Raw genomic sequence first — 102899 nt, forward strand, 5'->3', positions numbered from 1 at the left:
TTCTTTCAAGAAGGAGTTATCATCAGTGTGCACACTCTTTGCCATACACAATGTTCAGCTTGGTGCAAAGGCTGGTCAAGTTTGGTTTGAATTAGTACATCAGTGCCACTGAGGCTGGCTAGTTGTTATTGGAACTGATGGCTCTGATGGTGTCAGCCCTCAGTCTCCTTTCGAATCTAACTTTGCACCCCTTTGATGACATGATAAATTGATGATGATGTGAGCCTTTGGAACAAAGTGGCAATCGCAGGACCTGTGTGTCCATTGGTGATTCTGAGGTGGAAGGTAAAATACCATGCTCTGTAATGCATGACCATTGGGGATCAGCATTAGATGGATTTTAACTTGTCTACACAATGGGGGTAGGGACTCACAAACACCGATTTCCTGCATTAACAGAGCTAATGACTGTGTAAGACAGATGTCAACCCACCAAATAAGGTGAAGAAGCAGAAGCAGGTTCTTCAACCATGAGTCTATTCTGCCATTCAAGGAGATCATGGCTAACCTGATAATCTTCACCTCCACTTTTCAGGCTTTCCCTTACAATTTCAGATTCTCTTACTCATTAAAGACCTGTCTATCTCAGCCTTGAATATACTTAATAACCCAGATTACACAGCGCTTTCTAATAAAGAATTCCAGAGATTCACCACCCTCAGAGACAAAAAAGATCCTCTTCATCTGTCTTAAATGGGCAACGCCTCACTTTTAGATCATGCACTCTCCTCCTAGACTCTCCCACAGGGGAAACAACCATTTTGTATCTACCCTGTCAAGTCCCCTAAGAATTAAACATATTTCAATAAGACTGTTTTCTAAGATCCAATGAGATAAGCCCCCAACATTAATCCAGAACTAACTGGGGTTAGGAGTGGGTTTGGGAAGATGGGAAGGTGTCAGCTTCATTAAGAAAAAGTGTGCAGCATACAATTTCGTAATGCCCAGATATACACCAATATAGCCACCTCTATTGTGACTGTATGGGATTGGCAGCACAGCTTGGCTCTCTGCTCATTGTACAAAGCAGACTGAAGACTCCTGTGGTAGTGTCCTTATTTTTGAGGTAGGAGACTGAGGTTCAAGTCCCATCCACTCCAGATGTGCGGAAGAACATCTCTCATCAGGTTAATTAAACTTTATCGTGAAAAACACAGCATTGACCTTCTTTCTGTACTGCACTGATATATGACCAATTTGAGTTCTCTGACTGAGCCATTCTGTTGGACTTACAGATTTTGGAGAATCCAAAGGTTTAGCTGCTAGGAGTATACAAATCTATTAGAATAGAAAACAGGAGCAGGAGGAGGCAATTCAATCCTCCAAGCCAGCCCCACCCAACTCAATAGCCTGTTCTTGCTTTGCCCCCATACCCTTGGATCCCTTTAGCTGCAAGTACTATATCCAGTTGCTTCTTGAAATCATACAATGTCTTGCCCGCAACTGCTCTCTTTGGTAGTAAATTTGACATACCACACTCTGGGTAAATAAACTTTTCCTCATTTCAGTTTGAAATGATTTGGCCTGTATGTATGGACAGTGACCCCTGGTACTGGACTCCCCTGCCTTAGGAACTTCCTTCCTCAATCTCCTTTTATAGACTTTTATAGGTTTCTAGGAGATATCCTTCATTCTTCTGAACTCCGGCGAATATAATCCTCACTGATTCAACCTCTCTTCATATGTCAGTCCTGCCATCTGAAGAATCAGTCTGGTAAATCTTCACTGCACTCCCTCTATAACAAGAACATGCTTACTCAGATAAAGAGACCAAAACTGCACACAATATTCCAGGTGTGGTCTCAACAAGGCCCTTTATTGCGGACTTGTAAAAACTTTAGTCAGTTTATATATTTCCCACAAGCTTACTCTCATACTCTATGTTCCCCTTCTCAATCAATTGCTGACCTTGTGTTGAAAGTATAGAGATTTGATCTAAGCTAAGTTCAGTGAACCAGTCAGAAATTATGCAACTAACACTGAATTTGCTGGTGAAACTCAATATGTCTGGCAGCATCGGTGGGAAGAAAGCAGAGTTAACGATTTGAGGCCAGTGATGACATCAGAACTGCTAGTAGCTCGGAAAACAACTAGTATCTATGCTAGGATGGTGTTAGGAGGTGGAGAGATAGGTGAGCGGAAAGGTGAAGATAGAACTCAGATAAATAGATATGAAAAGAGCAGATAAATGAGGAGATTCTGGAAGTTGTGGAATGTCAGCGGTGAGCACAACAGGTTCCAATGCACTCTTCCATAGAAAAGCAAAGAGAATTATCACCAATGTCTTGGCAAATATTTATCCATCAACTAACATCACTAAGACAAATTACTAAACACTATCACCATTGCCATAGATAGGACTAAAGTGCAAACTGGCTGCCAGATTTTATTAGAGTTGAAAAATGTGTTGCTGGAAAAACACAGCAGGCCAGGCAGCATCCGAGGAGCAGGAGAAACGACGTTTCGGGCATAAGCCTTTCTTCAGGAATGAGGCTGGTGTACCAAGCAGGCGGAGATAAAAGGTAGGGGGGAGGGAATTTGGAGGAGGGGCACTGGGAATACGATAGGTGGAAGGTGAGGGTGAGGGTGATAGGCCGGAGAGGGAGTGGGGACGGAGAGGTCGGGAAGAAGATTCCCGCCTCAGGCGACTGACTGTGTGGAGTTTGCACGTTCTCCCCGTGCCTGCGTGGGCTTCCTCCGGGTGCTCTGGTTTCCTCCCACAGTCCAAAGATGTGCAGGTCAGGTGAATTGGCCATGCTAAATTGCCCGTAGTGTTAGGTAAGGGGTAAATGTAGGGGTATGGGTGGGTTGCGCTTCGGCGGGGCGGTGTGGACTTGTTGGGCCGAAGGGCCTGTTTCCACACTGTAATGTAATCTAATCTAATCTAAAAGATTGCAGGTCAAGAGGGTGGTGCTGAATCTGGGGGTTGGGACTGAGATAAGGTGGGGGGAGGGGAAATGAGGAAGCTGGAGAAATCTACATTCATCCCTTGTGGTTGGAGGGTTCCTAGGCGGAAGATGAGGCGCTCTTCCTCCAGCTGTCGTGTGGCCAGGGTCTGGCGTTGGAGGAGGCCAAGGACCCGCATGTCCTTGGCGGAGTGGGAGGGGGAGTTAAAGTGTTCAGCCACGGGGCGGTTGGGTTGGTTGGTGCGGGTGTCCCAGAGGTGTTCCCTGAAACGTTCCGCAAGTAGGCGGCCTGTCTCCCAAACGTAGAGGAGACCACATCGGATGCAGCTGATACAGTAAACGTGTATGCAGGTGCAGGTGAATTTACGATGGATATGGAAAGATCCCTTGGGGCCTTGGAGGGAAGTGAGGGGGGAGGTGTGGGTGCAAGTTTTGCACTTGTTGCAGTTGCAGGGGAAGGTGCCGGGAGTGGAGGTTGGGTTGGTGGGGGGGTGTGGACCTGACAAGGGAGTCGCGGAGGGAGTGGTCTCTCGGGAACGCTGATAGGGGTGGGGAGGGAAATATATCCCTGGTGGTGGGGTCTGTCTGGAGGTGGCGAAAATGGTGAAGGATGATACGATGTATCCGGAGGTTGGTGGGGTGGTAGGTGAGGACCAGTGGGGTTCTGTCCTGTTCACCCCAACCTCCGGGCCACATGACGCCTGAAGGAAGAGCACCTCATCTTCCGCCTAGGAACCCTCCAACCACACGGAATAAATGTAGATTTCTCCAGCTTCCTCATTTCCCCTCCCCCCACCTTATCTCAGTCCCAACCCCCAGATTCAGCACCGCCCTCTTGACCTGCAATCTTCTTCCCGACCTCTCCGCCCCAATCCCCTCTCTGGCCTATCACCCTCACCTCCTTCCACCTATCGTATTCCCAGCACCCCTCCCACAAATTCCCTCCCCCCTACCTTTTATCTCAAGCCCGCTTGGCACACCAGCCTCATTCCTGAAGAAGGGCTTATGCCCGAAACGTCGATTCTCCTGCTCCTCGGATGTTGCCTGGCCTGCTGTTTTACCAGCACCACATTTTTCAACTCTGGTCTCCAGCATCTGCAGTCCTCACTTTCTCCTGACAGATTTGATTATCCAACCTCTAAGGCCAGGTTGTAAAGAAGTTTTTTTTTATATTCATCTGCTCATCCACTTTGAGATAAATCAGAAGTCTGCACTATCAAAGAATAATAAAAGTATTTAGATTTCAATGGGAGTATTCTTATGCAGCAAAATCATGTTGTGATTTAAGATCAAGTTAATTGCGTCTCCATCCAGAATACAATGCTTAAGTCAACAAATCAAGCAATAATATGGGGCTTTACAAATGCATTCGTATCACATAATAACCTGGATTTTTAAAGAAACATATAATAGAGACAACAGCGCTTAGTGAAACAGCAGAAATGGGCAATAAACAACTTTTATTGTGTGGAAGAATGACATGTTTATCTTTCAGATCAATAATATGTAAACTCTATCAATTTCCTTCAATTTTTGGAAAATAGATTCATGGGTTCTTTCACTTACACACTTGAGACATAAAACAAATTCAAAAAATAATACATTTCGGTCTTGTTTTAAAGCTCATCTATCCAGTCTATTAGGATAAATTCATTTCGATAAATTAGGATGAAGTATCAATGAGGAGAAACAAGGTCTATAGAAGATTAGGAGAGAAATGGGGATCTGGTCCAACTGAATTGGAAACAAAATTTAGCAGATACAGCAAGAAATGAGCAATGAGCAGTCCTGAATAAAACATAATCTGTGTACCTTAGAAGTTAGGGATTGACATCAAAGTTGGGCCTAATGGCCTGTTTCCACACTATAGGGATTGGCACACCGACCTTTACACCGCTGAGGCTAAACGCCAGCTCGCGGACATCTCCACCTACTGCCCCCTTGACCATGACCCCACCTCCCACCACCAAACCATCATCTCCCAGACCATCCATAACCTCATCACCTCAGGGGATCTCCCATCCACCGCCTCCAACCTCATAGTCCCACAACCCCACACCGCCCGTTTCTACCTCCTGCCCAAAATCCACAAACCTGACTGCCCCGGCCGACCCATTGTCTCAGCCTGCTCCTGCCCCACCGAACTCATCTCTGCATACCTCGACACTGTCCTGTCCCCCTTAGTCCAAGAACTCCCCACCTACGTTCGGGACACCACCCACGCTCTAACCTCCTCCATGATTTGCGCTTCCCCGGTCCCCAACGCCTTATCTTCGCCATGGACATCCAGTCCCTGTACACCTCCACCCCCATCACGAAGGACTCAAAGCCCTCTGCTTCTTCCTTTCCCGCCGTACCAACCAGTACCCTTCCACTGACACCCTCCTTCGACTGACTGAACTGGTCCTCACCCTGAACAACTTCTCTTTCCAATCCTCCCACTTCCTCCAAACCAAAGGAGTAGCCATGGGCACCCGCATGGGCCCTAGCTATGCCTGCCTCTTCGTAGGATATGTGGAACAGTCCATTTTCCGCAGCTACACTGGCACCACCCCCCACCTTTTCCTCCGCTAGATCGATGACTGTATCGGCGCTGCCTCGTGCTCCCACGAGGAGGTTGAACAGTTCATCCACTTTACTAACACCTTCCACCCCGACCTCAAATTTACCTGGACCATCTCTCAGACTCCTCCCTCCCCTTCCTAGACCTCTCCATTTCTATCTCGGGCGACCAAATCAACACGGTCATTTACTATAAACCGACCGACTCCCACAGCTACCTAGACTACAGCTCCTCCCACCCTGGCCCCTATAAGAACGCCATCCCATATTCCCAATTCCTTCGTCTCCGCCGCATCTGCTCCCAGGAGGACCAGTTCCAATACCGTACAACCCAGATGGCCTCCTTCTTCAAAGATCGCAATTTCCCCCCCAGACGTGATCGACGATGTTCTCCACCGCATCTCCTCCACTTCCCGTTCCTCCGCCCTTGAGCCCCACCCCTCCAATCGCCACCAGGACAGAACCCCACTGGTCCTCACCTACTACCCCACCAACCTCCATATACATAGTGTCATCCGTCATCATTTCCGCCACCTCCAAACAGACCCCACCACCAGGGATATATTTCTCTCCCCTCCCCTATCAGCATTCCAAAAAGATCACTCCCTTCGTGACTCCCTCGTCAAGTCCCCCCCACCAACCCAACCTCCACTCCTGGCACCTTCCCCTGCAACCGTAAGAAATGCAAAACTTGCGCCCACACCTCCCCCTTACTTCCCTCCAAGGCCCCAAGGGATCCTTCCATATCCGCCACAAATTCACCTGCACCTCCACACACATCCGCTGCACCCGATGTGGCCTCCTATATATTGGGGAGACAGGCCGCCTACTTGCGGAATGTTTCAGAGAACACCTCTGGGACACCTGGACCAACCAACCCAACCACCCTGTGGCTCAACACTTCAACTCCCCCTCCCACTCCACCAAGGAAATGCAGGTCCTTGGACTCCTCCATCGCCAGACCATAGTAACACGACGGCTGGAGGAAGAGCGCCTCATCTTCCGTCTAGGAACCCTCCAACCACAAGGGATGAACTCAGATTTCTCCAGTTTCCTCATTTCCCCTCCCCCCACCTTGTCTCAGTCCCAACCCTCGAACTCAGCACCACCTTCCTAACCTGCAATCTTCTTTCTGACCTCTCCGCCCCCACCCCCTCTCCTGCCTATCACCCTCACCTTAACCTCCTTCCACCTATCGCATTTCCAATGCCCCTCCCCCAAGTCCCTCCTCCCTACCTTTTATCTTGGCCTGCTAGACATTATCCTCATTCCTGAAGAAGGGCTCATGCCCGAAATGTCGATTCTCCTGTTCCTTGGATGCTACCTGACCTGCTGCGCTTTTCCAGCAACACATTTTCAATTCTATGAACGTATACAAGAGTAGATTAGCAAGAAATAGCCAAAGCCTAAAAGGGTAGTCAAAAACATATTAGTAGCAGGGTGGCTCAGTGATTAGCACTGCTGCCTCATAGTAACAGGGTCCCAGGTTTGCTTCCAGCCTGGGGCAGCTGTCTGTGTGGAGTTTACACATTCTCCCCATGTCTGCGTGGGTTTGCTCTGGTTTCCTCCCACAGTCCAAAGATGTGCAGATTAGGTAAATTGTCCATAGTGTTAGGTGCATTAGTCAGAGGGAAATGGATCTGGGCGGGTTACCCGTCGGAGGGTCAGTGTGGACTGGTTAGGCCGAAGGGCCTGTTTCCACACTGTAGGGAATCTAATCATAATTGTTGACTAGAAGTAAACCTGTGGAGACAGGGGGCATGGTACAGGTATTTGTTAATTATTTTGCATCTGAAATGTCAATGATGCCATAAACACAGTTTCTCTCAGTTCCTTAATATACCTTTAACTTATCTAATTTTTCTAACCCCTCCTTTACTGTGTTTATGGCACCATCACAGATAATAATAATGCATAGTATCACAATTTTTTGTTATATCTTTGATATGAGAATGATTCCAGAAGATTAGAGGGTTGCAAAGTTTAATCTCTGATCAAGAATGGGTAGAAATGTAAACTAGTTAACTCGATGTCACTCAACCCAATACCAACAGCAGGAAACATCAAGAGTCAACATTGCAGGAGAAAATTAATTGTGCCTTCGGAAGGACATAGGCAAATAAATGATACCACAGACAAGTTGTGTTTATGACTAATTTGATTGAATGCTTACGTGAAAGAACTAGGAGGGATGGAAGTAGTCCAGTTGCAGAGGTCTATCAAAGGGTGTTTCATAAAATAGATTTAGTTAACAAAATTGAAGGGTGTGGAGTTAATGGAGCCATATTATCAAGGAAATGATATTGTCTGCACAAAGGTAGCGTAAAGTAACAAATTGGGAGTTCCACAGAAGTCAGTGTTAGGACCACTGCTTATGTTAAATGATATGCAATAGAATAAAAGGTACAATTTAAAAGTTTAAAACCTGGAAATGTAGGGAACTATGAGGAGGTGAAATACAGACTTCAGGTGGTCACAAACCTGATGAAATGCAGATACATAGCATTGAATGCAGATGCATGTAAAGTCATACAACTCATAATTTTAAAGGGAATATTGGAATAAAGATATTCCAGGTTCCCAGAAACAAATCTTTGAAGTTGTCAGACAGGTTCAAAACAAAATCAAGGAAATCACTCTTTTCAATATCTTGGGACGGAAACAATCATACCCAAGAAATTTGTCTAACTTTGATCTTCGTTTCTGTAGCACCTTCTGTTCAAAAATCTATATGGAATCTCGTTAGCTCTTTGCCGTGGAAATTAAATCGACTCGACTCAAATGCTAGGAAGAGCAAAGAAAAAGTTTATTTTTGGACTCCGCAGAGTCAACCCGATACATTGGCAAGACATCTTTTGTAAGTTGACAGTTTTCACATATTCCCTTTATACTATACTTCACCTTTCCCTATCACACCTCAAGGCCAGGAGCCTTGAACATTTGAGTTCCTTTCCACATATGGAGTTGTTTTTTCTCATTCTTTGACTGCTGATACGATAGTTTATTGGCCTTGAGAGTCTGCTGTAAGTTTGGGTTAACTTTACATTTTTTCTGTCTGCCTGCAATACTTCTGTAAAGTCAGGCCCTCACTTCTTTGTTTCAACCATGCTTTTACAGATTTCACAATAAATGTTAATTTTCTATTACACTCTTCCCTATGATGTGGGTTCTATTGCACTTCCAGCACTTCCTCTTCATCCTTTGTTGTAAAGACCAATTCAAAGTAACTGTTCAGTAAATGTGTCATTTTCTGACTTGAAATTACAATATTAATTGTGCGTCTTATTGTACTATACTGTATTATATTCCATTGAGCCTTCCTGTTTCTTAATATATCTACAAAACCATTGGTGTTGGCCTTGATATCTCTCACTATCTTTTACTCGTATTCTCTTTTAGGTAACTCTTGGTACCACTTCCATGTAATCGCTTGCAGTCCTTTTTCTCCCTCCAAATCCACAGAATTATTTTGCCTTTGCAGAGCTCTTTTTTAATACTCTTGCTCATTTGTTGACCATGCTTGTATAATTGTATAGCTGGGGTTTGGTTAGCCCTGTTGATTGGATGGTTGGTTTGCAAGATAAGAGTTATGCCAACAATGTGCGCTCAAATCCTGCACCAGCTGAGGTTACAATGAAGAACTCTCTTCTCAACCTTTCCTCTTGCCTGAGGTGTGGTGACCCTAAGGTTAAACCACCACTGGTCAGGTCTCTCTAATGAGGGAGCAGCCTTGTGGACCTTTCAGACTACAATGACTTTACCTGTTCTCCTTTTATAATTGTACACACATTTTTTTTCCTGTAATAGTATTTCAACTCTTGCATTGCACCAAATACTTTTTATGAAATTCTCTCAATGTATTCACTGTCAATTTTGACCTCATCCCTCCAAAGCAAGCCTTATCTCTGAGTAAACCCTTGATTCACAACTTCTATTACTCACTCTCAAACATATTACCAAATTTTTTTGCATTTCATTCACTGTTTCCTTACTGTTAGATTAATTATATTCAGACTCACTATGAAATTTAAGTTGGTCTGTTTTCTTAGTGGTAACCCAAACACCTTTTTAAATGTACTGAATTTTATAAATACAAAACTTCTATTTTAGTTCTACTGAATGATGTCTGGTGTTCATGTGACATGAACCCTAATGTTCCCTTTGTTAACGTTCATAACTCAACAACGATGAGTTTTATATTTGTTACAAACTTGAATTTTCTTGATGTTAACATATTACTAATCTTCACAACATTACTTCTGGTTATCTCTTTCCTCCTTCTAACTTCTGCATCACATCTGCCATCTTCTGTTATTATTTATCCTAAACAGAAAAACTTATTGATTTGTTCCAGTGTGGCACCTTCCACTTCAATCTTTATGTTAGCTTCTTCTCATGTATTTGATCTAATGACTATCGTGTTTTCATTTTGGTATTCATCAATCCAGATTCTGAAGTTCGAGACTTTACTTGATCTCTAATGTTTATATACAGTCTCCTCTGATTCTACAAATGGTGCTGACTTATCAGTGGACTGTAAGTTTGTTGTGTACTTGTCTCTAATCTTTACGCCAGAGGTCCATCTAATTGTCTGAGTATTTGTTGTGTACACAAACTAAATCATTGCTGCAACAGTGCGCAGCTTTGCCTTACTCCACTCTCCACATGTCTAATTGCCCCTCCTTTGAGCCTGATGCTCACGATTTGGTTCTTGTATAGACACTGGATAAATTTCACATCTTTACTGTCACATATCAGTAACCCATCTCTGAACCTTTGGTGATAAACCCAACCAATTTTGTTTTAACAGTCTATGAAACATAAGTAAATGTTTTTGTTTTACTTCTCTATATTCAAGATTGCTCTTAGATTAAATAATGCCTCACTTGTTTCTTCTCCAGGTGTAAATTCGGTCTGTCTTTCACCAATTTGTATTTCACTAACATCAGTTTTAAAAAGTCTCTATTTTTCAAATAACATCTGTTTCCAGTCAAGAACTAGATACTCTGCTAAAGTAGTAATAATGTGGCATAGTGCTTTCCTTCTTCGATGACATCAGGTATCTGGATTCAGTTAATTTTTAATTCTAGTTCATATAAATAACCAAAGAAATTCAAATTGGACTGCGCATTCCTACGGTCTGCAGATGCTAGTGTCATAAATCTTATACAAAAGAGTTGTTCAAGTTGGATGATGATTGAAATTGATAAATAAAAGCATTAGACCTTAGGGCCATAAGACATAGGAACAGAAATATGGGCCATTAGGTCCACCAAGTCTACTCTACCATTTATCGAGGACTAATAAAACTCAACTCCACTTTCCTGCCTTATCCTAATAATGATGGGAAATCTGTCTATCTCAGTCTTCAGTATACTTTACAACCCAGTTTGACAGTTGTATGTAGTAAGGAATTCCACAGATTCACATCCCTCCAAGAGAAAGAAATTCTCATTTGTCTTAAATGGGTGATCCTTCACTCTGAAATTATATGTTCTGTTCCTAGATTGTCCCTAAAGGGGAAACAACCTCTCCACATCTAAACTATCAAGTATCTTAGGAATCTTACATGTTTCAATAAAGCCATCTCTCATTCTTCTAATTCCTACAAACCATTCATATAAATATGAACATATGACTTTTTAAACTTTATTTCTTCATTTTTCTACTTTGATACTAAGAAGACTATAGTGCTGAACTTTTAAAATGCATTTCTTTATTTTTCTACTTCTGTAACTAAGTTTTTGAACTTAGGTACTTTGTACCGAGGATGGCATCGTGTGTGCAACATTATACACTTTTCACTGTACTCTTTTACCATGTACCTGAGTATGCATGAGAGCAAAACCTAAATTTAAGTAAGCAATTAACGGAATTGAGTTAACATAGGATGACTTATAAAGTGCCTATGAATAGTTATAAGATTTTCCAAAATCCACACAACACATAGATATTAGAAAATGATCAGTAGGAACTTGGATATTTATATTACACTGCTGAGATGAGTTAGAATATTTTGGCATTCCACCATATCCAAAAAAATATAAGCTTGCAAAGACTAAAGAAGTAAATATACAAAAGATGAATTGGAAGAACTTAATAAGGCTTTTGCTTATAGTCTTGGGTGGTGGCAGTTTAACTATACATGGAAATATTAAATTACTTTAAATGATAAACAGGTCATTATGCTGAAGTAGGCTAATTAAGCTGTGCTGCAGTGTTTAACCAGGAATCAACAAAAAGCAAATTTATAGCAGATCAACTGGTACAGGATCAATGGACTGAATGGTCTCCTGCATCTTAAATTCAAGCCTCTTTGACTGTTATATATAACAGAAATAAGTTTTTATTTGGACATAAATGGTTGGCTACAGCCCCATCTATTGGCTATAGTGAGACAAACAGTGTGTTTAAAAAAAGCTTTGGCCTATTTTGGCCATTCCCACTGCTCAAGCACTAGTCAAGTTCCTATATTGCATAGGCTTGACCTGCACTTTAAGTACCTACTTAAACATTCCTCAAACTGTAGACTTTTCCTAAGTTAACTGGAATAATAAAAAACATGATTAATGCGGTAATATGTAAAAATACTTTCAGGTTGCAATAGTGTTCAGTTGGAACATGAAAGAAAGAACCTTGCTCAATGACCAACAATTTGCAATTTTCATAGAAAATCAAAGGAACTTTGGAAAAAAAATCTCCAGCAAATATCATGCAATATTAAAACTTACATTAAATGATAGTGACTTTGGCAGTTTTTCTAATCCAAGGGGAACTAATGACATACTGTACACAAGGATGAGTGGGAGACAGTCGTCTGATTCCTCCACTTACCTCCACCAACCCCATCCATATTTTTGCTTATCGCCACATCTATTGATAGTTTCCAAAACAAATCTATCGATTTTATTCATTCTATGATGAAACATCTACATTCCTCTGGGGTAGAAAATTTCAAATATCCACAATTCTGAGTGAAGAAATTTCTTCTCATCTTATCCTAAGTGGTTTCTAGGCACACAAGAGGTGTTGGTGCAGTGGTAATGCCACTTGGCCAGCAATCCAGAACCCAGACCAATATTCTGAGGAGCAGACTGCTGCAAATGCTGGGATCTGTATTGAAAACAGCAAATGCTGGAGATCACAGTGAGTCAGCATCCACAGAGAGACAGCAAACTGATGTTTCGAGTCTAGACGACTCTTCATCAGAGCTGGTGAAGAATCATCTAGACTCGAAATGTTAGATTGCTCTCTCTCATGATTGCTGCCTGACCCGCTGTGATCTCCAGCATTTACAGTTTTCAATATTTTGGGGAGATGAGTTCAAATCCCACCATGGCAGATTGTGAAGTTTAAATTCAATACAAATCAGGAATAAAAGCTATCCTAATGGCAGGAATTGTCAATTGTCATAAAAATCCTTCTGACTCATTAATGCCATTTAGGGAAGGAAATCTGCAATCTTCATCTGGTCTGGTCTGCAAGTGACTTCAGACCCACAGCAATATGGTAGACACTTGACTGTCCTTTGAGCAATGAGAGATGGATAATAAATGCTGGCGCAGTCAGCGACACCCTCATCCCATGAATGAGTTAGAGTGAAGCCTCTCAGCATCTACCCCATAAGAAATTTGGATGTTTCAGTGAAATGGCACATCATTCTCCATAAAAAGACACTTTACTGATTCAGATGTCACAGAAGTTCAGTTTTCTAGATGGAATGACAGCAGATTTCATAACATGAAGAAAAATTTTGAATTCCTATGCAATAATCAAATTTGATGTAGTTAGTCACTGTAAATTAGTGGCGCTGCCTATTACCTAGAGCCTGCGATGGAGTGTGCTTTAAATCACTTTTTTTTTAGGACTGAGAAAAGTTGGAAAGGCCACTCCATTTGTTGTCCAGTGGCTTTCCTTGCTATTTCAGATGGTATTTAAAAGTCAGCCACAATGCAGCAGGTCTAGAGTCACTGGTAGGTCAGACCAGGAAAGGAATAAATTGGAATAATTAATAATTGCCTCAACAAACAATCAACGATTGTGGTATCAAAATGAAGACAAAGGGAGTTTGTATATTTAATCCAGGGGAACAATTTCAACGTACTGGCCCTTTAAGTTTAAACTGAAGTAAAACAATTCAGTGTGCGTACTCATGAATGCAACCCAAAGGTGGAAAAAGAAAATCGTTCTACTGAAGAAAAGGAAATACAACTTTATTATTTCGGAAGGCCACTGTTATGAACCAGGCCAGAGCCCCTCAAAACATTTCAAGAAGGTAGCCTAGACCCTAATGTTTCTACTTGTTGTAAGCAGGTGTAGATATTCCAGGTGTGATCAGCTGGCCCAACCACTCAGTTTGAAACAAAACAGAACTTATTTACAGACAACTGAATGAAACACAAACAAAAGGACCGAATTTAGAATAACTTAACCTACCTGAAAACTCAATCGACTCTATCGCAACTTAATGATGCCGTTACAATACGTGCAACATCCCCATAAATACCCCCTTGGCAAAAAAGGTAATAACAAACACAGATATCAGAGAGAGAGAGAGAGCGAGCGAGAGAGCGAGAGAATCAGCATGGAACTGCTTCTTTGGGTCCCCAGCAGCTTGTCTGGGTTCCCAGCTAAAACTTGCAAACAAAACAGCTTACTAAAGCCAAACCAAAACAAACCCTGAGCTGGGAGAACTGGCCACACCCTTTAATTATACAAATGTTTTAAATAAAAACACTTAAAAAGCATTTTCAAGTTGATATTTCCAGACATTTTGGAACCTGTGCCTTTACTACCCTTCTGAAAACAAACCATGGACAACATAACTTTGTTAAAGGAGCAACAATGTCACACCACAGTGAGGCCAAGTAGCAGGATGCCTTGCTGTAACAGCACCAAATCAAAACTCATAGACAAAATTAAAACAGGATATGTACCTAAAGGTCCCTGATGAACAACTATTTCCACTTTCTCTGAGAAGCCAAAGCTCCACCACCCAACCAGAAGTTATGAACCCCTCGACAGTAAATAACTGGCTGCATCTCTGTTTGGAATGGCAACAAGACCCCCACACCGCTAACTTCTATACTTTTAGAAACTAACCATGAAAGGTTGTAAAACAATGATCACCAGAGCCTGTGGAGTAAAACACTTGCCGCTCTCCAGAGTGACCATGAACAATCTTGCAGGCTGAACATGACTCGATGATCTTTCCTGAAGGACATCCTGAAGGATTATTTCAAATTGAGAGAGTCATTCAGATATAAAGGCCCCGGCTATCTCAAACACTCATATTAGTGAAAAAGAAAAAGGAGCCATAGATAGGTTTAGCAAACTAAAGATGGACAAAGCCCTCGAGGAATACAAAGAAAGCAGGAAAGAACTTAAACAAGGAATTTGGAAGGCTAAAAGGGGCCATGAAATGTCTTTGTCCAGCAGGATTAAAGAAAATCCAAAGGCATTTTATCCATCTGTAAAGAGGAAGAGGGTAGCTAGGGAAAGGGTAGGTAAAGAAGGGAATTTATGCGTGGAACCAGAGGAAGTGGATGAGCTCCTCGATGAACATTTTGCATCAGTGTTCACAAAGGAGGACATGGTGCTTGGTGAGGGGTATAGAGTCATAGAGATGTACAGCATGGAAACAGACCCTTCGGTCCAACCTGTCCATGCCAACCAGACATCCCAACCCAATCTAGTCCCACCTGCCAGCACCCAGCCCATATCCCTCCAAACCCTTCCTACTCATATACACATCCAAATGCCTCTTAAATGTTGCAATTGTACCAGCCTCCACCACATCCTCTGGCAGGTCATTCCATACACGTACTCCCCTCTGAGTGAAAAAGTTGCCCCTTAGGTCTCTTTTATATCTTTCCCTTCTCACCCTAAACCTATGCCCTCTAGTTCTGGACTCCCCGACCCCAGGGAAAAGATTTTGTCTATTTATCCTATCCATGTCCCTCATAATTTTGTAAACCTCTATAAGGTCACCCCTCAGACTCCGACGCTCCAGGGAAAACAGCCCCAACCTGTTCAGCCTCTCCCTGTAGCTCAGATTCTCCAAACCTGGCAACATCCTTATAAATCTTTTCTGAACCCTTTCAAGTTTCACAACATCTTTTTGATAGGAAGGAGACCAGAATTGCACGCAATATTCCAACAGTGGCCTAACCAATGTCCTGTACAGCTGCAACATGGCCTTCCAACTCCTGTACTCAATATTCTGACCAATAAAGGAAAACATACCATACACCTTCTTCATTATCCTAACTAGCTGCAACCTCCACTTCCAAGGTGCAATTAACCCGCACTCCAAGGTCTCTTTGTTCAGCAACACTCCCAAGGACCTTACCATTAAGTGTATAAGTCCTGCTAAGATTTGCTTTCCCAAAATGCAGCATCTCGCATTTATCTGAATTAAATTCTATCTGCCACTTCGCAGCCCATTGGCCCATCTGGTCCAGATCCTGTTGTAATCTGAGGTAACCCTCTTCGCTGTCCACTACATCTCCGATTTTGGTGTTATCTGCAAACTTACTAACTGTACCTCTTATGCTTGCATCCAAATCGTTTATGTAAATGACAAAAAGTAGAGGGCCCAGCACTGATCCTTGTGGCACTCCACTGGTCACAGGCCTCACAGGGTATGTTGATATCCTGGGGCATGGCAATATAAAGAAGGTATTGGGTGTCTTAAAAAGCTTTTAACCAAGTCCACAGATCCTGATGGGATCTTTCCTAGAGTGCTGAAGGAATTAGGTGAGGACAATGCTGGGGGCCTGTATGAAATCTTTCATCACAGGAGGACTGGAGAATAGCTAATATTGTTGCTTTGTTTAAGAAGGGCAACAGGGATAAATCTGGAAATTACAGGTCAGTGAGCCTAATGTCAGTTACTGGGAAATATTGGAGAAGATTCTTAGGGATAGGATTTACTCACATTTGGAAAAATATGGTTTGATTAGCAATAAGCAACATTGCTTTGTACAAAGAAGGTTGTGCCTTGCAAACCTAATTGAAACTTTTGAGGAAGTGACATATATGATTGATGAGGGCAGAACGGTGGATGTTGACTTTATAGACTTTAGCAAGACCTTTGACAAGGTTCTCCATGGCAGATTGATACAAAAGTTGAAGTCACATGGGATCCATGGTGAGCTGATAAGATGGGTACAGAACTGGCTTAGTCATGGATGACAGAAAATAGTGACGGAAGGGTGTTTTTCTGACTGGAGATCTGTGATCAGTGGTGCTCCGCAGAGATCAATGCAGGGACCCCTGTATTTGCAATATACGTAAGTATATGGAGGAAAATGTAGATGACCTGATCAGCAATTTTGCAGGCAACACAAAGATTGGGGGAGCTGCAGATAATAAGAATTGCCAGAGGATACAGCAGGATGTAGATAGATTGAAGACTTGCATGGAGAAATGGTAGATGGAGTTTAATGTGAACAAATATGAGATGATATATTTTGGAAGAGCTAATACAGGAGGGAAGTATACAGTAAATGGCAGAACACTTAGTAGCATCGACAGAGGAATCTTGGCAGACATGTCCATAGTTCCATAAAAATGGCAACACAAGTGGATAAGGTGGTCAAGAAGGCACATAGCATTCTTGCCTTCAGTCGTGGCAGAGTATAAAAATCGGCAAGTAATGTTGCAGCTAAGTCAGATATTAACTTCAGTTAGACAACCTTTGAAACATTGTGTACAGTTCTGGTCACCACAATACCAGAAGGTTGTGGAGCCTTGCAGAGGGCACCTGGTTTGTAGTGTATTAGGGTAATGGTTTGTAGCTATCAGGAGAGATTGGACAAACCTGGTGTGATTTCACTTGAATGTTGAAAGATGAGTGGTGACTTAACAGAAGTTCACAAACTTGAGGCATGATTAGAATAGATAGTTGGGAGTCTTTTTCCAAGGGAAGAAATATCAATTACATGAGGACGTAAGCTTAAAGTACAAGGGGGTAAGTTTAATGAAGATGTGAGGTAAGGTTTTTTTAAAAAAACACAGATCATGGTAAGTGTTTGGAACACGCTGGCAGGGTTGGTGCAGGAAGCAGATACAATAGCGGCACAGTGGCTAGCACTGCTGCCTCACAGCACCAGGGACCCAGGTTCGATTCCTGCCTCGGGCAACTGTCTGTGTGGAGTTTGCACATTCTCCGTGTCTGCGTGGGTTTCCTCCGGGTACTCAGATTTCTTCCCACAATCCAAAGATGTGCAGGTTAGGTGAATTGGTCATGCTAAATTGCCCATGGTGTTAGGGGCATTAGTCAGGGGTAAACATACCTTGCATGTAAACATACCTTGTAAGGTAAACATACCTTACATATCATCTCATATTTGTTCACATTAAACTCCATCTACCATTTCTCCATGCAAGTCAGGGAGATTTTTTGTTTTATCTCTAAACATAGAGTAAGGGAATGGGTCTGGATGGATTACTCTTCAGAGGATCGGTTTGGACTTGTTGGGCCGAATGGCCTGTTTCCATACTGTAGGGAATCTGAGGCATTTTGACAAATACAAAAATAGCCAGGGAATAGAGGGCTATGGACCACAGAGCTTCTTCCTGTACTTTGAACACCATAGTACAAGATAAATAATCAAACTAATTTATTTTAGAAGGAATTTGAACTAGTGGAGGTCACACCTTATTTCCTTACCAAAGGTCAGCAAGAAGCTGCTTGTAGACTCCGTTCCAGCAGAAAGCTGATTTTCAGCTGGTTTGCTGCCTAAGTAGCCAAAACTGAAACAAGTTGAAAGACTCAGAGTCATAGAGCCGTACACCATGGATATAGACCCTTTAGTTCATCTCATCCATGCTGACCAGATATCAGAAATTAATCTAGTCCCATTTGCTAGCACTTGGCCCATATCCCTCTAAAACCTTCATGTCCATATACCCATTCAGCTGCCTTTTAAATCTTGTAATTGTACCAACCGCCACCACTCCCTCTGGCAGCTCACTCCATACACACACCACCCTCTGCGTGAAAATGCTGCCCCTAAGGCCCCTTGCTGCTCTGATTTCAAGTCCACTGGAGAACAACAAATTTAACTATGAGAAGCCTCACAACTTACAAAAATTCCTCTGCTTTAAAGTCTTTCACTTCACATCAACTCTAAGAAACAAACACCTGTTATTAAACAGAAACAAGAGACAATCAACCTTTCAATTATATTGTTTATATTCATTTGTATCTATTCTGAGTATACAACAGTATGTGAGAATAAAATATTTTAAACATCTGAGGTAAATAAATAACCTTCCTCACTTATAAAACACACAAACAGCTTGCTGCTGGGTCTATTTTAATTGAGATAATCTTGGACACATTCCTCAATACAAAAGAATCACAGCAATAAGAAAAAACAAATTTTGAATTTGATAAATTTTAATATAACTATAAACTACTTATTTTGATTTAAGAAAATTAAGTAGAAATTTCTCTGCTCAAAAGAAAAATGCTGTGGGGTATCTTATTGAGCTGATTAAGGTTATGAATTCAAATATCTCAATCCATTCCACCAGTGCAAACCCATTCTTATCGAATGGATTGCTGACCTGACTCAAAGTTAACAAAGTTAGCTGCTGAGAAATTAGGAAGCAGTGTTACTGTTCAGGAATTAGTTAAGATTCTTTGTTCATGTGGTGTAGGAAAGCTCTGCATCTAACTTGTAGAATATCATAAGTAGAAATAATGGAAAAAGGTTTCTTCATAAATATGATCAGTCAACTTGAAGAGCGAAGAGAAAAGTCAACCTATTATTGTTTTTTTTAAAAAAAGAAAACCTATAAAACCAAAACAATTTTTTGTCATAGCAACAGCAAAGGGGCTTTTTAAATATACAATTAATTTAATGGAAATAAGAGAGGATATTCACAAAGTAATACAATTAGTGCCACTAACTCCTTTAAGACAGATTTATTTCCTTGAACAGGTTCTGTGAGCATAGATTTGAGCCTTTTTGGTTTCTTTGGAGTTCAGTAAATAATTCACAGAAACAATGTTGGTTTGTTTTGTTTGATAAAGGTTCAGAAATAAAGATCTGAAATTTCCTAATTAAACCACACTGTTCCATCGCAAACTGACTTACAGTCTTTTGAATTCAATAAAGAGCAACCAAGCTCACTGGAAACAAATCTCACCTCTGCATTTACTAACAGAACTCCCACAAACAGTGACTATGATGCTTTTTTGAATCCAGTGCAACTAAAGAAACACTTCCAAATTCAAAGCAGACATGGTGGAAATGAGCATCCTATTTTTTATAAAACAGTCTTAAATAACTACAAATGCAAATTAAATTGTGGAAGAAACAAATTCAGTATTTTAAATGCGGGATCACTGAATCTTGAAAGCGGTTGCTATTCCATACACTTGGTTGGGATACTACTGTGACATCTGAGCTTCCATTGCCTGTGCTGTCCACTCAGGGGCAGCCTGGCTGATCTTCTCCAGTAGATTGTTCACTTGGAAACAAAGGGATTGGATCTGTTTGTCCCATGTGGGCAAAGCTTCACGAGCTGAAAGAATAAAAGATACAGATACATTTCAAGTGCTAATAACAACAGACACGATTTCAAAAAGTCTTGGTGTCCAAATGTACTGTGTGAAAATGATAAGACTCCCCCTAGCAGATGATTTGTGATTTTGATTATGACATTTTTAAGCAGGGTAAACAAGTAAATTACATAGCTAGAACAGCCTACTCCCCACTCAATTAGATCATGATATTATACAGTAGTCCCTCCTCACCCACAGGGGGTACGTTCCAGGACCTACTGCAGATAATGTTCTGAGGATCTGATTTCAAATGCACCGTGGTGAAATTCGAATTAAATAAAGATATAAAAATAAGAATCCAATGATCATGAAACTGTTGACAAATGGAGGGAATCCTGAGGGACAGGATTTACATTTATTTCAAAAGGCAAGGACAACATGGCTTTATGCGTGGGAGATCATGCCTCACAAGCTTGATTTGAGGTTTTTTGCAGAATTAAAGAAAAGGATTGATGAGGGCAGAGCGGTGGAAGTGATCTATGTAGACTTAAGTAAGGCGTTCGACAAGGTTCATGGTAGACTGGTTAGCAAGGTTAGATTTCATAGAATACAGGGAGAACTAGCCATTTGGATACATAACTGGCTCGAAGATAGAAGACAGAGGGTGGTGGAGGGTTGCCTTTTATACTGGAGGCCTGTGACCAGTGGGATAGCCACAAGGATTGGTGCTGGGTCCACTACTTTTCATCATTTATATAAATGATTTGGATGCGAACATAGCAGGTATAGTTAGTTTTCAGATGACACTAAAATTGGAAGTTTAGTGAACAGGGAAGTAGGTTACCTCAGAGTACAACAGGATCTTGATCAAATGGACACTGGGCTGAGGTGCGGCAGATGGAGTTTAATTTAAATAAATGTGAGGTGCTGCATTTTGGAAAGGCAAATCAGAGCAGGAATCATACACTTAATTAGATTCCCTACAGTATGAAAACAGGCCATTCAGCCCAACAAGTCCACACCAACACTCCAAAATTTGGCCCAATAGTTTTGAAAAATCATAAAGGGACAAGACTAGCTGAGTTTGGAGAAAAATCTTGCTTCAGAGTCAAAAGGTTGAGAGTTGAAGTCTCAGAGGATCCTGGCTGACACTCTAGTGTATTCCACAGGGGAAGCTGCACTGTCAGTGATACCATCTTTCAGATGAAATGTAACATTGATGACTTATCCACCTTTTCAGGGAGACATGAAGTTTCCATAATACTGTTTCAAAGAACAACAGGAGCGATCTCCTTGGTGTTGAAGGCAAGATTTATTTCCTCAGTTAATTCCACTAAAAGAGCTTATTACTACATAAATTGAATAGTGTTTCCTACGTTGCTAGAGTGGTTACACTTCAAAAGTAATTAATTAGCTGTAACCTCATTCTTGGGATGGTGGGACTGTCCGATGGGGAGAGATTCAGGAGACTGGGCTGTGTTGAGAAGAATGAGAGGTGATTTCACAGTAACTTACAAAATTCTTTAAGGAATAAATAAGGAGATGCAAGAGAATGTTTCTCCTGGCTATGGGCTCCAGAACCAAGTGACACAGTATCAGAATCACAGGCAAACCATTTTGGATAGGTTAAGGAGGAATTTCTTCACTCAGACTCTACCCCAAAGGACTGCAGAGGTCAGTAATTAAGTTCAAGAGATTGAAAGATTATTAGTTATTAATGGTGTCAAAGGATGTGGGGATAGTGTTGACATTTGACATTGAAGTAGATGATCAGCCAATAGCCAGGATGGAAAAATAGTTTTAAGGGGCTAAATGGTCCACTTCTACTCACATATTACTGTGACTGTATGATATATTGAGCTCAGGAAAGATGTCACAGACTTTCAAACGCTAGCTGCGCAATCATTAGCATTCCTTTGAGGAAGAACTGAAGCATTCCCATAAAAACAATGGAAAAGTACTAGGACTATTATCTTTCAGAATCAAGACAAGCTGTTACAAAAAAGACAACATAACCTTTTTGTAGGTAAATTTGGGAAATTTAATTATGCTGTAATTGCAAAAGGATCCACAAATTCAAAACCTAAAACAAATTTAGAACAAACAAAAGGGAAATATCAAACTTTCAGCAACTCTGCCTCTTCAGTAAAGTTGTCAAGAACTAACTGAACATGGCTAAAGAATGCTTTACCTTTAAATGTTTTTGTTCTTTTCGTTTGCTTTGACATGTTAGGAGAAATACACAGACTAGGTACTTCAGAAACTTCAGTTGCAGCATAGTAAAAAATAAAATCAGCCTTTGAGTAGGAGAGCAAAAGCATAAATTTGGTAGGAATTGAGGCATTGAGAAAAAAGACAGACAAGTTATGCTGCAGCTTTAGAGAACTTTAGTTAGGCCACATATGGAATACTGTGCACAGTTCTAGTCACCACACTACCAGAAGGATGTGGACGCTTGGGAGAGTACAGAAAAGGTTTACCTGGATGTTGCCTGGTATGGGGGATTTTAGCTATGAAGAAAGGTTGTGATAGACTGGGTTGTTTTCACTGGAACGCAGGAAGTTGAGGGGCAACCTGATAGATGTTTATAAGATTGTGAATGGCATGGATAGAGTGGTAAGTTTGAAGCTTTTTTCCCCCAGGTTGGAGGAGTCAATTATTAGGGGACATAGATTCAACATATGAGGCGGGAGGTTTTAAAGAGATGTGTGAGTCAAGTTTTGCACACAAAGGATGGTGAGTGCCTGGAAAATGTTGCCAGAGATGGTGGAGGAAGCAGACACTATAGAACCATTCAAGCAGCATCTGGACGAGTACATGATTAGGAAGGGAATAGATGGATATGGATCCTGTAAAAGACAACAGTTTGGAAGTGCAAAATATGTTGGTGCAATTTTGGAGGGCTGAAGGGCTTGTTCCTGCGCTGTATTGTTCTTCGTTCATTCAATTTTGAAGGTGCCGCTATAGTGGAAATTAACTTAGATTCCTTCTCTTCCTGTTATAAGCTTAGGTATTCACTTCAGCATGGCAGTGCCTGTCACTTGCAAAATGGTTTCAATGTTTTCACTTTACAAATGTGCTTTACTTCTCAATGTCCATCCAAACCTTGTGACATTCAACAGAATCTCACAATCTAACGTAGATTCATAAACATGTGCTTGTGCAATCCTCTAGAAGCTAGAACAAGTAAATCCCAAGGCAAGAAAAGGTACAAACCAGTAAACTTTATTTCATACTACAAAAACATATACAGCAATAGAAAAGATTTGATGTCCTTAATTCAAAATGGTACAATGTGTTCATGTAATAAAAAGAGGAATATTTCTAAGCTTCCCCACCTTAATAGGTTATCTTGATTGTCTGAAATACAGTAACTTGTAACTGCTGTTCTTTACTCTAAATTAGATCTTTTGTAAAGATTAGTCTTGTAGTTTCCAGAATTTTAAATCTGACTGTCAACTTGTTTTCCTTGTTATTTTTGTCTCTCTCATCACAGACTACAACCGCAAGCTCCCATGACAAAGGAATTCCTGACCTGAAGTGCTTGCCATTTTCAGTTTTTGGGGGAAAAAATTGGAGATTATTCTGTGAAAAATGCTGTATTTGTTCATTTTTTTCTAAATTAACCAATGTAAATATATTTTAAAAGTTCAGCATATAACTCTTTTCAATAAAATGCCTGATGTCTTTCTCGTGAGGGGTACTTTCTGAATATTCATAACAGATGGGAATTTACTGCATTAAAAACAGTAGGCACGGATGTCAGTCATACACTGATTTATTATCCCATCAGGTTGAATAAGTTGCCCAGATCTTGTTCTGATAACAGTGATGAAACTATTGGCATGTCAAGGGATCTTAGAGGGTGCAAACATGCTTTGAATAATTCAGGAATTTGGAGTTACTGCTAAAAGGTTTACATTCCTCTAAAGGATGCACTTTAGAGATTCCCACAGGCTGCAATTTCCATTTCAACCTTGAATTGTTGAGAACTTTCACTTCTACTCAGTTAATCCTACCATAAAAATCCTTTAAAATGTCACATCTTGTTGGATAAAGTGCAACTGAGTTTTAAATAGCATTCAACCTTCAGAATTTCTGCCAAACACCCTTGGTAACCTTGAATAGTTAATTTTACATTTGTGGAATATAAAATTTCCTAACAATAATCAAAAATTGACATATACATAAAATCTAAGTATTCTTAAAGCATGTTGATCTTTGTTTTTAGCTGTTTTCTGCTAAACTTAAACTACTGTTGAGGGAAAGGTAAATCGCATGATATTTGTGTCCAGACTATTCACATATGAATTTAAACTTGCAAAATTCTCAGTGTTATGAAAACTCAAATTATGGAAGGAGGAACATTTTCAGAAGATAGGTCTTTACAGAAGTACTTACTCTCAAAGTGGACAATTCCATCAATTTGATCAATAAACCCATTCATTCGACCCTCAGTGATCATCTGAGAGGCAATTTTTTCTGCCTGGTGGGAAGAGACAAAACCAAACAATTAAGCCACAAACAAAATATTATGGAAATCTGAAATAACAACAAAACGTGCTGGAGGTGCTTCTGTGGAATAGATGACCATTCAGTGGAACTGTATATAAATAGAAATGTATGAGTTTTAAAATCAATGTACCAGGGAAGGGCCTCTACAAACAAAACAGAAGGTCTGGGAGGAGTTGCCATAATAACAGCGGCCAAATAGATTGGTTGTATGGTAGAGGAAGAAACATGAGACATGAAAGGCTACATAGCAAGCACCTGAATGGTACATGAAAAGGAGAAAGAAGACAAGGTCAACCTCGCCTAACAAAATATGGAGGAAAGAAACAGTCAAAGACGCAGGATAATCATCTAAAGTTGCTGAATCCTGACTGAGACCAAAAGGCTTTATTTCTGTCCAATTAAAGGATGTGAGCATCACAGACTAGCCCAGAATTTATTGCCCCAGAGAAAGTGTTGTTGAAATTGCCTTGTTGAACCACTGCAGTCCATGTGGGGTAGAGCACCATGGCTGCACTGTGCCAAGTCAAAAGATCAGGTATTGTCCCTTGCTACTGCATTAAGCTTCACTGGACACCATAGCAAACCATGGACAAAAAGGTCAGCCCGAGATCAAGGGGGAGAATTAAAAACAGGAAACTGGAAGTTCGGGTCACACGTGAGAACTGCACAAAAGTGTTTGGCAAAGCAGTAATCCAATTTACAATGAGTCTTGCCAACATACAGAAAAGAGTATCTTAAAATGCTGTTTCACTTGGAAAGTGTGTTTGGGGACTTGGATAGTGAGAATGAAGGACAGTGTTGCATCTCTTGTGCTTGCTTGATAAGGTGCCTTAGGGAAAGATGGACATATTGGTGTGACTGAGGGGTAGAGTAGGGTGTATTGGGAGGAAAATGTCTGCATGGAATTTGAAAGCAGAGTCCATGTATTTGGTGATGGCATCATGCTGGAGCTGCAGAAATGGTGGAGGATGATGCGCTGAATAAAAATACTGATGAGCTGGAAGGCAAGGACAGGGGAAACCTGCCATGATTCAGGGACGGAGGAGGAAGGGGCGAGAGCATAAAAATGCATGAAAAGGATTGGAAATGGTGGCTGGGAATTCTTGGTTGAGAAAAAAGGGGGCACAGGACCAGAAAGCTGCATCAGAATAGATGTGACGGTAATGGGCAAACTGGGAGAATGGAATAGAATTCTTGCAAAAAGCAGGATTTGAGTAAGTATAAATTATGTGGGAATCCTTGTGTTTATAGTAAATAATAATTGGTGTCAGAAAAGTTGAGGAAGGGAAGAGTCAGACTGGACCATGTCAAAGTGAAAGAAGAGGAGATTGTGGAAATTGGAAGTTTTATAATGTTTTCCAGTTTACAGCAAGAACGAAAGAGAAATTAATACAGTTGTCCATGTTCCAGAAGAGGAAATGGTGATGGGACTTTGATTAGGACAAGGATAACATATTTCCACATATCCCACAAAAAGGATATTGGGATCCACGTGGCTACCCATTGCAAAACTTCTATTTGGAGAAAGTGAATGGGGTTGAAGGAGATGTTGTTCAGCACTGACATCAACTTATAGTATTGGACATTCAAAGTGAAGACTTTATGGTTAAATTCAGGAAACTGGAAATATTGAATTGACATAGAAGAAAAAACTGAGTTGAGATTGGAAGAAATTAGGTCAGGACAGGATGAGGATGAAAGAATGAACCAGAGAAAGAAAAAAACAAGAGAGTAGTCTTGTTTGTGACTTTGGGGAAAAGATAGTAGAGGGATATTCAGATTTCAGGATGATGAAATTTGAAACTGTAGAGGGAAAACCTCCAGAGGACATGATGTCAATTACGGCCATAGATACAATGGCTTGATGTTGGCAATGAGGTAGGAGGAAGTGTTAGCATTCAGTCCCTGCAAGGTAAAAGTCAGGAGACTAGGTAACAACAATGCCATTCTTGTCAGTGCGTTTCACAATGTAAAAGGATTGAATCTGAGAGAATGGAGTGCAAGTACAGCAAGTGATGGTTAGTATCAGCAGAGAAATTGACATGACCAATATCATGTCAGCAGTAAAAACTAAAAGAACTGCAGATGCTGTAAATCAGAAAAAAAGGAATTGCTGGAAAAACTCAGGTTTGGCAGCATCTGCAGACAGAAAGCAGTGTGAACATTTTGGGTCAAGTGACCCTTCCTCAGAACTGATGTGCCTCCACAGATGCTACCAGACCTGCTGAGCTTTTCCAGAAATTTCTGTTGTTAATCATGTCAGCAGTTCTGGACAAAAAGATCTCGAAGCAAGAGGACAAAGGAGGCGGCCCAGGCGGACGGAATGCAGGAGGGTTCCATTAACAATATAGATTCCTGGTCAAAGACGTGGGCATGTATGGGAAGAGTATTGGAATGATACCGAGACCTTTGCTGAGGGCAAGAAGTTCTGAGTCAGAGTGGGGAAGGTCCAAACAAATCAGCATATCAATTAGGAGGAGTAAGCCATTTGAGTTCCTCAAGCCTGCTCCAACATTCAGCAAGATCATAGTTGCAGTCAGAATTCCACATTCCAACCAATTCCAAAGACAAATCACATGCAAAGAAAATATTTCGACTTGTATCCATCATAAATGGACGATCCCTTAATTTTAAATTGTATCCCCTAGCTCTGATGTCTCCTACAAGATGAAACATACTGTCAACAACCACCTTGTCAAATTCCTAGATTCTTATGTTTCATTTCAATTATTTATCCAAACATTTAATGGATACAAGCTCAGTCACTCCAACCTCTCTTCATAAGACAATCCTCACATCTGAGGAATCAGCTGAGTGAACTTTTTCTGAAATGATAACGTATTGCGCTCTCTTTTCTTAAGTAAGGAGAACTAAACTGTACATAGTACTGCAGATGTCAGCTCACCAGTATCCTGCAGAACTGCAGAAAAACTCTACATTTATATTCTATTCCTCTGCAATGAATGACAAGATCCTTTTTACCTTCTTAATCTCTTGCTGTACCTGGATATAACGTTTGTGATTCATACACTAGGACACCCAAATCCCTCAGTAACTTCTCTTCAGTCTGCCCAATTTTTGCCCACCCTCTTAACCTATCCATACTACTTTCCAAACTTGGGTCCTTTTCACAACCTACTATCTTACCTTTCTTTGTATCATTGGTAAATTCAGTAATCCATCCAAATTTATTATCCCCCAAATCAGGAGCTTTCATTTTCTGCAGTAACCATGTCAAATGCTTTTTGGAAATCAAAGTGCAGCAAGTCTACAGAATACTCTTTATTTACATTGCTTGTTACTTCAAAAGAATTCCAATAAGTTGGTCAAATGTGATTTTCCTTTCACAAATTCATGTTGACTCTGTTCAGTAGCAGTAAGATTTTCAAAGTGCCCTGTTTTACCCTCCTTAGTGACATCTTTCAGAATTTTTCGAATGGCAGATGTTAAACTAATTGTTTTGTAGTTTCCTGCTTTCTGTTTCCCTCCTTTCTTGGGTAGAGGAGTCACATTTGCTATTTTCCAGTCTGATGGGACATTTCCAGAGCATAAGAAATTTGGGAAATTTACAAGTAATGCATCTATTATCTCAGATAACCATTAACTTATGATTTTAGAAATAAGTCCATCAAGACCTGGGGAATCGTACAGCACAGGAGAGGCACTTTGACCCATCAAGTCTGCACTGACAAACAACTACTGTAAATCTACACTGGCTCCACTTCCCAGCACATGGCCCATAGCCTTAAATGTACATTTTAACATTTACAAAGTTTCCCACCTCAACTCCTGCTCCAGACAAAGCATTCCAGATTCTGACCACACTCTGGGTGAAAATGTATTCCTCAAGTCTCCTTTAAACCTCCTGCCTTTCACCCTAAAATTATGTCCCCTTGTTATGACCCTTCAACTAAGGGGAACATCTACTTTTTATCCACCCTATCCATACCTTTCCTAAAGATTGTATCTGTTTTAAGTTCCTCCCTTCCACACATCTCAATTCAAAATTATTTTTATAATGCTACTTGTATCCTCTACAATGAGGATAAATACAAAATCTGTTGAATTTCTCTGCCATTTTCATAAATTCTGCAAACACTCTCGAGAGGACCAATGATCACTTTATGCATCTTTTCCAAAAGCCTATTGAAATTCTTACTCTGCTTTTATACTTCTAGCTAGCTATCCATCTTACACTAAATCTCTCCCTTCTTGCTAATCTTTTAATCATATTTTACTGCACATTATAATTTGACAAATCATCTGACGAACCACTCACCTTTACGGAATTATATACCTGTTCTATCAATTTGATTCAATCTTTAACTTGTTAGCCTCATGCATCCTTCCCTTAGTGTCCTTTAACACAGGAATGTTTTTATTGAGTATTCTGAAATATCATAAATCCTGTCACTGCTTCTTTACAGACTTATCCCTTAACCAGTTTTGCAGTTCATTTTACTGGTTTTATCTTCATATCCTTATAACTGCCCTTATTTAATTTTGAGGTCTTAATCATAGATGCACTCTCCTCTCTCTCAAATGGAATGCAAAATTCAATCATATTAAGATCGGTACTACTGTGATTCAGCTTTACAAGGTCACGGATTAACCATTTCTCATTGCATTATGAACATATATAATAGACAATGCTTGACAGTGCGTGAGAGGCAGTAGGGGATGAAGGATGATGACTGGGGGAAGAAAGAGGGCTGATGTATTCAGCTGATTAGCCTATAATCCGAAATCACAGAGAAGGATAAAAAAAAATTTTCTTAAAGTGCCAAATGACAGAGGATGAAAAGAAACCCAAGGGCAAGGATACCTATAAGGTACGTTAAGTCAGTGTTTCACATTAGATTAGATTACCTATAGTGTGGAAACAGGCCCTTTGGCCCAACCAGTCCACACCCACCCTCCAAAGGGAAACCCACCCAGACTCATCTCCCTCTAACTAATGCACCTAATATTATGGGCAATTTAGCATGGCCAATTCACCTGACCTGCACATGTTTGGACTGTGGGAGGAAACTGGAGCACCCAGAGGAAACCCACGCAGACACAGGGAGAATGTACAAACTCCAAACAGACAGTCACCTGAGGCTGGAATCGAACTGGAGAGGTCACATGTGGTGATGCATGGCTTCTGAGTGCATCTCAGGAGGTTGCAAGAACTTTGAGGAGTTCTAGATGTCTTGGAGATACCAATAATAGTTTATGATGAGTAAATTTATTAATAATCATTATACGAAGGGTAGAAAAGTTAAATAAGTTGAAGCTGGAGACAGTTACTAAGAAAGGAAATGTGGCTGCGAAAGTGGGTCTTTCAAAAATTTACTCTAGGGATGAGGGGTTTCTACATGCTCTCAAGAAGGTGAGCTGCCTTCTTGAACCACTGCAGTCCATCTGTTTGTAGATACTCCCACAGTGCTGTTAGGGAGGGAGCTCCAGGACTTTGACCCAGTGACACTAAGGGAATGATGATTTTTTTCCAAGTCAGAATGGTAAGTGGTTTGGACAGTAACTTGCAGTTCCCAAGTATCTGCTGCCTTATTCTTCTTGATGATAGTAGCTGTGGGTTTGGAGGTAGGATTGTGACAAACATCTGTGTACTTGATTTTTTTTTATTGAGCATGATAAGGAAATAGAAAGCATAACAGGAGCACCAGTAATAAACAGGAATACCATCGGAGAAAAGAGAACTTTCTGGTACTATAGGCAAGGGAGTTGAGTGTTCTGGTTTACAAAGGAGTGGACACAATTCGCAAAAGGAACTAGGGTATCATTGATGGAAGATACCTTTGTAATGCTAAAAATTTAGTGATAGCATCTGGAACTGGGACAAGAAATTAATTTATTAGCTCTATTCTCTCATCAGTAAAACAGAAAAGCCTGAAGATTTACCAATCAACAACTGAGAGGTGTTTTCAGCATATTGCAGAAATAATAAATTAACACTAAGTAATTGAGAAAACAACAGAATATTCTCATTCTTGCTATCAATTTTTTCTAGTTAACGAAAAATTGAATGAATAGTGTTGTAAAATTACAGTTGCGAAAGATTCTAAGAGATTTAGTTGCTAAGCAAAGATGTTGTTTCTCATGCTGAGTATTTAGTATAGACGACAGTTAAAAGTGAAGATCATCATTTGCTGGTGCAACAATATCATTTCAAAACCACGGCTTGGAACTGTAAAAAGCCCATAGCTAAAGCTTGCAGAATTCTGATGATTTTTGTTGGTACTTGTTAATAATTTAAAGTTTTTCTAAATCTTCCTTATGCCTGTGATCTCCAAGGAGTACATTTGGCTGTGCCGTCCTCAGAGGCAGTACTTAGAGGATCAATAATTACTCTAGATTTAGTTTAGTTATCTTTTAATTATACACCACTACCAACTTTCAGAAATGGTGGACATTGCTATGGAGGCCAAAGTCTCAGTTAAAGTATCAGAATTGAGCAACTTAGTCTTATTTCCTCTCTTCTAATGCTAAAAAAGCAAGTAATTTACACTCTGCCTGCAAAAGTCAGGTTCGATTCCAAATAACATCCCAAATTGTGACTAAAATATAATCAGCATCATGATGCATTTAACTGGAAGGAAAGGAGAAGCTTTGGTTGTTAGCTGCCTGGTTGATGATCTAAAGCAGGAGTTACTAACTGCCAAAGATGAGTGCTGAAGAACTGCTCCTTGAGTACTCCTTGTAGGCCAGGTGGAGCCCGGCATCCCTACCCATCCCTGATTATTATCCCTCCACTCGCACAATGTTACCATGCAGTCCAACTCTGATCTTTAGTTTCCCATCATTCCCTAAGTCTCAAGTAGATATACAGTTCCCTTCCAAGTACTTGTATAGTTTTCTTGCTTAAAGCTTTGTGCCACTACTTTTCTCTCCTGCCAGAGATGCTCTCATTTTGGGTGGTTGCCACACAGTATGAGGGACATGCAGACCCTGGCCTTGTTGGGTTCTTCGCCAAATTAAATACCTTCTCTCACTTTGCTAATATCAGAGTCTAAATATTTCCATAAATGTAATCTTTATTTATAATTAAATAGTAAAACCCAAACACAAAAATGTGATATACACATTTTATATACATACACAAAAGTTTACAATAAAGTAATCTCTCTTCATAAACAGCTGTATATTACATAAAATCTACTATTAATATAGAATTAAGTTCTGATCAAGCTGCAGAAAACTAGCTTATTTCACTACCATCTTCAGCATGTCCCTTAAGCAAGTAGTGAAACCAAGTACCAGAACAGATCCTTTTTCAAGTTCTTGATTTTACTTTTGTCCATTTCAAAACCAACTCCTTATTTGATATACAACCTCATTGACATACTCAGTAATGATTCACATGTATATGAAGTTACCAGAAGAAATGCTATGATAACACTCATTATCATTTATGTTTCAGATAATATCAAACCATATGAGAAAGGAAAATGTCTTTGACATCAAATAAAGGAAATCAAGCATTTTTAGCCAATAGCTTGCTGCTAGTACAGGAAGTATTCAATTTGCATTGTTTGTACAAACTTGATGATCAGTTTTAAAATAATTATAAAATTTCATACATGTGCCTTTAACACAACTATTCAAATATTGTTTGTCAGGGTAAGGGATGTCAGAATTGGTACAGCATAGAAATAATGCAGAGTAAAGAACAAAAAGTACTGGAAATATTGTATGCCAGAAGAAAACAGAAGTCAACATTTTGTGTAGCCAGAGTATCTGTATTGCACTAAAAGATCACGGTATACTGTTATTTGGAAACATGGGTTCTAAATTGGACAGAAACAGATGTGGTTCTAAGTTTGATTTGTATTTGCATATTGTCAAGAAGGGAAGGTACAGCTTTTGTTCATTTTGAGTTCTGAGTGTGATTCTGGTTTGCTTCAATTGGGAATAAGTATACATTAATAAATTATATTATTTATAATGACATATACCATGACTATTCTTAGACTTGGGATTTTTGAAGTGTAAAAATACCCTTTTTAAATTCCATATTAATTTATAGGAATTGGGTCCTCATTTGTTAAGCTTAAGCTAACAAAGTGGAGAAAGTGAGGACTGCAGATGCTGGAGATCAGAGCTGAAAATGTGTTGCTGGAAAAGCGCAGCAGGTCAGGCAGCATCCAAGGAGCAGGAAATTTGCTTATATAAATTTAAATGAAGTTTTAAAAACCCTTGAGGTGAACAGTTTGACGCCTAAGAAACAAGGGTAGGAGGAAAAAAATATATCAACAAAGTCCCCTGTAACATAGAGAAACAGAGACAGAAACAAGTTATTTCACAAAGACAAGCCATCCAGAAGGTCAGTGAGTCTTTTAGAGCAGGCCCTTCCAAAACAAGGGAGACCTTAACAGCAGCATTGCAGTTTTACTGTCTCAAAAAACAAATCAGGGCAGAAGAAAAGAATTTAGCAACATCACTAAGAGACAGAAACAGAAGGCTGTGGAATAGTGGTTTAATGAAAGTTAAGAAATAAGTGAACTGTCTAGGCAGCATTTTAAAGGTTTCAGACACAGACGTTAACTCAAGAAATAGTATCTTGCGAATGCTAAGGCTTGCTGCAAAAAAAACAGCCGGGCTCACAGACCAAGGAATTTTAAAGTGGAAATCTTTTCAACCTTTTGAACTTTAAACTGGTGACTCTTTACTAAGGTGTCAGTATTGTAAGGTTCTTGTTGAGGATAAAAGGGTTGAATCTTTATTTATAATATTAACAAGTGGAACCAAACACATGTAGGGAAACCCGATATTAGAACAGACTTAATGTTTTGTATCTTAATGCATGAAGAACTCGGAATAAGGTAGATGAATTAATGGCACAAATCAAAGCTAATCAGTTCAACGGCCACACTGAAAAAAGGTTTGATAGCAATCTATAGGATGGCAGACATGAACACATGAGCCTGGATTTTGCGGTTAGACTAATAGTGAAGTAAAAGTACAGGGTAGTTTCAGCTTATGTTATTTAAAAAGCTGTGGACTGAAACGAGATGGAGTTTTGTTTTCAAAGTTTGAAAGGGTGGCTGTATGTTTTACTACCAAATAACCTCACCTGCATGCCAGACTTAATGTAAACAACTGCTTAAACAAGCAACAATTAAGATTTGGATTGTAGACAATTTGAAGCCAAGGAGTCATGCAAATGCAGCTTTTGTTGGCAAGATGTTGATTGGTCGAGGGACTCGTGGCCAGTTATTGATGAGAAGACCTTTGTCCTGCCAACAACTCTGTAAATGGTTCTTAGGTAAAGAATAGCTTGGAACAAGTTACAGTGGAACATAAGTTTCAGTAGTGGTCTTTCTGTGATCTGCAGTCAAAGCAGATAAACCTGAAGAAAACCACTCTCTCTATCTTTCCCGCAACTGTTATTGTATGCTACAACTTTTAACTGAAAGGTCAGATTTTATAAAAAGTGAATCAGCTACTTGTGTCTCTTGGCAACCAGTAGGAGCACTTGGGAAAAGACCACTGAGGCAACATGCTGGCCAGAAGAGTCATAAAGACCATCTCAACAACAGAACCCAGGAACTGTCTTTCTAGTATATCCCCTCTGCCCATCAACTTATTTTCTTTATTTGTCTGTGTGTAAGGGGGAGCTTGTAAGTGGATTTGAGTTTTAATTATTAGTGTTATATACCAACAGTTTTATATCTTATCACCTGTAGTTGCACAGTCATTATTAATGAGAATGAAAACCTGTTCTGTGCTTTCTATCACACTGGGTCTGAAAGACAGATAAATTGGGGAACTTTGCATACTTTATAAAATTGCATTTGAAATGTTGTGCACATTCTCACTAATGCTCTGTACACCTGAAACATAATCTACTTTTGTATACATTCCCCTCTCAATAAATCCATTTCTATCAGCATTACTAATTACTTGCTGCACCTTCCTACTGTTATCCTGAAGGAGGGCTCATGCCCGAAATGTCGATTCTCCTGCTCCTTGGATGCTGCCTGACCTGCTGCACTTTGCCAGCAACACATTTTCAGCTGATCTCCAGCATGTGCAGTCCTCACTTCCTCCTAATTTACATACAATTCAATTTGAAAAATTTAGAAATATACGATTAAAAAATCTATTCCAATATCACTCCAAAGAGAATTCTCTTCTCTATCACAAATGCAAGTTTGACTTAACTGTTTATTTTAATTCCCTGAGTGTCTGACAACCTTTTCCTTGACTAATCACAACTGAGCTTAAACATTCTAAGCTCCAAATAGTTTGAACTCAGCTTGAACTGAGTATGGCACTTCTATTTAAACAAGTATAGTATACATTGAGAAAGTTTTGCTAACTGACTTGGTCAATAAACTAAAAACTTTAACTCACAACATCCACTTTGTAAAAGGGCATCTTGGCTAGCAAGCAATATTTGTACTGTATTTGTATTGTATTGTTACAACGGTGGGGGAGGTGGTTACTTTAATCTCTCTGCTAGCTAAAACTAAAACAGCCAGAAAAGCTCCCCTCGCCACTTAACCTGCTAAAGGTGTCAGTGAGTGAAAGAAAACCTCTGATTTTAACTGGTAAAAGTAAAAAATAAGTTATTTTCTTAACACTACCAGTGAATACTAAACAAAAACCTTTAACAAACTTGAGCCCCCCTTTTCTTAATCACTATTTGACCTCAACTCTATACAAATGCTGCTCCAATAACACAATTATTCAGCATTATATTAACTTAATCCCTCAAAATACATATTGTCGCATATGCGGTCTTCCCTCTGGTCTTCTGAATCTGCTGCTTCCTTCTATCCTTTTGAAATTGCTGTCTTCTCCCTGGGTCATCATCTTACTTTTTACTGTGAGCATTTTTTTAAGCTATCAAATACCTTCAGAGATTTCTTTTGACAGCAAGATTTTTATTTCTTTGGATGGTAGTTGGCTCTCACCAATTTTCAAAATGCCCTTCCTTTTTATATGTGCCCAAGACACTCACCCACTTATCGGTCCGATATTGTCAATACAATCAAATTAAAATTCAATTGGTTTTTGATATCCGGAACATAATTTAAATTCAAATCCGGTCCCCTTAAAATCAAAACAACTCCAAATCCACGACTGCATATTATCAATTCTCAGTACTCTCTGCACCCATCAGCTAGTCACACATAAGTGCTGTCAAAATCTCTCAGCTCACAAATGCACTCTCTCTCTCTCTCTCTGTGACCATACACCCTTTCGACTTCGCAATTGTTTAGTATTTCTGGTCATATTAGGCAAATGGTTTTATGACCGTTGACATTAATAATAGGATGTAACATCATTTGTACATCTAAAAGCATGTTCATTTGTTCACAATGAAATGTTAGTCTCTGGGCCTTGGGGATAGAGATGGGCATTTACATTACTCTAGTTAGAGGTGGGAAGACATCTCATAATCCTCATTTTAAACCAAATTAAGTTAATTTAAATTATTACCTGATAAAGAATAAGACAGTCTCTCAATTTAGGATAAGCATTTAAGGCTCAAGGCTTTTGTGGCACAAGTTTATCATGGCTTCTGCGCTTTAATTCTTCTGAAACATGATTCAATATAACATTTCAGTGATAGAAGTAGTAAGATATTGCCTATGAGGACAGCATTGAAGGAATCTTGGGCTATGAAAAATAATAAACTTCTGCATTGTCCACACTGCTTGTTTCTTAAGTATTTACAAAAATCTTATTTATAAATTCTGCTTGATTTGTAAATTCTAGTTCTTTGTACCTTGTTAGCTTAAAAAGCTGAAAAATGCATTGCTGGAAAAGCGCAGCAGGTCAGGCAGTATCCAAGGAGCAGGAGAATCGACGTTTCGGGCAGAAGTCCTTCTTCAGGAATGAGGAAGGTGTCCCAAGCAGACGAAGATAAAAGGTAGGGAGGAGGGACTTGGGGGAGGGGCGTTGGGAATGCGATAGGTGGAAGGAGGTTAAGGTGAGGGTGATAGGCCAGAGTGGGGGTGGGGGCGGAGAGGTCGGGAAGATGATTGCAGGTCAAGAAGGCGGTGCTAAGTCCGAGGGTTGGGACTGAGATAAGGTGGGGGGAGGGGAAATGAGGAAGCTGGAGAAATCTGCATTCATCCCTTGTGGTTGGAGGGTTCCTAGGCGGAAGATGAGGCGCTCTTCCTCCAGGCGCCATGTTGCCATGGTCTAGCGATGAAGGCGGCCAAGGACCTGCATGCCTTTGGCGGAGTGGGAGGGGGAGTTAGTGTTCAGCCATGGGGCAGTTGGGTTGGTTGGTGTGGGTGTCCCAGAGGTGTTCTCTGAAACGTTCCGCAAGTAGGCAGCCTGTCTCCCAATGTAGAGGAGGCCACATCGGGTGCAGCAAATGATGTGTGTGGAGGTGCAGGTGAATTTGTGACGGATATGGAAGGATCCCTTGGGGCCTTGGAGGGATGCGAGGGGGGAGGTGTGGGCGTAAGTTTTGCATTTCTTGTGGTTGCAGGGGAAGGTGCCGGGAGTGGAGGTTGGGTTGGTGGGAGCGGTGGACCTGACAAGGGAGTCGCGGAGGGAGTGGTCTTTCCGGAACGCTGATAGGGGAGGTGAGGGAAATATATCCTTGGCAGCGGGGTCTGTTTTGGAGGTGGCGGAAATGATGAAGAATGATACGATGTATCTGGAGGTTGGTGGGGGGTGGTAGGTGAGGACGAGTGGGATTCTGTCCTGGTGGCGATTGGAGGGGGTGGGGTTCAAGGGCGGAGGAGCGGGAAGTGGAGGAGATGCGGTGGAGAGCATCGTCAACCACGTCTGAGGGGAAATTGCGGTCTTTGAAGAAGGGAGGCCATCTGGTTGTTCGGTATTGGAATTGGTCCTCCTGGGAGCAGATGCGGCGGAGGCGAAGGAATTGGGATTATGGGATGGTGTTTTTTTTAAAACAGGGGGCAGGGTGGGAGGAGGTGTAATCTAGTTTACTCCTACCCTGCTCCCTGTAAAAACGCCATCCCATATTCCCAATTCCTTCGACTCTGCCACATCTGTGGTGGACCAATTCCAATACCGTACAACCCAGATGGCCTCCTCCTTCAAAAGACTGCAATTTCCCCTCAGACGTGGTTGACGATGCTCTCTACCACATCTCCTCCACTTCCCGCTCCTCCAAATCGCCACCAGGACAGAACCCCACTCGTCCTCACCTACCACCCCCCACCAACCTCCAGATACATCGTATCATTCTTCATCATTTCCGCCACCTCCAAAACAGACCCCGCTGCCAAGGATATATTTCCCTCCCCTCCCCTATCAGCGTTCTAGAAAGCCCACTCCCTTGTCAGGTCCACACACCCCCCACCAACCCAATCTCCACTCCTGGCACCTTCCCCTGTAACCGCAAGAAATGCAAAATTTGCGCCCACACCTCCCCCCTCACTTCCCTCCAAGGCACCAAGGGATCCTTCCATATCTGTCACAAATTCACCTGCACCTCCACACACATCATTTACTGCATCTGCTGCATCCCATGTGGCCTCCTCTACGTTTGGGGAGACAGGCCGCCTACTTGCGGGACGTTTCAGAGAACACCTCTGGGACACCCGCACCAACCAACCCAACCACCCCATGGCTGAACACTTTAACTCCCCCTCCCACTCTGCCAAGGACATGCAGGTCCTTGGCCTCCTCCATCGCCAGACCATGGCAACACGACACCTGGAGGAAGAGTACCTCATCTTCCGCCTAGGGACCCTCCAGCCACAAGGGATGAATGCAAATTTCTCCAGCTTCCTCATTTCCCCTCCCCCCACCTTATCTCAGTCCCAACCCTCAGATTCAGCACCGCCTTCTTGACCTGCAATCTTCTTCCCAACCTCGCCGCTCCCACCCCCTCTCCGGCCTATCACCCTCACCTTAACCTCCTTCCACCTATCACATTCCCAACTCCCGTCCCCCAAGTCCCTCCTCCCTACCTTTTATCTTGGCTTGCTTGGCACACCTTCCTCATTCCTGAAGAAGGGCTTATGCTTGAAACATGGATTCTCCTGCTCGTTGGATGCTGCCTGACCTGCTGCGCTTTTCCAGCAACACATTTTTCAGCTCTGATCTCCAGCATCTGCAGTCCTCACTTTCTCCACCTTGTTAGCTTAAGCTTAACAAATGAGGACCCAATTCCTATAAATTAATATGGAATTTAAAAAGGGTATTTTTACACTTCAAAACTCCAAAGTCTCAAGAATAGTCATGGTATATGTCATTATAAATAATATAATTTATTAATGTACACTTATTCCCAATAGAAGACAATCTAATTAGCTTTTCAGTAATTTATAACCCTGTAATAAAAAACATTCATTCCATAATAATAAGTTATTACTTCTAAATAACATTCAGTGTTGAACACCAGTGGTCTATGTGCTATTCACGGTTCTTTCAATACATCGACAAAATAAATCAACCTCAAGAATATGCTCCCAAGCTACCACCACCATGTCTCCTGTCCCACTAGAGGCCCAAACACCCTGGACCATTGCTACACAACCAAAGATGCCTACCACTCCAATCCCTGCCCACATTTTAGTAAATCAGACCGTAAGAGGCAGTGCTCTTTCTCCCAGCTAACAAGCAGAAACTGAAGCACGAGGACCCGGTACAGAAAGTTGTACAGTGGTCTGAGGTAATTGATGAACTTCTAAGTGGCTGCTTGGAGTTGGTGCACTGGTCCATATTCAAGAACTCAGTGGCTAACCTAGATTGAATTTGCCATGACCACCACAGGCTTCATCAGTAAGTGCGTAGAGGACTGAGGGCCAATGAAATTAATCCAAGTGTCCTGCAACCAGAAACCATGGACAAGCCAGAAGGTCCATAAACAACTGAAGTCCAGGTCTGAGGCCTTCAAGTTGGTTGATCTTGACCTATACAAGAAATCTAGGTATGATCTTCATAGAGACAATACCAGACTAAACTAGAGTCCCAGATTAACCACACAAACATCAACATTGGCAAGGCTTAAACGATATAATAGGTTACAAAGCGTAGTAGAGTTGCATCTCTGTTCATTGAGCTCAGTGCATTCTATGCTCGTTTTGAACAGAATGTCAGTGAAATGATGTCAACGGCCCCAACAGCCTCGGGTGCACCTGTACCCACAGTCACTGCTGCAGATGTCAGATTGGCCTTCTAGCGGGTGCATTCACAGAAAACAACTGGCTCCAATGATGTATTTACAGACCTCTTTATCTTCTCATTACTACGATGTGAGGTTCCCACCTGCTTCAAGACGACCACGATCACCCTTGTGCCAAAGAAAAATCAGGCAATGTGCCTTAATGCCTACAGCCCGGTGGCTCTGACATCCATCATTATTAAGTACTCTAAGATGTTAGTAATGGTACACATCAATTCCAGTCTCCCAGATTGCCTTGATCTACTTCAATTTGCCTATCACTGCAATAGGTCCACTACGGATCTCATCTCCCTGGCACATCTGAATAACAAGGACACCTATGTCAGACTCTTATTTATTGACTTTAGCTCCACCTTCAAACCACAATTCCAACCAAACTCATCTCCAAACTCAGAGACCTAGGACTCTGCTTCCTGCCATGGAGCTGAATCCTTGACTTAATGACCCACTGACTGCAATCAGTAAGAATACGTAGCACCAAGTCCACGATAATCCTCAAAACCAGTGCCCTGGAAGACTGCGTACTCAGTCCCTTACTATACTCCTTGTATACTCATGATTGTGGGACCAAATTCAGCTTTAATTCCATTTACAAAATTGCTGATGACACCGCCACAGTGTGTCAGGCCTCAAACAATACGAGACAGAGTACAGGAAAAAGAGATCACCAGCTTAGTGGCATGGGGTCATGACAACAATCTTTCCCTCAATGTCAGCAAAACGAAGAAGCTGGTCATCAATTTCAGCAAGCAGAATGGAGGACACACCCCTGTCTGTATCAATGGTGCTGATGTGAGATGAGCTTCAAGTTGCAAGGAGCATCACTAACTATAAATCTTGGCCCATCCACCTCAACGCTATAGGCAAGGCGGCATGCCAATACCTCTACTTCCTCAGAAGGCTTAGGAAATTTGACATGTCAACAATGACTCTTACCAATTTTTATAAATGCACCAGAGAAAGCATCCTATCCAGATGCATCACAGCTTGTTATGGCAACTGCTCTGCCCAAGACCACAAACAAATTAGAGGATTGTGAATGCAGCCCAATCCATCACAAAAAACAGTCTTCCTTCCATTGACTCCATCTATAGTTCCTGCTGCCTCAAAGTGGGCAACATAATCAAAGACCCCTCCCATCCCAGTTTTGTTCTCTTTCATGCTCTTCCAAGATACAAAAGTTTGAAAACACGTACCAACAAGATTTATGAATGGCTTCTTCCCCACTGTTGAGACTAATGAACGTCTCATGTTAGAGCTGATCTTTCTGTGCACTTTCTCTGCAGCTATAACACTATCTTTTGCATTGTTTTATTATCCTAATGTACATAAGGTATGATTGGTCTGGTTAACAAACAAAACAATATTTATCACCATATCTTGATACATATGACAATAATAAATCAAATGTGTACCACCATACTGCATTACAACAGAAAAATAAAAGCATGGCTGGTCATGTTCTGCACACTTATCAACTTGCTCAAGACCATTTTGGCACAGCTCTGCAATGCTATGGCATGATATGCAGAGCCTGAACACAGGAAAAAGTAATTGCAAGAACCTAAAGGATTACTTTGTAGGTCGAAACACAAGTTCATAACAACAAAGATTCTGTGGAAATGTCTTGTGCCATAGTTTTCTCTTTTCTACTGTTGCTTCTACAACAAAGATTCTCCCCTTTCATTTGTTTTTAGGCGAATGTGAGGAATGAACTACTCAAATATAGAGAAAGATACATAAAAGGATTCAATTCAGTTCTACTCTGTAGACAAAATAAATCACTTGCACAATTTTTACCTTTTTAATAATCCCAAAATATTTCACATGTAACTAGTGTTTGAATTCAGTATTCAGTGCTCATTTGGCATTTACAGCAGTTATTTTGCACAGAAAATGCAATGAGATGAAAGATGACTTGATTATTTTTTCATGATACTGACTGGTGGAACAATGTTAAGCAGGTCATCAGAAGCAAATAGCATCTCTATGCAATAACTTTAAATTAATGGGAACTATGTTACTAGTCTTGCATCAATGGAAGTCACATGGTGACATTTTTTTTAAAAAAAAAGAGATTTCACAATGCTTACAAATCTTTTCTATTATCCTCATATAATTCATCAGTTACATCTACATCCTTTTCGCAGAATTTCAATGCTTGATCAGTACGGCAAACAAATTATCTATGTAATATTCAGACAATTTGTTGTTGTTCTCCTAATTTTTAATACAGGTCATTAATATTTCTCTAACCTTCTAACAAAATGTCCTGACTTTCCAGAAATAATTGCCTGAGCGTAATTGCCTTACTCAATGTCAAGTTTTATTTGTATATTTTAAGTAAAGGGATTACTCAACAAAATAACTAGGTCTCTAGACATGTCAGTATCTAAAAAGTGGTTTAAATCAGTTTTTACATGGAATTTTAATTCTTTTTAATAATTTCAAAGTGCTGGCATCACTATGCTCGAAGCAAATAATACCTTAACCTTGCACTGATCCTCAATATTAAGCAAATTAAGATAATATTTTAATCAATTAGCCTCACATATGCTGTCTAGCATTGCACAGTTGGAGTCCATGACCAAAACATTCACGACAGGAGTAAAGCTCCTTGTGGATGTAACCATGGAGGAGAGACAGGCAATCAGGCTGAACAACCCTTCAATTACAATGTTAATAGGCAGAAGGAGGGGCTTATCTGCCGACCTACCTCTGCACCAGGTGGTCAAAGATTAAATGCATGAACTGAGATGTAACCAAAAAATGGTCTCGCCCCTTCATATAATATGTTCCTCTTACAGGAGCACAACTGAAACTCTCGTGAATGGGATACTTCCTGTACATAATTAAACACAATTAATATCTAATCAACAGATTTAGTGCCCGCTCTTTTAAAAAAAAGAGCCATATATCTAGCTCTCTGGTAACCAGTACACTGTGAAGACAGCCCTCCCACAATTAAAGTTAATGGGATGCTTCATCTAAAAATGGTTTGAGACACTGTATCCTGGTGGAGAGATAGTTTGCTGACATCACCTTTTTTACGCAGTGTCACAAAACTGCATCCAGTGTCAATTGTGGCTCAGTTGGTAATACTCATCCCTGATTCAGAAGATAATTGGTTCAAGAGCCACTCCAAAGACTTCAGCTCAAAAGGTAGGCGAACATGTTTGGACAGTATAAAGGGATTGCTGAAATATTGGACGACACTGTCTTTTGAACGAGACATTTATCCACATCCTATCCGGCTTCTTAGGTAAATGTTAAGCATCCTATAGAGCTTGTTAAAACAGTGGGTAAGGAGTTCTTTCTTATGTCCAGATCAAAATCAATTCCTCAACTGACATTAAACAAATTGTCTTGTCATTGTCCCTTTATTGCTTGTGCTACCTGGCTGTGAGAAAACTGACTGCTGTGTTAACTAAGGTACAAAGTGACTACACTTCAAAAGTACTTTATTGGTTGCAAAAGAGCTTTGCATCATGAAACAGTTAAGAAAGGTTTTACACAAATGCAACTTTGATGTGCTGCCTAATGTGTTTCGAAAAACCATCAGCATACGCGTTGGATTGGCTTTAAATATATCTCTGCCAACAGCCTTGCTTCGACCAGTCATCTCAGGATTTGGTGCCCCAGCATAGACTAATCTTTTGTCAAACCAAAGTAATGCTCATCTCACTGTACACTTCCTGATGAAGGGCTTTTGCCCAAAACGTCGTTTTTCCTGCTCCTCGGATGCTGTTGTGCTTTTCCAGCACCCCTCTAATCCAGAATCTGGTTTCCAGCATCTGCAGTCATTGTTTTTACCTTGAAGCATATGACAACTGCTGGATAGACAAAGAGCATCTTTCACCCAATATCAGTTATTGACAATTCCTTTGTTGATAATCAAAGTTTTAAAAGCACTTTAGATAAGGGGATTTCCTTTGATGCTGATAATATCCTGAACAAGAACAAAACAAATGGTATGAAGATTTAGAAAAGTAAGTACGAGCAAAAAGAGTTCAGATTAGCCTAAAATCTGTGGAATTAATCTTCTCAACACAATGTTTGAGTGCCAAGTTCACAGGTTACGAAAAGCTAGTGAATGTTTTGGTAAAGTGGATGGCTATTTCCGAGGACTGGGTTAAAAATGGATTTCTGTCCTACTTTTCTCACCATAATGCTTCATGCACATAGGCTACTGAACAGGAAAGACTGACTTGATGTTGTTTAACACGTGTCTTATCCATCAAGGTATAGCATGCAACCTCTTTCAAAAAGAAGTGAAGACGACTTTGGCTAAACAACATATTTAATTATCTTCCATCATGATTTATTACAGCTTTGTGTCACTGAACACGAATGCCATTTCAGTATTCAGAGTTGCCTGCCTGATCATCTTCATTTTTGGAGATCTCATATTTGGAACTGTACTCAACCATTTTCAGAAATTATCTGGAAGAGTGGGTCAAAAGGTCAACTTTAAAGCTAACACATGGCATCAAATTAGCAAAGATGGATAATATTATGAAAGATTAGAACATCTTCATTGGGCAATTGGAGATGAGCAATAAAAACTGACCTTTGTCTTGTTCACATCCTATGAATGAATAAATTAATAAAAAAAGCATGGAGTCATGATTATGGTATTCAAATTAGTAATGGTCATGATGTAGAGGGTCAGTCAGGGATATTTGATTTGGCACTGGATAGAAAAAATAATATAAAAGTATAAGCTGAAAGGTAAAAGTTTACTTCAGTAGGGGTTAGTCAGTTTTCCAAATACGTTAAAAAACGTGGTGCGTTTTGTACAAACACCTGGAAGTGAGACACATTAATGACACAGAAGTACAGAAAAATTTACAGGTCATTCCTGCCACTAAGATTTTCTATCCTTTTTTCAATTGTCAGATAATGTTGCACCAGATCTTTCCAAATTTAGGCCATAGGCCAATTTTAGCTACGAGATCATTAGATATAATATTCTTACTTTAAGTCAGATAAATCTCCAACCTTTTCAGTGTTAGATGAAAGCCCAATTACAAATTCAACTCCTCCTTTGAGGTTGTTCCAATTAGCTCCACCAAAAGCCAAGTCTTACATCTGGCATTCCTTTCAAGTTGCTATTAGGATCCCAGACCAGATCACCAAATTTATATCACAATCTGGCTCAAGACTAGTAACTTTCATTTCTACAACAGACGAAGTGAGAGATGTACAGGACCAACCATGAGAATAATGTTACGAGATTTCACAGTTTTAAACTACAACAATAAACTTTATTAAAAGGACAGTGGAACAATAATTCAATTCACAATATGTACAACTTAAATTCAGAATTCGTGTGGTAAATACAGTTAATAGACTGTGATTCAACACCTATAGCACATCTCAGATGGCTAATGCAATCAAGCCAAATCCTCTAATTTCTCACAACTGCCCTCACTCATTAATGGCAGAGCAAGTCAGGCAGAGCAAGACATAAAATCTCAACAAACAAGGGATTATAATTTGCTGATCTAGCCTTAAAGCTCCCTCTCAAGAACTGCTCAACCACATACTGCCTTAACAACAGCTCCAGCTCCATTGGTCATTCTCCTTTCCTGGGACGACATTCCGCAAAACCGCACTCTGACACTCATTCACAAGCATGACTCCAGCTCGCCTCACCACCAGTCCTGCCCTGGAGTTTCCCCCTCTGATCTTCAATCTAGTTCAATAGGCCAAGCAAATACTGCTTGTGAACTTTTCAAAAACCACTGTCTTGTGTACTGAAGTATTAATACTCACAATCATCTTCCAAGCATCTCCATATAGTGTCAGCAACTTTCCCACCTTCTCAGCTCCACAAAGCTTCTTCAAAGTGCTTAACTGCCTATTAATTGCCAATTTCTTCCTGAGTTCTAACAGACAGTCACCCAGCTGCTCTCTACTCCTCACTTGTCAGTTGCACGGACTGTGTAGTTTGCCTGTCTTCCCAGCAGTATTGCTAACTGTAGCAATCCTAACATGGAAACTACTTCTATCTCTGTTTGTTTCTCCAACCACCTGTACTTTTTCACAGACTGCCTGTAACTTTTGAACTCCTCTTCAATGACCCAAGTGGCCAAGTGAAAACTTGGCAATAAACCCCAATTGTAATGCTCAATAAAGTTGAATGTAGTCACCTAGCAGCTCTTAAAACTGACTGTGCTCCTTATGTTACAACTCAGATTGCTGGCTTCCCCTTACAAAAGAAAAGTTAACAAAAAGGATGCATCATTCTCTTAATATTATTGAATTGTTTGGTTGCAGATCAAGGTCTGCCTATAAGCAAGTGGTATTTTATTGAGCAGTTTAAAACAATGGGAGTGAAAATCTTCTAAATCCAAATATAAAAATAGAAGTTGGAGCACTAGAACACCATTCGACCCCTTAAGCCTAGTCTGCCATTCATCCTGATCATGACTGACCATTGAGCTCAATAGCTGAAAATGTGTTGCTGGAAAAGCTCAGCAGGTCAGGCAGCATCCAAGGAACAGGAGAATCGACGTTTCGGGCATCAGCCCTTATTCCTGAAGAAGGGCTGATGCCCGAAACGTCAATTCTCCTGTTCCTTGGATGCTGCCTGACCTGCTGAGCTTTTCCAGCAACACATTTTCAGCTTTGATCTCCAGCATCTGCAGTCCTCACTTTCTCCATTGAGCTCAATACCCTAATACAGTCATTCCCCCGTCCCCACCCTCCATATCCCTTGAGAGCAATATCTACCTCCTTCCTGAAAACAGAGTGTTTTGGCCTCAACCACTATGTGGTACAGAATTCTACAGGTTCACCACTTTCGGTGAAGAAATTTCTCCACATCACAATCCGGAAAGGCTCAGCCCTTATCCTTACTCTATGACTTCTGGTTCGGAAAGCCTTCACCATTGGGAAAATCCATCTTGCATCTAAACTGATTAGTCCTATTAGAAATATAGGTTTCGATGAGATCTTTACCCCCTCCACACCCACCTCCACCTGTGTTCTAAACTCCTGAGTGCAATTCTAACCGACTCAGTCAGCCCTATCATCCCAATCAGTTTGGTAAACCTACAAACTAGCTTTTCTTTTGTAGCTTCTCCCCTTGAAAATGATGTCAACGAATAGAAGGACTTCACAGGCAGACTAAATCTGCTTTAACTCAAACAGAATTCCTTCTGTGCTCAACAGCTCATGCAGTGGGACTGGAACCCAGGACCTTCCAGCTTAGAGGCTGGAGTGCTACCAACTGAGCCACTGAGGATTACTGCTTGCTGTGGATCAAAATAGTTCAGCAAGAAAATCGGTGACAATAGAACATAGGAAGACAGGCAGTTTTCTTTTTGCTTTTGGTCAATCATTAGATGCTGCTATTTTCTCGAAAGATGGCGGATGTCAAAATTACCCTTCTCTGCTAAAGGTGTATTTGGTACAGATGCCTCAGTGCCAGAAATCCAGATTCAATTCTAGCCTCAGACGACCCCCTGTATGGAGTTTGCATTTTCTCCCCGTGTCTGCATGGGTTTCCTCCAGATGCTTCAGTTTCCTTCAACAATCCAAAAATGTGCAATTAGGTAGATTGGCCATGTGAAATTGCTGATAATTTCCAGGGATGTGCAGGTTACGTGGGTTAGCTATGGGAAATGCAGTTTTATAGGATCAGGGTGGGGGCGCGGTGCGGCGGTCTGGATGGGATGTGCTTTGGAGGGTCGGTCTGGGCTTGATGGGCTGAATGGCCCATCGAGGTCTACTTTAAAAGAAATATCGTCAGCCGCTTTTAAATTATTTCACAATAAATTCAAGTTTAATCCAAGTCTTAGAAAGTGTTTCCTACTTCAATGGTAAAGTTTATCTAACCCATAGCAGATACTCGATAGGACTGGCTAGCAACTTGAGTTACACAGTTCCAAGAGCAATCTTATTTAATAATCTAGGTCAGATACGAACATAGAGAGGCAAATGGACAATGATCTTGCAATGAATTAAGACATTCTCCTGTAGCTTCAGATCTAAAAAAAACCTGTGCTGCTAAAAATTGACATTTATTTTATCAATGCTGCTGCAATATGTAGCTACATCAATTCATCACTAATATCAAAAAAATGAAAAACATGCTGAAATAACGTATTCACAAAGTAGGATGTACTCACTTCAAAAGCGGTTTTCTTCTGTGTAAATTAAATTAATTAATGTCGAGATATAAACAATGAAGGGTATTGCTACCTGTTAAATGGAAATCGTTGGGTATCTCACTGCCTGAGATTTTCTTTCAAGTTTAAATACAAGAAAGTAAGTTCAGTACTATGATAGCTTACCTTGGCTGGTGGTATTTCAAGCAAAGCTCCAAGCTCTTCAAATGTAATATTATTGTACAGTTTACTAGCAGAAAGTAGATTGTGTTCAATGACTGCCCTGTCCAGTATGCTGGAACCTAGTATTAAGGGAGGAAACATCATATGAACAATAGATACAATGTCACGTGAATTTTTAAACTGATTAAACTTTCATCGATAAGAAACCTGCCGACCAAAAGTCTTTAAAAGCAACACAAAATTTACTGAGGAACTTGTTTACATCATTTGTAACATACATGGAATTCACACAAACAGCATTATTTAATATCACCATTAATTTACATAATTTAATTGGTTAAAGAGATGGCAATAATTACCACTATGCCATTCCAATCCTATTACAAGGTAACCATAATACTATGGATAGATTGATTAGATTCTCAAGTAAAAAGAGAACAGAGGCTTTTGGGGGATAGGATCAAAGTTGAAGCCACAATCCGATCAGTCATGATCGTACCGAATGATGGAGCAAGCTAAAGGGACCCAATGGCCTACTGCTGATCCTAATTTATATGTAACTGATATTGTAAAAATGTAATCTAAGTTTATTTCCTCCAAATGTTTTGGCGATGTAAGATTTTTAAAAAACATTAGTATAACCCAAAGTGGTCACCACACAGCAAAAAATAAAGCACCTTTGACAGACCACTGCAAATCTTAAACAATACCAGATAAGGTCACCAGAAGGCACTTCCGGACAGTTTACCACTCTGTGATGCTTAAGTCAGAGCCTTCAGAGAACACATTCTCTGAAATTTGGGAATTCATTCCTGGTTCTATTTGTACCTATTGTTTTGATGTAGTGACTAATATTGTTTGAACTTTCCTGGGCTGAAATTCTGAAGCGAATTGGCAAGTGAATCAAAGTCAGGATGCCTGATGCGTTGATACCATCAGTTTGAAATCCATATAAAAAAACGTAAGCATGGATTTTAACAAAGGTTTTGAGTTCAAGATGCTTGGGATGCATCTACAGCTTCTATGGACAGTACTGTGCTAGTCAGTTAAACACTGGCACATTCAAAATCACTGCATCAAAAGTTAACATCTGAATTGACAAATTAAAAACAGAGCATGATAAATTACAAATTATGGGTAGACAGATTTAGACCCAAGAGATTACTGTACATGCAGCAGTTTTTCATTTAGTCACTTCTAGGTAATGAGCCATTCACAAAATAAATATCCAGGAAGATGCCAAACTATTTAGCACAATGGTCTCGGTTAAAATAAAACTGATACATTAACAAAAACCTTGACATCATAAATATTGATAGAATACTAAATGACATACATTGTATAGTTAGTCCAGTCCTGAGTTAAATCAATGCAATTTATCCCAGAACATAAATAAATCAATTTGTCATTACATAGTCTCCATTCATTAAAGTGTTTTCCAAATAAAGGGATCAGAAATTTTAATTGTACCCAGCAGCTGAAATGCCAATTTAACCAGAAATAAGTTGCCACATAAATATTTTAAGATCTTTACAATGTTTTAGGATATCTATTACTTTTAAAATGCAATGATCTGTTTGGCTTGTCCTATAATAGTAGTGTTGTCCCAGTCGAATTCATGTTGCTTGTCATCTGCATGTGTGGCTACTAAGGATAGCTGGTCGTGTCGTTTCGTGACTAGTTGGTGTTCATGGATGCGGATCGTTAGCTGTCTTCCTGTTTGTCCTATGTAGTGTTTTGTGCAGTCCTTGCATGGGATTTTGTACACTACATTGGTTTTGCTCATGCTGGGTATCGGGTCCTTCGTTCTGGTGAGTTGTTGTCTGAGTGGCTGTTGGTTCGTGTGCTGTTATGAGTCCAAGTGGTCGCAGTAGTCTGGCTGTCAGTTCGGAAATGCTCTTGATGTATGGTAGTGTAGCTAGTCCTTTGGGTTGTGGCATGTCCTTGTTCCGTTGTCTTTCCCTTAGGCATCTGATGATGAAATTGCGCAGGTATCCGTTTTTGGCAAATACATGGTATAGATGTTCTTCTTCCTCTTTTTGCAGTTCTGGTGTACTGCAGTGTGTTGTGGCCCTTTTGAATAGTGTCTTGATGCAACTGCTTTTGTTGCGGTGGTTGCTTTCGTAGTTCAGGACTTGGTCTGTGTGTGTGGCTTTCCTGTAAACCTTTGTGGTGAATTCTCTGTTCTCTGTACCATCACGTCTAAGAATGGGAGTTGGTTGTTATTTACTTCCTCTCTAGTAAATCAGATTCCTGTGAGTGTGGTGTTGATGATCCGGTGTGTGTTCTCTATTTCTGTGTTTTTAATGATTACAAAGGTGTCATCCACATATCTGACCCAGAGTTTGGGTTGAATTTGCGGTAAGACTGTTTGTTCTAATTTTTGCATTACCGCTTCTGCTATGAGTCCAGAAATGGGTGAGCCCATGGGTGTGCCGTTGATTTGTTCATATATTTGGTTGTTGAATGTGAAGTGTGTTGTGAGGCACAGGTCCAGTAGTTTGAGTATGCTGTCTTTGTTGATAGGTTCAATGTCCTGTTGTCTGTTCTATATGTCCAGCAGGTTGGCTATTGTTTCTCCGGCTAGGGTTTCGTCGATAGAGGTGAACAGTACCGTTACATCGAATGAGACCATAGTTTCTTCCTTGTCTATGTGTATATTTCTGATGATGTCCAAGAATTCCTGTGTTGATTGTATAGAGTGTCTGGATCCGCTGATCAGGTGTTTCAGTTTCTGCTGTAGTTCTTTAGCCAGTTTGTGTGATGGTGTCCCTGGTAGCGATACTACGGGTCTGAGTGGGATGTCTGGTTGGTGCACTTTAGGTAGTGCAGATGACAAGCAACATGAATCCGACTGGGACAACACTGCTATTATAGGACAAGCCAAACAGAGAACAGCCAGGGAATTCCTAGAGGCTTGGCACTCATCCAGATTCAATCGATAAGCACATCGACCTGGACCCAATATACCGGCCACTGCAGTGGACAGCTGGAACTAACAACCAGAAGCGGCAGATTCAAACCACTATAAATGCCGGAGGAAAGATCACAGAAGCACTTCACAGGAGGCTCCCAAGCACAGAGGATGTCACCTAGACAGGGAACTAAACATCTGCAACACAAATTCCCAGCTCGGCGAACAGAACCACAACAATAAATGAGATTATCAACTAGGTTTAATTTGGCTGTGTGAACAACATCATGCGGAGATGAATACGCAGCCAGACAAGGTGCTCATATTCATTCCATTAAAAATAACATTTGTAGTTGCATGTTTTAAATTTATCATCCACAAACCATTCTACTATACACTACAAAAAAGGGTGTGAAATAGGATAAAAACTGACTGTCAAGACTTTACCATCAGCAGTTGTTGCTTTCTGATGAGGCATCAGCATGGCAGCAAACTCCTGCAGCTGGTTCCCTCGAATAATTCTATCCAGATACATCTTCTCTAGAATGCCATAAGCTGCAAGCTGCTGGCAGCGTTCATCCTTGAACAGGGTTGCCAGCATACGCGAACGCTGCTGTCCTGGGGTGGGGAGGAAGAAACAACCAGCAGAATTATTGTGAATTATAAAACTTAAATGGGCAGCACGGTGGCACAGTGGTCAGCACTGCTGCCTCACAGCGCCAGAGACCCAGGTTCAATTCCTGCCTCAGGTAACTATCTGTGTGGAGTTTGCACATTCTCCCAGTGTCTGTGTGGGTTTCCTCCAACAATCCAAAAATGTGCAGGTTAGGTGAATTGGCCATGCTAAGTTGCCCGTAGTGGTAGGTGAAGGGGTAAATGTAGGGGAAGGGGCAAATGTAAGGGAATGGGTCTGGGTGAGTTGCTCTTCGGAGGGTTGGTGTGGACCTGTTGGGCCAAAGGGCCTGTTTCCACACTGTAGGGAATCTTAAAAAAAAACTTAACTATGTTGCATTGCAGCATTTGTTCACAATGTTGCATCTATACATCAAATTGGGTTTGCTTAAAATATCTTCTGCTCTAAATTCATTCCATTTGATGTCTTATTTTAAATATAAGGATACTTCGATGGCACACACCTTTTAATAGCTCTTGACATTTCACATCATAAAACCTAGCCTGTGACAAACTACGGAAGAATAGGCCGAGATGCACCTGACTTGAACAGTCAGCCACATTTACTGAAATATATTTCTATGATGTCTGCATCCAGGTCACTTTCCATGCTACTATGTGAGCTGTCTTCCTTTAACATTAAACCAAGTATAATGTATGCTTTTCTGAATTGAGAACATATCAATAAAATGCAGCATCTTTAAAACATTCTGAAGATTGGTACTGAAGCTAGTTATCTGCTCCAGCAACACACAAGGAATCTAACTACAAGATGGCAAAATTCATATTTTAAACTTGACTGCTTTTGAAAAATCATTATCTACCAAGGACAAGCTTCCTGAGCTCCCAACAAAGACAAAGAATGGAGTACAGCTATGGAAGGGTCTGAAACACAGGCCATTCTTTTATTCCTAACTCCAAAGGAATTTTGAATTAGAAACATTTAAAAAAGGTATGAAATCAAAAGGTAAAGTTACACTTTTTTTTCTTTTAAGAAATGTAATTTTCACATAATTATGCACTTATCCATTTGTGGAAACCAGCAGTTTGAATGCTAGTCTACGAAGAAATAGACAAGCATACCTGATCAAACTTAGACCGGCAAACCAAAATGTGTCAACTCAACCAGAAGTTTATTGTGCACGTTGTTGCTAGAAGTACCCACAGCTCTATCTTTATTGATCAACAATATAAATATATTATTACCTGCTGATGCTAGAATGGTGCAGTGTAGTGCATGCTTTAATGCTTCTAGTCGCTCAGTCTCATGTACTATAGATTTATATGAAAGTTCATTATATCGTTGTGCAGCTTCAATAAATTTCCTTCTGTAGTCGAGGACACGGGCATAGCATACCTGAAGATAAAATCATATTATATATATCTGAAACTAAAAGCTTTTAACCACCGAGAATCACTAAATCAAAATGACAAATATAAAATCATTTTTTTAAGTTTACACATATCCAAGCTTGACATTAAAGTGATTCTGATGTTTACCACAAAAAAATTAAATTGAGATTTGAAGATTAGTCTACCACAAAAATAATACCGCACTGGCACAAAAGATTACAAGGGTTACAGAACAGAAGAAAAGAGCAATGCGTTGTAATTGTGCAAACATTTACACTGAAATTATAATTAGAAGCTAAAAATACAAGCATAAATAACAAAGCAATTTCAAATCGTGTACTTCAGTCAGATCTCTGATCCCACCTGCACATTTGCGTGGTTTTCAAACATTTCTGAAAGCAAGGCAATTTAGTTATAACCAAGGGAAATATTTGAACAGAAAAAATAAAAATGCAGGAAACTTGAAACACTGAAGAAACAAATCATGTTAGACATCTGTGGAACAATCAAACATCTCAATCTCCTGTGCAGCTTAAAAACTATGTATTACAGATTTGCTTTTGTGGGTTGTATAGTTAGACTTCAGTGTTTTTCCTCCAATTACCCATAGTATTTGTTTTGAAAACCTCTTGTGCTTACTCTTTCGTCCTCAGTCTTTCCAATCCCCTGACCAGAAGATGATTATGTACAGTATAACAGCTAAACAAAATTAAAAAGTATTTTGCAGGGATTCAGGAAGAAAAGTTTAATATTTTCTACAATTAAATCATAACTATTAACTACAGGATCATAAGAACATCAGACCAGAACTAGACTATTCAGCCTATCTGGTGTGCTCTGCCATTTAGTGAGATCACAGCTGATGTGATCAACCTCAGCTCCACTTTCCTAACATAACCCTTGATCCCCTTTCTGATTAAAAATCTGTCCATCTCCTCCTCGAATATTCCTAAAGACACTGCTTCTACAGCCCTCAAATGGTTAATAAAAGATTCCACTAATTCACAACCCTTTTTGAAGAAATTCCTGTTCATCTGTCTCCATCTGCCACACTTATTCTGAGATTATGCCCTCTGGTGCTTGACTAAGTATTAAGGGAAAACAACCTTACCACAACTACCCTGTCAAGTCCCATTAAGAATGTGTCATTTACATAAGGTTGTCTCATTTTTCTCAACTACAATGAGTACAGCCCAAACTACTCAACCTCTCCTCATAAGACAGGTGCTCCCTAGCCGCAATCAGTTCTGTGTACCTTCTCTTGACTGCCTCCAATGCCAGTAGATAACAGGGCCCAAAACTGTTCATAGTATTCTTGCTGTGGTTTGCTAGTGCCTTGTGCAGACTTATCAATATTTCCCTATTTGATACTTTGAAATAAAGCTAACATTCCACTTGCCTTTCCTAAAACCTGGTGGACTTGTACACTAGGTTTTTGAGTTTTATGCACAAGGACTTCCAAATTCTTCTGTCATTTTCTGAAGTCTTTCTCCATTTAAAAACAAACAAACAGTCAGCTCCTCCAAACTTCCCATCAAAGTGCATAAGCTTACATTTCCCACCTATTTTCCATCTGACACATTTTTGCCCATTGGCTTGCACTTGGCAATTTATCAAATGCAATATTAAACGAAAATTTAGTTTGCCACTAACTAACATCTTAACCTGATGATCTTTTGTTTACACTGAAGGCATTAGAACTGGAACTTGAATCGGTCAGTCAAGCTAAGTTAATTCTTAAATGCTGGTCACTGCTTCCTTAAACACTGTACTGCACCCTCCACACGTTTTCCTTAAATCCAGACAGCGATTTGTTTTGAAATGAGTTTCATACTGGCATCCTAACTTTCATTTTCATGTATTGAGCCATCTCTTCAGGATTATAGGATAATAATTATGCTTTACAGCAACTCTACAATAGACAAAAAGCAAAAATATCTTTTAAATAATGGATTTTTGGTGTGTCCACTTTTATAATCAATAGTAATGGTGATCAATACATAGAAAGCATTACCAAAGTTGGGGAAGAGAATTGTAACTCGCAACAAAGCATTCAAAAACCTAAGACACAGTGAGCTGTTATGTACATCCTTAAAGGATGTTGGATTCAGATTCAAATAGTAACCTGAAAGTAGAACTGAGCCCAAATTCACCTGTGCCCACCCATGCCCACACAATATTATCATATGTTCAAAAACTTTTCCAACAATTAATCAAAAGCAGGAATGAGAACCCCAGCTGACTTTCTTCCTGCCTGAACCAAGGATTCTAGGACAAATGAAATCTACACACTGTTCCCTTGGCTGCAATCAGCTAACTCAAATCAGACAGGAAATTTAACTTGAGGTACACATTACAGAGATGGCAACAGAGATGGAATTACTGCACTCTTCCATATTGTAGAACTTTTATCACTGACATTCCTGTCTTTAGCTATGTAATTGTAGCTATTTTCCAATGTGAAGTTCTACCTTGTAATGTATCTGCAGTTGTTCATTGGTGGATTCATTTTGAAGTAGAGAGGCCCGATTTATGTAAGCTTCTGCCTGCACAGGATCATCATCTTCCAGGTACAAACGAGCAATTTTCAGATAGGTGTCGAGTTTATAGTCCACATTATATTGCCTTTAAAAAGAATGAGTATTTAAAACTAAACAATCAATTTTTTTTAACATAAAGAATAAAATCATTGAAAATTAACAGGTGTTGCACACTATAATCTTTGATCCAGGATTAAAGGCAGAGAAGTGTTTATTTCCTTTGGATACTAAACTCAAAGTAATTATTGTTTGTTTTCTCTTTTACTGAATGTTTAACAGATTTCAGGTATTATTTAAAAGTTCTAATACTTTCATTTATACATGTTCTCAGGATGTGAGTTTTGCTGGCTTGATCCATATTTATTGCCCATTTCTCATTGGATTTAACGTGGCGAAGGTGAGACACCTTCTCGGACTGTTGCAGTCCATTTGATGAAAGTTCTCCAACATTCCTAGTAGATAATTGTTCAAAATACTGGAACATCCTAATGGTAGAGAAATAGAATTATATTTCCCAGTGGGGACAGCCTGCAATTTGCAGAAGAACTGGTAAGTGGCAATGTTCCAAAGCCGCAAGACTTCAATACCATAGACCATGTCAGAGCCCATGTCCATGGTCTTCAGCCAACTGGAGTAATCACATGGAGTAAACTGAATTGGTTGAAGACTTGCATCAAACAATGGTGGAGGTCTTAAGTGGAGGCTGAGATAATTTACACAGCTAGTACTTTTGCATGAAGATATTTGCACATGCCTGTCTTTTACTTGAAGAACTGAGCGCTGTCATTTTGTATATTTGTGTAATTTCCTTGCTGGTTTGTGCTAATTGCCCCTGGCAACCTCCACTACAGTCTGCCTTGAACCAGGGCTAATCCTCTAGTTTGGTGGATATGAGAGAGTATGGGTCATCAGATTTTGTTTTAATTCATCCATGGGGTGTGGGTTTCTCTGGCTGAACCAGCATTGACTGCTCAACCCTAAAATGTTTAGAGTCAACCAAGTTGCTGTGGGTCTGGAGTCACATGTAGGCCAGACCAGGTTAGAACAGCAGATTTCCCTCCTTTAGTGACATTAGTGAATGTCTAGCCTGACAATCGGCGCTGGTTTCATAAATTCTTCATTCCAGATTATTAGTGAATTCAAATCCCACCATCTGCCACAACTGGATTCAAACACAGATCCTAGGTCTCTTGATTAATAGTCTAAGCAATATTACCACTACTCTAGTTGTTAAACCTATTGTAGCTGTAAAACAATTCCAACTAAGAAGTGGAAACAGCTGTTAAATTCAGGCAGCACAACTATAAGACCATGTTGTGGATTGATTGGAGTGGAGTTTTATTTTCCCAAACCATGAGTTCTTATCTTAGACTTGTTACCAGAATGGACATAGGAGATACTAAATCATTTCCAATAAGGAGAAAGGGAAAAATCAAGAAACATTACTCAGCCAATCTCAGATAAATCACTGTTCGTCAAGAAAATGGAAGTGGGCTTATCCCATTCACTCACCCAGTCTCTTTGCCAAAAAATCAACAGCCATACAGGGGCAGGAGACAGCAAAATAAGAAACTAAAGCAGTATTGAAAAGGCTTTTCTGCAAATTGTCCAGATTCAATTATCTAAATGTGCCCTCCATGTTGAGGTAATTGCATCAACAACACCAAAGGAACTAATTATATTTGTCAACTAAATCAGTTACATTATTCACAATAGAGACACAGAATCTTACAGCATGGAAAGGGGTCCTTCCATCCATTGTTTCTGCACAGGTAATCTGTCTATTCTAATCCTATTTGCCAGCATGTGCCCTATAACCTTTTATGTTATGGTGCTTTAAGTGTTCACTCAAATATGATTTACATTTAAGTAAAAATTTATTATTAATTAAGTGAAACATTGAAGTGCTTTAATGTGCAATGATCTGTGGATAGTTTTAAATGCAAACATCTTTAAAATATCTATAATACTGCACACAACATTTGAATTGGAATTTATTCAATACGCACTTTTGCCCAGTTTCTAATGGAATTCCCACCAAAACTTGAGCAGCATTTCTCCAGTCTTCTTCCTTCTCATAGATGGTGGCTAAATGCTGTCGTATGGAAGCCACCTGAGAAATTAAACAGATCAATCACATATGTATAAAACTCATGATTAGGATACAAAAGTAAATAGTTAGTAGCTTCTGAATTACTTGGTTTTGAATTTACATGAAGATTTTTTTTAACTAAACTTGTATCATTGCATGGAAAATAAGAATATTTTTCTCTAGACTTTTATCTCCTCTTATTTAGTTACCATAACAACCCACATTCCAAGGTGAAGAGAATCCGAACAAACTGACTACTTTCACTCACTCAGGTAGTGTTCTGGAAATATCTGCTTAATCATTCTCCAAGTTGTTACAGCTCTGCCTATAAACAACAGACTACAGATTACAGACATGAGCACCACAAAGCATTAAAGTGGGCTGGCTGAAAATAGAATAAAAGTTGTCCTGTTCTGTTTCAGAACCTGTAAGAGAGGCCCTAAAGGCATTCCATGATATTAATTCCAACAGACTTAAACTGGGTCAGAATGGGTAATGGCTTCATTTATTCTGGAAACCTGAAGTGCAATTTTTGTATGCAAACTGAAGTATTTTAATAATTCATTTCAAATTTAGTGTCATGTTGCAAAAAAAAACCTGAGGTTTCTCATGCCTCAAAAACCTGTTTTCATATTTTTCAAGTGGGGTGGATCTAAGGTCCATTCTAGTCACCAGTGTTTCACATTACAATTTACTCATCATATCAGCACGGAATGAGGATAATTCACTAAATACAGGGGTTTTCTTAGCTGTATATAGTTAAAAGAAAAGTCAATTAAATGCTTTCACAACTAAAAATTAAACCATGCTTCTTTTAAGACACGTAAATATGGCTAGTTATTATCCATCAGGCTCTCACCTGCTCTTCAAATGAAATGACTCGAGGCTGGATCTTTTCCAAAGTGAAGTGGTAGATTTCTTTAGCTGTAGCATCTGGAAGATTTGGTAGGTGGGAGCAAAAGTCAGTCAGCAGTTGCCGGGATATCACTAGACTGACATTTTCATTAACCACTGTATTAAAAGAAAGAAAAGAAAAGCACTGAATCACAAGCTTTCCTTTGACAAGATAACACTCACGCTTCACTGTGGTTTGCTAGCATATTTCATTATGGTTGGAGGGTTAGTGTCTGTGGAAAACATACCACAATTCATAATTAGCAATATAAACATTCAGAGCATTGCCTGAAATATGACATTTACATTTCCTTTCCTATGTTCCAAATATAAATTGATCAAAATCAGATTCCTTGCATATAAATAATTCATTGTGAAAATGCTACTTTATGTTCCATTGTTTGTGTTCACTTTTAACACAAAGTGCAAGCAAAGAAAAATTGCATTTTTATTTATTCGAGTTTAGCTTGGTACTTGTCCCTTTAAATCTATACTATGTCACTTGATGCCAGCTGTGGGGGGGAAAAAAAACTTGAGACTAGAACAAATAAAAATAAACTCATGACATTTTGATGAAGCATAAATTATATTTTGTCCAATTCAATATGGTAGTCAATTATTTTAAACAGAAGTGCCAGTTACAACAACCTATACAAACTAGAACCAGCAGTGGGCTGGAGAGATAGCTTCCAGTGTTGAATAAATCAGTCATAGCTTCTTTTACTGCGCAGGAGTCCCTTTAGCCCATCAGATCTGCAGTAGTCACCAAACATCCACCTATTCTGATCCCATTTTCCAGCTTTGTATTCTATGTCATTTCAAGTGCTCATCTAAATGATTCTTAACTGCCTTGAGAGTTCCTGGCTCTATCATCCTTCTAGCAGCAAGTTTAAGATACCCACAACCCTGTGGGTATGTAGAAATGGCCTTAAATCCCTTCTAAACTTCCTGCTCTTTACTTCAAAAGGTTAGTGACCCTGCTACTAAGGGGAAAGGTTTCTCCTTTCCACGCCTCTCAGAATGTTGTACATCTCAATCCAATTCCCTCTTAAGCCTATTTAATCAATCTTAATAACTGAATCGCTCCAGCCTAGCCAACATGTTGGTAAATCTCTTCTGCACCCTCTAGTGCAATCACATCCTTCCTATTGTGTGACGATCAGAATGGCAGTAATCCAACTGTGGCCAAAATAAAATATAAATCCATCATAATCTCTTCTACTTGTATTCAATAACTTAATTAATAAATGCAAGTATCTCACATGCTTTCTTAGCTACCTGATCTACCAGTCCTGCTACTTTCAAAGATCTATGGATATGCACACAATGGTCCCTCTGATCCACTGCACTTCCTAGGGACGTCCATTCAATGTGTACACCTTTCTCTTGTTAGTCCTTCCAAAATGCATCACCTCACACGTTTCAGGATTAATTTTTAATTACCACTGTTCAGCCCATCTGATCAACTTGTCTACATCCTGTAGTCTGAAGCTTTCCTCCTCACTATTTACTACATCAATGTTAATGTCAGCTATGAACTCACTGAACGTACCTCCTATATTCATGTCAAGATTATTAGTGTATAAAATAAATAGCATGGGTGTAGCACCGAACTCTGTGGTAAATCACTTGACACAGGTTTCCAGTCATAAAAACACTATCTTCCTCTGTTCCTGTGACTAAGTCAATTTTGGAATAAATTTGTCAAATTGTATTGGATCCTATGGGCTTTTTGCTTCTTAACCAGTTTGCCATGCATGTTGTGTGAGTTGAATATAATTAAACCAATTTTTTTTATGAAGGTGCTAAGGGCAGAATCAGAAAGGATTATAAAACAGATTACTTTTTAAATCCAAGTTATCCACAGTAAAATAGCTTGGAGTTTTGGTTTACACACAGATATTTCTTAATTTCCCTATTCACCGAGGTGCTCTGTACCCAAGATGGTGCTGTGTGCTCGTGACACTGTTACACTGTAATTAATCTTGTAACTGAAGAAGCTGTACCTTGATACCTAGATGGCACTGTAAATGGTGACTTATGAACTCTTCACTCTACTTATTTGAGGTAATTCAATTTAATAATAGTATTCCAACCTTAAATGTACAATTGTCCCTTATTCATGTTAAATCAGACATTGTGTACAGTTTATATAATATTTTCAAGTTAAAATTAGACTATGTGAAGACTGGAGAGCAATCTGTGGAAGCTCAAGAATGTTTGTTTGGTAACAGCTGCGCCCTCACGTTCTACATCAGGAAAGGCAAAGAATAAAGGATGAACCACACAAATAAAAACAGATTGCCTTCTATGTTATTGAAAACATAACCTTTCTCAAGACTAGGGTGGGCACTGTTGTGGAAATGGATCTTGCTGATATAATTAAGCTGGAGAGGGTTCAGAAGAGAATTACCAGGATGTTGCCAGGTATGGAAGGCTTGAGTTATAAACAAAGGTTGGATAGGCTGCACTGTTTTTTCTACCCGAGCCTACAAGTTGAGAGGTGAACTTATAGAAGTATGCAAAATAACAAGGGGTATAGATAGAGTTACTGGGAGTTGTCTTTTCCCTAGGATGGGGGATTTCAAGACTAGGGGCACATCTTAAAGATGGGAGAAGAGAGATTTTAAAAAGACATGACGGACAAATTTTTCCGCACAGAGGGTGGTTCACGTGCGGCATGAACCTCCTCAGGAAGTGGTGGATGTGGTTACAAGAACAATGTTCAAAAGACATTTGGATAAGTACATGAATAGGAAAGGTTGGGAGGGATTTGGACCAGGAGCAGGCAGGTGAGACTAGTTTAGTGTGGGACTATGTTCAGCATGGAATGGTTTGGTCAAAGGGTTTGTTTCCATGCTGTAAGATTCTATGAGAAACAAGATAATCTTGAGACAGAAGGGAAAAAATTTTAAATTTAACAAGTAGGACATCATAGTTTATTAATCTGAATGGCATATTCTATTGCAATGATTTGTCAACATTGTTTCAAATTCAAAATTTAAAACATTATCGACTGTAGGTACATTTATTGTGCATTCAAATACACATTCTGAACCTGGGTTTTCAAATTATCTCAGAAATTCTGGTGAGAAAAATATATCGTAAAAATATTCAGGGCAATTTCTTGAGAAACAGAAGCCATCTCTCAATTTTCTAAGAAAGCAATGTTATCACCAACCTAATGTAAAAACGGATATCGACAAACAATAGCAAAAATCATACCTAAGCTAAATACCGTTTACCAAAAGAGAAAATGCTGGAAAATCTCAGCAGGTCTGGCAGCATCTGTAAGGAGAGAAAAGAGCTGACGTTTTGAGTCTAACTGACCCTTTGTCAAAGCCCTTACAGATGCTGCCAGACCTGCTGAGATTTTCCAGCATTCTCTCTTTTGGTTTCGGATTCCAGCATCCGCAGTAATTTGCTTTTATCCAGTGTTTAACCCACTGCCACCTCTCTTCTAGGAATGCCTACCCTGAAGAAGTACTGCTCTTCTCTCCGACAGGATTTTCGTTTGTCTCTCTCCCCCTGTCCTCCTTCACTGCTTTCCTTTTCTCTCTCAGTGTTAGACAATGTATTTACTAAGACTCGCTTCCACAGCCATATTTCCTTCCTCAGTGACTGTCTTCTCCTCCGACTTACTCCACATGGATTTCAACTCAAATTCCACCCTGCATGCAGCCTCCAAGATTACAGGTACTTGCATGATATACAACATTTTTCCAACTGCTGTTCCCTCCGCCTCCTAAAAGCCACACTCAGGGCCATGCGCCGCCACATGAAAGCACTCGACACCTCTCTCCAGCAGCACCAACTTACTCTCTCTCAAAGCTGTCCGGGTCCACAGTTTCATTTCATCCTTCGTATTATTCAACGCCTTAACTCCAAACATTTCCTGTTTCTTGCAGATGTTAAGGAACGCAAGCTTCAACTTCTCACCCACACCCCTGCCCACCCTCCACCTTCCAACAGTCCCAATCCCTCGAACCCCATCTCGCCCAGCCCCAGGCCTTGCCATGTGCTCACCATACCCTCTGACCTTCCCCTCTCTGAGGCTGAGCGTGCTGTTCTCAGCAAAGGACTCAGCTTTGTACCCTTACGTCCCCACTTCAATGAATTCTGGGCTCGACATCATGCTGAGCTCTTCTTCCGTCGCCGTCGCCTTCGTGCTCACTTCTTTGGGCAAGAGCTCCCCCCCACCGCTCCACAGATCCTTTCACATCCCTCCAACATTCCACCTCTAATTGGACACCCCCACCAGGATGATTGCCTGCCCTCGATCTTTTCACTGACAATTGTCGACGGGACATTGGTCACCTTAATTTCTCTGCCCCTCTTACCCATTCCAACCTCGCTCCATCCGAACTTTCTGTCCTATGCTCCCTTAGGTCCAACCCCAACCTTGTCATCAAACCTGCTGACAAAGGGGATGCTGTTGTCGTCTGGCGTACTGACCTCTACCTCGCAGAGGCTGAGCGCCAACTCTCGGATTCCTCCTCCTACTTCCCCCTGGAGCATGACTACACCAATGAGCATCAAGCCATTGTCTCCAACACTGTGACTGATCTCATTTCCTCCGGATGCCTCCTCCCCACAGCTTCCAACCTCAGTCTCCCAACCCCGGAGGGCCCGGTTCTAACGACTCCCCGAACTCCACAAGAAGGACTGTCCCGGCAGGCCCATTATGTCAGTATGCTCCTGCCCCACTGAACTTATTTCCTCCTACCTTGAATCCGTCCTTACTCCTCTGGTTCACTCCCTCCCCGCCGACATCCGGGATTCCTCTGATGCCCTGTGAGACATTGACAGCTTTCAATTCGCAGGCCCTAACCACCTTCTATTCACCACGGATGTGCAATCTCTTTACACCTCCACCCCACACCAAGATGGCTTGAAAGCTCTTCGCTTCTTTCTCAAAAAGAGGCCTGAACAATCTCCATCCACCACCACTCTCCTCCGGCTGGCTGAACTTGTTCTCTCTCTTCTCTCTCTCTCAACAACTTCTCCTTTAACTCATCCCATTTTCTCCAAATCTAAGGTGTAACAAGGGGTACCCACATGGGTCCTAGCTATGCCTGCCTTTTCATGGGATTTGTGGAACATTTCTTGTTCCAGGTCTACCCGGGTCCCCTTGCACAACTGCTTTATCGGTACATCGATGACTACTTCTGTGTGGTTTCATGCTCTCGTCCTGACCTGGAAAAATTCATAAACTTCGCTTCCAGTTTCCATCCCTCCATCACCTTCACATGGTCCATCTCTGACACTTGCCTTCCTTTCCTTGACCTTTCGGTCTCCATTTCCGGCAATAGTCTATCCACCAATATCCATTACAAGTCCACTGACTACAATAAACAGCTTTGACAAAGGGTCAGTTAGACTCGAAACGTCAGCTCTTTTCTCTCCTTACAGATGCTGCCAGACCTGCTGAGATTTTCCAGCACTTTCTCTTTTGGTTTCAGATTCCAGCATCCGTAGTAATTTGCTTTTATCCAAATACCGTTTAGTTTTGCATGGTAATCCTAATGGACCACCTACTGATTGTTACCAGGCATTTAAGTTGTGCCAGTCTCTTAAAGTAAGCCCAACAAGCTCAATAGACTTTTATGTACTTTACTATCAGGTTTTCATACAGGTTGCCCAACTCTCACAGACTTACATCAGAAGACACTTGTTCAGGCATTCACATTCATTGCAAATGCTTTGTTGAAAATAATATATATGGACTAACAAAACTTAAGTATGGTATTAATTCACTGAATTCTTGGGCTAAAGTGTCTCCACACAGAAGATCAGTTGACAGAATTTAAACACTCGCAAGTTTTTCAATCCCTTTTTCAATATCACCATTTTCAAACCTTAATCTGATATGAAAAAATTCTTTACTTTGCAGTTATGAATCCAAACTGAAGTTCTTTTAAGATGTGTATTTTGTAGCATTGGGAAAACAAATTAACTAAAATGTAAACTGGGGAGCCAAAGCAACCTTTTTAAGCATCCGGGTGAGGGATCCCCAATGGCCCCAATCACCAGCAGCTCCAGTGGAAGACCAATGAACTGACATTACCTCATTGAGATTAAAATGCTCTTTCTCGACATATCCAAAGTATGGGAAGGGCAAAGCCAAATTTCATCTTTAAGCTGTTAGCACTGATTTTAGTGTGCCAAGGGACAACATCAGGGATTTAGGCACAGGTTAACCATTATTTTTGATCCACTGATACTAAATTGAGAACTAAAGGACAAAACATTACCCCAGAATGTACATTGAATTATGGCACATGGTGTCATTTTCTCATTTCCACCATTGTATGAAAGAAATAGTGCTGACAATAAGACAAAGGTTTATTTTATAAGATCGATTTCAAAATAATTTGACTTTATTTATTTTTAACTGTGATTAGAAACTTTGAAAAATATTAGTTAAATGGAGAAATTAAGCTTCAATTAAAATTCTGCCATATGCTAACAAAATTATTACACAAAGGATACTTAGAAAACTAATGGTGGTTGAGTTCAATGATATTCCTGGTGATTTTTTTCTAACATTAGTAGTCATGATTTCTTTGTTAATCACCCAATCTATGTCAAAACGTCACTGTACAAATAGAAGTTGGTGACAAACAAAACCAAAAGTTGCTGGAAAAACTCAGAAAGCAGAGTTAAAGTTTCAGGTCAGTGACCCTTCTTCAGAACCTTTCATTTAAACCCTGTGTTTTAGAGGGTCACTAAACGTTAATTCGGTTTTCTCTCCACAGATGCTGCCAGACCTCCTGAGCTTTTCCAGCAATTTCCAATTTTGTTCCTGATTTCCAGCATCTGCAGTTTTTTTTTTTGTTTGGTGACACTGGTGTCATCATTATACACTGGCACCACACTCAAAGTGGAAGCAGAATTCTAATGACATTGCCCCCAGTTGACTGGAGCAGAAACCAAATATTATATGCCAGATGTTGCTGTCTCTCCTTTGCTACCCCAAGATTTTTAAAATCAAGATTTCACTTGACTGGCATACAATGGAGGTCAGCAAGCACAACAGGTACAGTTCTTAGTCAAAGTTAAGACATGGGCAGCAGAATTTTGGATAATCAAGTTTGTGTGAGAGAAAAACCAGCAGAAGAATGTTGGAACACTCAAGTGCAGAAGTATTAAAATAATAAACAAACATTTAAGCAGATGAGTGGAAATACTGTAGTTAGTCTTAGCGATGGTGCAAAAGATTACTTTGTGGCCAAAATTATATTAAGGTTGCAAACAGAAGACTGTTCTGAAGAAAAGGACACAAAACAATGGCTTCAGTCTTCCCAATATCTCATTCAAAGACATTTCTGCTCATCCAGTATTGGACGTCAGACATGACGTCTAACAATTTAGCAACAGTGGAGGAATTGAGAGGTGTCGTTGAGCTGGAGCTGGATGCTGTCATTATACTTGTGAAAATACTGTGCTTTCAGCTGATGTCACCAACAGACTGTATGTAGATGTGCTAAACCAATGAAGACACCAGAAGGCGTTACAAGTGTTATGCTATCTATAATTAGGCAAATATAGAATCATGCAAAAGCAGTACAACATAAGAGACACAGTGAAGGAGAATGGCGTGGTTAACTGTGTCAAAGACTGCAGACAGGTTGAAAAGGTCAAAAAGGAACAACAAACCTTTATCAGAGTCAAATGAGGAGTCATTTGTGACAAATAAAACCATGAAAGAAAAGTCTTCTAAAAGATGAGGAACATATTTTGAATTCATTCATAGTATGTGGATGATACTGGCAAGACCAGCATTAACAGACCATACACATTGACCCTTGAGAAGGTGGCAGTGAGCCCCTTTTTGAACTGTTACAGTACTTTTTAGTGTAAGAACATACACGGTGCATTAGGGAGCATCCCTGGATTGTTATCCAGTGACAGCGAAGGAAGAATGATGTATTTCCAAGTTAAGGTGGTGTGTATAATACATTGGATGTCAAAGTCAATGAAGCAATTCTTTCTGGAATAAACATGGTGAGCATGCTAGTGCTAATCCCACAAAAGCTGCTTTGGTGTCTTGACAGTATGCACAGGATAGAAGATGATCTCATCCTGGATAGGGAATAAAAAGATATGAATTCCAGACATCAATGGAGAGTGATTGCCTTTGACATCAAGACAGTATTTGACCAATCTATGAGTCTTAATAAAATTCTGTCTTCTTTGCTGCAGATGACCCACATGCAGTTAGGGAGTGAATTCTGGGATATTGACCCAGTACGGATCTTGACCTTCTGTTCTGGAGGTCACTGCTGCACACAGACTTGGAGACCCGTGCAGTGGGTAAGAAAATTACAAAGAACACTGGTTCAGACTTGCACTTTGTAGATGGTTGGCATGGGATGCCATAGTTTGGATTTCAACAATGTTGACACTGTGGAATGTCATGGGAGGTGGAGATTGTTGTTGCTTGGTACTTGCTACATTTCCTTTTTAAATCTCCCATGTCTGCATTTGTCCAGGTATCACAACATGCAAGCTTGGCTTGCTTCCTTATCTGAGGAATTGCAAATCAAACTCAACACTATGCAATAATTAATGTACACTCTCACTTCTGATTTTCTAATGGAAGGAAGGTCATTGATGCAAGTAGCTGAAGATGGTTCAGTCACCATTCTAAAGAACTCCTACTGAAAAATCTGGGACTGGAGATGGTTAGACTTTGAGAATCACAATCATTTTTCTTTATGTTAGATATGATATCAGGTAGTGAAGAATTTTCCTCCTGATTTCCATTGTCCTTAATGTTATTGATGAATAATTATTCAAACACTATATTGATGTCAAGGGCAATCACTCTCTATTGACCACTGAAATTAAACTACTTATTCCATGCATTGACAAGGATACTTCCAAGAATGGAAGTTTTTGGTTTTTTTTTATTAGATTACTTATTTTAGATTAGATTAGATTAGATTACTTACAGTGTGGAAACAGGCCCTTCGGCCCAACAAGTCCACACCGCCCCGCCGAAGCGTAACCCACCCATACCCCTACATCTACATCTACCCCTTACCTAACACTACGGGCAATTTAGCATGGCCAATTCACCTGACCTGCACATCTTTGGACTGTGGGAGGAAACCGGAGCACCCGGAGGAAACCCACGCAGACACGGGGAGAACGTGCAAACTCCACATAGTCAGTCGCCTGAGGCGGGAATTGAACCCGGGTCTCTGGCGCTGTGAGGCAGCAGTGCTAACCACTGTGCCACCGTGGTTGTTGCAGAACCTAAACTAGGATTGCTATTGTGAGTAAATGTCACTTGATGGCACTGTCAATGACATTCTCTATCACTCAGTTCTTGATTGATAGTAGACTGATGGAAGCGTAACCGGCAAATTGATTTGTATTGCCTTTTGTGATCGAGACTTTCCATTACGTAATTGTCATTATGCTGGAACAATATCCTAGGGCCACTGCTGGTTCAGGAGCACAAGTCTTCAGTGTGGCAATTGAGATTAATTATTACTGCATCCAGTGTTCTCAGCTGTTTGTCTAATCACATGGAGTGAATCAAATTGACTGGAGCAGACACCTTAGGTGCTGGGGACCTCAAGAATAAACCTGGAAGCATCATCACCCAACACAATAAGCCTGACTTGAGAAATAATGTTGGGGATGCAAAACAGAAAGTATGAGTGGAAACCCTCTCTTCTACTGATGAAGTAAAACCAGCACGACAAAATTAAAACTCCCAGGAGAACAGTAGGCCCCTCCTGAAAGTAAACCTGATAACCCATCACCTTCCATTATGCTTAAAAAAACTGTTCTGATACCCACAGCTTGCTCCCCTCACAAAGAAGAGAAACAAGACTTCTGGCAAACTTGGCACACATTAGTTTTCCCTGCAACACACCAACGCCCCAAGTTCTCCCCGGCCATTACTGCATTCCCCTTTTCTCTCCCTTCAATCTTTCATTTGTACTCCTTTTCTTTCCTCTCCATCTTTCCTATCCATTATTCCTAACAGCATAAACTGATATTTGATATCCTGGATCAATAGTACATGGCATGAGCCACATTGAAACAGCAACACTCCAAAATTGATAAGGCTGGTAATTGAGGACTGTGGCAATGTCAGCATGTAATTAGAGAGGAGGATATAATAAAATGGTCAACAAGGGAGGAAATGTGTAATCTTGAACAGGGATGTAAATGAGAAGATTGTTCATTTGAACTTGCGGGGGATAGGGCAATAGGCAAAAGATGACAGTCACCTCTAAACGGGATGGTGGGATGAAGCAGTATTTTTTGGTCAAAAAGTATTGAAAAAAGATAGCACTTCATATATAACGTAGCCTTTGCTGAATGTAGTAATAATATATTTTAAAATACAATACTCACTAGCCTCCACAAAGGCCTTCAAAGCCTCTAGCTGCTCAGCCCCTGTTAACTGCAAGGCTTTTTCCAGGATTTGGCGATACCTTTTATTGGGGACAAAAAAAACACGGTCAGGAAACAAACCCTTGCAAACACAGTTCTTCCTCAAGATTATACTTCATGATTTTTAAGGAAGTGGCTTGATTTTAAAAGATGGTATAATTTACTGTTTTTTGTAAACTCTCAAACAATAGTTTGCATTAGAGAAGAATTAACATTACTAGCTTAAATTCTAAGCCACATGAATGAGGGAATCCTAGGTTAGTGTTAGATCACCTGGCCAAACTCAGCCAGAGGAATAGTAATAATGCAGCAGGAAACTGTATCTCACAAACAACATTAGTAAAGAAAGTACTTTAGCAGAGGATGAATAGGTTGCTTATAATCTATGTATATTATGCTACAGGCCTGATGTGAATTTAAATGTACTTGACCAGAAGAATTCATCCTGCAGAAATAATGGAAGGCTAAAAATGTATAAATATTGTTTAAAAATGCACAAATAATCAGAAAACACTCAGATGCATAAAATTATATTGCTTTGCAAGTTTCCAAAACTGCAAGCTGTGACCCAAGTGGAATAATGAGCTGAAATTTTGAGGTCACAAGATCAGAGAGGGCAATGGACGCTACGTAACTAATCCCCACCTTCATTGACACAGGCCTTCTATTCCAGCTTTCATAGCCATCCCACCCCTCACTCTCAGAGGGGGCATGACAGTTTTCAAGTCTCAACAGGATCATAATGGAAGAAGTTTGGGAGGAACGATCATTTACTTTGTACTCCTACCACTAAAACAATGCTGAATTAAAAACAAAATACTATGGATGTTGAACCCTGAAGTAAAACTAGAAATTACGAGAAAGCAGCAGTTGCTCCAAGAGAACCGATGGAGAGTGAAATAAATGTTAAAATTTGGGGTCAAATGTGACTCTAAATCAAGATTGGAACTGCATTTTCCACACTTGTAAACCCTGCTGCCAATCCACAGTCCTCACATCTTGTTCGGCTTGGACATTTAACCAGTTTTTACATTTTTATGGACCATTGCCTGCACATCTCTCTTTCATGGCGAACCCCCAAAACACCTGATTTTGCTGGTTGGCAAAATACCTGCGAACCTGGACAAATGATGGCCACATGAGATTCCAATCAATATGTATGTCAGCATGGATTTCCTGAGCTCATAAGTTCTTCTCATCTGGTTACAAATTGTAGAATTCTTGGGTATTGAAAGTACATGGTGCTTCATCATCAACATCTTTTATCACATTGAGGTCAAAAATTTGTAACCCATTCCCATTACTCCCAAGGAACACAACTTTATCATCATGATTTGGATATGCTGGTGCTGGACTGGGGTGTACAAAGTTAAAAAATCACACAACACCAGGTTATAGTCCAACAGGTTTAATTGAAAGCACTAGCTTTCGGAGTGTTGCTTCTTCTTCAGGTGGTTGTGGAGTACACAATTGTAAGACACAGAATATGCAGCAAAATTTTATAGTGAGAGTAAGTTTTGAGATTTACATATGAAGGAAGTGAAACTAACAGAGGAGAGACTTACCAAACAATCAAGGTAATTTTCAATGTATAATTTCAGTTACATCACACTGTAAACTTTTGCTATAAACTCTGTGTCCTACAATTGTGTACTCCACAACCACCGGAAGAAGAAGCAACACTCCAAAAAGCTAGCGCTTCCAATTAGACCTGTTGGACTATAACCTGGTGTTGTGTGATTTTTAACTTTATAGTGTGATTCCATGTCAGATAATGAAGATTTTCCCATCACATCCAATAACTTTTCCTGACCGTTTCCATTCCATGTCCTTCTCACTCAGTGTAACCCATGTTAACAGATCTGAAATCTCCCACTGACAGTCTAATGTGATGGTGCAATACTCGGTTAATTCTTTCTGACACCTCTCCTTCAATGAATGCCTTTACATTAATGCATAATAGCTTCAGATGGATGCACATAAAATAAATATTCATAACCTCAGGATTCCCCATTGTGCTGCAAATGAAGGAAATTTGAAGTTACCCAAAGTGCTAAATAGCACACATGCCATGTTCCTACATCAACAGTCATTGTTGACATGAAAGCAAATATGATAGTTAATTTACATATAACAAGGTCCCATGACCTATGAGACAAATAATTAAACAATTGTAATATTGGTTAATAAGCTGGGACTCCCCTGCTCTTCTACTGATGGTGGCGAGAAATCTTTTACATCCGCACTGCATCCAAGGATCCTAAGAGAGGTACCTATGGAGATAGTGACTGCTTTGGATGTAATTTTCCAAACATCTTTGGATTCAAGCAAAGTGCCAGAGGATTGGAAAACTACCAATGGGATTTCTCTATTCAAAAAGTGAGGCAGGGAAAAAAGTGGGTAACTATAGACTGATTAGGCTAACATCTATTGTTCGAAAAATGTTCAAAACAATTATAAAGAAAGTAATTGCAGCACAATTGTACAAGGTGCTGGTGAGACCATGTCTGGAGTACTAACAGCAGTTTAGGTCCCCTTACTTAAGGGAAGGTTTCATTTCTTTGAAGGCAGCTCAAAGAAGGTTCACTCACTAATCCCTGGCATGGAGGGATTGTTTTATGGGCAAAGGCTAAACAGTTTGGGACTCTACTCACTGCAGGTTAGAAGAAAGAAACTTAAAAGGGCTTGACAAGGTCAATGCTCAGAGGATGTTTCAACTCAGGGGGAAGTGTAGGACTAGAGAATATGATAAAGGGCCACCAATTTAGGGCTGAGACAAGGAGGAATTTCTTCTTTCAGAAGTTTGGGAGTCACTGGAACTCTTTGCCAGAGAACTGTGGAGTAGAATCCTGGTATATATTTAAGGCTGAGATAAATAGATTTTGATCAATGATCAAATCAAGGGATACAGGGAAAAAGGTAGGAAAGGGTACATGAAGAATGTCAGATCAGCCAAAATGCTACTGAATGACGGAGCAGGCTCAGAGGGCTGACTGGTCTACCCCTGTCTCTATTTCCTTTGGGGTGTACTCTTATTTTGATGAATTTCAACATTGTTGTACTTCCTCAAATAACAGTTTCGATTATTTTTCAGCTTAAGGTGTATATTGATTACTTTCAAGTTCAGAGGTGAGAATGTAACCTCTGAGCCAAGGCTGGGACTAATCAGGAATTCATGTAGAGGTTTTTTGAAACTTGTTATGGTTTTCTGATCTCCCCTACTACCACTGATAGAATTGTGAAACAACATTATCTCCTTCTTAAGATCATAATGTGACCCAACTTTCCTATTTTCTTCAGACATTCAGACATTCAACATTAAATTTTTCAATACTTTACTGATAAAGAGAACTTCTTTATATTTGTGAAATACTTCGATCTCATCTGGAAATTCCTTCCTCTTTACTGAGATGAAGGCAGAAAATCAGCCTCTCAAGCTCAGGGGTCAGCCTCAAATTCTTCCTCAGGACTCCCCATAATATCATACTTCTTTCATGTGTGATGGAGAACAAAGCAAAACAACACATCCACATATGGCATCATCAAGGTCAAATACAACTTTACTATCAGATCCTTAGATTTATGAACATTCTGTTAGCAACCACTTCCAATTCTAACGCCTGTAGAGGGCAACAACAGCTGATATTTCCTTCAACAGTTCTTCACACATCATCTTTTATCTGTCAAACTATTAGACCCCTTAATCCAACCTATTATTTTCCCGTTAATCATTTGGGCAGACCTCATGAATCTGACTCTGCAGCTGTCTTAAATATCTTCCCGAAATTCCAGGTTTAAATCCCGATTGGGGTCAACACCCGCTTTTACCCAAAGGGCTATTTAAAATAAGTACTTAAAATAAAAATGATTGGGAGTCACAAGACATTTCTTAACTACATACTTGGCAAATTAGCAAGCGTCTCTGGTAGAATGCATAATGTGCATAGATTATCAGAGAGGAAAACATAATTAAAGTAGACTTAACACTATTTAACCCGTAGTTTGGTCAGTAAAGCCATCTTTGAAAGAAACTCCTAATTCAAAATGTAGAGAGTAAAGCCTTTCCTTGCAATAAGAATCTGGAAAGCACCTGATTGAGATATATGAAATTATAAGGGGCACAGATAGAATAGATTGGAAGGAGCTTTTTCCTTCAGTGGAGGGGAGGGGATGGGATCAATAATTGGAGCATAGTTTTAAGATAAGGAGCAAGAGGTTTAGAGGAGATTTAGGAAAATTGCTTTACTCAAAGGATGGTGGGTGCCTGGAACTCATTACCTGAAACGGGTCGGAGAGGATTGGAACCATCAAAACATTTAAGAAGTATTTAAATGAATACTTCAAACATATGCATAACTTCAGGCCAAGTGTTGGAAAATGGGATTATGATAGATGCTTGATGATCAACAAGGACACTATGAGCTGAAGGGCTTTTTTCCATGCTGTAATACTGTATGACTCTTAACAAAAGGTTGTGACCACGTTACAATAAATTATCATTTCTGGTTTGCATTACCTATAACCATGGCAAAGCCAGACCATCGAAACAGATTTATTTAAAGCATGATGTTTCTCATTAAGATAATGATTTCAAACTATAAGACGGAGCATCTTCAGCTAATTACACCTCCAATAAAAATATGATTGTTAATTTTTTAGACTTTTCTTTTAAGCTTAATCCAACTGGAAAATGCTTGGAGTTACAAAGTGAATGCGAAAGAGCTGCATATGGCTTACAGCCACAGGTTATTGGCCTATTTGTGGTTACCTATGAATACCAAAAAGGAAGGGGATTCCATCATAGACTTCTTGGCTTCCCATTCAAATGTTCTCTTCACAGCAAATTAGTTCCCCCTCACTACTACTGCCTTCTCTTAGACAATATTGTTTAATAAATTGTTATCCATTTTAAAGAAGGTTTGTTTGCAGTAATTTGAGCTGAAAAAAATCTTTCAAAAACATAGATATAATGGTCTTACAACTTGCTAATGTAGCCCTGACCACCCAGCCATCCCACAAAAAACATTGGTACACAAAACAAACAGAAAAAAAGATTCCATCAACAGGAATAATCTTTAATAAGTTTATGAAACTACTCACACAAGATCTAGCCACTGCTAGCCAGGAGTCAATTCCACACATCAACTGCTCAAAAAAAAACTGGTCTCAAATCTTACCTCATGCTTATTTTTTTTTTACTTGTTTATTCCAATTATAGCTGAAAATGTGTTGCTGGAAAATCGCAGCAGGTCAGGCAGCATCCAAGGAGCAGGAGAATCGACGTTTTGGGCATGAGCAAAACATTGATTCTCCAATTCCAATTATAGAGTTATACAGCACAGAAACAAACTCTTCAGTCCAACTTGCCCATACTGAATAGATATCAAATACTGAACAAGTCCCACTTGCTAGCATTTAGCCCGTATTGTTCTAAACCCTTCCTATTCATATACCCATCCAGATGCCTTTTAAATGTTGCAATTGCACAAGCCTCCACCACTTCCCCTGGCAGTTTGGTCCATACACGCACCATCCTATGCATGAAAGAGTTGCCCCTTATGTCCCTTTTAAATCTTTTCCCTCTCACCTTAAACCTATGCCCTCTGGTTGGAACTGCCCTGTCCTGGTGAAAAGACTTTGATTATTCATCCTATCTATGCCCTTCATGATTTTATAAACCTCTCTAAGGTCACCCCTCAGCCTCTGATGCTCCAGGGGGAAAAGCCACAGCCTATTCAGCCCCACTCAAGAGCTCAAACTCTCTAATCCAGGCAACATCCTTATAAAGCTCTTCTGAACCCTTTCAAGTTTAACAACATCCTTTCAAAAACAGAGACCAGAATTGAATACAGTATTTTAAAAGCTGCCTGACAAATGCCCTGTACAGCCTAATTTACTCAATGCACTGAGGAATGAAAGCAAGTTTGTCAAATGTCTTCTTCACCATCCTGACAACCTGTGACTCTTTCAAGAAACTATGCACCTGCACTTGTAGGTCCCTTTGCTTGGCAACACTCTCCACGACCCTACCATTAATGGTACAAGTTCTGCCTTGATTTGACTTACCAAAACGTAATACTTCACACATTTATTTAAGTTATTCTCCATCAGGCACTCCTTGGCCCACCTGATCAAGATCCCACTGTACTCCGAGGTAACCTTCTTCTTTGTCCACTGCACCACAAAAGTTAGTGTTAACTGCAAACCTACAAACCATACCTCCTGTATTCACACCCAAATCACTCATGTAAATGATGAAAATCAGTGAACCATACACAGTCTTTGAGTCACACCACTGGTCATAGCCCCCCACCGCCCCCCAATCTGAAAGACAACACTTCACCACCATCCTGTCTTATACTTTCAAGCCCATTTTGTATCCAGCTTGCTAGTTTCCCTCGATCTCATGTGATCTAATGTTGTTAAACCCATCTACCAAGCAGAATTTTGTCAAATGCTTTGCTAAAGTCCATATACTGACTCTGTCTTCATCAATCTTCTTTATCACCTCTTAAAAAAGATCAATTAAGTTCATAAAACAGGATTTCCCATACACAAAACTATGTCGACTCTTCCTAATTCATCCTTGTATTTCCAAATGGATGTAAATCCTTTCCCTCAGAATTGCCTACAACAACTTACCCACCATGGACGTCAGACTCACTGGACAATAACTCCCTGGCTTTTCCTTGCCACCTTTCTTAAATAGCGGTAGTCAACATTAGCCAACATCTAGTCTTCTGGCACCTCACCCCTGGCTATCAATGATACAAATATCTCAGCAAGGGGCCCAGCAATTTCTTCCCTAGCTTCCCATAAAGTTCTAGGGTATATCCCCTGATCAGATCCCAGGGATTTATCCACCTTTATGCGTTTTAAGACATCCAACACCGGGCGGCACGGTGGTTAGCACTGCTGCCTCTCAGCGCCAGAGACCCAGGTTCAAATCCCGCCACAGGCGAATGACTGTGTGGAATTTGCACATTCTCCCAATGTCTGTGTGGGTTTCCTCCGGGTGCTCCTGTTTCTTCCCACAGTCCAAAAATGTGCAGGTCAGGTGAATTGGCCATGCTAAGTTGCCCGTAGTGTTAGGTGAAGGGGTAAATGTAGTGGAATGGGTCTGGGTGGGTTGCTCTTCGGAGGGTCAGTGCGGACTTGTTGGGCCGAAGGGCCTGTTTCCACACTAAGTAATCTATTAAACACCTCCTCTTGTATAACATGGATACTTTCAAGATATCACTATTTATTTCCCCAAGTTTTCTTGCTTCCATATGCTTCTCTACAGTAAATACTGACATGAAATACTCACTTAGCATTTCACCTATCTCCTGTGGTTTCACATGTAGACAGCCTTGTTGATCTTTAAGGAGCCCTTTTCCCTTAATGTATTTGTAGAATCTCTTTGCATTCTCCTTAACCCTATTTGCCAAAGATATCCCATGTCCCCTTTTTGCCATCCTGACTTCCCCAAGTATACTCCTACTGCCCTTACACTCCTCCAGAGATTCACTCTAACCAGATGTCTATTCCTGACATACGCCTCCTCCTTTTTTATTGACCAGAGCCTCAATTTCTCTAATCATCCAGCATTTCCTACATCTACCAATCTTGTCCTTCACACTAACAGGAACATATTGTCTCTTAATTCTCATTATCTCATTTTTAAAGGCCTCCCACTTTTCTACCATCCCTTTACCTGCAAATAGCATCTCCCAGTCAACTGCTGAAAGTTCTTGCTTGATACCATCAAAATTGGTCTTACCCCAATTTAGAACTTTAACTTTTGGATCAGGTCTATTCTTTCTCGTAACTATTTTAAAACTAATAGAATTATGCACACTAGCCCCAAAGTGACACCTCGTCACTTGCCTTTTCTTCACACATGGTCCAATTAAGGCACATACTTTATTACCAATTAACATTTTAAAAATCTGCATTTTATTGATTCTCTAACAAAATACATCAGTCTCACAAAATGCTATAGAAAATTTAGAGTAGTGAAGTCTTCAATTATTTTTGTTGCTTTCCTTTGAGCGTACTCCAATGCACCAATATTCTATTTGAAGCAGACTGTATTTCAAAATTAAAAACAAACAGTCTGTATTCCACCATCCAATTATTCCAAGAAACCATCAGGTATGACAAAACCTCTTGCTTTGCAACCAAATACCAAAAACATAACCACCTGGAAGAGATTGAAACTAAACATTTAACTAAAGTATTAAGGATGGCAAAGATGCAAAACGTACCCTGAGTTGGAGACTTCAACTTGCGTATCAACATACAACACAGGACTACTTGAATCCTAAATAGCATAAGCAGCAAATGATAAGTATGGTCAAACAATTCCACAACCAAATGTCCATATCTAAGCTCTACAGTCATGCCACAACCAGTCACAAATGGTGATGAAAATCACACAACTCATCGAAGGAGAAGGCTAAACAAATAGCCCCATCCTCAATGATGGGAGAGCCTTACACTTGTTCAAAAGATAAGATTCTTCAGCCATAAATTCTGAGCGCATGAACCATCTCACCCTCCGCCAAGGCTGCTCAGCATCACAGCTGACAATTTTCAGTCATTTTGATTCACTCCACTCCATACCAGAAACAGAAAAAGACACTGTATATATCAAAGGCTATTAGCCCTCACAATATTCTAGCAATATTACTGAATTTGTGCGCTCCAGAACTTGCTGCAACCCCAATCAAGTTTTTCCAGTACAGTTACAATAGGGGCATCTACAAAACACCGTAGAAAATTACCCAGATGAGTCCTCCATAGAAAAATTATGAGGAATCAAATCATAACACCTTAAGGTATAGGAGCAGAATTAGTGGCCCATCAAGTCTGTGCCATCATTGATCACAGCTGATATCTTTCTCAACCCCATTCTCCTACCTTCTCCCCATTATGTTCAACCCCCCCTTACCCATCAAAAATCTGTTTATCTTTGTATTAAATACACTCAATGATGTGGCCTCCACTGCGTTTTGTTACAAGAAACTCTACAGATTCACCACTTACTGGCTGAAATTTTAAAGAAATTCTCATCTCATTTCTAAAGGATGGTCCCTTCACTCGGAGTCTCTCTGACTAGTAGAAACATCATCTCCATGTTCACTCTATCCCAGGCCCCGCAATATTCTGTAAGTTTCATTTGAACTCCTCCCCCCCACTGCTCATTCTTCATTCCCAATCCATTCCTCTGGATTTTCCCCCATCCTTCCCCAAGGCCAGCACATTTAGCATAAATATGGGACCCAAAACTGCTCACAATATTCCAAACAGTTTGATCTATTGCTTAAACAACCTCAGAAGCACATTTCCCCTCTTGTACTCTAGCCCTCTTGAAATGAATGCGAACATTGCGTTTGCCTTCCTGTCAACTGAACGTGCATGTTAACCTTAACAGAATCTGAATGAGGATTCCATCACCCCTTGTGCTTCCGATTTCCAAAGCCTTTCCCCATTTCGTGAACAGTCAACACTTTTATTCAACCAAAGTGCATAACCACACACGTTCTGATATTATATCCCATTCACTATTTCTTTGCCCATTCTCCTAGCCTCTCCAAGTCCATCTGCAGCCTCCCCGCTTCCTCAACATTACCTGTCCCTCCACCTTCCTTCAAGTTATCCACAAACTAAGCAACAATGCCCTCAGCTTCTTCATCCAGATGATTAATGCGTACCATGAATAATTGTGGTCTCAACTCTGATCCCTGTAAAACTCCATTAGACACAGAGTGCCATCCTGAAAAAGTCCTTTTTATTCCCCCATTGTGCCAGTCAGCCATTTCTTCTATCCATACCAGTACCTTGTCCCTAACACCATGGGCTCTTATCTTATTTCACAGCTTTCTGCGCAGCACCTTGTCAAAGACCTTCTGGGAAGCCAAATAAATCATGTCCACTAGTTCTCTTTTGTCTAAGTTGCTTGTTACCTCCTCAAAGAATTCGAATAGATTTGCCAAGCATGACCTCTCATTGACAAATTCATGAAGATTCAGCCCTATTTACCAAGCACTTCCAAGTGTTCTGCAATCTCTTCCTTACTATCCTGAAAACTGGTCAATTACCATCAGATCGATCTAGTCTCACTCATCAGTTACGTGTCACCAAGAGTACTAACGAACAGCATTAGCTAGCAATAACCTGCATCAACCATCTTCAGCTGCTTTATCAATGACCTTCCCTTCCATCAGAAGATCTGCAGTGGGAGGTCCACTGATGACTGCACAATGTGCAGCACCATGACTCCTCAAAGTGGAACAGTTTATGTATGAATGCAGCAAGACCTGGACATATTCAGAGCTAACAAGTGGGAAATAACATATGTGTCATACAAGTTCCACACAATGACCATCTCCAATAAGACAGAATCTATCCATTGTCCCTTGATATTCAATGGTATTACCATTGCTGAAATCCCTCACTATCAACACCCTGGAGATTACTTTGACTCAAAACTGTATGGAGTAGCCATGTAAATACTGTGGTCTCAAGCGCAGGTAAGAGACTAAGAATCCTGCAATAAATAACTCACCTCCTGACTCCTCAAAGCCTGTCCACCATCTATAAAGCAGAATGCATGATGGAATACTCCCCACTTGCCTGGATGAGTGCAACTCCAACCACATAAGAAAATTGACACCATGCAAGTCAAAGCAATCTACTTGTTTAGCACCAGATCCATAAACACTCACTCTGTTCACCACAAATGCACAGTACCCTCTGTGTTTACAATCACAATACACATGGCAGAAATTTTCTAAGGCTCCTTAGACAGCATCTTCAAAATACTTAAGTACTACCACCTAGAAGGATAAGGGCAACACCTATCTGGGAACGACTCGACCTACAAGGTCCTGTTCAAACCACTCATCATCCTGATTTAGGAATATATCATTTGGTCAAAACCTGGAACTCCACCCCCTAACTATATAGTGGGTATAATTACAACAAAAGTACTGCAGCAGTTCAAGAAGGCAGCACACAACCACCTTCTCAAAGGCAATTAATGTTGGGCAATAAATGCTGTCCCAGTCGCAAAACCCACCTCTATGGATGAATACAAACAAAAAGTGCCCTCAAATTTTCTAATTCTAATGTGAAATCTTTTCTTTTCCCTTGACTGGTTAAATAAAGATTCATATTCTATCTTGTATGCAAAATATTTCTTTGGGTCCAATTTTCCAAGATGAAATCCGTAGTGAAAGAGACTGGGAAGGTCCTTGCAAGGATCACTGAAGGCTGTGCCACCATAAATCATAAGATCATATGACATTCTGTCTTAAGTGTATTAATTATTATTAATACTTAATATTATGCTTCTGTAGGCCTAATCTTTTTTAAAACCACCCTAAATTTGGACTGTCAAAAAATGTAATTGAATGCTTGATGTTATGTTTTAATGAAATAATTCATTTTGGAACAACTCCCATGTGAAAGTGTATCAATGCCATTTTAAGTTGAAATATAATCACTTGTATATAACTTTAATATGTTCTCAACAGAAAGCAAATTCAAGTGACTTTCAGCAGTTAAAACATGCAATTAACTTCATTTCACTAAAATGGATACAGGATATATATACTGTGTAAAATTAAGGTGATTTTCTCAGAAACTGTTCTTCAGATTTTTAAGAGTTTCAATTTTTTACTACCAATTTCTCCTCCTCCTCCACTGAAGCAGTTTGCCACAGCAAGTTCGAGGTTATCATTTTTTCTCCTTTTGGACATCCTCTCTCTGGAACTCTGATGAAGAGTCATCCAGACTCTAAACATGAGCTTGCTCTCCCCTCCATGGATGCTCCCTGACACTGATCGCCAGCATTTTTTGTTTTCAGTACAGATTCCATCATATGCAGTAATTTGCTCCTCCTCTCTGTGGAGATTCCTAGCCCTTTTCCAGGAAATAACAATCAAGAAACCGTTAAAAAAAATCCCAAGTAAAAGTAGGAAGTGTTGTATTTCCCCATCTTCTTTTTGTGCAGGTCTACTTGTACCTTCCTCAGCACTAACAACCTCGAATGAAAATATAAAAACTATACTATTCGTTCACAATTAAAGAGCACAGCAATTGCGCTCACTTCAGTGTCCAGAGCCCGGGACCACGCAACAAATACTGTGGTCAATAATGGCACTCGCATTTTGTATCAGTAAATCCAGTGTTTCAAGGATAAGCCCCATGGCTACTGGTAGCCCCGAGTGATTGGTCATTCTTGATGTAAGGGGACACTGTATGTTTGCAGGAGATTTGACTGTAACGGTTATGACATTTTAGCCTAAATCTGCGCACCATGAATCCCTCTCAGGGTGCCCAACTACGGTTTTCACAACAACAGTCATCAATCTCATCACAAGTTGCAGATTGGACCCGGGACGATCATGATCGGTTTAGTTTGATATCGCTGCAGCGCAGGGTGGGCAGATTCTTAAATCTGGAACCTATGAATGGCGGGAGCGAGAATCTCTGTGGTCGATCATTTTGGCAACAAATGGCTAATTAGTAACAATAATGATGCTTATATTAGTGAAAACTGACGATAAAGGACGTAACGCCCTCCCAAACGCGAAATAAAATTATTCTTAATCGCAGGTAGCAAGAGGGGAAGACAGTTTTGGTCGTCAAAGGCTGACACAAGCAATCCCGTGGAGCCCGGGGACACAGTTGGACAACAGCCTGGGGGAAGCTGGCGGAGTGTCTCTGCCACGGGAACCGCTCATCAGGCTGGGGGGCGGCTGCGTGCGGGCCTACAGGACGGCCAAGCTCCGGGGACTGCGGGCCGGGACTGCGGGTGGGATCGGCCTGCCGCCTCTACACACTCGCCCAGTTTCTCCCCCCACCCCCGGTTTCACTCACTTGCCGGCCAGATCCTTGTGGGAACCGCTGGAGTTCATCAACACAGTCAACTCCTGCTTCATCGACGCCGCCATATTTTCCCTCCCTCCGACAAGGAGCTTCGGCTGGAAGCAAGAGCTTTTCACTCTGTCCGTCATCCGGGCAGCAGCGCCACCCGCCTATTGGAGGTCTTACTACAGTCCTCCAGAAAAGCAGGCGCGCAGCCCCTAGTGGCCCCTAGAATAGAAACTTGCCTTTAACATCTATGTTTGCAATTGTTGTCCCCTTACCAAGTGGGACAACAATCGTCTTCCCATCACAGTCTGTTCAATAGAAACAAGCTGGGACATTTTTCACTGGAGCACAGGAGGTTGAGGGGTGACTTTATAGAGGTTTATAAAATCACGAAAGGCATAGATAATTTGAAATGCAAACGTTTTCCCCCTAGGATGGGGAGTTCAAAACTAGGGGACATATTTTAGTGGGCGGCACGGTGGCACAGTGGTTAGCATTGCTGCCTCACAGCGCCGGAGACCCGCGTTCAATTCCCGCCTCAGGCAACTGACTGTGTGGAGTCTGCACGTTCTCCCCGTGTCTGTGTGGGTTTCCTCCGGGTGCTCTGGTTTCCTCCCACAGTCACAAAGATGTGCAGGTCAGGTGAATTGCCCGTAGTGTTAGGTAAGCGGTAAATGTAGGGGTATGGGTCGGTTGCGTTTCGGCTGGTCAGTGTGGACTTGTTGGGCCGAAGGGCCACACTGTAATGTAATCTAATCGAGAAAGTTATGAAATATTCAGCTGGCTGGGCAGCGTCCGTGCAAAAAGAGACAGTTGTGTTTTAAATAAGATATGAATTCTTTGCTGTTGAAATAGTATTGAAATGGGGAAGGAACCATAGAAGGGAAGGTTTGAGAGGGGGGTAGAAGGCAGGAGAGAGTGAAAAGATGACCTGAAAGAAAGTCGAACGGTAATATTGCAGGAATAGGATCATCTTGTTGCGGTTTGTTTTTGTTTTGCACTTTGCAGGCTAATTCGTAAGAATTTAAAAATGTGTTGCTGGAAAAGCGCAGCAGGTCAGGCATAATGTCCGAAATGTCGATTCTCTTGCTCCTTTGATGCTGCCTGACCTGCTGCGCTTTTCCAGCAACACATTTTTAAGCTCTGATCTCCAGCATCTGCAGTCTTCACTTTCTCCTAATTCATAAGAATGCCAATTTAAATCAACCGCTTTTCATCATTTATATAAATGATTTGGATGTGAGCATAAGGGGTATAGTTAGTAAGTTTGCTGATGACATTAAAATTGGAGGTGTTGTGGATCGCGAAGAAGGTCACCTTAGATTACAACGGGATCTTGATCAGATGGGCCAAAAGGGTGCGAAGTGGCAGATGGAGTTTAATTCAGATAAATGCAAGGTGCTGCATTTTGGGAAAGCAAATCTTAGCAGGACTTATACACTTAATGGTAAGGTCCTAGGGAGTGTTGCTGAACAAAGAGACCTTGGAGTCACAGATTAGATTACTTACAGTGTGGAAACAGGCCCTTCGGCCCAACAAGTCCACACTGCCCCGCCAAAGCACAACTCACCCATACTCCTACATTTACCCCTTACCTAACACTACGGGCAATTTAGCATGGCCAATTCACCTGACCTGCAGATCTTTGGACTGTGGGAGGAAACCCACACAGACACAGGGAGGACATGCAAACTCCACACAGTTAGTTGCCTGAGGCAGGAATTGAACCCAGGTCTCTGGCACTGTGAGGCAGCAGTGCTAACCACTGTGCCACCGTGCCGCCCAAATAGGATAATGAAGAAAGCATTTGGTATGCTTTCCTTTATTGGTCAGAATATTGAGTTCAGGAGTTGGGAGGTCATGTTGCAGCTGTATTGGACATTGGCAAAAGTAAGGACTGCAGATGCTGGAAATCAGAGTCTAGGTTAGAGTGGTGCTGGAAAAGCACAGCAGGTCAGGCAGCATCCGACAAGCAGGAAAATCAATGTTTTAGGCAAAAGCCTAAATTGTGTACAATTCTGGTCTCCTTCCCATCGGAACGATGTTGTGAAACTTGAAAGGATTCAGAAAGTATTTACAAGGATGTTCCAGGGTTGGAGGATTTGAGCTACAGGGGGAGGTTGAATAGGCTAGGGCTGTTTGCCCTGGAGCATCGGAGGCTGAGGGGTGACCTTATAGGGGTTTAATAAAATCATGAGGTGCATGGATAGGATAAATAGACAAAGTCTTTTCCCTGGGGTGGGAGAGCCCAAAACTAGAGGGCATAGGTTTAGGGTGAGAGGGGAAAGATATAAAAAAGACCTAAAAGGCAACGTTTTCACACAGAGGGTGATACGTGTATGGAATGAGCTGCCAGAGCAAGTGGTGGAGGCTCATACAATTGCAACATTTAAAAGGTATCTGGATGGGTATATGAATAGAAAGGGTTTGGAGGGATATGGCCAGGTGCTGGCAGGTGAGACGAGAATAGATTGGGATATCTGGTCGGCAAGGAAGAGTTGGACCGAAGGTCTGTTTCTGTGCTGTATATCTCTATGACTCTATGACTGTATTCAGAGATTTTATTATACACTTCTCTAGCATATGAGACCTAAACCCAGCCTTTAGGGACATTGTGCCCCAAGAATACCAAATTAATGGAATAAACAAATATATTATCTGAGACGAGAGTGCTTTTTTTTAGCATGGAGATTCTGATTGGCTTTGATAAAGTATTAAATCTTGTTTTAATACTTTATCTGGACAAAACCTTTTCCCTCACTGTAACCACTCCCTTTACCTATTGTTCCAAAGCATGTTGTTACTCAATTTCTTCCCTCTTTGACCCTAACCCAGGCAGGTTTTTTTAATGAAACCCTCCCACCTTTCAATGCCATGTAACCAGTCAGAGGTCTACCCTCCCTCAGTTATGAATAAGTGTTTTTTGACTCGACAGTTAACTCTGTTTCTACAGATGCTGTCAGACCATTTGGGTATTTGTAGCATTTTGTTTTTATTTCAATATTCCAACTTCTGCATATTTTGCCATTATTTCACAGTTTAATGTCTATTGGAACACAGATAGGACCTCTCTAGAGATCAAATGGACTTGAAGGGCCATCATCAATTGACATTATCTTCCAATTTAATCAAGAAAGATTGAGTTTTAATGTGATTTCTCTAATAATTTACAATGAATGATTGTTTTCAGTTGTGCCTGATCTCTCCATTTCTACCTTAATAAAAAAAAAGTACGTAAAGGATTGAAATTGTTTGGAAACAATGGCCTTTTAATTAGAAAGGAGAAATATAAGAAAGAGTTGACATTCCTGATCATTTTCTGTTAATCCCTGCTGGAACTAGGGATGTGAAGTAAAATAGAATACAGATTAACTCTAATAATTCCACTCACTTTTGGATATCCTGACCGCAGTAACTGTCTATGGCTAAAGACAAAGAGGGTTCTTTGTCTAAATACCAGGTGACTGCTGGAGCCTGCGTGGTTTATCATCTTCAGGACAGGAGGGAGTGGAGTAGAAAATGTGTGAATGCAATGAATTTACTGAATTTAGCTATAGGTTGAAATTCAGAAAATACTAAAATCATTTCATAATAATCTCCACTGGATAAGGAGCAGAGAATAGCATCAGTCCTTGGACTGATCACTCACTTCTTACCTCCACATGTCCCCATCTTTCCTTGGCTTAGCAGAATGTAGTAAGTGCAGCTGCTCTACCTCACCCAAGAATTTCCACTCTCTCAGACAAGAACTTGGCAGATATGAAATAGATTCTAAAAGATAGTCCTGCATAAGCAGATATATAACTTCTGCCTTTTCGCACAAGGAAAATTCTGATCAGAGAAATGAATTTAGGGCTGAGCAATAAATGCTAGTGTTACCAACAGTGCACATATCGCAAAAGATATTAATTAAAGCTATTATTAGTATCATAATGGTTGTTTGCTGTGCTGCTATTTACAGAAATAAGTAAACCTATCCCTGGTCGACATATAGCTATTTACCACTGCAGAGAAAGCATTAATCAAAATTTCTTATTGATGTCTGAGCAGCCTATTCACTGTTTAAAGTCAGCAATGATTAATGATTTTGATAAGATCATTCCAATCCAGTTATGTTTCAGATTGTGTTTTGAACTTTTATAAAGTTCAGTCCACATGTTTATGTTTAGAAATTTAGTTCTGTATATTTATAATTATCGGTTTATATACGTCATAATGGAGGTGATCCAATAGTGTTGAAATTGTACACAGTCAGTTCCTCTACTGTTGTGAGTAATAGTCAGAGTTGCTTGATGTGCAGATAGAATCCCTATTCCGTGAGGTAGTGCTATGATAGCCATTAATAATACTCTCAACGTAATGATCCGATAGCACACTTAGTGTGTAACATAAAGCACCTGTGCCTCAATAAAACAGAATTTGTCTGTGTTACTTACATAGTCTACATACGGTAAATCTGCACTTGTAATAAAGGTGCTAATTTTTAGCAGATTTTACCCATTTTACCCAGCCATGGCATTCTCCATCTATCTGAAACTCTCAATCATATTATAATAGTCTAATCTTGACTATTCCATTGATTTCTTGTCCAGTCTTCCTTCCTCTGCACACCATAACTTTCAACATGTCCAAAATCTTGTTGTTTCCTGTCAAACATCCTGTGTGACTGTGATTTTGTTGTGTATCACTTTGAAAGGGGAAAGATCGGCTGAATAAACCTTTGGATAGTATTTGGAGTAAATAAAGTAGTTTAGGAAAACTAGTTGAATTAATCCAGCATATTAAGGTTGCTTGGAGTCAGACATGTTAATAGAACAGATAGGACTCCAGAAAGGACAACAGGTAAAAACAAATGGTTCCTTTCATATGAGAAAAAGGGCAGATATGCTATCATAAAATATTAAGTCATTGTATTGGACAAGTAAACAGATATATTTCTAATAATAAAGGTTAAGTGCCTCCTCAAAACAAGATTAGAGACATAGCAGTTGCCATCTGTTTATCTCCCCTCCTTCCTGTGTATGTGCCCTGGTGTTAATCTTACTATTCAGATGTCAAAGACAGAATCTGACAATGATTGGAAGAATGGATTCACATTCTTGGTGATTGGTACATTCCAATAAGGTAATGCGAACGTAAATGTAATATAACAGCTCAGGGAAGATCCATTTTCCCCATGGGAAGAGTGCGTCTCACTTGCATGTGCATGAATAAACAATGGTTAAGCTTCCACATATCTCTGTCTGTTTTTTATGGGTGAAAATGATTTTAAGAGAAAACCTCCCCGAAAACCTGTTCACCTCTCTGCAGACTTAGACTTTTCCTGTCCTGCTCAATCATCAATGCTGAGCTCACTGATTTACATTGGCTGCTGGTCCTAAACACATCTGTTATGAAGTTCTTATAGAGTCAGAGAGATGTACAGCACGGAAACAGACCCTTTGATCCAACATGTCCATGCCGACCAGATATCCCAACTCAACCTAGTCCCACCTGCCAGCACCCAGCCCATATCCCTCCAAACCCTTTCTACTCATATATCCATCCAGATGCCTTTTAAATGTTGTAATTGTACCAGCCACGACCACTTCCTCTGGCAGCCCATTCCATACATGCACCAACCTCTCCATGAAAAAGGTGCCCCTTAGGTCCCTTTTATATCTTTCCTCTCTCACCCTAAACCTATGCCCCCTACTTCTGGACTCCCCCACCCCAGGGAAAAGACCTTGTCTATTTACCCTATCCATGCCCCTCATGATTTTATCAACCTTTATAAGGTCACCCCTCAGCCTCCAACACTCTAGAGAAAACAGCCCCATCCTATTCAACCTCTCCCTGTAGCTCAAATCCTCCAATCCTGGCAACATTCTTGTATATCTTTTCTGAACCCTTTCAAGTTTTGCAACATCCTTCCGATAGGAAGGAGGCCAAAATTGCACACAATATTCCAAAAGAGGCCGAACCAATGTTCTGTACAGCCTCAACATGACCTCCCAACTCCTGTACTCAATTCTCTGACCAATAAAGGAAAGCATACCAAACGTCTTCTTTACAAGTCTATCTACTGTGACTCCACTTTCAAGGAGCTATGAACCTGCACTCCAAAGTCTCTTTGTTCAGCAACATTCTCCAGGATCTTAACATTAAGTGTATAAATCCTGTTAAGGTTTGCTTTCCTAAAATGCAGCACCTTGTATTTATCTAAATTAAACTCCATCTGCTACTCCTCAGACCAGTGGATCATCAGATCAAGATCCCTGTTGTAATCTGAGGTAACCTTCTTCGCTGTCCATGACAACTCCAATTTTGGTGTCATCTGCAAAGTTACTAACTGTACCTCTTAAGCTCACATCCAAATCATTTACATAAATGACAAAAAGTTGTGGACCCAGCACCGATCCCTGTGGCACTCCACTGGTCACAGGCCTCCAGTATAAAAAGGAAACCTCCACCACGACCCTCTGTCTTCTAGCTTTGAGCCAGTTCTGTATTCAAATGGCTAGTTTTCCCTGATTTCCATGAGATCTAACCTTGCTAACCAGTTTCCCACGGGGGACCTTGTCAAATGCCTTACTGAAGTCCATATAGATAATGTCTACCACTTTGCCCTCATCAATGCTCTTTGTTACTTCTTCAAAAAATTTCAAGTTTGTTAGACATGATTGCCCATGCACAAAGCCATGTTGACTGTCCCTAATCAGTCCTTGCCTTTCCAAATACATGTACATCCTGTCCCTCAGGACTCCCTCCAATAACATGCCCACCATCAACGTCAGGCTCACTGGCCTCTAGTTCCCTGGCTTGTCCTTACTACCTTTCTTAAATAGTGGCACCACATTAGCCAATCTCCAGTCTTCCGGCACCTCAACTGTGACTATCGATGATACAAATATCTCAACAAAAGGCGCAGCAATCACTTCCCTAGCTTTCCACAAAGTCCTAGGGTAGACCTGATCGGGTCCTGGGGATGTATCTTTTATGCATTTCAAGACATCCAGGCTGTTCCTCCTCTGTAATATGGACATTTTTCAATATGTTACCATCTATTTCCCTACATTCTATATCTTCCATGTCTTTGTCCACAGTAAACACTGAATTTAAATGAATTGAATTTAATTAATTGAATTGAATTAAATTGAATTAAATTTATTGTCATGTGTACCGAGGCACAGTGAAAACCTTTGTCTTGCGAGGATTACAGGCAGATCACAAAGTTGAGCAGCATAGATAAGTAAATAATAGTTAAACAGCAGCAAAAACCAGAACTCAGTTACAGGCAAATGCTAAGAGTTTGTGAGTCCATTCAGAATTCTAACAACAATAGGGTAGAAACTGTTTCGAAACTGGTTAGTGTGTGTTCAGGCTTCTGTACTTTCTCCCAGATGGTAGAGGTTGTAGAAAAGCATAGCCAGGGTGGGATGGATCTTTGAGAATGCTGGCGGCCTTTCCTTGACAGCGGGCCTGGTAGATGGATTCTATAAATGGGAGGTTGGCCTTTGTGATTGTCCGGGCTGAGTTCACCACTCTCTGTAACCGTCTCATCTTGAATGGTACAGTTGCCATACCAGGTAGTGATACATCCAGACAGAATGCTGTCGATGGCGCACCTATAAAAGTTGGCAAGGGTATTTGCTGTCATGCCACATTTCCTCAGTTGCCTGAGGGAGAAGAGACATTATTGGGTCTTTGTAACCAGTGTGTCCATGTGAAGAGTCCAATAAAGCTTGTTGTGGATGACCACTCCCAGGAGCTTGACACTCTCCACTCTTCCACCTCTGAGCTATTAATATGTCGGGGGATGAGTAACATCCCGTCAAAAGTCAATAATGAATTCCTTGGTTTTGCTGGCACTGAGAACTAAGTTGTTCACAGTGACCATCTTTCCAGGTCTTCCACCTCTTGTCAGTAGTCTATTTCATCGCCATCTGAGATTCGACCAACTATGGTCGTGTCATTAGCAAACTTGTAAATGGCATTAGTCTAGTATTTGGCAACGCAGTCATGGGTATACAGTGAGTACAGTAGGGGGCTGAGTACGGACCACTGGGATGCTGCAGTGTTGAGTGTTAGTGAGGATGAAATATTGTCCCCGATCTTCACTGATTGTGGTCTGTGGGTCAGGAAACTGAGGATCCAGTTGCATAGAGTGGGGCTTAATCCAATATCACTAAGATTAATAATCAGTCTCGAGGGGATAATAGTGTTGAAGGTTGAATTGTATTCAATGAGTAGGATTCTTACATAACTGTTCTTGGTGTGATGATGTTCTAGGGAGGAGTGAAGGTCAAGTGATATGGCATTTGACATGGATATGTTGGTCCAATAGGCAAATTGGAGTGGGTCAAGAGTAGTGGGGAGGCTGGAGTTGATTAATGCCATGACCAACTTTTCAAAGCACTTCATGACCACCGAAGTTAGGGCCATTGGGCGGTAGTCATTGAGACATGCTGAATGAGCCCTCTTAGGCATAAGAATGATGTTGGCTCTCTTGAAATAGGCAGGGACAATGGCCTGCTGCAGGGACAAGCTGAAGATGTCCGAGAAGACCTCTGCCAGTTGATCTGTGCATGCTCTGAGTGCACAGCCTGGTACTCCATCTGGTCCCAGCATTTTCCTTGGATTCACACAAAGGAAAATGGTCTGACCACTGATGCAATGACTGTTGGGATAGGTTCATCTGGACATGTCGGAATAGGTGTTACCTCTCCACCAAAGTTCTACTCAAAGCGAGCAAAGCAGGCACTGAGACTATCTGGGAGGGATATGTCATGGTCTGCTATCTTGTACTGTCTGTTTTTAGAATCTGTGATGTCATTCAGTCCTTGTTATAGTCACCGGGTGTCTGTCTGAGTCTCTAGTTTGGATCGGTATTGGTCCTTGGCTGTCTTAATGGCTCTGCGAAGGTCATATTTGGATTCCTTATATTTTAGTGGGTCTCCTGATCTGAAGGCTTCACACCTGGCTTTTTGCAGGTTGTATATGTCCTGATTCATCCAGGGTTTCCTGTTGGGAAACACCTGGATTGACATCCTTGGTATGCAGTCCTCCACACACTTGCTGATAAAGTCTGGGACGATAGTGGTGTACTACTCCAAGGTACCTGCGGACTGTTTGAACATGACCCAATCAGCCAATTCCAGACAGCACCAGAGTTGATCCTCTGCTTCCTCCGACCAGCACTGGGCCTGTATCCACGAGGGGGGTCTCCTGCTTGAGCTTTTGCCTATAAGCCGGGAGAAGAAACACAGTATTGTGGTCGGAGTTCCCGAAATGAGAGCGGAGGTTCGAGCAGTAGGCATGTTCCACAGTGCTGTAGCAGTGGTTTAAAATGTTTGGGTCCCTGGTGGGGCAGGTAATGTTCTGGTGGTACTTGGGCAATACCTTCCTAAGATTGGCTTGATTGAAGTCACCAGCTACAATAAACAGGGCCTTGGGGTGATACATTTCCACAGTGTTAGTGGTGGAGTACAGCACATCCAGAGCTTTCTCAACCTTTGCTTGTGGTGGTATGTACACAGCAGTTATATAGCAGCGGTAAATTCCCGTGGTAGATAGAAGGGGCGGCACTTGATGGTGCAGAATTCAAGGTTTGAGGAGCAATGGCTACCCAGGGTTGCAATGTCCGTACACCACAAGTTGTTGATTAAAAAGCAAACCCCTCCACCCTTTGTCTTACCTGAGGATGCTGTACAGTGTACTGGATTCTCCTTAACTCTATTTGCCAAAGCTATCTCATGCCCCCTTTTTTGCCCTCCTGATTTCCCTCTTAAGTATACTCCTACTGCCTTTATACTCTTCTAATGATTCACTCAATCTATCCTGTCTATATATGACATATGCTTCCTTCTTTTTCTTAATCAAACCCTCAATTTCTTTTGTCACCCAGCATTCCCTATACCTACCAGCCTTTCCTTTCACCCTGACAGGAATATACTGTCTCTGGACTCTCATTATCTCATTTCTGAAGGCTTCCCATTTTCCAGCCATTCCTTTACTTGCAAACATCTGCCCCCAATCAGCTTTTGAAAGTTCTTGCCTAATACCGTCAAAATTGATCTTTCTCCAATTTAGAACTTCAATTTTTAGATCAGATGTATCATTTTCTATCACTATTTTAAAACTAATAGAATTATGGTCACTGGCCCCAAATTGCTTCCCCACTGACATCTCAGTCATCTGCACTGCCTTATTTCCCAAGAGTAGGTCAGGTTTTGCACCTTCTCTAGTAAGTACATGCACATACTGAATCAGAAAATTTTCTTGTACACACTTAACAAATTCCTCTCCATCTAAACCTTAACACTATGACAGTCCCAGTCTATGTTTGGAAAGTTAAAATCCCCTACCATAACCACACTATTATTCTTACAGATAGCTGAGATCTCCTTACAAGTTTGTTTCTCAATTTCCCTCTGACTATTAGTGGTCTATAATACAATCCCAATAAGGTTATCATCCTTTTCTTATTTCTCAGTTCCACCCAAATAACTTCCTTGGATGTATTTCCAGGAATATCCTCCCTCAGCACAGCTGTAATGCTATCCTTTGTGTAACAGCCTCCAGTTTGATAACAATAACAGACCATTATCCCTTTCCCAAGCTCTATGGTCTTCTGATTCAATCATTTGTGCATTCCTACCATGTCCAGTGAAGGCATATTATATTCGTAACTTTAAATATGGATCGTATTTTGTACTGGATTTTCTGGAACAGTCATTACTTTTAAACATGGATATTAAACAACTACTAAGATGGTTTCAAAGGATCAGGTGACTTTCTGCAAAGACTCAGAACTTCGTCTAAGTCCCTACAAAGTTCCTAATCAAATGCCGATTGAATGTTTCCCTCCCTCCCACCACTAACATCTTGGACGTACTAAGATGTGGATGTGGATTCATTTGTGAAATTCACATTCCCCATTGTTTGTGGACCTACCTAAAACTCAAATCCAGGGATTCTTAAACTTACTCTCTCCAAGTTCTAAAACTAAAAGACAGAGCTGCAGAGAAACCTGTTAAATCCAAAATAGATATGCAAGGCCATCATCCATTGTGTAGCATCTCCAAATCATTCTGGGTGGACATTAGAAGTATTGATAGGTTGTATCATGATCAAACCCGACCACAGCTAATACATTTTATTACCCCAAGAACCATAGAGAAACCAGCTAGTTTTCAAACACAGCAGCAGATACCTTATTATCAACATGTAGGTCTTAAAGCTAGAGTGGGCAACATCCAATGGTTTCCAAGTCTGTTCCTTTTCAGGTCCACCTATGCAGAATACTGATCTCCTAATCAGACTGCAAGATGTGAACCTATCTGTTGAGTCACTCAAGAACATTTTGAAAGAAATCCTGCAATATCTTTCATATATAGTTTTCATTAGTGAACTCAAGCTTATCAACTCAAGAGTGGTAAAGGAACCTTCCATCATCAGGCCAGCACCAAAACTGAACACATCAAGGAAACTTCATTACAAACATGTACAGGCAAGGTGAGGCTTAAGGTAGAGTGCACAAGCCTCCAAATAACTAAACCTTCAGGCACCATCTACCCCACATATGGCAGAGTCAGCAGTTCCCACATTGGACATATGTGCCAGCTCAAACCTCATTGTACCTTTGTGGAGGGATATTATCCTCCATCCTGAGAGGCTGCCTCAGAAGAAAAGAAAAAAATTATATTCCTCTGCAGTTTTGTGTTGGTTTAATGACAAGCGTGAAAACTTGTCAGGAGGAGCATTGGGGCATAACTCAAAATGGGATGTCAACCTGATGAAGCTACAATATAGGACTATTTCAACACCACACAGCAGAAAGAGCATACAATAGACAGAGCTAAGTGATCCCACAACCAACCAAACAAATCTAAACTTTGCTGTCCTCCCACATCCAGTTATGATTGAGGGTGTACAGTTAAAGAATTAACAGGAGTGGGAGGACACTTTACAATTATCTCCATCCTCAATGTTGGGCGATCCCAGCATATCATTTCAAAAGACAAAGCTGAAATACTTGTAACAATCTTCAAACAGAAATGGCGAATATATGGTTCATTTTGGATTCCTCCTGAGGACCCCAGTATCACAGATGTCAATCTTCAATTAATTCAATTCACTCCGTTAGATATAAAGGAGTCACTAAAGGCACTACATCATGCAACATTCCAGCAAAGTACTGAAGACTGCTGTTCCAAAACTAGTCATATGCTAAAATGTCCCAGGTAGAGTTACACAATACCGTCCATCCAGTCATCTGGAAAATTCTCAGATATGGTAAGATCACAAGAAGCAAATGAAATCCAGTACAGAATATTACTGCACCATCATTTTATCTTAATCATCAAGAAAGTGACAAAAGGAGTCATTGACAGTGCTATCAAATCAGCATCTCTCAGCAATAATACCTTCCAAACCCATGACCACTTTCATCTAGAAGGACAAAGGCAGCAAACACATGGGAACACCATCACCTTCAAGTTTCCCTCCAAGCCATTCACCAGCCTGACTTGGAAATATATCACTGTTCCTTCACTGCTGCTGGGTCACAATCATGGAATTCCTTCCCAATTCATCTTGTGGGTTAACCCACAGCAAGAGGACTGCAGCGCTTCAAGAAGGCAGCTCACCACCACCTTCTCAAGTTCAACTAGGAATGGGCAATAAATGCTGGCCAGCCAGTGATGCCCACATCCCACAAATGAATAAAAAATACTCAGCTCCTGACCTCATTACAGCCATGATTCAAACATTGGGAAAAGAGCTAAACTCAAGAGGGAAAGGTGAAAGTGATTGCCTTTGACATCAATGCAGCATTTGGCTGAGGAAAGCATAAGGAGCGCTAGAACAACAGGAGTCAATGGGAACCTGGAAGAAAACTCTCCAGTAGTTGGAGCCATGCCTGTCACCAAAGAAGATGGTTGTGGTTGTTGGAGATCAATCATCTTAGCTCCAGGCTATTGCTGGAGAAATTCACTACAACAGTTTTCTAGGCCCTACTATCCTCAGTTCCTTCTGGTGGCCCAGTGGTTAGCATTGCTACCTCACAGTGGCAGGGACCTGGGTTCTAATCCCAGCCTTTGGTAACTGTCTGTGCAGAATTTGCACATTCTCCCCAAGTTTGTGTGGGTTTTCTCTGCGTGTTCTGGTTTCCTCCCACAATCCAAAGGTGTGCAAGTTAGGTGAACTGATTATGCTAAATTGTCCACAGTGCACAGGGATGTGTAGGTTGGGTGCATTAAGCAAGGGTTAAATGTAGGAGAATTCTTTTGGGTGGGCTACTCTTTGGAGGGTCGGTGGGGACTTGTTGGGCCGAAGGGCCTGTATGTTTCCACGCTGTAGGAATTCTAATTCTAATTCAATGACTTTCCTTCAACAAGTTGAGAAGTGAGTTGTTATTAATGGTTGCACAATATTCAAGCACCATCGTTGACGCCTCAAATGCCTATGTAGTCAGTGTGTGTGTAGGAAGCAAGATATGTCAAAATCCTGGCATGGTCAGATGCGTGTCAAATACCATTTGTGCTAAAGAAGTATCGTGTAATTACCATCGCCAACAATAGATAATCTAACCATCTCCCTTTGACAGTCAAGGGCATGATGATCACTGAATCCCCATTACCAATAATCTGGAGGTTACCCTTGACCAGAAGGCAAACTGGAATAACCATTTACATACCATGGCTACAAAATCAAGGTTGGGAATTCTACAATGAGTAACTCACCTCCTGATTTCCTAAAGTCTGTACAAGGTGCGAGTCAGGAATGTGATGAAATACTATCAATTTACCTCGGAAAGTGTAGCTCCAATAATGTTCAGAAAATTTGACACTATCCAAGACAAAGCAACTCACTTGATCAGTATCTGATCTACCAACTTAAAAATCCATTCCTTCCACCACAATGTACAGTGACAGCTGCGTGTACCAAGGTTTGTGAAGGTTTGTAACTCAGGTTGAGGTTTAGGGTGTAGGTTTGCTCTCATGTTTCACAAGTTTGCTCAGCGAGCAAACCTACACCCTAACGTGTGTACCAATTATAAAATATGCCAATACACAGCCATAATTCACCAAAGTTCCTTTGACAGCACCGTTAAAATCTGTCACCTGGGCCACCAAGGAAAGGGGAGCAATTGCATGAGAATGCAATCAACAGAAAGTTCCCCTCCAACCTGCTAACTACCCTGACTTAGGATAATATCACCATTCTTTCACTATTGTTATGTTAAAATCCTGGATCTTCCTTTTTAAACCCACTGTAGATGGAACAATACCAGGTGAGTTGTGATAGTTCAGGTTAGTAACCACTCATCGTCTTCTTACAGGAAATTAACAATGGATAAAAAAACACTGTCTTTGCTGACAACACTAACATCCCAGACCAGGTAAACGAAAACCTCAGCTGGAAGGTTTCATAAGGACAAAGAGAGCGTTGCCTGTGAACAATTTTTCTCTCAGTGCTAGGATGTTAACAGAACCAATCTCAATATGACATTAATAAGAAAATAAGGTTTAATCTCAAGAACTTTATTTATGAGGTAACAAATTTCTGGAGGCTAACATGGAAAGAACTAGCCAGAGTTTAACTGCTGGAAGTTAACTGCTGGCAGGATGGGAGAGTGGGCAATGTGGTAGATTGTGTTGGGTGGTAGTACCATTTGAGAATACTGCCTTCTGTTCACTTATTTAATTGATGTTACAACCTGGATGTATGCAAATTAGTTTTATCCTATATTACATTTCTGAGTAATTTAATAGCTCGACAGCAATTTGAAATGTTCAGAGATTGTGATGGGCCCTACATTATGTAAGTTACTCCTACCATTTTAAAGCACTCAGTGTCACCTTCCAAATCCCACAACAACAATTCATATTTATATAATACCCTAAATATAGAAAATGTTTCAAGATGCATAATACAGCAAAATATTTTTGTCTTCAATCAGACTGTAAGCTATCCCTTGAAGATTTGATTGTTTACAATTTTCACTAGCAATCAGGATAAGTAAGTGCTCAAAGAAACAATTAATTTAACAACATTGTTGTCCAGCACACTTATTATTCTATGGAATTGTGTTTTTTTGACATTTTTTCATTAATATTATATTTTCCCTTCCTTCTATAAAAAATTCCTTTACTTCTCTGATCCAAAGGATGGATCTTTCTCTAAGGATTCAGTTCTGTTGACTGCTGTGCATTTTGAATTGCTCACAAGGAGGCTATGCTATGTATGACAATGTTGAATCTTTGCAAAAAGTGCTCACCCTCGAGGATATGCCTGGTTTTCTTTTCTCTGCTACAAATTACCTTTTTAACTTGTTTCCCCTGTCTCCTCCATTCTCAATCACACTTAAGTACAGAGAGTTTATCTAATCAGCTGTCTCTGCCTCATCTCTCTCTTTTACTGGCTTACTGGGCTGAACTTCCACGAGCTAAATTCCCTTTGTCCAATGCTGTACTCTCATGTTTCACAAGTTTCTCTTCTGTCTTCTTCCATGCGCTGTCTGAGTACAACATTTCATGAGACCCTTTCTCCTTCAAATTTCTCCAAATTTCCAAAGCTGAACACTTCCTCTCTTTGCCCCCATGTCAGCCAATATTACCAATCTTTCCCTCTCTTCATGTGTTGTCCCTTTTCCTTTAAATCTGCCATTACCACTCCTCTCTGAAAAATATCATCCTTTGACATTACCATCCTTTCAAACTACAGCTTTATCTTGAACTTCCCTATCCTCTCCAAAGTCCTTGGATGTTTTGTCACCTCCCAAATCTGTGCCAAGGGCTCCCAGAACTTCATGTTTAATTTGTTCAATAGGGTATCTGTCCCACCATAGCACAACAACAGCTCTTATCAAAGTTACAAATGACAGCCAATGTAAGTGTGACAATGGTAATTTATCACTCCTTATTCTACTGCAGTTGACTACATCATGCTCCTCCACAGCCTCTCAACTGTGAGCCAACTAAGTGGAACTGCTCTCAGACAGTCGCATTCTTATCTATTTTATCATATCCATTGTTTCACTTGCAATGGTTTCTCTTTCTTCTGTCATATTTTTATCGCTGACTTCCCCCCAAGAATTTATCCTGACCTTCTCCTAATTTTTTTATGTATGCTGAAAGCACAGAGTAGTTTTCACAACATTCAACTTTACTTCACCTTACCGTGTTACTTCTTTCACCTTCTCTACAGTCACTAAACTATTAGACTGCTTTAACAAACATCTAGAACTGGACAAGCAGATTTTTTGTCCTCTTAGTAAGACTGAGGCCATTGAATTTGTTCCCCCTCTATAGTTTGCTCCCTAGATACTGACTCTGTCCCTTTCCCAGTCAACAATCTGAGACTGAACTAGATTGTAGTTAGCATAGTAGGCTCAATGGCTGGAGTGCAGTACAGAATAATGCCAGTGTGTAATTGTAATCCTTGTATGAGCTTTGATATTCATGAGCCCTGCATTTGTCCTCCTACATTTGAGAAATGGTGTCCCTCAAGCTACACATGACCAATTGTCCTGCTCTAACGGAGAGAGATGGTTCGGGTCTTTTTTGGACTCTGGGTAATTAATTACCTTTGACCTCTGAGTGGGTTTCCAACCACATCTTCACCCATCATGAAGCCTACCTTTCCTTATTTCTGTAAAATCATCATCAGAATGTACCAATCTCAGTTCATCTGCTGATGAAATCCTCATTTAGACATTTTCTACCTTAGACTTGACTACTGCATTGCTACTCTGGCTTCCATTGTGACTCCCTCCCACATGGTGCCCTCTCTAAACTTAAAGGCATCCAAAACTTTGTTGTATGCATCTTAACTCACACCAAGTCTGCCTCCTTTATCAGTCCTGTCATCACTGACTCACATGAATTCTGAATAATTCAATGTTTTGATTTAACAGTTTTATCCTCACTTAAAATCCCTTTATGGCTTTGCAATCGGCCAGATATATCTTTAGATTAGATTACTTACAGCGTGGGCACAGGCCCTTCGGCCCAACAAGTCCACACTGACCCACCGAAGTGCACCCACCCACATCCATTCCCATACATTTACCCTGCACCTAACACTAGGGGCAATTCACCTAACCTGCACATTTTTGGACTGTGGGAGGAAACCGGAGCACCCGGAGGAAACCCACGCAGACACGGGGAGAATGTGCAAACTCCACACAGACAGTCGCCTGAGGCGGGAATTGAACCCGGGTCTCTGGCGCTGTGAGGCAGCAGTGCTAACCACTGTGCCACCGTGCTGCCCATATCCTTATCATAGAACTCAAACAATGCAGAAAGAGATCTTTTGGCCAATCAAGTTTACACTGACCCTCCAAAGAACATTGCACCCAAAACCACCGTCCCCACCCCCCACCAACCCTCCTTCTGTAATCTCCCATTTAGCATGGCCAATCTACCAACCTGCACAACCCTGGACTCTATGCATTTAGCTTTGAGCTAACCTGCACATCTTTGGATTGTGGGAGGAAATCCAGTCAAAACTCAAGAGGAGAACATGCAAACTCCATACAGACAGTCACCCAAGGCTGGAATCAAACTCAGGTCTCTGGCGCTGTGCAGGCAGTAGTGCTAACCACTGAGCCACTATGCCGCCTGAAATGTTATTTTGCTTATGATCATATTTTGAGTTTTAATACCCATGTGAAGTGTCTTGACACATTATATTATGTTAAAGGCACTATATAAACATAAGTTGTAGAACACGGACACAGCAGTAGGCAATTCAGGCCATCCAATATGCCCCACCAGTGGATTAGATCTTGTCCAGTCTTCTACTTAAAGCAGCTTTCCTGCTCTATCTTCATGTCCCTTAATGTAGTTAGTTTCAAAAACCAATCAACTTCTGTTTTGAACATACACATTTTTGAATGTTCACAGCTCTCTTTCAGGGATTCTCATTTTTTTGAGTGAAGAAATTCCTGCTCATCCCAGTCTTAAATGGCTTACCCTGTATTTGGAGTTTATGTGCCCAGATTCTTGTCTCACCAGTCAGGGAAAACATCCATTTACGTTCACCCTGTAGGAATTTCATAAACTTTAATGAGATCACCTTTCATTCTTCAAAACTCATGTTGTTGTTGTTTAACTTGTGGAGACTACTGGGCTGAACTGAATCTTGCCCTTGTATAGTATTTGTATTTGCACTGTTCCAATAAGGAATAGGAGAGAAACAATATCCAAATTTTTCATCTTTGACTCGTGACTGCTATTGTGGTTTCCATTGTGGCTCCCTCCCACATGCTGCCCTCTATAAGCTTGAAGATATCATTTTAGCAATAGAAATTTGAAACAAATCTAAATCTAGCTAAAATCTAGGAAATTTCTATTTTCAGTCTGTAGCATGGTTAAATGGGTGTCACTTCCATTCATGTCAGCTGTCTGATTTGGCCAGTAGATTTATAGTCAGATGTCCTTTTTGCTAGTTAGTACTAACCCTCTACTTAGTACATAAATCTGAGCAACACCAGGGACAACTGATTCCTAATAAGACGTAGATGCTGAGATGGATGTATGGAGTAACGAGAAAGGTCAAAATGGGGATCATGAGGGTATCAGTGAAGATTATGAGGGTACTGGTGAAAGTAGCTGAGAAAGGACATAAATTATATTGATGAAAGAGGGAAGAAAAGCAGTGAGGCAAGTGAAGATGATGGATGGCCAGGAACAAACAGAAGGGGAAGTCCTGAGTGAGACGAAAAGATGCAATGAGAGACCTAAACACAGTGGAATTGTAAGAATGAGTGATAGGAAGAAAAGACATGAATGTTCAACTCGCAATGTTGTAACCCCAAATACAAAGAAGCTGGAAGAGGAAGAAGCATTGTTTCAAAGATTCAAACACCTTCACAGTGGTTCTTAGCTGGTTTTAAGTAACACTGTTGATATTACCAGCTACAGTTTGCAATTAAGAAAATTTCAAACACAGAGACAATTCCTGAAAGTGGTATCAGCAAAGAAACTGAGTGGGAGGGGTGGCCCAGTTGAAGTGTTTTCATATTTATGATAAACTTGAATTTTTTCTACATATAGTAATTCATTTGACAAAGGAGAGGGAGGAGAAATCCACTGCTAATGTTGCTTTTCTGTTTGCCCATTTTTTATCTCTCTTCCAGATTGTCTCTCAGGATTAAGGATGACATTCATGCTTAAATAGTTGGGAAGATGTATTCTTTGCAGGTTTATACAATGCTCCAGGTAGCTTGATTTTTAACCTCTGCACATTCTCAATGGAAATTCTTGATGTATCGATCAAAACCTAACACTTACTCATTCCAGGTTTCTAATTCAGAAAATTTACTTTGGTTTCAATGTTTAGACATTTCTTGATTTTTAAAAATTCCTTAATTTAGTATAGTACAGTTTGCTTTACATTGTACAGTGCTTTTCAGATGAGCTTTCTCCACTTTGAATGGCAAGGAGGTTTGACTCTGGGATGGTTTGAGGGCTTATGCAGTCCATCTGGGATTCTCCAATTCCAAACAAGCTCAAAATATAATGGTTGCTTCAGATGTCTGGTGTCAGGCATGTGTAAAACATGTCCCATCAAAGTCGAGCTGGTTTTGAATTATTATCACCTTAATGCTGGACAAGTTGGTTTGGGAGAGGATGCTGCTGTTGGACCTTCTTTCTTACCACCAGATTTGGAGGACTGTATAAAAGCATGGTACTTCTCCAGTATTGAAGGTGCCTGCTATAGATTGTCCAAGTTTCCAAAACATGCGGGAGGAGCACAAAGCTGTCCAACAAACCATGACCTTTATCTTGAAGAAGGGTCACTGGAGCTGAAACCCTAACTGCTTTCTCTCCACAGATGCTACCAGACCTGCTGACTTTTCCAGCAATTTCTATTTCTGCACCTTTATATTGGATATGGGATCCTGATGTTCTTTAGTTAGCAGTCTGAGCTGCAACATTGGAGCCAACATTGCACTACGCCCCATTCTCTGCAACTGGATCCTCAATTTCCTGACGCATAGGCCATCCTCACTAACACTCAACACTGAAGCCCCTCAGGGGTCTGCATTCAGCCCTCTACTGTACTCACTGTATACCCATGACTGCGTCGCCAAATACCAGACTAATGCCATTTACAAGTTTGCTGATGATACCACCATAGTTGGTCGAATCTCAGATGGCGATGAAACAGACTACTGACAGGAGGTGGAAGACCTGGAAAGATGGTCACTGTGAACAACCTAGTTCTCAATGCCAGCAAAACCAAGGAACTCATTATTGACTTTTGGCAAGATGTTACTCATGCCCCCCTACACATTAACAGCACAGTGGAGACTGTCAAGCTCCTGGGAGTGGTCATCCACAACAACAACAAGCTTTCTTGGACTCTTCATGCGGATGCACTGGTTACAAAAGCCCAGCAAAGTCTCTTCTTCCTCAAAGTTAAAAAATCACACAACACCAGATTATAGTCCTGATGAAGGAGTGGCGCTCTGAAAGCTAGTGCATCCAATTAAACCTGTTGGACTATAACCAGGTGTTGTGTGATTTTTAACTTTGTAACACCCCAGTCCAACACTGGCACCTCCAAATCACATCTTACTTAGGCAGTTGAGGAAATTTGGCATGACGGTGAATTCCCTTGCCAACTTTTATTGGTGCGCAATCGAGAGCATTCTGTCATGATGTCTCACTACCTGGCATGGCAACTGTACCATTCAAGATTGGAGACAGTTACAGAGAGTGGTGAACTCGCCCCGGACGATCACAAACGCCAACCTCCCATCTATAGAATCCATCTACTAGGCTACTATCAAAGAAATGCCGCCAGCATTCTCAAAGATTCATCACACCCTGTCATTGCTTTTCTACAACCTCTACCATCGGGGACAAGGTACAGAAACCTGAACACATACACCAGCTGGTTTTGAAACAGTTTCTACTCTACTGTTGTTAGAATACTGAATGGACTCACAAAGTCTTAGATTAGATTATTTACAGTGTGGAAACAGGCCCTTCGGCCCACAAGTCCACACCTACCCTCCAAAGAGTACCCCCCACCCCCCAACTAATGCACCTAACACTATGGGCAATTTAGCATGGCCAATTCACCTGACCTGCACATCTTTGGACTGTGGGAAGAAACCGGAGCAAACCCACACAGACACGGGGAGAATGTGCAAACTCCACATAGACAATCACCCGAGATGGGAATTGAACCTGGGTCGCTGCTGCTGTAAGGCAGCAGTGCT

At 40.6% G+C, this 102899-nt stretch overlaps 1 protein-coding gene across 1 annotated transcript; it reads right to left on the reverse strand.

The window, feature by feature from the left end:
• Nucleotides 1-13660: 13660 nt before the first annotated feature.
• Nucleotides 13661-81806, reverse strand: cops4 (COP9 constitutive photomorphogenic homolog subunit 4 (Arabidopsis)). Its single transcript, XM_072551986.1, has 10 exons — nt 81686-81806; nt 68777-68856; nt 58362-58513; nt 57420-57523; nt 55342-55495; nt 52724-52874; nt 51293-51463; nt 47935-48050; nt 24391-24475; nt 13661-20009 (listed from the first exon to the last, which is right to left on the reverse strand). Exons 1-10 carry the CDS (start codon nt 81757-81759, stop codon nt 19876-19878), a joined length of 1221 nt encoding a protein of 406 aa, XP_072408087.1. The 5' UTR covers nt 81760-81806; the 3' UTR covers nt 13661-19875.
• Nucleotides 81807-102899: the final 21093 nt, after the last annotated feature.

Source organism: Chiloscyllium punctatum, chromosome 1, assembly GCF_047496795.1.
Source record: "Chiloscyllium punctatum isolate Juve2018m chromosome 1, sChiPun1.3, whole genome shotgun sequence".
Lineage (NCBI taxonomy): Eukaryota > Metazoa > Chordata > Chondrichthyes > Orectolobiformes > Hemiscylliidae > Chiloscyllium > Chiloscyllium punctatum.

Bases quoted from the DNA above. Each gene is read 5' to 3' on its own strand.
- cops4 (XM_072551986.1), bottom strand. From the start codon at position 81,759: ATGGCGGCGTCGATGAAGCAGGAGTTGACTGTGTTGATGAACTCCAGC. The intron at 24,476-47,934 runs GTAAGCTATCAT...TCTTCCCACCAG, and splicing joins TTGAAATACCACCAGCCAAG to GCAGAAAAAATTGCCTCTCA. The intron at 20,010-24,390 runs GTAAGTACTTCT...TTATTCTTTCAG, and splicing joins TGGAATTGTCCACTTTGAGA to CTCGTGAAGCTTTGCCCACA.